General features: G+C 41.6%; 1 protein-coding gene and 1 long non-coding RNA gene across 9 annotated transcripts; one reads left to right on the top strand and one right to left on the bottom strand.

Moving 5' to 3' along the window:
- The first annotated feature begins 34,102 nt into the window (after positions 1-34,102).
- Positions 34,103-61,253, top strand: LOC139035156 (uncharacterized). The gene is made up of 3 exons (XR_011487715.1): positions 34,103-34,547; positions 35,219-35,538; positions 61,038-61,253. It is a non-coding gene; the product is annotated as an uncharacterized lncRNA (long non-coding RNA).
- On the bottom strand, positions 58,204-121,323 carry FCRL5 (Fc receptor like 5). 8 transcript variants are annotated; one of them, XM_070467556.1, is made up of 19 exons: positions 121,155-121,322; positions 106,238-106,258; positions 103,947-104,201; positions 102,613-102,864; positions 102,039-102,323; positions 99,461-99,730; positions 94,702-94,965; positions 91,755-92,021; positions 90,193-90,471; positions 88,627-88,905; positions 81,481-81,759; positions 76,636-76,914; positions 68,591-68,869; positions 68,031-68,147; positions 67,337-67,364; positions 65,908-65,990; positions 65,637-65,705; positions 59,713-59,744; positions 58,204-59,634 (listed from the first exon to the last, which is right to left on the bottom strand). In XM_070467556.1, the coding sequence occupies exons 1-19, from the start codon at positions 121,183-121,185 to the stop codon at positions 59,545-59,547; spliced, it is 3,459 nt and encodes a 1,152-aa protein (XP_070323657.1). In that variant the 5' UTR covers positions 121,186-121,322; the 3' UTR covers positions 58,204-59,544. The 8 variants fall into 8 exon arrangements, 7 of the variants coding, with proteins under 7 accessions (XP_070323657.1, XP_070323658.1, XP_070323661.1 ...); XR_011487714.1 differs by having other exon boundaries at positions 59,581-59,634; positions 65,637-65,692; positions 121,155-121,323; XM_070467557.1 differs by lacking the exon at positions 106,238-106,258 and having other exon boundaries at positions 121,155-121,323.
- Between the last annotated feature and the right edge of the window lie 20,903 nt (positions 121,324-142,226).

Here is a 142,226-nt window from a genome sequence, read left to right on the forward strand (position 1 = left end):
GAGTCCCGAGGTGAGCATCACATGTGCTCCATCCCTCCACAGTTAACCCCACAGCCACCCAGTCCCCTTTGGGCATCCCACCTCTTTAGGACCCAGGCAGTGTCCATCATGGGTTGGGCCCAAAGACACAGTCTGTGTCCACCATCTTGCTTCCAGAGGAGACACAGCTTATGCATGCTTCATACTCAGTTATTTGTTCTCATCAGCAATAAAATAGAAGAACAATTTCAATTGTGCAGCAATTCCACTCTAGTAGAACTCTTCTCAAACTGAAGGCCTGGAGTGAGCTTGAGATGTAAGCTCACTTGATGGATGAAATCCACAGGTTCCTTTGGTTCCCTTGGTCCATCTCTCCGCTACCACCCACTTTCCCCAGGGGTGGAGTGGTGCTGGGAACTGTTTAACAGCTGCCTCTTCAGAAGGAGAAAGCCCTGGTCTCTAGCATTTGTCAATCTCTGAGGTGTGGATACCTGCTCCATGGCTCATTTCAAACCACCAGCATGCTGACACGGAGCACAGACTTGGGGAAAGATGCACAAAGCCAGCTTTCACAAGCCAGCTCCTGGTGTTTCTAGCACATCACTGTCTAGGAGGGAATCTAACATTTCAATCTGCAGACACATGTTCATGTAGCATTGCCCAGAAACACAAACAACTGTTTACCAGGAGGAAAAGGCAGCCTCCCCCAAGGCAGGAAGACAACTTCCCCAGGGTGATCCATGGGTCTGCACCGCAGCAGCATCCTAGGGGTCCAAAGGAGTGGTCTTCACTGTACTTTATTCCACCCTAAAACCTAACTCTCCCCTGCAATAACCAAAGCGAAGGCCTAGACAACCCTCACCCAGCCTTCTCTTTCACTAGACACCCTGGCCCAGGCTCAAGTGGGCTACCCCTCCTTGTCACCCTGCCCACCGGGCTGTGTATCCTAAGAGCACAGAACGACTTTGTCTTTGGGAGCCCAGCCTGCTGGGAGGCAGGACTTTATAGACAGACACACATTGATTCCATTCCTGCTAATACCACAGGCTGGATAATCATGGGCAGATCCTCAAAGTCCTCCTCTATAAAATGAGATTATATCTATTTCCCAGAGTTGTTGGGAGAACTAGGTAAATACGGTGAAAACCACCCAGCACCGGGCAACCCCCACAGACATCCCTTTGCCTATCCTCCCTGGGGAGGCGGCCTGAACCATAGCCAGGCAATGTCGTCTCCTGGTGGCTGGTCTCAGAATTGCCCAAAAGGCCCACAGCTGTTCTGTATTTGAGAAATGACACCCCACTCCAGTACTCTTGCCTGGAAAATCCCATGGACGGAGGAGCCTGGTAGGCTACAGTCCATGGGGTCGCAGAGTCGGACACAACTTAGCGACTTCACTTCACTTAGAAAAAGGAAGGGCTGGTAAGGGTCTGGGGAGGATCAAGACTGCGGTTTCTGAGAGGGCACCTGGTATCATGAAAGGATGTGGGGCACCAGCAGGTTCAGGTAACAGTTCTGCCACATATTAGCTGTTTGACCCTCAGTAAATTATTTAACTTCTTCAGCCTCAGATTCCTCATCTGAAAATGGCCATGATTTCTGTATCAATAGATAAACACTCAATAAGTGTTTGTTGCTGTCCTCATTGTTCTTGACCCCTATTCCTGCTCTCCTTTTTCAGACCCTAATACATATCATCTCAATGCCTCTTATAACTCATCGGTGATTCCACCAAGTACATTTTATCAGCTCTGTTTTCAGGGGTGTTGGCTAATTTCTCTAAAGACACTCACAGCTCAATAAGAAAATCGCAAAGTCCACAGGCTTATCTTCAGCACTTCATGCCCCCAAACTCTAAATTTTTAGAACATTTCATTTGTATTTGTAAATGTGTATATATGTGTGTGTGTGTGTGTATATATATATATATATATATATATGTGTGTGTGTATATATATATATATATATATAATTTTCATTGAAGTAGAAGAGGAACTAAAGAGCCTCTTGATGAAGGTGAAAGAGGAGAGTGAAAAAGCTTACTTAAAACTCAACATTCATAAAACTAAGATCATGGCATATGGTCCCATCACTTCATGGCATATAGATGTGGAAACAATGGAAACAGTGAAAGATTTTTTATTTTCTTGAGCTCAAAAATCACTGCAGATGGTGATCACAGCCATGAAATTAAAGGATGCTTGCTCCTTGGAAGAAAAGATATGACAAACATAGAAAGCATATTAAAAGCAGAGATATTACTTTGCCAATGAAGGTCCATCTTGTCAAAGCTATGGTTTTTCCAGTAGTCATCTATGAATGTGACAGCTGGACCATAAAGAAAGTTGAGCACCAAAGAATTGATGCTTTTGAACTGTGGTGTTGGAAAAGACTTGAGAGTCCCTTGGACTGCAAGGAGATCAAACTATTCATTGGAAGGACTGATGCTGAAACTCCAATACTTTGGCCACCTGATGTGAAGAGCCAACTTATTAGAAAAGACCATGATTCTGGGAAAGATAGAAGGCAAGGCAAGAAGGGGATGACAGAGGACAAGATGGCTGGATGATATCACCAACTCAATGGACTTGAGTTTGAGCAAACTCCTGGAAATAGTGAAGGACAAGGAAGTCTGGCGTGCTGCAGTCCATGGAGTTGCAAAGAGTCACATGACTGAGCAACCTAATAACGACAACAATAGTTGATTTATAATTTTGTGTTAGTTTCAAGTGTACAGAAAATGAATCAGTACATATATATTTAGGCTTCCTGGTGGCTCAGCTGGTAAAGAATCTGCTTGCAATGCAGGAGACCCCCGTCTGATCCCTGGGTTGGGAAGATCCCCTTGAGAAGGGATAGGCTACCCACTCCAGTATTCTTGGGCTTCCCTGGTGGCTCAGATTAAAGAATCCACCTGCAGTGCGGGTGACCTGGGTTTGATCCCTGGGTTGGGAAGATGCCCTGGAGGGTGGCAACGCACTTCAGTGATCTTGCCTGGAGAATCTTCATGGACTGAGAAGCCTGACAAGCTACGGTCCATGGGGTTTCAAAGAGTTGGACATGACTGAGCGACTAAGCACAGTGTGCCCACATGCACGTGCGCGCGCACACACACACAAACACACACACTAAATGTATATATACATATACTGTAGTTCCCTGTGTTATACAATAGGTTCTTATTTTGCTGAAATTCAGCCTCTGTTCATTGGTGCCAAATAGAAACATGAAGTCAGAGTTTTGGGTGAAGTGGAAAAGAATAGCTTTAATTACTTTTGCACGCCACAGGAGCTAATACACTGAAGACCGTGTGACCCACCTTGGAAGGGGTAGTGAGGAGTTTTATAGTGTTCAAGGAGCAGGGCATGATCAGCTCTGGAAAGTTCTTGGATTGGTTGGCATTAAGGCAAAGTTTCAAGCATCATCAACCTTCTGTTTTCAACTCTAAGGTCTATGTTCTTGGGGTCAGCAGTTGGCATCTGGAGGGAGTCTGCTTCCTATGAAAAATCAACTTAGAAATGTGTGTCAATTCTTTATCTATATCTTTTGGGGAACTGGGAGTTTGGTGATTCTGTTACGCGGAAGTTCAGCTCAGTTCAGTCGCTCAGTCATGTCCAACTCTTTGTGATCCCATGGACTGCAGCACACCAGGCCTCCTTGTCCATCACCAACTCCCAGAGCTTATGCAAACTCATGTCCATTGAGTGGGTGATGCCATCCAACCATCTCATCCTCTCTCATCCTCTTCTCCTTACTCCTTCAATCTTTCCCAGCATCAGGGTTTTTTCAAATGAGTCACTTCTCTGCATCAGGTGGCCAAAGTATTGGAGTTTCAGATTCAGCATCAATCCTTCCAATGAATATTCATGACTGATTTCCTTTAGGATGGACTGATTTTATCTCCTTGCAGTCCAAGCGACTCTCAAGAGCCTTCCCCAATACCACAGTTCAAAAGCATCAATTCTTCAGTGCTTAGCTTTCTTTATAGTCCAACTCTCACATCCATACATGACTACCAGAAAAGCCATAGCTTTGACAAGATGGACCTTTGTCGGCAAAGTAATGTCTCTGGTTTTAAATATGCTTTCTAGGTTGGTCATAACTTTTCTTCCAAGGAGCAAGTGTCTTTTAATTTTATGGCTGCAGTCACCATCTGCAGTGATTTTGGAGTCCCCTAAAATAAAGTCTCTCACTGTTTCCACTGTTTCCCCATCTACTTGCCATGAAGTGATGGGACCAGATGCCATGATCTTAATTTTTTGAATGTTGAGTTTTAAGCAAGCTTTTTTTCTCTCCTCTTTCACTTTCATCAAGAGGCTTTTTAGTTCTTCTTCACTTTCTGCCATATGGGTGGTGTCTTCTGCATATCTATTATTGATATTTCTCCCAGCAATCTTGATTCCAGCTTGTGCTTCATCCAGCCCAATGTTTCTCATGATGTACTCTGCATATAAGTTAAATAAGCAGAAGAGTTGTAATCTAAATTGTCACCAGTTCATTAGCCCAACTATTCTTTGTTTTTGTGACTGGATGCCATGTCTTCACATTTCCCAATCATTAACTCTTGAGTCAACATTTTATTTTAAAAGACAGGGACACAATGGCCTGTACACAGTTTCATTATTAGTTATCTATTTCATATATAGTAATATGTATATCTGGTGATGTCCATGTGTAGGGCCTTCTCTTGTGTTGTTGGAAGTGGGTGTTTGCTATGACCAGTGTGTTCTCTTGGCAAAACTCTATTAGCCTTTGTCCTGTTTCATTCCATACTCCAAGGCCAAATTTGCCTGTCACTCCAGGTGATTCTTGACTTCCTACCTTTGCATTCCAGTCCCCTATAATGAAAAGGACATCTTTTTTTGGTTTTAGTTCTAAAAGGTCTTGTAGGTCTTCATAGAACCGTTCAACTTCAGCTTCTTCAGTGTTACTAGTTGGGGCATAGGCCTGGATTACCGTGATATTGAATGGTTTGCCTTAGAAACGAGCAGAGATCATTCTGTCATTTTTCAGATTGCATCCAAGTACTGCATTTCGGACTCTTTTGTTGACCATGATGGCTACTCCATTTCTTCTAAGGGATTCCTGCCCACAGTAGCAGATATAACGTCATCTGAGTTAAATTCACCCATTCCAGTCCATTTTAGTTTGCTGATGCCTAGAATGTCGACATTCACTCTTGCCATCTCCTGTTTGACCACTTTCAATTTGCCTTGATTCATAGACCTAACAGTCCATGTTCCTATGCAATATTGCTCTTTACAACATTGGACCTTGCTTCTATCATCAGTCCCATCTACAACTGGGTATTGTTTTTTGGTTTAGCTCCATCCCTTCATTCTTTCTGGAGTTATTTCTCCGCTGATCTCTAGTAGCATATTGGGAACCTACCAACCTGGGGAGTTCTTTCAGTATCCTATCATTTTGCCTTTTCATACTGTTCATGGGGTTCTCAAGGCAAGAATACTGAAGTGGTTTGCCATTCCCTTCTCCAGTGGACCACATTCTGTCAGACCCCTCCACCATGACCCGAACGTGTTGGCTTAGTTTCATTGAGTTAGACATGGCATGGCTTAGTTTCACTGAGTTAGGCAAGGCTGTGGTCTGTGTGTTTAGACTGGCTAGTTTTCTGTGATTATGGTTTTAGTGTGTCTGCCCTCTCATGCCCCCTCACAACACCTACCGTCTTACTTGGGTTTCTCTTACCTCAGACGTGGGGTATCTCTTCATGGCTGCTCCAGCAAAGCACAGCCGCTGCTCCTTACCTTGGAGGAGGGATATTTTCTCACAGCCACCCCTCCTGACCTTGAACGTGGAGTAGCTCCTCTTAGCCCTCCTGTGCCTGGCAGCAGCCACTCCTTGGAGGTGGAGCTAAATATGGAGAAGCTTTATACAGTCAGCAAAAAGAAGACCAGGAGCTGACTATGTCTCAGATCATGAACTCCTTATTGCCAAATTCAGACTTGAACTGAAGAAAGTAGGGAAAACCACCAGACCATTCAGGTATGACCTAAATCAAATCCCTTATGACTATACAGTGGAAGTGAGAAATAGATTTAAGGGACTAGATCTGATAGACAGAAAGCCTGATGAACTATGGACAGAGGTTCGTGACACTGTACAGGAAACAGAGATCAAGACCATCCCCCCAAAATGGTTGTCTGAGGAGGCCTTACAAATAGCTGTGAAAAGAAGAGAAGCAAAAAGCAAAGGAGAAAAGGAAAGATATTCCCATTTGAATGCAGAGTTCCAAAGAATAGCAAGGAGAGATAAGAAAGTCTTCCTCAGCGATCAATGCAAAGAAATAGAGGAAAACAACAGAATGGGAAAGACTAGAGATCTCTTCAAGAAAATTAGAGACATCAAGGGAACATTTCAGACAAAGATGGGTTCGATAAAGGACAGAAATGGTATGGACCTAAGAGAAGCAAAAGATATTAAGAAGAGGTGGCAAGAATACACAGAAGAACTGTACAAAAAAGATCTTCACAAGCCAGATAATCACAATGGTGTGATCACTCACCTAGAGCCAGACGTCCTAGAATGTGAAGTCAAGTGGGCCTTAGAAAGCACCACTATGAACTAGTGGATGTGATGGAATTCCAGTTGAGCTATTTCAAATCCTGAAAGATGATGCTGTGAAAGTGCTGCACTCAATATGTCAGCAAATTCAGAAAACTCATCAGTAGCCACAGGACTGGAAAAGGTCAGTTTTCATTCCAATCCCTAAGAAAGTCAATCCCAAAGAATGCTCAAACTACCACACATTGCACTCATCTCACACACTAGTAAAGTAATGCTCAAAATTCTCAAAGCCAGGCTTCAGCGATATGTGAACCGAGAACTTCCAGATGTTCAAGCTGGTTTTAGAAAAGGCAGAGGAACCAGAGATCAAATTGCCAATATCTGTTGGGTCATCAAAAAAGCAAGAGAGTTCCAGAAAACATCTATTTCTGCTTTATTGACTTCACCAAAGCCTTTCGACTGTGTGGATCACAATAAACTGTGGAAAATTCTGAAAGAAATGGGAATACCAGACCACCTGACCTGCCTCTTGAGAAACCTGTATGCAGGTCAGGAAGCAACAGTTAGAACTGGACGTGGAACAACAGACTGGTTCCAAATAGGAAAAGGAGTACGTCAAGGTTGTATATTGTCACCCTGCTTATTAAACTTTCATGCAGAGTACATCATGAGAAACGCTGGGCTGGAAGAAGCACAAGCTGGAATCAAGACTCCTGGGAGAAATATCAATAACCTCAGATATGCAGATGACACCACCTTATGGCAGAGAGTGAAGAGGAACTGAAAAGCCTCTTGATGAAAGTGAAAGAGGAGAGTGAAAAAGTTGGCTTAAAACTTAACATTCAGAAAACTAAGATCATGGCATCTGGTCCCATCACCTCATGGGAAATAGATGGGGAGACAGTGGAAACAGTGTCAGGCTTTTTTTTTTTTTTTCCCATTTACTTTTTTTAGTTGGCGGCTAATTACTTTACCATATTATAGTGGTTTTTGCCATACATTGACGTGAATCAGCCACGGATTTACATGTATTCCCCACCCCGATCCCCCCTCCCACCTCCCTCTCCACCCGATCCCTCTGGGTCTTCCCAGTGCACCAGCCCCAAGCACTTGTCTCATGCATCCAACCTGGACTGGTGATCTGTTTCACCCTAGATAATGTACATGTTTCGATGCTGTTCTCTCGAAACATCCCACCCTCGCCTTCTCCCACAGAGTCCAAAAATCTGTTCTGTACATCTGTGTCTCTTTTTCTGTTTTCCATATAGGGGGGTTATCATTACCATCTTTCTAAATTCTATATATATGCGTTAGTATACTGTATTGGACTTCTGGGCATACACACCGAAGAAATCAGATCTGAAAGAGACACGTACACCCCAATGTTCATTGCAGCACTGTTTATAATTGCCAGGACATGGAAGCAACCTAGACGCCCATCAACAGATGAATGGATAAGGGAGCTATGGTACATATACACAATGGAATATTACTCAGCCATTAAAAAGAATTCATCTGAATCAGTTCTAATGAGATGGATGAAACTGTAGCCTGTTATACAGAGTGAAGTAAGCCAGAAAGATAAAGACCAATACAGTATACTAATGCATATATATGGAATTTAAAAAGATGGTAATGATAACCCAATATGCAAAACAGAAAAAGAGACACAGATGTACAGAACAGACTTTGGGACTCTGTGGGAGAAGGCGAGGGTGGGATGTTCTGAGAGAATAGTATTGAAACAAGTATACTATCAACGATGAAACAGACCACCAGCCCAGGTTGGATGCATGAGACAAGTGCTCAGGGCTGGTGCACTGGGAAGACCCAGAGGGATGGGATAGGGAGGGAGGTGGGAGGGGGGATTGGGATGGGGAACACATGTAAATCCATGGCTGATTCATATCAATGTATGGCAAAAACCACTACAATATTGTAAAGTAATTAGCCTCCAACTAATAATAATAAATGAAAAAATAAATAAATAAATGTTTCTTTGTATAAAAAAAAGAAAGAAAGCTGTGGTACATATACACCATGGAATATTACTCAGCCATTAAAAAGAATTCATTTGAATCAGTTCTAATGAGATGGATGAAACTGGAGCCCATTATACAGACTTTATTTTGGGGGGCTCAAAAATCACTGCGGATGGTGACTGCAGCCATGAAATTAAAAGATGCTTACTCCTTGGAAGGAAAGTTATGACCAAGCTATATAGCATATTTAAAAGCAGAGACATTACTTTGCCAACAAAGGTCCGTCTGGTCAAGGCTATGGTTTTTCCAGTGGTCATGTACGGATGTGAGAGTTGGACTGTGAAGAAAGCTGAGAGCGGAAAAATGGATGCTTTTGAACTGTGGTGTTGGAGAAGACTCTTGAGAGTCCCTTGGACTGCAAGGAGATCCAGCCAGTCCATCCTAAAGAATGTAAGTCCTGTGTGTTCCTTGGAAGGGCTGATTCTGAAGCTGAAACTCCAATAATTTGACCACCTGGTGCGGAGAGTTGACTCATTGGAAAAGACCCTGAGGCTGTGAGGGATTGGGGACAGGAGGCAAAGGGGATGACAGAGGATGACTTGGCTGGATGGCATCACCGACTCAGTGGGCATGAGTTTGAGTAAACTCCGGGAGTTTGTGATGGACAGGGAGGCCTGGCGTGCTGCGATTCATGGGGGTCCTAAGAGTCGGACACGACTGAGCGACTGAACTGATCTGAACAGAACTGAATGTGTATATATTAATCCCAACCTCATAATTTATCCCCTCTGTTTCCCCTTTGGTAATCATAGTTTGTTTTTTATATTTTTGTTTTGTAAATAGTACATTTGTATTTTATTTTTAGATTCCGCTTACAAACAATATCATATAATATTTGTCTTTGGCTTACTTCACTTAGTATGATAATCTCCAAGTCCATTCATGTTGCTGCAAATGGCATCATTTCATAATTTTTTATGACTCAGTAGTATTCCATTGTATATACATATACCACACCTTCTTTATCCATTCCTCTGTTGATTGACATTTAGGTTGCTTTCTTGTCTTGATTATTGCTGCAGTGAAGATTGAAATGCATGTATCTTTTCAAATTATAGTTTTTGCCAGATATATACTCAGGAGTGGGATTGCATATGATAGCTCTATTTTTAGTTTTTTAAGTACCCTCCATACTCTTCTCTATAGTGGCCATAGCAATTCACAATTCCCTCCAGCAAAGTAGGAGGGTTCCCTCTTCTCCACACCCTCTCCAGCATTTATTGTTTGTAGACTTTTAAATGATGGCCATTCTGACTGACCTGAGGTAATGCCTCATTGTGGTTTTATTTCTCTAATAATTAGCAATGTTGAGCACCTTTTCATGTGTATCTTGGCCATCTATATGTTTTCTTTGGAGAAATATCTATTTAGATCTGACCATTTGTTTTGTTTGTATGTTTTGGAGATTAATCCTTTGTCAGTTGTGTCATTGCAGCAATATTTCAATAACACTTGGATTTTTTTTGTGTGTGTGATACACTCATGCTGACAAAATTATGTGAAAGATGATATACAGAATAAAATGACAAGTTTTTTATTTGTTATAAAAGACTCCTCAGTCTGGGGGCAGATGTCAGACCAGGGACCTTAGACATCCCTGTCTCATTAACAAGGTCTTTCCCCAACAACAAGGAGGCTTGCTGGGCACTGACCCTGTGATGGTTGGTGTGGGAACTCTTTCTCCCACATTCAGAATCTTCCTGAAACTTCCTGACCCAACTAGAAGCATGTTGCTGGCGGGAGGATTGTTGTGACCCTGATTCCAAGGACACACAGCGACCAGCATGTTTTAAGTGCTGACCGGTGTCCTTGAGGTTATAAATCTCCCTAAGTGCCTCCTCCCAGTGCCACATTTTATTTATTTATTATGTCTGAAAATCATCTTATTTACTTATTACTTGAGTGCTCTGGACAAATATCTGAACTTATCTGAGCCTGTGAGCTGTCACAGAACTGGGGATGTGTTTCTGCTTCAGGAGTCTCTAGGTTTACTAAGTGAAGCCCTTTGGATGTGTCCAGTGAGGCCACAAATGCTCAACAAACACACCTGTTCTTCAGAACCCATTCTCCAGGAGATGCTTCTCTTATGAATACTTGGCTCTACCACTGGACCAGGTTTCCAGGAGTGCTTCTTCATGGCACCACATTTTCCTAATTCTCTTTTTTAAAAGTAAGACTCTTCTTGGGAATAGAAAATAACTGAGGATAGATACTAAGTTTTTCACAAGCTCATTTCTACATTTTAAATTTGGGACACAGAAACTTGTTTACAGTGAAATAAAAATGCATCAGTAGATACGCATCAGTAACTCACTTGCTCTCACAAACACTGGATTTTCCTTCACCAGAAAGAAAAGCCATTAAATCAAAGCAAATGGATAAGCAAAATAAATTATACAGACATACCTTGGAGATATTGTGGGCTGGATACCAGACCACTGCAACAAAGCAAACATCACTGTAAAGCAAGTCACACAGTATTTTTTTTGTTTCCCAGTGCATATAAAAGTTACACTTACACTATACTATAGCTATCAAAGGTTCAATAGCATTATATCTTTAAAAACCATGTACATACATTAATTTAAAAATAATGCTATTGGGAAAACAACTCTGATAGGTTTTCTTATTGCAGGATTGCCACGAATCTTCAATTTGTAAAAAAAACACAGTATTTGTAAAATGCAATGAAGTGAAATACAATAAATAAAAGGAGATGCATCTATATATTTGTGGTCATAGGACTGGAATAAGCAGGTAACAAAACAAGAAATGCAATTATTTCACACATGCATTAGGAAAAATGAGGTAACTGAATAAATGCTCAACTCTAGTGTTGCAGTCTCTGGTATGGAGTCTTAAATGCATGCATACTTCCTGCTGGCCTCACCATCTGAAAGAACAATCAAAGATAAAAGAGACTAATAATGAGGCAGAGGACCCTGCATCCCACTGAGAGAGTCAGTTCCTAGGCAGGTTGATAAGAAGTCTAGGGGTCCCCAAGGAGAGAGAAGTATGGAATATTCAAGGAGGAAGAAAGGACAAACTTTTTTTACTTTTTTTTCCTCTACATTCCTTAGGATTATATAACAATAATGTATCCTGCCTGAGGACAGTCTCTGGCTAATTCTGTTATCTTAAAACATAAATTATGGGAGTAGGTCTGGTCTTTACAAGGATGTATCCTGCCTGAGGACAATCTTTGGATTAAACCTTCTAGCCAACTCTGTTATCTTAAAATGTAATGGGAGTGGGTCTGGTGAGGTCTTTGCAACCTCCAGACATTCTTTGGATTCATTGGAGAGTATATAACTCCATTGCTAACACTAGCAAAAGGGTATTCTTTTGCCCCCTTCTGATGCCTATGTCAGAAGCTTTCCCTATCTCCTTTATACTTTAATAAAACTTTATTACACAAAAGCTCTGAGCAATCCAGCCTCGTCTCTGGCCCCGGATTGAATTCGTCTCCTCCGGAGGCCAAGAATCCCGCGTCTAATCGTTCAGCAACAACCTTTCACCACTCAGGGATTTGTTTAGAGAGAAAGATCTTGTTCTTACCGCCACCATTATTTGAGATGCCAACCCCATTAAAAAGTGAATGATTTCTTCCCCACTGGCCTTCAGAGTCCATGGGACCCCACAAATGATGTTGACATATACTGCCAGACTCCTCAAAGTCTGTCCACTTGGATGAAGGAAGAGCCTTTCTTGCCAGGATGACTCTCCCATGGGCTAACTCCATCCATCTGCTTTTATCTTCCTCTGATTCTCATCAAGACCTGGATGGACAGCTAGCCTCTGCACATTTCATTAATGTAAAAATTTCACTGTCCTGTCCACTCTTTCATTCCCATGAGCCTTCTGCTTAGCTACATGTTGGGGAGGGGGGCAGCTCACTTACCTTCCTGCTCTACAGGGCTGGCAAATCTAAGAGGATCCTTTATCAGAATCTCAGCAATAGAGTAGCTGCTACCTCCTTCCAACCTAGGGAAAAATATTTACCACTAATTTCTCTGCCTGAGTGTCACTACATTTTGGGCCTTGAAATATTTTTGACTCATTTGCTGTTGCTGCCCACACATAAAGGCTAAAATCTGCTGTTCTAACAAAGCTTCTTTTCAGGTGTCTAAAAAAGCTTTGATGCCTCAGATATTCGCTCTATGCATTTTCCTTCCTAGGTACCTGGCTCTGAGCCTAAGCTCTTGATAAGCAATTCCTTATTAATTCTCAAAGTCTATGAGGAAAGTATGACCATTATATCCACTTTCCAGATGATAAGTGAGGCTGAGAGGAGTAGAATGACAACCCAGATCAGCCTCTTTCCAAAGCACTTGTTCTTATTCTACACTTCAAATACAATCATGTTTTAAAATCTGAGATGTACATTTTACACTTAAAAAGCACAATTCAATGACTTTTGAGTATATTTTTAGATAAGTACAGCCATTGAGAGTCAATTTTAGAATACTTTCATCACCTCAAAAAGAAACTTCATATTCTTTAGATATCATTTGTTTTCCCTTCTTTTCCCTGCACTCTCCAGACCCTAAGAAACTGCTCATCTACCTTCTGTCTCTGTAGAGCTCCCCACTCTGGACTTTCATATGACAGGAATCCTACACTATATGGTCTTTTGTGATCTGGCTTCTTTCACGTAATGTTTCAAGTTCATCCATGTCATGTCAAGTGTCAGTATTTCATTCTTTTTATGACTTTATATTCCATTGTATGGATATACAACATTTTGGATTTGTTTAATTTTGTCTGAGCAAAAACTAAAGTTTTATTATCTGTAAGCCACAATCATTGAAGTATTTCTGTTATACACAGCCAAAATAATTTTTAACAAATACATTCATACTATCTGCTGTTTCATTTGAGACCATGGCTAAGAACATAACAATGCAATTAAAATTGGAAGATGTTTTATGGAACTCTCTTGGTTGACAGCAGTAGATTAAACAAGACAGTGAGAAGGGAGATTGTTGTGGGTCTGAGAACCATGTTCAATCACAAGGCTGCCCCAGGGCCCTTGGCAGAGGGCTGGGTAAGGTGGATCAGAGATTGTGGCACTCAGTCTCCAAGGAACCTTCTCTGGGTTTCCTGTCTTCACAAAGGCACATAGGAAACCCTGCAACTGATCACCACCAAGAAGTAAGGGACACAGATTCTGGGGCCATGGGAAAGGGGGATAGAGAGCCAAGAAAAGCCCTTTCTTCCTCAGCACAAGCCTAAGGAGGATTTAAGGGAAAGTATAGCAAAAAACCCTTGTGATGTCAAACCCACTTTCTGCACCTAAAGGAAGAGACTCTTACCTGCTATAGAAAGTGCAAACAATTCCCCTTTTAATAGAAGATGAACTAGGTGGATTGAACTTCCTTCATTTCCAATGCCAAAACCCATAATTTCTGAAATTGAATTTTCTGCTAGAAGTTAAACCTGGTTTTTGTTGAATACTCAGTGGATGTGAAGCAGAAATTTTTCTATAAATGTTTGTAACCTATAAAGCAAATTTAAAATGTACATTATAAATCATAACTCTCTTGAGACTTCACTTGACTTTCACATCAAAATCCATCTTAAAATTTGTCATATCACTGCATTCTTCTTCAGTTTAGATTTTCTTTTCTTCATTTATGCTACTGTGAGTCCCTGTCTTTTCTGCTTACCATTGTACCTCCAGCAACAATTAAGAAAATATTTTGCTGGGAAAGGGCTGGAAATGTCCTCTTGTAGTCAGTGTGACATCAGCAAAAGGAGTCCACATGCTTCCTCAAGAAATAAATTTTTTGAAGTCTTTTGATAAGACTAATGCTGCTGCTGCTAAGTCACTTTAGTCATGTCCAACTCTGTGCGACCCCATAGACGGCAGCCCACCAGGCTCCCCTGTCCCTGGAATCCTCCAGGCAAGAACACTGGAGTGGGTTGCCATTTCCTTCTCCAATGCATGAAAGTGAAAAGTGAAAGGGAAGTTGCTCAGTCATGTCCAACTCTTTGAGACCCCATGGACTGCAGCCTACCAGGCTCCCCTGTCCATGGGATTTTCCAGGCAAGAGTACTGGAGTGAGTTGCCATCGCCTTCTCCAGATAAGACTAATGGCTACTTGAAAATTATTTGGAAGAGAGTATTTAAAGTGTATACTGGCAGGAATTACACATTCAAGAGTAGTAAGCTTAATTGATTAAGAAATTTCTTTTTCAGATGATGTGATAACTTTAAGCAAATGTATTCAGTGAGAATGTACTTTTAAAAATATATCTGAATGATTGATTTCCTCTATAACTCCTCCATAAAGAAGCTGCTTTGTTCCAGCTGAAATGAAGCCACCACTCAAGGACTATGAAAGGCATCACAGAAGTGTCTGTAAAGAACTCAGCCAGAGAGACCTGTCCTTGTCCAAACAGGATGCACCTCCCCTCCTACAGTATGTAGAGCCACAAACAGAGGGGTCCACCTCCTCATTCTTCATTCGTCATTGTTTAGTCACTCAGTCATGTCTGACTCTTTGCAACCCTATGGATTGTAGCCCACCAGGCTCCTCTGTTCATGGGATTTCCCAGGCAAAAATATTGGAGTGGGTTGTCACTTCCTTCTCTGGGTGATTTTCCTGGTCTGAGGACTGAACTCATGTCTCCTGCTAGGCAGGCAGATTTTTATTACCCAGCCGCCTGGGAAGCCCCATTCTTCATTTAGGGTGGTTATATTCGCTGTGTTGAATTGTTTAGGTTGCCTTGCCCTCCCCCACAATTCCAGAGTTTCTAGGACTTAGAGATGATGGGTAGCAGTGACAAGGTGTGTGTGTATGTGTCTGTGTGTGTGTGAGGAACAGAGTGTGTGTGTGTAACATTTTGTTTATCAATTTATCCACTGTTTGATATTTGAGTTGTTTCTACCTTTTAGTTATTATGACTAATGTTGCTATAAACATTCGTGTGGGCTCTGCTGGTGGCTCAGTCAGTAAAGAATCCACCTGCAACGCGGGAGACCTGGGTTTGATTCCTGGATTGGGAAGATCCCCTGAAGGAGGGAATGACAACCCACTCCAGTATTCTTGCCTGGAGAATCCCCATGGGCAGAGGAGCCTGGCAGGCTATTGTCCGAAGGGTTGCAAAGAGTCAGACAAGACTGAGCAACTAAGAACAACTTGGTGTGAGGTAAGGGTCTACCATCATTCTTTTGCACAAAACTATCCAATTTGTTAGCACTATTTGTTGAAAAGGTTTTTCATTTTTTGTTGAATAGTTGTGGCACCCTTGTTAAAATTAGTTCATTGTATTTTTTTTTTCCTGGACTCTCAATTTATTCCATTGATCTATGTCTGTCCTTGTGCCAGTACCATGTTATCTTTGTTATTGTTGTTTTTTAATAACTTTTGAAATCTGGAAGTGTGAGTTCTCCTACTCCTATTTCTCAGGATTATTTTGGCTATATTATGTTCCTTAGAAAAGTGTATTAAACTTGCATGCTCTGACCTTCCTGAACTCATTTATTAGTTATAATAGCTTTTAAGTGAATTCTTTAAGATTTTCTATGTAGAAAATCATGTTATCAGCAGACTGTGATAGTTTTGCTTCTTTACTTATGATGGTTTATATTCCCATTTCTTGCTTAATTGCCCTAACTAGAACCTCTAGGACAATGTTGAATAGAAGTGGTGAGAGTAGATATCCTTGTCTTGTTTTTGACCTTAGGGGGAAATCATCCAGTCTTTCATCATTAAGTATGATATGCATCTCTTCCATCTGGCTGATCCTGAATTATGGCTTTTTGTAGTGAACTGGTAACCTACCAAGTAAAATGTTTCTCTGCATTTTGTGAGATACTCTAGCAAATTAATTGAACTTAAGGACAGGATCATGGGATCTTTTGATTTAAGCCAGTTGGTCAGAATCACAGTGACAACCTGAACTTGCAGTTGGAGAGTCTGCACCCACAGTCAATGTCCCATGAGGTCCTGAGCTCTATCCATGGGACAGAGAGCTTACAAATGTCCCACATCCCCCAAGACACTGGTGCTAGGCTGCTTGCAACCCCAGAAAATGCTTATAAATTTCTGGCACTTAATGCAGGCTCTTACTTTCTATCCCCTTACTGTCAAGGCTGCTTTCACCCCTTGCCTTGTAAGAAGTGGGAAAGACCTGGGATCTGAGTCCTTCCTCTGGAGCACAGCTCCCATCTGTGTGTCGAGCAAATTGTTGAGGTCTGGTCACTCCTTTCCAAGTGATGATTAGAGAGCCAGGGTCACTCCTCTTTTCTTCTTGGCCAACTTCTCTAAGTTTCCATGATAAAACCTGCTCCCTATCCTATAGGAATTTTCAAGGACTTTCCCCCTGAAACCTGATATACAATAGTGACAATCACAAAAGAACCACTTTGCAAAAGGGCACAAGACCCTGGAAACTGAGCAGTGGGTTCACAACAGTGATTTTCTTAAAGGACAGAAAACCAAAGGCACCAGAGCTATTTTTTCAGGTTCCACTCTGCCCACCACTGCCCTTCTCCAGCAGGTAGCTTCCCTGCTTCCCCACCATCCCTATGCTTCAACCCTGAATATTCATCTGTTTCCATTTTCCAGATTTTTTTTCTCTTGCCTCCAGTTCTTTAAAAAAGATGTCCAAAAAGCCTGAGAATTTTCTTCCTTTTTCCTCTGCAATAGATTAAACCATTACTACTTAATGATTTAATTAAATCATGTAAATATAATTACTACATTAAATCACTACAACTATTGCTAAAATGAAGGATATAGTGAAGAATGAGGAGTGGGAGACAGAGGGGTCGGTTCTACCTGGGTTGGCTTTGTCCCATTCCTAGAACATCCTAAGGAATTCTCAGAGGATGGGAGCTGTGTGAACAGCAGAAGATAAAACACTGAGACTGCTCTGTCACTGGTGGCCAGGGCAACAGAACTCAGTTTCGAGATGCTAGTAAGAATTAGTGGGGAAAAAAAAAAAATTAGTGGTAACAGGAGAGGAAGCAGATAAGTACTGAGGGTGGGAGCAGACAGAATCCTCTTTCGATCTGCAGTTAGACCCAAGTCATAGCGGGAAGGTAAGAATAAAACTGTATTAAGTCCACACCATGTACAGGGCATTGTGCTAGGAGCTTCTATGCATTCTTCCATGCAATCCTATAACATGGAAGAATGTTATAGTTTGGTAATGTAATGTTTGGTTCTGTTCATAACTACCTGGTCTGCACAGATACATGCACCTGGCTTCAAGGGACCTGAGATAAAGGCTCTTTTAATGTTGGGTGAAGCCAGAGAGGAGAAAACACAAACTTTGTGCATTCATTTTTGTGAACCCTCCAAACAGGAGAAGTAATTCACCATGTTCATGTATGCCTACCGAGGTAGGCAAACTCCGGAGTAAAGCAAGGAAGTGCTTATCTCTAGGGGTGGGAACCTTGTGATTTGTAGGAGACACAGGGATTCCTGGGGTGCAGGGGTATTCTATCTAGTGACATGTGGTGCTTATGTGGATGTTTCTTTATAATTCATTAAGCTATACGTTAATTGCTATGTTCTTCCAGCATTGTTTTTCACAACTAAAAAGGTCTTTAACAAAGAATACTGTGAACAGCTTTGGAGCATAAAATGTTTCCAATGTTTGGGTTTTTCCCTTAGGATTTATTCCCAGATACGGGCAATAGAGCAGATGGCATGAACATTTTATGGTTCCTGATACACATTACATTTGCATTTCTACCACTACAATTAAGTTTAAACATGTGCCCAAATGACCATTAAGTGCTTGTATCTTTCCTTTTTGAACTATTTATACATATCTTTGAAAATTATTCACTAGAGAGATCCAGTCATGTTTCGGATGCTGACTGCTGGCAGTTTGAAGGCAGAGAGGTGTCCATGGAGATGAAACTACTAAAGATACCAAGTGGGGAGGGTGTAACTGGAGGGAACAGCTGGTGTCCTGTCCCCAGGCTACAGATGCAGAGCTGTCAGAATCCTTTCTGTCTGGCTCCGCCTGCGGGAGGAATCTTGTTCATGCTTCAGAAGCAGGAGACCAGGCCTCTAACTTGTTTCTGACCTGCCGGGACACTGCTGGGATTCTGTGCCTGCCTGCAAGCACAGCAAGTCAGGTGGCACTTTAGATAAGAAAGGGAGTGGTCTTGGACTTCTTTAGACCCTGGAGGTCTGAACAACCCTGCAGAGTCTAACAAAATCCTATGGTTCACAATGTGAAAAAAACAGCATTGTAAAAAGATTAAGGTAAAATCAGAGCTATATTTTTTGCTCTCAAACTGATAATGGTATCAGTTTGCAGCCTGGGATTATAAGCTGAGCAAACTCATAAACTGCAGTTTGTAATGTTGTCCACTGGATGGATGCATCACCTGGGACCTTTTCCCAACTGGGACTCCAGATTGTTGTTAACGAGGGACTTCCCAGAGCTAAGTCTGCATGTTTGTTGGCCCAATTTTGTGATGCATGTGCTGTTACTTTTTTCTATTGTTTCTATTTCTCTTCTTTCATTGACTGTATATTGAAATTAAGTCCATTAATCCTCTATTATATACTGAAATTGCTTATTGTGTGTGACAAGCAGTTTGTTTTGTTAATGAATACTTCAAACCTAAAACAAAAGTAAAACTTTTGGTAAAGCACCAGTGAAGCAGCTCATGGGACAAGACTTGGGATGCAGAGTGAGCATACTTCCTATCTGCCTGAGAGGAGCAGGTCCAGAGGGGCACAGACAAAACAAAACAAGGCAACTGAGGCACAGTGCTGGATGGAACACACACAGTGGTGGAGGGTGGACAACACACACAGGCAGAATGTGGACAGGAGCACTTGAGCTGGGCCAAAGATACTCTGTATTGTCAAATTCAGACTTAAATCGAAGAAAGTAGAGAAAACCACCAGACCATTCAGGTATGGCCTAAATCAAATCCCTAATGATTATACAGCAGAAGTGAGAAATAGATTTAAGGGACTAGATCTGAGAGACAGAGTGCCTGATGAACTATGGACAGAGGTTCCTGATATTAAACAGGAGACAGGGAGCAAGACCATCCCCTAGAAAAAGAAATGCAAAAAGGCAAAATGGCTGTCTGAGGAGGCCTTACAAATAGCTGTGAAAAAAGAGAATCCAAAAGCAAAGGAGAAAAGGAAAGATATACCCATCTAAATGCAGAGTTCCAAAGAAGAGCAAGGAGAGATAAGAAAACCTTCCTCAGTGATCAGTGCAAAGAAATAGAGGAAAACCATAAAATGAGAAAGACTAGAGATCTCTTCAAGAAAATTAGAGATACTAAGGGAATATTTCATGCAAAGATCGGCTCAATAAAGGGCAGAAATGGTATGGACCTAACAGAAGCAGAAGATAGTAAGAAAAGGTAGCAAGAACACACAGAAGAACTATACAAAAAAGATCTTCATGACCCAGATAATCACGATGGTGTGATCACTCACCTAGAGCCAGACATTCTGGAATGTGAAGTCAAGTGGGCCTTAGGAAGCATCACTACGAACAAAAGCTAGTGGATGTGATGGAATTCCAGTTGAGCTATTTCAAATCCTGAAAGATGATGCTGTGAAAGTGCTGCACTCAATATGCAGAAAATTTGGAAAACTCAGCAGTGGCCACAGGACAGGAAAAGGTCAGTTTTCATTCCAATCCCAAAGAAAGGCAATGCCAAAGACTGCTCAAACTATCGCACAATTGCACTCATCTCACATGCTAGTAAAGTAATGCTCAAAATTCTCCAAGCCAAGCTTCAGCAATACGTGAACCGTGAACTTCTAAATGTTTAAGCTAGATTTAGAAAAGGCAGAGGAACCAGAGATCAAATTGCCAACATCCGCTGGACCATCAAAAAAGCATGAGAGATCCAGAAAAACATCTATTTCTGCTTTATTGACTATGCCAAAGCCTTTGACTGTGTGGATCACAATAAACTGTGGAAAATTCTGGAAGAGATGGGAATACCAGACTGCCTGACCTGTTTCTTTAGAAACCTGTATGCAGGTCAGGAAGCAACAGTTAGAACTGGACATGGAACAACAGACTGGTTCCAAATAGGAAAAGGAGTACGTCAAGGCTGCATATTGTCACCGTGCTTATTTAACTTGTATGCAGAGTACATCATGAGAAATGCCAGGCTGGATGAAGCACAAGCTGGAATCAAGATTGTCAGGAGAAATATCAATAACCTCAGATATGCAGATGACACCACCCTTATGGCAGAAAGTGAAGAAGAACTAAAGAGCTTCTTGATGAAAGTGAAAGAGGAGAGTGAAAATGTTGGCTTAAAGCTCAACATTCAGAAAACAAAGATCATGGCATCCAGTCCCATCACTTCATGCCAAATAGATGGAGAAACAGTGGAAACAGTGAGAAACTTTATTTATTTATTTTTTTTTGGTCTCCAAAATCACTGCAGATGGTGATTGCAGTCATGAAATTAAAAGATGCTTACTCCTTGGAAGAAAAGTTATGACCAACCTAGAAAGCATATTAAAAGGCAGAGACATTACTTTGCCAACAAAGATCCATCTAGTCAAGGCTAAGATTTTTCCAGTAGTCATGTATGGATATGAGAGTTGGACTATAAAGAAAACTGAGGGCCAAAGAATTGATGCTTTTGAACTGTGGTGTTGGAGAAGACTCTTGAGAGTCCCTTGGACTGCAAGGAGATCCAACCAGTCCATCCTAAAGGAAATCAGTCCTGAATGTTCATTGGAAGGACTGATGTTGAAGCTGAAATTCCAATACTTTGGCCACCTGATGTGAAGAGGTGATTCATTTGAAAAGACCCTGCTGCTGGGAAATGTTGAAGGCAGGAGGAGGAGGGGATGACAGAGGATAAGATGGTTGGATGGCATTACTGACTCAATGGACATGAGTTTGATGGACAGGGAGGCCTGGTGTGTTGCAGCCCATGGGGTTACAAAGAGTAGGACATGACTGAGAGACTGAACTGAACTGAACTGAAAGATACTGGCTCCTTGGAAGAAAAGATATGACAAACCTAGACTGTGTATTAGAAAGCAGAGACATCACTTTGCAAACAAAGGTCTGTATAGATGAAGCTGTGATTTTTCCAGTAGTCATGTATGGATGTGAGAGTTGGATCATTAAGGAGGCTGAGTGCTGAAGAACTTGGTGGTGAAGAAGATTCTTGAGAGTTCCTTGGACAGCAAGGAAATCAAACTAGTCAATCCTAAGGAAATCAACTCTGAATATTGGTTGGAAGGACTGATGCTGAAGCTGAAGCTCCAATACTTTGGCCACCTGATGAGAAGAGCCGACTCACTAGAAAAGACCTTTATGCTGGGAAAGATGGAGAGCAGGAGGAAAAGGGTGCAACAGGGGATGAGATGGTTTGATGGCATCACTGATTCAGTGGACGTGAGTTTGAGTAAACTCCGGAAGATAGTGAAGGACAGGTAAGCCTGGTGTGCTACAGTCCATGGGGTCGCAAAGAGTTGGCCATGACTGAGTAACTGATCCACAACAGCAACAAGAAATTCAGACATGGGGAGCTAGGTGGGAGGAGAAGCTAAAAGACCTGTGAGCAAATAGGGAACTGCATGGAATGAGTGAAATGTCGGGCATGTTTGAGATTAGACTTGGATATCATGCTCGGAGTTAAACTTTACCTTGTAAGTTGGCATTTTCCAAAGCATGTTATAACTTGACTCAGACAATAATTTAGTAAAGCTCAGGAAGGCTTTTGCTTGAAAAAAATAAGAAGGAACATGGAAACCCATGGTTATGTACGTTGTGACATGACAGATTAAAGAATTTAATCTGTTTAAATTTAAACTGATTGTTCCCACAAGGATTATTACCACAGGGATTGTGAATATCTCAGAAGGTACCAGTCTGTACATTTTCCTTTTTTTGTGTGTGTTTGAATTTGTGCCCCATCTCCTTTCTTGGGAAGCATTTCTCAGAACTGATGGTCTGGAGCACATTGATGGAGCACACTGGGAATTGCTGATGTAGGTAAACTGAATGCCAGCTTGTGGTACAGTGTGTGCAGAACAAGCTATGTTCTGTTCTTCCCATGAGCCCTCCCCTTCCTCTCTACTTTTCACCTATGGTAGCTCATCAGAAATGTGATCCTTTCAATGAAACCCCATTTTATTGTCAGTAGCACAACCACATCTCTGCATGAAACGTGAGCTGTTTGAGGTAGATCTGTCTGCCCCTACCACAGACCCCCTTCCACGGTACACTGGTTCCTTCTACTTACGTTAATAAGCCCCTGTGTGCTGGGCGCCGGCCCAGCGCGTCGCTTCTCCCTTCATCCCTGGAAACTCCCCGGTCTCGGCCCTCAGGACTGCCCCGCCTGACTCTGACCCCAGCGCCGGCCCCGCGGTGGTTCCTTCCCCCCAGGCTCGCCCGCCTGGTCACCTCCTTCTCTCTCTCCGCCTTCCCCTCCCGCTCCTACCTCTGCCCGGGCTGCGGGCTGAGACCGCCCGGCCTGAAGAAGAGCTCTGGAAAGGGCACGCCGCCCCCGCCCCCCGGGTTTGAGGGGCGGAGGAGTGGGGGACGCGGAGGGGCGGGCGGGGTGGAGTGTGCACAGTCACCCGAGTCGTCCACCCTGCTCCCCCGGGGCTGGCTCTTGCTCTTTCCCTGTTGTGTTTGCTGCTGAGGGGTCCCCGGGGGCTCATTTGGAGCCAGGGAACAGGGCAACCTGGGAGCAAGGGCTGAAGAGAGATTCCGAGAGGAGAGGGGGGGCTCTGCCGGCCAGAGCCCCTGGGAAAGGAGGCTGCCTCTCCCCCTAACCTCACTCGCAGGGTTTATCCCCTTCCATCAGCCACAGCCCCGGGAGGGAGACTGAGGCACCAGAGAAAGGCTTCCAGACGCCTCCTTTCCTGCCTCTGGTTCCTGGAAGTGTCAGGACCAGGACAAGCGCGGGGCGGACTCTGCGCGCACGCCGCTGTGCTCCGGGCCACCAGGAGCCCACGGGGCTGGGGCGGCGGGGTTGCGGCCCCTTATCAGGGCTCTGTGCCCAGGCCGCACCCGCCTGGCACACACAGCCAGCCCGGAGAGGAGAGACGTCCAGGGAGCCCCCTCCCCACTGCTCCGCAGCCTGGGAGACCGAAGCCAGCTTGGGCTGATGAGGGTCTCCCCCCACCGCCCTCCAGTGCCTGCGTCCGGTCCCCACCCTGATGGGGCTGCTCTCTGGGCCTCTGAGGCCTGAACCCCGAACCTGAAGAGTAGAGATCAGCGGGAGTCCCCAGGCACCTCCCCTGAACTTTGGTCTGGCTGAGTAGCTGCCCTGAGGCCAAGAGCAAGGTTCCCTCTCCAAGGGCAGACTTCCTGCTGGCCAGAGGCCGGGGAAATCCCAGGAGCCGAGCTTCCCCTGCCCCACAGGGGCTCCCAGCGGCCAGGCCACGGCAGGGAGCTGCTGGGCCCTCCCACAGCAGAGGGAGTGCCAGGCAGGCGGAGAGCTGAGGGCACGCGGGGGGCAGGGCTGGGGCCTGCCAAGGACGGAGAGCGGGGTGAGAGAGGAGCTGGGGAGACCGGGGAGCAGGGCCAGAAGCCCCGGAAGGAGGGAGAGGGGACACCTTCACTTCTGGGTATCAGGCTGTGTCACTGTCATCCTGCTCAGGAGAGAGGGTGAGGGCTGCGGGCACAGTGGAGGGGGGCAGCCAGGAGACAGGAGAGGTGGGTGCCTGGTTTGCCGGTCAGGCCTAGGAGGAGGGGATCTGATCGTGATGGGCTGAGGTGGGGAGGAGACAGCTGGCAAGGCCCACTCTCCCACACTGGCGGTCCTGTGGGAAGATAGGGAAGGGAGGAAGGAGGTAGTAAGAGTGAGGGGTTTCCACGTGGCAGAAAGCCAAGCCCCCGCAGAAGAGAACGCAGCATGCAGAGGGTGGTGCTGGGCATTACAGTGGTTATTCTCGTCCTGTTTCCCTAGAGATCTCATTCGGGCACCCTCACAACAGCTGTGGTATGTTCCTCCCCCAGTTCCCCTGCTGGGACCAGGCCCAGAATCTTCCCTGCAGTGAGCACCCCACCCCTCCCTCCTTTGCAGCTAACTGCCCCTCCTGACCAAACCTGAGCCTCCTCCTCCTCCTCCTCCTCCTAGACTGACCTCCCCCATCCCTGGCATTCCAGGGTTCCTCATCCCCTACCACAATGGCCAGAAACCCTTTTCTGGGCTCTGAAAGGTGGCTGCATAAGTGTTCTAAACACTGTGGTTTCCTGAGTGTGCCTCATGTCGCCCATTTGTAAGGAGTCCAGGGCAGGGACCTTGACATCAGGTCACAAGCCAATCCATGTGGAGAGTGGGTGGGGAGCCACCCGTGGATTTTTACAGGTCCAAATCCTAATTAAAGGGTCCCTGTCTCTCCATCACAATCTGCCCAAACCTAACCTTATATCTCTCCTTTCCCCACTTTCTTCTCAAATCCAAACCATCAGCTTCTCCCAACTTCCGGGTCTTGGCCAACTGGTCCACCCTTCTCCCACTCACTGAGGCTGGAAACCTGAAGTCATCTTCATTCCTTCCTCTAACAGCCCAGATGCAGGCTCACATCCAGCCCTGCCTTTTTAAGAGCTCCAACCCAGGTCACAAAAGATGAGTAAGGCAGCAGTCTTGGCCTCAAGGGCGTCACCGCAGTGTTAGTCGCACTGTAATAAGTTCTTTTTTTTTTTTTCCATTTATTTTTATTAGTTGGAGGCTAATTACTTTACATCATTACAGTAGTTTTTGTTATACATTGAAATGAATTAGCTATGGATTTACATGTATTCCCCATCCCAGTCCCCCCTCCCACCTCCCTCTCCACCCGATCCCTCTGGGTCTTCCCAGTGCACCAGGCCCGAGCACTTATCTCATGTACCCAACCTGGGCTGGTTATCTGTTTCACCGTATATAATATACATGTTTCAATGCTGTTCTCTTGAAACATCCCACCCTCGCCTTCTCCCAGAGTCCACAAGTCTGTTCTACACATCTGAGTCTCTTTTTCTGTTTTGCATATAGGGTTATCGTTACCCTCTTTTTAAAGTCCATATATATGTGTTAGTATACTGTAATGGTCTACAAGCAATAAATGCTGGATAGGGTGTGGAGAAAAGGGAACCCAAGCAATCCCACTTCTGGGCATACACACCAAGGAAACCAGATCTGAAATAGACACGTGCACCCCAATGTTCATCGCAGCACTGTTTATAATAACCAGGACATGGAAGCAACCTAGATGCCCATCAGCAGATGAATGGATGAGGAAGCTGTGGTTCATATACACCATGGAATATTACTCAGCCATTAAAAAGAATTCATATGAATCAGTTCTAATGAGATGGATGAAACTGGAGCCCATTATACAGAGCGAAGTAAGCCAGAAAGATAAAGACCATTACAGTATACTAACACATATATATGTAATAAGTTCTATACTGGAAGCCCTAAGAGCTTTGGAGTCGGAGAGCTGCATTTCCACTGGGGACATGAGGAAGGCAGCCTGGAATGTTTCTGTGCTTCCTTCATGGAAAGGACGAAGTTCTGCTCACCAGTGACTGGCTGGGGGACTTGGACAAGTTACTTCACCTCTGAGCCTTTGTTTCCACAACAACAATATGGGGATGATAAACTCTTGGAGGATTTGGGAGGATTAGCTGTAATGATAGCTAACACTTACTAACCCTTATTAGGTACCAAGCCCTCTCCTAAGAGTTCTATATGGACCTTTCCCTTCTGTGTTGGCAGCTGCCTAACCTGGGGTCTGAATGCTTCGAACTCTTCAGAGCCTCAAACCAAGACTCTGGGGCTGGGCTGATAGAGAAAGAAACTGTGAAAGAGTTGTTAACCAAAACTTTAGAAACAGATATCTGATTGAAATAAAAAGGTATTTATTGGGGACTTGTTAGGACTGCAGCCTAGGAAACACAGATTCAAGAAGTGCTTGAAACTGTTGTGCCTTTTTTTTTTTTTCTTTTTTTTAATTTTTATTAGTTGGAGGCTAATTACTTTACATCATTACAGTAGTTTTTGTTATACATTGATATGAATCAGCCATGGATTTACATGTATTCCCCATCCCAGTCCCCCCTCCCACCTCCCTCTCCACCCAATCCCTCTGGGTCTTCCCAGTGCACCAGGCCCGAGCACTTGTCTCATGTACCCAACCTGAGCTGGTTATCCATTTCACCCTAGATAATATACATATTTCAATGCTGTTCTCCTGAAACATCCCACCCTCGCCTTCTCCCAGAGTCCACAAGTCTGTTCCATACATCTGAGTCTCTTTTTCTGTTTTGCATATAGGGTTATCGTTACCATCTTTCTAAAGTCCATATATATGTGTTAGTATACTGTATTGGTCTTTATCTTTCTGGCTTACTTCGCTCTGTATAATGGGCTCCAGTTTCATCCATCTCAATAGAACTGATTCAAATGAATTCTTTTTAATGGCTGAGTAATATTCCATGGTGTATATGTACCACAGCTTCCTCATCCATTCGTCTGCTGATGGGCATCTGGGTTGCTTCGAAACTGTTGTGCCTTTAACCTCTAGCCCAGAAAGGAGGACTTGGAGGAGGAAAGGGCAAGGAATGGATGAGGGAGAGAAAGAAGTGGAAAGATAGGGAACATAAGAAGAGGAAGTAGCAAGTGAAGCAGAAAAAGAAAATGGCTATTATAGCTACATACCTGCACACACCCTTATGCTCACAACAGCACTATTCACAAAAGCCAAAACACGGAAACAACCTAAATGTCTGTCAACAGATGAGTGGATAAAAAGATCTGGTATATATATATATTCTACTTAGCATAATAAAGGATGAAATAATGCTACTTACAGCAACATGGAGGGACCTAGAGATTATCTTTCTAAGTGAAGTAAGTCAGAAAGATAAAGATAAATAGTATATGATATCCCTTACATATGGAATCTAAAATATGACACAAATAAACTTATCTACAAAACAGAAACAAACAAACTTAGAGAATAAATTTGTGGTTGCCAAAGGGGAGGGGCTGAGGGGAGGGATGGATTGGGAGTTTGGGACCAGCAGAAGCAAACTATTATATAGAGAATGGATAAACAACAAGATCCTATCACAGGGAGCTATATTCAGTATCCTGTAATAAACCATAATGCAAAAGAAAAAAGTTATTTAAAGAAATATACACAAAAAAAGAAGTACTTGAATTTATGTTCCATGGAACAACAAATGGGGGAGGTTTATGAAGTCAAAACCTTCAAGGTTATATTTAGTTAGTTACAAGAGTTCTCAAGAATTATAATCAAAGTTGGCAAGAAGTAAGGGTGCTGGTTAAGTAAGGACTGATTGAGGTCTGAAAAGTTTGCATGGTTACTAGGGGAGATCTTAAGACCATAAGGTTGCATCTGGCAGATATTCTGAATGTCCTGGTGGTGTCCTTGGGTCTGGTACAGTTCGAAGAAAGTTCAGGTTCTTAGTAGTGCAGAAACATGTCTGAGACCAGATCCTCAAATGCTACCTAACTCCATTTTTGTGTGAATTATGATTACTTCATTGTAATTTAAACTTGTCATCACAGTCGGGAGAGGCGCCCCTGTTATAGCAACGCTTTCCAGGAAACAAACTCACTCAGAAGACAATGCAGATAGTGCGGTGCAGTTTATTACACCGGCGGGCCCAAGGCAGAGTCTCCTCTTAGGCAAGGACCCCAACCAGCATTTGTGAAAAATCTTTTATACCCCATGTATATGTGTCTGAACCCACCACCCCAAATTCCTTGATGCTTACAAAGGAAGGGTAAATACAATCACAATAACCCCATCATTCACATGTTATGTGTTCAAACAGTTAATAATCAATAAACCCGTGGTTACATTCCAACCAGTTAATAACTGATAAACCTGTGGTTACATTCCAATAGATACTGTCTGAGCGAGGCAGGGGTGATTAGTGTCTGTTTTCTCTTAGGCGATGAGAAACCTGGATACGATATTCAAGGTTCCCCTGCCCGAAGGGGGTCTTATCCTTCCATTGTCATTCCCATAGGCACTAAGCAGAGAGTTCCGAGTCCACTGGAGGGGTGGCCGAGCATGATCAGCAGGGCAGGCCTCAGATGGAGTCCAGGCCCTATGAATTCCTTCTTCACCCTCAAGGGCACTGCCACACGACCCCGCAGCCCCATGCCCCAGTTATGGTTATGGATCACAAAAATTGAGAAACCACAGTCCTTCCAGCTAAAGGTACTGGAGATCAGAGTTCAGGATTGTCAGTACCTGGAAGTTTAAAGGGAAAAAAATCTGGAAGCGTGACAATCTAAAAGACATGAGATCCAAGTTACAAAACAAATTGTCTAAATCCCTGGGTGGCAGCTAGACATATAAGAGGGAGACCATAGAAAAGTAGGTATATAGCAGAGAAAAATCTGTTTCTGACAGATAAAGATACCAAAAAATCAGACCTGTGAATCTTTTTAAAAAAAACTGAATTCATACCCCAATGTTGTACAGCTTGTTGGTAAAAAGCTGAAGCCAGATAGGCTTAAAGAACAGAGTCCAAATCTGGCAGAACAACTGACAAAAATGAAAGATTAATGACAAGCAAGGAAGCCATTGGTGAACAACTTCTGAAAATGAATGAATAATTTGAAAGACACTTCACTGAAGGAAAATTGCAAAGAAGCACATGCAAGGTGGAAAAAGTGCTTACATCATTAATTATTAGAGAAATGCAAACTAAAATCACACATTAAACAAACTTACCGTGGCTAACACAAGAAGACCAAAAATGCCAATTGTTGGGAAGGATTTGGAGCAACCAGAATTTTTACACATTGCTGGAGGTACTGAAGATGGCACATCCACTCTGGGAATTTGGCAATTTCTTATCATTTTAAATGTACACTTATCATATAAGTCACTGTTCTACTCAAATATTGACTCAACAGTACTAAAAAAATGAAAAGCAAGGATGAGATTAGGTAACACAATATAGGTACCCAGAAAGCAAAATTTAATTCCCAGGGTTGACTTGGAGGACCTGAAAGTTGGTATCTCCTTAAATTTTGTACTTTAGGTGTCTTCCTTGCCTCACCCTAGTTCTAGTTTTGAGAAAACATGTCTACACCAAGACAGGCATCTTCTTAGTGTCTTTGTTGTGTTAGTTGCCTTAGCTGCTCAGTCACGTCTGACTCTTTGTGACCCCATGCACTGCAGCCTGCTAGGCTCCTCTGTCCATGGAATTTCCCAATCAGGAATACTGGAGTGGGTTGCCATTTCCTCCTCCAGGGAATTTTCCCGATGTAAGGATTGAATCTGGGTCTCCTCCATTGCAGGCAGAAGCTTTGCCCTCTGAGCCACCAGGGAAGCCATAGTGTCTTTATTGCTAACAGTCAAAATCTGGAAGCAACCCATGTGTCTATCAGTTGGTAAATTAATAATCACATTGTGGTACATTCATACAATGGAATACCTCACAGCAACAAAAAAATGAACAACCAATACACACAAAATCATGGTGGACTCTTCAGTGCTTAGTGCTAAATGAAAGAACTCAGACACAAAAGACTACATACTTTAAGATTCCATTTACATAAACTCTAAGAAAGGATAAAATTAGAGTGTCGGAAAGTAGATCAGTGTGGCCTGGATCAAATGGGATCCAGAGGAAGGGGATTGATTGCAAAGGGATACAGGAAGTTTTGAAGTGGTTGAAACAGCTTTATTGATTGTGGTAGTGGCTACCTCACTGTATACATTTGAGTAAATGTGTGAATGAATACATCCTTTGAAGGCAAACAGAATTTGTTGAATTCCAAAAGCATGCTTAGAAGCCCTGAGTCTCAAGCACAAATACAGACTGCACTGGAAACTGACCCAAATGCCAAACCAGTATTTATTCAGAGTCCTCTTCTTTTCACCTTCTAAGGACAGAGAGGTAGCATCCTGGGCTCATCCATCATCAACAAGCATCATCCATGGAGCATACAGCTGAAGGGAGAACCTCGTGGTAAAGACATACACCTGTCCTTAATTACAAATAATACATGCTTCAAAGGCGAAGTAAAGGATGCCAGTGACCAGTTCTAGTAGGATGAAGGTGGGATTTGGAAGAAACAGGAGGCTTAGGGGTAAGAGGGAGTAAGGTTCACTTTTCAGGGCTGACCCAGTCTTTATTGAGATGTAATTTACATAGAGTAAAAGTCACTGATTTTAAACATACAAGATTTTCTTGTGTTTTGTAGAGAAAAGTATTAACTTTTCTGCAACTGTGTGTTAGATTCACTCAGGTTTTTACCTCTTGGGTTGGAGTGGGGACATTTGGGTCTGGTATTTGCCTCCATATATTATGAGTAAGGCTGTGCCCCGTTTCTGTTTGGATCTTCCCCTTAGAACCTAAATGTTAGGGCCAGGTGGTGGTGTTTGCATAGCTACTCAGTTGCTGAAACGGGGTTATACATGGGAACCATTCTGAGACCTTAGTCTCTGTGGTTTTTCTCTGAATTTGCTAGAAACACTTGCATTTCAAGCCAGTACCCTGGGCTTCTATGTGCTAAGTCACTTCAGCCATGTCTGACTGTTTGTTACCCTGTGGACTGCAGCCCTCCAGGCTCCTCTGTCCATGGGATTCTCCAGGCAAGAATACTGGAGTGGGTTGCCATGCCCTCCTCCAGGGGATCTTCCTGACCCCAGGGGTCGAACAAGTCTCTTATGTTTCCTGTATTGGCAGGCAGGTTCTTTACCACCAGTGCCACCTGGGTTTTTATGCTGGTTCTATTTCCTGATGAGAGGAGTGACCCTTTGAGTTTTTGTATGTATGTGTGTCTTTCCATTTCCACATGACCCAACCACTCTGGTAGCCATCATTACTAATACCATTATCTCTAGGAGCCAAGCTTGGAGAAAACAGTATGCTGGCAAACATTGCTCATTGAAAACCCCCTTTGGGAGAAATTCTTGGGTGAGAATGAAGAGCTTTGCAGAAGTTACAAAGTTTTTTTTTTTTTTTTCTGTACAGGATACAGCAGGCTATTTTGTCTGTTTCAGGGCTGATATTTGGGTTCACTTGGAATTAAGCATTTTCTCACACTTGAGAAGTTCATCTGTGTTGGTGCAGATGAATTCCCAATGCAAAAGTTCAGCAAGAATGTTGAAGCTACAATGGGAAGTTCGGAAACTTTTTTCAACAGATGCTTGGACACATCCTCACATGTACAGCAGCACCATGGGAAAGAACTAATAGCTCAGGTGAGGTGATGGGGCTACTCTCCTTATCCTTTAATTTTCAGAGACTGGGAGTGAGTGGACCCCTCTCGTGGATTCCTAACTTTTCAGTTGATTTCCCAGCATTTGATGCAGTTCTGCCTAGTCCCCTTTCAGACCCTGCTTCTGAAGGCCCAGAACTAAGGCTGTTGAGCTGAGCTGAGTCAAGGTAGGAGAGGATCCCAGATACTTGGCCTCACAGATGAGACCAGCTGCAGAGGCTCGTAGCTCTGGGGTCAGTGGTGTTTGAAACAAAAGTTGGTGGAGGCAGCTATGGTGGGGCCTTGGGGATAGAAGGACCTCCAGAGCAGGGGTGAAGCAGCTATGCATCTGCATATCGTGGGACTATCAGAAAGGATGGAGGGGGTCTGGTAGTTTTTGCTGCCCAGGGTCTGACCAGCTCTCACTGGCTGAGAAGCACAAGGAAAATGTTAATAGTACTTGTAACGGTTTATATTTATGTATAACTCTTTTAGGAGGATATTTCAAAAATAATTAGCATTATAATGAATTAAAACTGCAAAAGATTGTGTAGAATGGGATATGAGTACATTCAATTAATGAGATTGCATTCTTCAAATTATTGGCTCATCAAAGAATGGGTTGATAGTTTAAAATGAGTACACTTTTATGTAAGAATTTTGAAAGTGATTTTAATGATGATCCATCGTGTTTGTTCCCTAAAGTGTTAGTTTCCCTGGTGGCTCAGACAGTAAAAGGTCTGCCTGCAATCCGCGAGACCTGGGTTGGATCCCTGGATGGCGAAGATCCCCTGGAGAAGGAAATGACAACCCACTCCAGTATTTTTTCCTAGAGAATCCTATGGACGGAGGAGCCTGGCAGGCTACAGTCCATGGGGTCACAAAGAATCGGACATGACTGAGCGACTTCACTTTATTGTATTTGTAGACTCAAGTCCATAAACAGTAGACCCCCCCCCCCCCAAAATGTGAATGCACATTAGTCCAATTAAATTAGAAATTACCAACTTAGTTCTGACAGGATGACACTATCCACCACGTTAAATTTATGTTGAATTCTATTGCTCCATTTCTATTTTATACTTAAATTTTTTATTTTTATGAAGTAGCCATATGGTGTATAGATTTTTTATTTGTATATCTTTGAGTAATGTAGTAATGAAATAAGTTTGTGAAAATTGCAGTTCAAAGTGTGCGTGGTGACTTTTATTTATTTATTTATTTATTTTTGTGCGTGGTGACTTTTAAAAGAGATCTGATTCTCAGCCTAAGCGCAAGTAATGTCTGTCATGTGCGATGTCAGCGACACCTAGTGGCCTGAGGCAGAACTGCACAATCACTGGTGATTTAAATAGCCTCTTCTTGAATAAATTCACTATTTATCTGGTCTTGAAGTGAGGTGACTACCAGTCCCTGTGGCTCTGCAGCTATTTGGAGCAACTATATGGAGCAGCGAATTATATTTCTGTGCTAGGAACAGGACGTGGAAACAAATGATGACTTTTAGAGTGAGGAAGTCTTCAGGAAGGCATTTCTAACAAAGCAGTGGGCTGACAATGCACAGTTTGACTTTAAATTTTCCTTTTTTTTTTTTTGTATGTGTGGTGGCTCTAACATTCCTTGAACTTGTGCCATCTGGGTAATAAGCTGCCCACCACCAGAAGTGTTTAACCATCAGACAATGACTAGTTAGGGATTCTACTAGGTTGGCCAAAAAGTTCATTCAGACTTTTCCATAAGATGGTACAAAAACTCAGATGAACTTTTTGGCCAAAGTATTAAAGTGTCTTCTGCACTGGACGAGGAGATGGATCAGACAGCCTCTTGGTCCCCTTGCTGCCTTGAGGATCTTTGAACTCAGAACTGAATCTGATTCCAGTGAGTCTATGGCAGATAGAGAAGAGAAAGAAGGGACTGCTTCAGAGCAGGTGGGCAGGACCCCTGGATCCAGGTCGTGGGCTCAGGCCCACTCTGCTCCATCCCCTTCTGAAATGTGTCCATTCAAGTCTCCACCTTCACCATCTCCACGTGACTGGAGCTCTTATCAGGGTAAGTTGAACAAACGTTGCCACTGCCCTCTCCCCTGGGGTGTCCTAGAAGTCACTTTGCCTCCAAGAGGACAGTCTGTCCTCAGCCAGACCTGAGGGGGTACTGCTCTGTCTTACGGGATGGGGGTCTTGCCAAGTGAGTGAGGAGATAACCCGGTCAGCTCAGGGCAGGTTGGGCTCAGAATCCTTGTCCTGGTGGTTTGGGATGGTCTCGCCTTCACTCAGGCACAGTGCAGGAGCTCCATGGAGCGTGAGACAGGACATGGTCTATGGATAGAAGCCAAGGAGGCCTTTCCCTGACCCTGTCTTGAGCGGCCCCAAGAGAAAAAGGAGAAAAGTGCAGCATTTTACTTATAGTGAACTGCAGCTGAAAAAAAAGACCTGTTGTTTACATGAGAAATCCTAATGACGTTAGGTTACAGAGCACAGATGTGTTAATGCGTTAGATTTATACCTGGTATTTGTGCGATGATGACAGCCTCAAATAGGTACAAGATTAAGCAAGACACTGGGGACACTCCCCAAATCAACTTAATGGGGGACAATACTCCAAAAGACAAAATATTGTGAAGGAGACATGTGTTGAAGACTGCCCACAGCTGACTGACCCCCTGTTTGTCACCCCTGCCTCCCACGTGGCTGTGACTCTTCTCAGCTCCTGAAGTTGAAGGTGCCCTGCCTGGATGAAGTAGGTTTCCTCCCCAGAAGTAATGGAGCAGAGGCTGAAGGAACTCCTGGCAAGGACCAGAGATTCTCAAATGTTTTTGCCCCTGACCCACGGTAAGAAATACATATTACATCACTGATCCTATGACATGTGATGAACTTTGACGGTGTCTATCATTTTCTATTCTAGTTCACTTTACCATTTAATGGCCCACTAATTTTCTTTTAGAACATTGGGACTTTGAGATTTTGCTTTTTTAATTAGTGCATCCTTAGCTGCAGAAGATGGCTTGGAATACAGTAAATGCCTAATAAACACTGGTTAAATGATGGAGAATTAATATGGACTTATGACTTGTGCCAGGATATTGTGGTTTGTGATGCCTTCAACAGTTTGTGACTTGTTGGTGTGTGTTTTAAAGTTACCTGCTGCATCTGACTGTTTTGTGACTCATTAATTTTATTTGGAGAGTGTGACTTTTTAAAAGTTACTGTCTTTTTAAAAGTAGTTCCCTGTATGGAATTGCTTTGGAGTGGGTATGTGTCCCCAGTTATTTTTGGTTAATTGGGTGTACATGAGTGTGAAAAAAAGTGTGTGTGTGTGTTTGACTGCTGTAGTCACAGGAGTACCAGCTATAAAACTAAAGCAATGACACACCCGTACTTTGTAACTGATGTAATCAAAGTTTCACATGTAGAAACTGGGTCTTATTCTTTGGGCTGTTATTCACCACATACACGTAAGGTTCCACTTAGAAGACTCTTCCTGCATCTCTCACTCACAGGGCCTGGAAAAGGACGTCTCCTCTGCATCAGGACATGTTGGTACTTTTGAGCATGTGATGCCCCTGACTCTGGAGGCCAATGGATAAAAGACTCTGTGACACTGTGACCCAGTGGGGAAGAGGCACATGTGCTACGAACCAAGTTTCTCTGCTCCAGAGACAACGGTATTGCTTAAACCACTGGTTCTGAGTGGGTCGCTGTACCAGCAGCATGGCCATCACCCTGAACTTACTGGAAATGCAAGCTCATGGGCTTTGTGTCAGAACATCATAAATTCTTTGAGTGGAGCCAGGCATCCATGTTCCAATGGGTCCTCCAGGTAAGTCTGATGCAGCCTGGAGTTTGAGAACTCCTGCGTTAGAGGAAGATGCCTGAACCCAGAGAAGGGTCTTTCTTTTTTGAGTATTAATTCTTGGTGTGCCTTTTTTTTTTTTTTTTAGTTTTATTGAAGTATATTTGATTTACAACATTGTGTTAATTTCTGCTATAGAGCAAAGTGATTCAATTATTCACATATATTCTTTTTCATATTCTTTTCCACTATGGTTATCACAGGATATTGAATATAGTTCCCTGCGCTATACAGTAGGACCTGTTGTTTACTCATCCTATACACAGGAGGTTCTTAAAGCTCTTTTTGAAAAGAGGAGCTGTGCTCCAAATTGTGAACAGACCAAGGGAAAAAATTATGCCTCTGTCACTGTGAAGGGGTCAAAGGTGGCCAGGGGCTTAATGTGTCCAATGGAGACCCAGGGGTCAGGGCAGTAGATTGACCGAGTAATCCCAATAAGAACAATAGGCAAGAACGCAAGTGTGAGGCCCATCCACTAACAGGCCTTAACAAAGGCTAGGAAGGAGAATCACAACAATGTAAGGTTGCTTAAAACAAATGTGATAATTTAGAAAGGTCATGGACAGAGAGGTGTTAAAAGGATATGAGACATTCATAACAAGTGCTGCTGTGACTGAGGTCCTATTTATACAGGGAGAGTTACAGGGATCCTGAGATAAGAACGTGTGTTCTCTTCAAGTCCGTGTGATAATATTTTAATGTCACATTTTTATTTTTTTACTTTTGATTTCTGGTTTTTCTTTTTTAAATAGCCCTCTTACCAGAATGGGCAGAGGCAGGTGGAGGTGAGAGGTGAGAGGGCCTGGGAAGTGGGAACCCATGAGAAGGGTGCTTCCAGCGTATGTCAGGGATTCAGAGACCTGAAGCCCAGTTTTTAAATGATTGTTTGGCTATTTTATGTATTTTCTTGATGTGCTTTTTTCCTCCAGCTTCCTCTCTTTCATTGAGCTTTTCCTGTTGTGGAACATCTTGCTCTGATACTTGCTTGTTATCACTGGCTCTTCTAGAAAACGGCGGACAACGAAGCTCTCTGGAGACCTGATATCTGCCTCACCTGCTGGCCACACAGCTGCCACATGCCCTGCTTTTGGTCACCTGAACCCTGCAGATATTATGTTTCTATGCCCCCGTGCACCCACCACACAGGCTTAGTGGTTTTCAAGGGCTTTAGAGGAAGGATGGAAACGGACGATTCCCTCCGTTTTGAGGCCAGTGACCTAACAAATGTGGCTCCCGGTCCTGCTGTGGGTTGAGAGCCTGCGCAGTGTCTGTGATCTCGCCAGCCTTCCTGTTGGAATCCCAGATCTGCCTACACCACCATCCCTTCCCTTACACAGGGCCCAAGGCCTAACGTTTTTCTTTCCCTTTAAAGCTTTCACCAGCCATTTCAACTGGACTTTTCTCTCCCCTTGACTCTGACTTTGGACTCAGCTCCCTTGTGCCTGCTTATTCCTGCACCTCTTTGATTTGGGGATTTTATTAATACTTCGTTGTTGTTGTTCAGTCATTCAGTCATGTCTGATTCTTTGCAACCCCATGGACTGCAGCATGCCACACTTCCCTCTCCTTCACCATCTCCTGGAGATTGCTCAAACTCATGTCCATTGAGTTGGTGATACCATTCAACCATCTCATCCTCTGTCATCCCCTTCTCCCCTTGCTTTCAATCTTTCCCAGCATCAGAGTCTTTTCTAATGAGTTGGCTCTTCCCATCAGGTGGCCAAAGTATTGGAGCTTCAGCTTCAGCATCAGTCCTTCCAATGGATACTCAGGGTTGATTTCCTTTAGGATTGACTGGTTTGATCTCCTTACAGTCCAAGGGACTCTCAACAGCTCTCCAACACCACAGTTCAAAAGCATAACTTCTGTGCTCAGCCTTCTTTATGGTTCAATACCTTACTCAGGGAATATAAGCTAGGGATACAAAATTAGGCAAGGTATAAAGTTCAGTAACCTCTGAGACTTAATAGTAGTGTAACCTGAGGCTTAATAGCAGCTGACAGCTTTTGTGAAAACATTGGTTGCAGGCCCTGGGGCAGCTGCCAACTTAAGGAAGGAGAGAATGGTTGGGAATTATGGCCCCAAGTCTCAGGTGTAATTTTTTCATCCTTCCTGAGAGCTGGGAATAGGGCAGAGTTTGTTTGAGAAGTGGAAGACAGTAATTACCAGATCACTACAAAATGATCACCAAATTACAAAATCATTACATTTGATTTAGGTTTTAATTTTTAAAAATTCAGAAATTGCTTAAAATTTTGTTGTTGGAAGAGAATAATGAAATCATTCCCTTGACACTACGACTATCTTCTCAGCATTGAAAATAAATCCTTGAAGACTATGTATTTTGGAAGTTTGACAAGTTTATTGAATTGTTTGTACCAACCTATGAAAATTTTCAAATCACTTTTTATTCTTGCCCTAATTATTTTTTATAACTTAACTTATCGAAAAGCATTTCCACACACTCATCTAAATGCGAGTAAAGCTCCTCCAGGTGGTGAGTCTGAGTATTGAAGTCCCACCATCCTTTTTTGTTCAAGGATTCCAGCAGTATACTACCCAAGCTGCCTGAAGTGCAGTCTGTGCCAACATTTTGATGCTTAAGCACTTATTTGCACTGACGTGTGTGTGTGTGTGTGTGTGTGTGTGTGTGTGTGTGTGTGTGTTAGGGGATGGGTGGGCAGAATGTGCACAGAGACTGTGGAGACAGAAAGACCATGGGTTGTATTTAGGCAGGAGCTGAGAGCGAAGAATCAGGAGACCTACTTGTTTCTCTGCATTCCAGTCCCCCTATCGGCAAGGCTGAATTCCTTGCCCCCGAAAGGACCCTCCTTACACAGGGGAGTTGTGTGCTCCCCACTATCTAACCTGAGGCTGCCCATGTCTGAGGCACTGCTGGCTGTGCACGGAACGCCAGCTCCTGCCGCTGGCAAAGCCACTGGCCTCCAGCGGCTGCCTCCCTCAGGCCTCCTTCCCAGTCCAAGCCCCCAGATTGTTACTGCGGACTCTCCTCCCAGATCTGGCACCAGCCCAGAAAGCAGTGACATCTGGTGGTCACTCGTTAGAACTACGGCTTTACTTTGAATTTTCAATTTGCTGGTAATAACTACTTGGATGCACCTCCATGCTAAATAAACATATTCGTGTGTAAAAAATACATGTTCATGAACTTATGGTTTCCAGGGGGGAAAGAATGGGAGGAAGAGATAGGGAGTTTGGGATGGACAGGTACACACTGCTATATTTAAAAAGGCTAACCAACAAGGACCTATTATATAGCACAGGGAACTCTGCTCATTTATGGCGCAGCCTGGATGGGAGGGGAGTTTGGGAGAGTAGGGATACATGTATATGTATAGCTCAGTTCCTTTGCTGTCCACCTGAAACTATCACAACATTGTTAATCGGCTAAACTCTAATATAAAATAAAAAGCTAAAAAAATACATGTTCATGATTATAACTAGAACAATAGATAAAGATATTCAATTAAAAAAAGCTAAAGTTTCTCCTCCTTGTTGCACCATGTTTACTCCCGCAATAAGCAATTTCTGTTTTGAGTCATCTGGATATTAGCACACAAATGTACATAATGTAATAATATGTAAATTATTGATTTATCAACTTTAAGTAATATCTGTTAACTACCTTGCAGGAAAGATAAGGAATTTGGGGCATTAGAAGGGCTTCCTTTCTCTCTGCCCTCTCTACTTGCTGGTTTTGATCTGTTACTAGGTTTTCCAGTGGTTATATGTGTGTTAGTCGCTCTGTTGTGTCCGACTCTTTGCGACCCCATGAACTGGAGCCCGCCAGGCTCCTGTGTCCGTGGAATCCTCCAGGCAAGAATACTGGAGTGGGTTGCCATTTCCTTCTCCGGGGGATCTTCCCCACCCAGGGATTGAACCCAGGCCTCCCGCACTGCAGGCAGATTCTTTGCCGTCTGAGACACTACTGTTTCTTGGTGTGTCATTGTTGGACAAAATCTGCTGATTTTCCATTCCACAAAACAAGGAAATCAGTTCATGTATACGTCCCTCTGCTCTCCTCCTCCACATTCTGTCAGCCATACTATCATTTTTAGATTGAGCCTGTTTATAGTAGCTAAATGCTGACATAACCATAATTAAATGTTCTATGTTTTAGGTTGATTCTGAAAACTGAAACCCCTTAAGTAGTATTTAAAGCATTATGATTTTGTAAACATTATTCACTGCAGAACCAAGTGCTGTGATTAGCCCACAAAAAAGAAAAGTAACATGTAATTAAACCTTGGGCACTCAAAGGAGAATGTTCTATGAATAAAATCCTCTTTTCTTCCACTCTGTCATTTTTTCAATTATCCCACGCTTTAATTTGCACCAAATTTGAACCATGACTTTCTTTTTTTAAATTAATTAATTTGTTTTAATTAGAAGCCAATTACTTTACAATATTGTGGTGGTTTTTGCCATACATTGACATGAATCAGCCATGGATATACATGTGCCCCCATCCTGAACCCCCTCCCACCTCCCTCCCCATCCCACCCCTCAGGGTCATCCCAGTGCACTGGCTTTGAGTACCCTGTTTTATGCATCAAACTTGGACTGGTTATCTATTTCACATTTGGTAATATACATGTTTCAATGCTAGTCTTTCAAATCATCCCACCCTCGCCTTCTCACACAGAGTCCAAAAGTCTGTTCTTTATATCTGTGCCTGTTTTGCTGTCTCACATATAGGCTCATCATTACCATCTTTCTAAATACCATATATATGTGTTAATATACTGTAATGGTGTTTTTCTTTCTGACTTACTTCACTCTGTATAATAGGCTCCAGTTTCATCCACCTCATTAGAACTGATTCAAATGTGTTCTTTTTAACAGTTGAGTAATATTCCATTGTATTTACCACAGCATTCTTATCCATTCATCTGATGATGGACATCTAGGTTGATTCCATGTCCTAGTTATTGTAAGCAGTGCTGTCATGAACATTGGAGTACACGTGTCTCTTTCAATTCTGGTTTCCTCTGTGTGTATGCCCAGCAGTGGGATTGCTGGTTTGTATGGCAGTTCTATTTCCAGTTGTTTAAGGGTTCTCCACACTGTATTCTCCATAGTGGCTGTACTAGTTTGCATTCCCATCAACAGTGTAAGAGAGTTCCCTCTTCTCCACACCTTATCCGGTGTTTATTGTTTGTAGACTTTTTGATAGCAGCTATTCTGACTGGTGTGAGATGGTACCTCACTGTGGTTTTGATTTGCATTTTTCTGATAATGTGTGATGTTGAGCATCTTTTCATGTGTTTGTTAGCCACTGTATGTCTTCTTTGAAAGAAACAAAGAGGACACAAATAGATGGAGAAATATACAATGTTCATGGATCAGAAGAATCAATATAATGAAAATAAGTATACTATCCAAAGCAATGTATAGATTCAATGCAATCCCTATCAAGCTACCAACAGTATTTTTCACAGAACTAAAGCAAATAATTTCAAAATTTGTATGGAAATATGCAAAAATTAGAATAGCCAAAGCAATCTTTAGAAAGAAGAATGGAACTGGAGGAATCAACCTTCCTGACTTTAGATTATACTACAAAGCTACAGTCAAGACAATATGGCACTGGCACAAAGACAGAACTATAGATCAGTGGAACAAAATAGAAAGTCCAGAGATAAGTCCATACACCTATGGACACCTTATCTTTGACAAAGGAGGCAATACAATGGAGAAAAGACAATCTCTTTAACAAGTGGTGCTGGGAAAACTAGCCAACCACCTGTAAAAGAATGAAACTAGAACACTTTCAAACACTATACACAAATATAGTCTCAGAAATGGATTAAAGATATAAATGTAAGACCAGAAACTATAAAACTCCTAGAGGAAAACATAGGCAAAACACCCTCCAACATAAATCACAGTAGGATCCTCTATGACCCACCTCCCAGAGTAATGGAAATAGAAGCAAAAATAAACAAATGGGACCTAATTAAATTTAAAAGCTTTTTCACAATGAAGGAAACAATAAGAAAGGTGAAAGACAGCCTTCAGAATGGGAGAAAATAATAACAAATGAAGCAACTGACAAAGAATTAATATCAAAAATATACAAGCAGCTCATGCAGCTCAATACCAGAAAAATAAATGACCCAATCAAAAAATGGGCCAAAGAATTAAACAGACATTTCTCCAAAGAACCATGACTTTTTTATACTGAGTTTTCCCCAAGGTTCCTAATTGTCATTTTAGTGTTGTTATTGGGGAGTAACATATCTTCATATTATATTTTAGAATTAACTCAGACCTGCTTAGGATCTTTATTTTGAGTTATTCATATAATTTGTACAGTAGAGGTGACTTGCTTTCTGAATGCAATCTTCACAGAGCCCTCTGTCTTTGGACTAACTGCTTTCTAGGGCTGCTATGCTGTTGTCAGCTTCAGATTTTTCTCATTGTACATCCAAGTCCCATGTTTTCTTGGATGTTGGATCACTTTTCTTCTTTGAATTTCCTTTATTGCCAAAATTTAGATTTGCTGAAGCACATACTCCCATAACATACCAGTTAAGAGTTGGCTTCCTGAGTTTGAAACCTGGCTTCATCATTTATTCATTCTGTGGTCTTAGACAACTGTGTGTGCAGGGCTTTGGTATCATCATTTATAAAATGGGCATAATTCAGCTCCCTCATTCATTATTTAAGGATGGGCTAAGATAATACAAAGCTTTGGTTTTTCTAGTAGTCATACATGGATGTGAGAGTTGGACTATAAAGAAAGCTGAGGGCCAAAGAATTGATGCTTTTGAACTGTGGTGTTGGAGAAGACTCTTGAGAGTCCCTTGGACTGCTAGGAGATCAAACCAATTAATCCTAAAGGAAATCAGTCCTGAATGTTCATTGGAAGGACTGACATTGAAGCTGAAGCTCCAATACTTTGGCCACCTGATGTGAATAACTGACTCATTGGAAAAGACCCTGATGCTGGGAAAGGTTGAAGGCAGGAGGAGAAGGGGACGACAGAGGATGAAATGGTTGGATGGCATCATCATCTCAATGGATATAAGTTTGGGTAAGCTCCAGGAGTTGGTGATGGACAGAGAAACCTGGCGTGCTGCAGTCCATCGGGTTGCAAAGACTCGGACATGACTGAGTGACTGAACTGAACTGAACTGAAGATAATACATGCAAACTGTTAGGACAGTCACCAATAAATGATAAAAACTAATATTTTGGTGAATTTAAAGAAAGAGAGGAGTAAGTTGTTGTGCTCATTGACCATTTGACCATCCTAAAACATGGCAGGCCACCAAAGTGAATTTCTGAAGTGGTCATGAAGGACCTCCCTGCCACGGACACTCCCCTGATGGTCTTGTGCTGTCTTTATGCCAATGACTCCCACAGGCATGTCTCCAGACCTCTCTTTCCAGCCCAGACTTCCATCCCTGACTGTCTATTTGACATATCCACTTATACATCCAATACACATCTCAAATGTGACTTGTTCAAAACTAAACTCCTGATCTTTCCCCCCAAACTTGTTTCACTTCCACCATTCTCCAGCTCAGGACTGAGTTGTCATCTTTTTGTTGCTCAGGTCAACTATTTCAGAGTCATGCTAATTTTTTTTTCTCTTTCATATTCTACATCTACACTATCAGGAAATCTTGTGCACTCTGTGCCCAAAATATATCCAGTATCCCACCCCTTCTGATCACCCCCCTTGTCTGAGTCATCATGCCATCATCACCTTTCACCTGGACCAGGCAGTAGCCTCATAACTGATCTCCCTGCCTCCACCATTGTTCCCTGCCATCTATTCTCAAATTTGTCAGATATAATACTGCCTTGCAGCCTATGCCCTCTTCCCAGGATCCTCCTCCCTTGAAGGCCTATTGGCTGTCCAGTGAACCTATCCTGCCTTTGTTCAGATGTCACCTTTTCAGTGAGGACTTCCTTGACCACCCTACTTAAAACTGCAGCCTGCTGGCCACTCCTGATCCTCCTTACTCTGCTATACATATTCTTTCTCCATGGCATATGTCATCCTCTAAATACTACATATGTTACTTATTATCATGTTTATTTTTTCATGTCTTTTCCTCAGACATGTTGTCAGCTTCCTGAAGGCTGAGTCTTGATCTATTGTGTTCACCTATGTATTCCAAGTGCCTAGTGTGCCGCCAGACTCAGTTGTAGGCACAAAATAAAATTTGGTGAACTACTGAAAGAATGCCAGCGAGGAGAACTGGGGTTCTCCCACACTGGTGTGCTCCACCAGCCCAGCAGTTTGAAGGTGACCCCTGGAGGAAGCAATCTAGTTAATAAGTCCAAGGAGCAGAATCTCCTTAAAGGTGACAGTTGAAGGGAGTTGGCTTCCGGAGTTCAAGGTTAATAGGCAGCATGAGGATTTTCCACCACAACATTCACTGGTCCAATTGGCCTCAAGGCTTCCCTCCACCTCCAACCTTCCATAATTTCAGACCACGTGAAGTGCTGAGCTTCCTGTACCTTGATATATTCCATCATAGGCTGGATGGTGTCTCAGGAAGGATAATGTGGAGGGAATCAAGCATGAGAAAAGTACTAATAGTGGATGGCCTTCAAGTTCTCCTTTAAAATTTGTTAATTAGACTTACCTCCCCCTGGTCTCTCACATCCCTCAAATCCCTAGTTACAGCCCTGGAATGCCTGGTCCTACTGGGTTCCCCGAGCCATCCCCTGACATTCTCTACACCCCTGTTGCTCCATGGTTGTGGGCACAGAAGTTCTCCTCCTCTTTCCCCCACACATATAACTTATTCTATTTTTGCCAAGGCACTGTAAAGTGTCCTTGATGGAGACAGGGTAGCCCGGACCAATAGAAGGTGGTTAAGTGAGGGATATCTTCCTCTCAACCTTATTCTTTCATCTTTTCTTCTAATTTTCAACCAGTCTCACTGACATGGCCACATGGCCAGCTCTGGACCAGACCTATCCATTGGATTTGCACTGTGATTCTCCACTTGAAGACTTATGTGGACATGCAGGTTCAGAAGTGTGGAATGAGCATAGAAGAGATGTGAGTGAGAACGGTAATGGTCAGGCAGAAAGGGAAGCTGAGAGCTGGAACATGGAGAAACAGCTGTGAAATACACATCACCCCAAGCACTCTCATTTTCTCTCTTTCATACCAACCTTTGATCTCTTCAGCTCCCTGGTACCAGCAAACCTAAAGCTACGGGATATTCTGGGCCCTGGCCCAAGGAATTAGAATTTATTCAAAGCTCTTTTGTAAGCAATAAGCTTACAAAGCTCTTTTGTCAATAAGAGACCTGGGAGAGTATATCTAGCAAAATCACCCCTTTGCTTTTATTTCTCTGCTAAATGGTCAGATAAAACCCAAATTACATAGGTCAGTCCCTAAAATACTAAAGGTACATATTCTCACACCTCCCATCTAATTATCACATTCCTTTCGCATTAAGAGGACTAACAAATTATTTTCCACTCTCTTCTTTTGGAGTGTCTTTTTGGCAGTTCAGCAGCTGCTTCACTGTAATGATGGAGTAGGGACCAATAACAGCATCCAGATAGCAATACAAACTTTGTAATAAACACAGGTACCTCACCACCTGCTCTGAGAACACCTGCACGATGTTTATACAAACATTATCTCTTTCAATAAATAACTCAGCCAAGCAGCTGTTGTTGTTTTGTTATTTTTTTTCTGTTTTATAGATGAGGGAAACGGAGCTTAGAAAGGCTGGATAGTTAGCAGTAGGAGACCACACAGGACCCAGGCCTCTGACTCCAGGTGTCATGATTCATGAAGCCCTCTAAGGACCCTGGGTGAAGGGGCGATGAGTATGGACTGAAGAGTATGAAGCTGCTACCTCCAACTTACTAGTGTGTGCTCTTTTCTTTTTATGGCTAAAATGTATTTATCTTTTTATTTATCTTAAAAATGTAATTGAAGTATAATTCATTTACAATGATGTGTTTGTTTCAGGTGTACAGCAAAGTGATTCAGTTGTAGAATATATATATATATGTATATACATATATATGTGTGTGTGTGTGTGTGTGTGTATACACATATATATCAGTTCAGTTCAGTTCAATCACTCAGTCGTGTCCAACTCTTTGCAACCCCATGAATTGCAGCACGCCAGGCCTCCCTGTTCATCACCAACTCCAGAAGTCTACTCAAACCCATGTCCATCGAGTCAGTGATGCCATCCAACCATCTCATCCTCTGTCGTCCCCTTCTCCTCCTGCCCCCAATCCCTCCCAGCATCAGGGTCTTCCAATGAGTCAACTCTTCGCATGAGGTGGCCAAAGTACTGGAGTTTCACCTTCAGCATCAGCCCTTCCAAGGAACATCCAGGACTGATCTCCTTTAGGATGGACTGGTTTGATCTCCTTGCTGTCCAAGGGACTCTCAAGAGTCTTCTCCAACACCACAGTTCAAAAGCATCAATTTTTCGGTGCTCAGCTTTCTTCACAGTCCAACTCTCACATCCATACATGACCACTGAAAAAACCATAGCCTTGACCAGATGGACCTTTTGGCAAAGTAATGTCTCTGCTTTTTAATATGCTGTCTAGGTTGGTCAAAACTTTCCTCCCAAGGAGTAAGCATCTTTTAATTTCATGGCTGCAATCACCATATGCAGTGATTTTGGAGCCCCCAAAAATAGTCTGACACTGTTTCCACTGTCTCCCCATCTATTTCACATGAAGTGATGGGACTGGATGCCATGATCTTAGTTTTCTGAATGTTAAGCTTTAAGCCAACTTTTTCCACTCTCCTCTTTCACTTTCATCAAGAGGCTTTTTAGTTCCTCTTGATGATATTTCTCCCAGCAATCTTGATTCCAGCTTTTGCTTCTTCCAGCCCAGTGTTTCTCATGAGGTACTCTGCATAGAAGTTAAATAAGCAGGGGGACAATATACAGCCTTGACGTACTCCTTTTCCTATTTGGAACCAGTCTGTTTTTCCATGTCCAGTTCTAACTGTTGCTTCCTGACATGCATACATGTTTCTAAAGAAACAGGTCAGGCGGTCTGGTATTCCCATCTCTTTCAGAATTTTCCACAGTTTATTGTGATCCACACAGTCGAAGGCTTTGGCGTAGTCAATAAAGCAGAAATAGATGTTTTTCTGGAACTCTCTTGCTTTTTCGATGATCCAGCGGATATTGGCAATTTGATCTCTGGTTCCTCTGCCTTTTCTAAAACCAGCTTGAACGTCTGGAAGTTCTCGGTTCAAGTATTGCTGAAGCCTGGCTTGGAGAATTTTGAGCATTACTTTACTAGCATGTGAGATGAGTGCAATTGTGTGGTAGTTTCAGCATTCTTTGGGATTGTCTTTCTTAGAGATTGGAATTAAAACTGACCTTTTCCAGTCCTGTGGCCACTGCTGAGTTTTCTAATTTGTTGGCATATTGGGTTCAGCACTTTCACAGCATCATCTTTCAGGATTTGAAATAACTCAACTGGAATTCCATCACCTCCACTAGCTTTGGTCGTAGTGGTGTTTTCCAAGGCTCACTTGACTTCACATTCCAGGATGTCTGGCTCTAGGTGAGTGATCACACCATTGTGATTATCTGGGTCATGAAGATCATTTTTGTATAGTCCTTCTGTATTCTTGCCAGGTCTTCTTAATATCTTCCGCTTCTGTTATGTCCATACCATTTCTGTCCTTTATCAAACCTATCTTTGCATGAAATGTTCCCTTGGTATCTCTAATTTTCTTGAAGAGATCTCTAGTCTTTCCCACTCTTTTGTTTTCCTCTACTTCAGTATTCTTGCCTTGAGAACCCCATTAATGGTATGAAAAGGCAAAATGATAGGATACTGAAAGAGGAACTTCCCAGGTCAGTAGGTGCCCAATATGCTACTGGAGATCAGTGGAGAAATAACTCCAGAATGAATGAAATGATGGAGACAAAGCAAAAACAATACCCAGTTGTGGATGGGACTGGTGATAGAAGCAAGGTCCAATGCTCTAAAGAGCAATATTGCATAGGAACCTGGACTGTTAGGTCTATGAATCAAGGCAAATTGGAAGTGGTCAAACAGGAGATGGCAAGAGTGAATGCAGACATTCTAGGAATCAGAGAACTAAAATGGACTGGAATGGGAGAATTTAACTCAGATGACCACTATATCTACTACTGTGGACAGGAATCCCTTAGAAGAAATGGAGTAGCCATCATGGTCAACAAAAGAGTCTGAAATTCAGTACTTGGATGCAATCTCAAAAATGACAGAGTGATCTCTGCTCGTTTTCAAGGCAAACCATTCAATATCACAGTAATCCAAGCCTATGCCCCAATCAGAAATGCTGAAGAAGCTGAAGTTGAACGGTTCTATGAAGACCTACAAGACCTTTTAGAACTTACATCCAAAAAAGATGTCCTTTTCATTATAGGGGACTGGAATGCAAAAGTAGGAAGTCAAGAAACACCTGGAGTAACAGACAAATTTGGCCTTGGAATACTTAATGAAGCAGGGCAATGGCTAATAGAGTTCTGCCAAGAGAATGCACTGTTCATAACAAACACCCATTTCCAACAACACAAGAGAAGACTCTACACATGGACATCACCAGATGGTCAACACTGAAATCAGATTGATTATATTCTTTGCAGCCAAAGATGGAGAAGCTCTATGCAGTCAGCAAGGACAAGACTGGGAGCTGACTGTGGGTCAGATCATGAACTCTTTATTGCCAAATTCAGGCTTATACTGAAGAAAGTAGGGAAAACCACTAGACCACTCAGGTATGACCTAAATCAAATCCCTTATGACTATACAGTGGAAGTGAGAAATAGATTTAAGGGACTAGATCTGATAGACAGAGCACCTGATCAACTATGGACGGAGGTTCATGACAATGTACAGGAGACAGTGATCAAGACCATTCCCATGGAAAAGAAATGCAAAAAGGCAAAATGGTTCTCTAAGGAGGCCTTCCAAATAGCTGTGAAAAGAAGAGAAGTGAAAAGCAAAGGAGAAAAGGAAAGATATTCCCATTTGAATGCAGAGTTCCAAAGGGGGGGGGGAATATATATATATATATATATATATATATATATTCAATTATATATTATATGTAAGGGGCTTCCCAGGTGGCACTAGTGGTAAAGAATCCGCCCGCAATGCCAGAGACATAAGCAATGCAGGTTCGATCCTTGGGTTGGGAAGATCCCCTGGAGGAGGGCACGGCAACTCACTCCAGCATTCATGCCTGGAGAACCCATTCAGTTATACATATATATTCTTTTTCAGATTGTTTTCCCCTATAGCTTAGTACAAAACATTGAATATATTTTCCTGTGCTGTGTAGTAAATCCTTGTTGGTTACCTATTTTATGTATAGTAGTATGTTTATGTTTATTCCAATTTCCTAATTTATCCTTCCCCCATACCCTTTCCTCTTTGGTAACCATAAGTTTGTTTTCTATGTCTGTGCATCTATTTCTGTTTTGTACATAAAATTTGTGTCATTTTGTTTAGATTCCACATAAGCATAATATCATACATTTGTCTTTGTCTGACTTACTTCACTTAGTATGATAATCTTTAGGACCATCCATGTTACTGTAAATGGCATTATTTCATCCTTTTTATGTCTGACTAATATTCCATTGTATATATGTACCTCATCTTTATCCATAGACATCTAGGTTGCTTCCATATCTAGCATAATGCATAGCATGCTGCCTTATATTTATTAACTCTTCAATAAATAGCAACTATTATTATGAGTTAGATCTCTGCTGAGTGGGTAGTCTTGATCAGAGGAGATCAGAAGAGGGGAAAGACAGCAAGCTTGTCTAGTTGACATAGACATTAAATCAGGAGATTTTGTGTGAGTCAGCCAAATGTCAAAGAGAAAGAAGGACCTTGAGAAAGGACAAAGGACAAAAACAGAAAGAGAAAGCCAGTGTATCTTTGAAATGCTTAGCATTCTTTTAATCACCAAAGTGAGGGGAGCCAGGCAGGTACCTCTCCTCTTTGAGGTTACCCCACCCCCACCCCCAAAGAAACACTACTCTTCCCTGTCAGAGTTCTGAACCAATTAAGAAGAAAACCAAAACATACATTGGCGCCTGTAGACCACGTTTATGTTGATGATGATAACTTTTAAATACAACTTGATTGGGCCATGTGGTACCTAGACAGTTGTACAAATATTATTCTAGGTATGTCTATGAAGGTGTTTGTGGACCTCATCAATCAGTTGAAAGCTGGAGAAGCCAAAAGGCAGGCCCTCTTCCAAGTGAGAGAGAGTTTCTCCTGCCTAACTAGCAGGGACATCCACTTTTCTCCAATTTTGGACTCAAACTGAAATATTGGCTCTTCCTAGGTCTCTAACCTTTTGGCATTGTGACTGGACTTATACCATCAGCTCTTCTGGTTCCCCAGATTTGCATTTGGCAAACTGGGAACTTGTCAGCCTCCATAATTGCATGAGCCAATTCCTTAAAATAAATCAGTCCCTCTTCTGGATAGATAGATAGATAGATAGATAGATAGATAGATAGATAGTAGATAGATCTACTACCAGCTCTGTTTCTCTGGAGAATCTTAATGCAATTATTAATAAAACTGAAGCATTAATTAAAACTGAAGCAAATGGGGTGGCTGACTACCTCTCCCCAGGCTGGAACTTGAGACAGATCACCTGAAGGAAAGTTTCTGTCCTCAGAGAAGACACACTTATTTAGATTACAGGCTCACACTGGTCCTGGGTAGAGAGGAAGAAAACAGGGAACAAATCCCATGCCTAGAATTTGGATAGAATAGACTTGTCAGTGTAGACATGTGGACAAATGGCCATCATCCACTAACTGGGGAAGAATAGGGAGTGTTTAGGGAAAATCTTCACTTTCACTTTTCATTTTTATGCATTGGAGAAGGAAATGGCGACCCACTCCAGTGTTCTTGCCTGGAGAATCCCAGGGATGGGGTCGCACCGAGTCGGACACGACTGAAGTGACTTAGCAGCAGGGAAAATCTTAAAGCTCCCTAGATTTTTGTTCAGTTCACTGTTATTATCTATTAAGCCTGTGGTCAGGTACAGGTGTGGGCAACAGAACAAATATCTACTGATCCCATCTATGTGAGACTGTATCCCCAAACCAAATATTCCATCTCTGTGTAGCCTCCTGGGAACAGAGCTGGGAAGTTTGGGTTTATAGAGAGCTCCAAAATGGGTCAGAACAGTGACTAATGAAAGTCTGCTCCAGCCCATGGTCACCTGAAGCTAAGAGTTTCTTCTCTATTACCCATCACTAGCTATTTCATCTATGTTTCCTAACCATCTATCAGAGGTTCTGCAGTGAGGTCTGATGATATTTACTTCTCCAGTCATAACATGCCAACACAAAGATACTCTGATGTTGAAAACAAACTCCATCCCATTAGGAAGTGCTCGGGAAAGAAAAGCAGTTCAAAAATTAAATTCTCAAGGATTCTAAAGTAAAATATTTTAAATGAAAGCCCCGTCCCTGATGTCCTATGTGGCTTTATCCTTGGCCAAGGTGTCTTAGTGCCTGAAACAAACAGGATTCTCATGATCCCAGTAGTGGGAAATGATGGCATACGGGGCTGGGTGCAGTTCTTTCAGCACCTCAGGGCACCGATCAGTTTGATGCCCAGTGTCTGAGGTGTTTCTCCCCTACCTGCTTTATTTTAAAAGTTTTAAGTTTTCAAACCTCAGAAAAGCTGGAAAAGAGAACAGTACAATGAAAATCTGTATGCTCTCCCTGCATTCACCAATTAAGTTTTTTTTGCCACATTTGTGCTCTTTCTTTCTTTCACATGAATCATTTGAAAGCATTCAAAATATTTTTAAAAATATTTGTACAATAATATTAGGTTATTGATTCAATATTATCAATAATGTATAGCCCATATTCAGTTTTCCATAATTTCTCCTATGGCTTTTTTTTGGGGATCCAGAATCCAATCAAGGTTCCTATGAGGTTGTTATGTCTCTTCAGTCTCCCTTGGTCTCACTGCCCTTTTGTTTTATCTTTTGTGACACTGGCAGTTTTGAGGAATCTCTCTCAAAACAGCCCACATTCTGAATTTGTCTCCTCACGTAGGTTCTCAGTCAGCTTCTTTGATAACAGCTCTGTGAAAGGGAGACTGGACTTCCCATTGCACCACACTAGAGATCACCCAGGGTCAGTGTCCCCCATTACTAGTGATGCCACATTTGATGACTTAGTGAAGACTGGCCCTGCCAGATCTCTCCATTGCAAAGGTAAATTTCCCCTTTTGATTAGCAAGTACTGTGGATAGAGATGAATTGAGACCATGTGGATCTCTTTTTTTCCTAGCAGCCTCTCATCTAATAATTTTTACATCCATGGGTGATCCTTGCCTGAGTGTATTGTTACCATGGGATTGCTCTTGCCTGGAAAATCCCATGGACAGAGGAGCCTGATAGGCTACAGTCATGGGGTCACTAAGAGTCAGACACGACTGAGCGACTTCACTTTCACTTTTCACTTTCATGCATTGGAGAAGGAAATGGCAACCCACTCCAGTGTTCTTGCCTGGAGAATCCTAGGGACAGGGGAGCCTGGTGGGCTGCCGTCTATGGGATCACACAGAGTCGGACACGACTGATGTGACTTCACAGCAGCAGCAGCAGATTGCAAAGTGGTGATTTCCTAATGTCAGCATTCCTTCTACATTTATTATTTGTTGTCTTCTATAAATAAGAGCTTTTGCCTGCTGTTCTTTTCCTTTGAGAATAATTATCTCATACATTCTTTTAAAGCTTAATGTGTTATCTCTTATTACTACTAATATTATTTTTCATGCTCCAATTATCCAAAGGCAAACTCATAGATTATGTACGTTACAATTTGCTGTATACTGCATGCTTATGACTCCTCCAAGTTTGTGTGTTGAAACCTAATCCTCAATATAATAGTATTGAGGGGAGTAGGTCATGCAGGCAGAGACCCTCATGAAGGGGATTAATGCCCTTATGAAAAGACCCCAGGGAGCTCCTTTACCCTTTCTGCCATGTGAAGACACATTTAAGTACCAAAAAAGCAAATGCTCACCAGATACTAAATCTGCCAGCACCTTGATTGTGGATTTCACAGATTCTAGCACCCTAAGAAATAAATTTCTGCTGTTCATAAGCTACTCTGTCTATGATATTTTTGTTACAGCAGCCAGAGTGGACAACTACATGATTTAAAAGAATCCAGAGAGTTAATAGGACATGTCAGAATATCATAGCACTAACCCTACACTTACTGACTTTAGAAAAGAAGCTAATATCAAGGTCCTAAAACATTTATCCCAACATAATTGGGTCCCAAGAGTCTAGCTTTTAGCATTGCCAAAGAGACTGGTGTCTGAATCATGGAGGGTAGATGGAAAAGATTCACCAGAATTAAATCTTTATAACGTTTAGAGTCTATAATTTGTGACCTACCACAAAATTAAAATGGAGGAAATCTTAAGGTTTGTTGGCAACTATGAATTCACCATCCTGGGAAAGGGGTAGAAATTCACCTAAGAGACATCTTTCTTTTCCACAGAAGAATTTTTAAATTTCCTTTTTAGAGCCTGGTAGCACCGCCTTCTCAGAGCTGCACTGAGCATGAACATTGTTGGGTCTGTGGCCCCAAAATCAGAGACAGCAAGCAGATCTTTTCCTTCAGCCCTGAGTTGTTCTTGCTGTTGTCATCTCTGAATTTGCAGCTGGGCCTAAAACCCTGGCTCCCAGGGACATGTTCCCCTTGTTCTGTCTTTGCATTAGTTGAAGTTCTGTAACGGAGACAAATGTCCTCCCTTGTGCTCTGTAAGACAGCGCAGGGCTGCAGTTCAGGCTCATGTCTCCAGTGTTTGGTGTCCTTGTCAAAATGCTAATCTGTGGTTAGACCAGCAGACCCAGCCCTGCCTATCTTGGCAAGGCCCTAATGTTGTTCAGCTTGCAAAGCTCTGTGACACACATGGAAATAAATAGCTGCCATTGCATTGAAAGCAGAAAAGACTGCCCTGGCTTTCAATACACCAAAGGCCTTGAATGAAAATATTCTGTTTTTTGGCTGAAGCTTGGCCACAGCCATAGTTGTTCAGAAAAACCATTCAGTTGAAGGAAAAATGAGCCCCTTTACCAGGCTGCTAGCTTTGCTGGACCCTTGACTTTCATCTAGAAGGTAGCCTGAAGCAGAAGCTCATGAGCTAACACACTATGGGTGAGTATAATCTCAGGGAAGCAGGAGGGAAAGGGAATAGAAGAGAGGCTGGGAAAGAACACATTTAAGATTGTGTAGCCCTAACTTGGGATTTCCAGGTGGTGCTAGTGGTTTAAAAAAAAACAACTAAAAAACAAAACCTGCTTGTCAATGCAGGAGACCTAAGAGACAGGTTCAATCCTTAGGTTGGGAAGATCCCCTGGAGAAGGGCATGGCAACCCACTTTAGTATTCTTGCCTGGAGAATCCCATCAACAGAGGAGCCTGGCTGGCTACAGTCCATAGGCTGCGAAAGAATTGGACACAACTGAAGCAGCTTGGCATGCATGCACCCCAAACCTGCCACAGTTTTGCAACAAACCAATTGCTTGTTCTCTCAGGGAGCCCTCAAAGAAGTTATGTAAATAAAGCTTTGCATCTCTGAATGGTGCATTTAGGCAGGGGACTGTGGAGAGAAAAGGAGCAAAATCTTTCCATTGCTTCCAATATCCCATTATCAGAATCAACTTCTCTGCACATTTGCACTTCAGCTTGATTGGAAGCCCTAGACTATAGAGGGAAGGTTCATGGCATGTGTATGAGAGAGGTTGTGCCCCCGAGTGAAAGAAGGAACTGGAACCTTTGACCAGCAGAAGCAGCTGCCTGAATTCACAACCACAGGAATAGTGCAAGCTATGTCTGGGGCCACTGCAACCAGAAGAGCCTGCACTTGCTCACCATAGCTTAATGGTCAGTGTGCACATTCCCAGCCCTACAGGCCCTGGCCAATACTTTGCCTAAGTTCTAGTAACCTGCCACCAAACAATGCAGTCTGAGGCTTAGAGCTCCTCTCTCGAGTTCAGCCCCTGAAAGCCAACTCAGCTCCAAAAATTGTCATAAAAACAAAACCACAGTAAAAACCCACATGGTCTATATCTGGTAAACACCACAAAAGCATAGAGCTGTCTTCCCTGCCTGGAACAGAAGCCTCCTGCTCTTGCTGTGCATTTGGCTTCCCTGAATTCTCTATTTTGCTTCTTAAGGTTTGAAGCTTCCTGTGCCAAACACTGAGGTCAGGGTTATACCTGTGAAACCGTCAGTATCCCATTGTAGAGGCAGACCCTTTAGAATATAGAACAGAGAGGAACATGCAATCCTGTGGGTGGCTCTTGGCTGTGAAAAAAGAAGACAAAGGGGCTGGACTATGCTCTCCTTCTAAAACCACTGGAGGCCAGAAGTGTGATGCTACTAGAACTCTCTTCCCATGAGCAGAAACTACAAGAGTGGGAAATAAAGTGTGCTGTCTAACATCCCTAAGCCCCAGGGCACTCATGTCAAGATCTCTTAAATGCTCTCTCTCTGGGCTCTGCTCTCTGCCTGAGGATCAACAGTTCTCCTTAAGTGGTGAGGTGAGGGGTAGTCTTCCCTTCCTTAAGCCATTATCTAGGAGTCCTACCGTTTCCTGGTTAGAGTGGGGAGGGAAAGTAAAATGCCCACTGCTCCTCACCAACCACCATCTCCTCCCCCATCACCCATTTCAAAGAAGTCTGACCAACAGCTGATAGAGGAGGTGTGAGAAGCCAGGGAGATGCTCAAGAGTCATGCAGCCACTTCCGAGTCAGTTCTGTGGGATTGAGTCAAAAGTTCCCCTGCAGCACATGTGGGTTGCTGTCAACTTTTGAGCTCAGCTCTGAGGCTTTAGGTGTTATTCTGAAGAAAATAGGGAAAGTGCATTCAATCCTGTTGCACATTCATTTATTCGCTATAGATTGAGTCTCTATGATTCACCAGGCCCTGTTTTGTGTGCTGGAGCTGATGTGAGGATGATGGGAGGGTTATAAACTAGAACTAGCTGTAATACTCAACTCTAGATAGGCTTTAAGTAGTCTGGGGAGAGGAGTACACACACACACACACACACACACACACACACACACACACACACTTTGTAAGAAGTATAAGAAATATAGATGTCAAAGGTTATGAAAAGCCATTGAGAGAAATGAGGCCTCACTGAGTGGTGACATTTGAATTAGGTGTTGAAGGATGAGTGAGTCTGATAGAACAAAAAAGTCTGATAGAACAAAAAAGTCACAGCTACTTTAAAGAAGGTGGTGTGTGTGGGAAATGGAAAGAAGTTTGTGTGGCAGGAATACATGGTATGTGTTCTTGTCGGCTAAAGGAGATATTGGGAGATAGAGCTGTAAATGTAAGTTGGATCTAGGTCAGGAAGAGCCTTATGCCCCATGATGGATCCTGAACTCTGAATAACTGAAGGAGTTCAGGCAGAGTAATAACTAGAGCTGGATTTTAGAAAGATCATACTAACAACTCTGTTGGGAGGGCATCCTGGCACATCTGTCGGGAGTGGTTGTGCAAGGAGGGAATCTGGAAGTGGAGAAAGCACTTGTGAGACTACTATGTAGTCCTGGTGGTAGGTGACAAGGGCATGTGCTAGGGCAGTGGGGGTGGACACTAAAAGGAAGATGTGATTTGGGAGATATTTCAAAAATAAAATTGACTAGGAATTCCATGGTAGTCTAGTGATTAAGATTCCATGCTTCTATTTCAGGGCCCCCAGGATTTGATTCCTCATTGGGGGCCAAGGATCCTGCATGATGTGTGGTGTGTCCAAGGAAAGAAAGTTCACTGAACTGGCTTGGATGACCAATTCATTGCAGAGACTCAGAGATGGCTATGCATCTTCTGTCTTAGGTGACTAGATAGAGTGCTATCTACAACTAGAAAAAGAAGGTGGAAAACACAGAGAGAGGGGGGCAGAGAGGAGACAAAGAAAAAACAAAAGAAGATGGGGAAGGGAGGAGAAGAAGAAGGGAAAGGGAAGAGTGGGGAGGAAGAGACAGGGAAGGAGAGAAGGAAGAAAAGGAAGACAGGAGGGAAGGAAGGAAGAGAACACAAGGAAGGAGAGCAGATTTCATGGGGATAACAGACTGGGTTTTATGTCATGTTTGAGATCCTGCAGGTCACCCAGGTTTTGAACAAAACACAGCATTCATCTCAAACTGATAGATGGATTTCATAACAGTGATTTTTACTGAGATTATATATATATTATATATTATATTTATATTATATATATTATATATACATATATGTATTTTATATATAAAAGCTCTGAGATTGAAGGACATGTATGCACTTCTCTGGGTTATAGATGAATTTGTGGAGGTGATGTTTATTTGTCAGGGGATTTGCTAGACATCCAATTTGACAACCATTCATTGAGCATCAGTTGAATAGCAGGCACCATGCTGGCCGCCTGGGCTTTGCTTTTAAGGAACTCAGTCTTGTTGATGACTCAAAAATGCACATGTCTTTGTAGCCGAGGAACCATGTAGAGGAAAGAGCACTCTCCTGGGTTTAGTTTAGTTTAGTTTAGTTTACTGTGTGCTTTGCCACTAACTGGTTGCTTAATTTTCAGCTAGTTACACTTCCTCTCTGGTTCTCAGCTTCCAACCACAAAGTTAGAGAAGTGGTTTAGATCAAACTAAGTTCCCTCCAAACATCAACCATTAGTGATTCCAAGCAAGTCTCACTGTATAAAAGTGCTATGGGTTCTCTGAGTCATATGGCAAATCCCTATTGGCTGTCTCACATATGGTATTATAAATTTCCATGTTACCCTCTCCATGCATCGCACCCTCTCTGTCCTCCCCTCCCGCTGTGTCCTGAGGTCTGTTTTCTATGTCTGTTTCTCCACTGCTGCCCTGAAAATAAATTCATCAGTACCATTTTTCTAGATTCCATGTATGTGCATCAGTATGTGATATTTATATTTCTCTTTCTGACTTACTCACTCCATATAATAGGCTCTATGTATGACTCAGGGGACTCAAACAGGGGCTCTGTGACAATCCATAAGGATGTGGGAGGGATATAGGAGGGAGGATCAGGAAGGAGGGAAGATGGGTGTACCTATGACTGATTCTTGTTGATGTATGACAGAAAACCACAAAATTCTGTGAAGCAAATATCATTCAGTTAAAAAAACAATGTGGCCCCCCCTTCCCCCCAAAAAGTGCTATGAGATCCCAAAGACAGATCAATCCTAGGAAGGGCTGACATTTGACTCGGGGCTTGTGAATGAACAGGATTCCAGGATATGCAAATGACAGGAAAGCCCTTCTATGGAGGAAGTACAAAGAGTCTATATTAGAAAATGGGGAAGATCACCCTGTGACTGAGAATAGGGTGTGGAGAACAACAATTGTGGGAAGCCTGGAGAGGGAAGTGGGCAGCACTGGGTGGAGAAAGATCATAAACTCCTTGCGAAGGGTTTTATTTTAGGCAATGGGACTTGGAAATGATTCCCTCTGTATAATTCACTGGAGGGTGGAGGTCAAGATAAGGTGTGATGGGCATCATAAAAATGGAACAAAACATCCCATGGCTCAGAGGTGAGACAGATCAACTTTGAATGGAGAAAACTAAGGGCTGTATTTATTCACAGTGTATTCAATCCCTTTATGGGAAAAATATGAGGCCCAAGGTGAAGAAACAAAGATAGTGGCAGTTTCTTTTTCCCCAACCAAGGGTGACTGATGCATCCCAGCATGTAGAAGAGAAGTTCTTTTAGTAACAGCAGCTGATGGTGCTCTGGTGGAAGAACAGTGCAGGAATCATATGAGCTGTATCAGTGGCCCCCATGGAGTTGGGCAATAGACAGACAGAGCCCTCAATACTTCTCCATGAACATCTGCCAAAACCTACAGGGTCTGGGTACTTGGTAGACTCCCAGGATTAATAGACTCTTAGGATCAGCATTACATGGGAGCTTGTTATAGATACAGGGTCTTAGCCTCCACCCAGGCCCACTGAATAAGAATCTGTGAAGATGAATAAGAATCTGTAAATGTGAATAAAAATCTGTGAAAAAAAAAAAAAAGAACCTGTGAATATGCGATCCTCAGATGACCCATAAGCACTTTGAAGTTTGAGAAGCCTTCTTGCTTTCTGAACAGATCTCTCCTCACTCAAACTCCTTCTCTGAATTTATTTCCTATTTCTTGGATTTTCTAGGAAGCACACTATATCAGATGCCAGTTTGAGGGTAAGAATACATCATAATCATCCATAATATCTTCCTCATTTGTTCATTCATTCATTCAAATATTTCTATGAATATTCATTCATTCCTATACTTCAATGTGTATCCTATCTGCATCTCTGGCCCTCCTGGCCATGACTGTGCCGGGTTCCTTCTGGCAGGATGGGAAGGATTGGGGTCCTAGTGTGCAAAATCCACTTACTTGGACAGGTAGGTATTGTTACATGTGCAGGAGAGAAGTTATCCTGGTGTCAGATGCTGAGCTTAGAGTTTCAGACAGACAGGTGCGTATGGAATGCAGTCCCACCATGGAGAGGTCTATAACAAACCCAGTGTACACATCTCCATGGGTGTGTGCTATCCTACTCAGCAGAGCCCACCATAGCCATACCAGACTGATGGCAACTGAGAAAAGCATTGACTGAGAGCAGGTTGTATTCATGGCAGAGCTTGGGTGTCATCCTCATGGAGGAGTAGTGGGGATATGTGTGAAGCTCAAGCACAATAAGGAAGCCAGGCAACATCATGGGCCCTGGGTTGGGAACAATACACTGCTTGGGATGTGTGGCAAGGCTGTCAATTTGGAAGTAGACAGGAGTCCCTTGGGGCCCCGTGTTTTGTTCAGATGAAGGTGTGGGCACTTGGGGCCCTGGCTGCTGGGTGTGGCCTGGGGTGGCTTAAATCTTCCCACACTGTCTGGAGCTGTGTGGACTCATCTGTGAGGAGTGAATGGATCCAAGAACTGGGGCTTAGAGGCTGTGGTGGAAGCGCCCTTCACCTGGGAGTAGATGACACAGGAATCCTGCGGGAAAGAACACACAGGTGAGGGCCGGAGACCAGTGGGCCTGAGATGGGAGGGTGCACAGGTCCTGGGACTCACCGTGTTCTTGAAAAGCTCTGGTTCAGTGGCCGCTGTGGAAAGAAGGGAAGCGTTCAACTGTGAACTCAATTCTCCACTTGTACCCAAGCCAACAGCCCAGCCACAGCCTTCTCCATGGGGCCTGCACAGCCACTGAACCTTTACTAAGACTCTCAGCCTCACAGCTTCCACCAACTCTCTCCACAGCATCGCTACACTCTTTGGTCCCCATGAGGAGCTCCCCCAGGGACTTTCAAAAGGAAGAAATCTACTTTTATCTTGCTTATGCTTTGATCGTAGATTAATAACGGATATTATGGAGAGGGGCTGCCCATGTGGTTCAGTGGTAAAGAAGCCACATGCGAACGTAGATTTGGGTTCTATCCCTGGGTCAGGAAGATGCCCTGGAGGAGGAAATGGCAACCCACCTCAGTATTCTTGCCATGAGAACCCCATGGACAGAGAAGCCAGGTGGGTTACAGACCATGGAATCACTAAGAGTCAGACATGATTGAGCATGCACGCATGTTATGGAGAAGCAGCTGGCTTGGAGCAGATTCCACATCCAGACCACCTAAACTGAGCTCCAGTACCACCTCTGCAGCCGTGGACAAGTCCCTCAGTATCTCCCGCTTTAGTTGTCTCATCTGCCTGGTGGGAATAATAATATCTATCTATAGGGTTGTGTGTGTGTATGTGATTTCTAATATCTGTTATACATTGAGCAATTCCAGTGTCAGGGTCCAATTCTGAAGGCTATTAACAAACAAACTATAAATATGTATGTATATATTTAGGGCATGTATATTTTAACATTTATTTATAGTACTCAGAACTGTACCAGGCACATAAGAACTGCTCAACACATGCTGATATAATACTAGACGCTGCTATTATTATAACCATATTTTCTTAAAGATGGAAAGAAATATGACATTCATCAACCAGGACTTTGTCTTTTAGCTTGGAGTGAATTCTAAGGCTCCCTGGAACTGTCCTGAGAAGTAGAGCTTGGCCCAACACTTGGATTCTGGAGACAAACTGTTCTGTGACTTCAGGCTGGTCATTTAAGGTCTCTGCCTCCATTCCCTCATCTGTGAAGTGGGGATAATAGCAATACTCTCATCAAAGGGGATTATAAGTGTGAATGTGTTCATTCATGTTAGAGGTCAAGAAGCCACTGAATCAAGAAAAGAACAAAATACAGTTCATTTGTCATTTGATTTTATATAAGAGGGATTACAAAAAAAGGGTGGGGGGGGAGCAGCATAGCTAAAATCACGCGGCAGATTTTTTCAGAATAGAATTAAAACAGCCCCAAAGGTTGTTCTTTCTTATGCCTGCAGGAAGAATCCAGGCTGGGATTGTTCATTACAGACCATCTACCAGGAGGGAGAAATAATGACGCAGCCAGACAACCAGCATAGACTCATCATAAAAGGTGCTCAGATTCTGTTGCTGCTATAGCGTCTCTACATCTGCTTCCTCATCTGGTCCTCACAACGACCCTCTGAGAGAGTGTAGTTAGCTGAATAATGTCTCCCACAAAGATATCTATGTCCTAACCCCTAGAACCTGTGAATATGTGACCCTAGAAGGAGAAAGGGATTTTTGCAGATGTGATTAAGATTAAGGACCTTGAAATGGAGGGATTTTCCTAGACTACACAGGTGGGATTTTAAGAAGAATTTTAAAATCTGAGAACCTTTCCTAGCTGTGATCAGAGGGAGCACTGACTATGGAAGGAATGTTTAAAGAGATGCCATATTGCTAGTTTTAAAGACAGAGGGATGGGACCATGAGCCATGGAAAGGGGTATCCTTTAGAAGCTGGAAAAGGCAAGGAAATATATTCTTCCCTGGAGCTTCCAGGAAGGAACTCTGTGGACACTTATTTTAGCTCAGTGAGACCTGAGTTAGATGTCTGATTTACAGCACATTAAGATAATTAACTAGTATTGTTTAATCCATCCAAGGAGTGGTGGCTGCGTGGTTGCAGAAGGGCCGAGAGGAGCTACTCCATGTTCAAGGTCAGGAGGGGCGGCTGTGAGAAGATTTCCCTCCTCCAAGGTAAGGAGTAGCGGCTGTGCTTCTCTGGAGCAGCCGTGAAGAGATACCCCATGTCCATAGGTAAGACAAACCCAGATAAAAGGGTAAGTGTTGTGAGAGGGCATCAGAGAGGGCAGACACACTAAAACCATAATCACAGAAAACTAGCCAATCTGATCACATGGACCACAGCCTTGTCTAACTCAGTGAAACTAAGCCATGCCGTGTGGGGCCACCCAAGACAGACGGGTCATGGTGGAGAGGTGTGACAGAATGTGGTCCACTGGAAAAGGGAATGGCAAACCACTTCAGAATTCTTGCCTTGAGAACCCCATGAACAGTATGAAAAGGCAAAATGATAGGATACTGAAAGAGGAACTCCCCAAGTCTGTAGGTGCCCAATATGCTACTGGAGATCAGTGGAGAAATAACTCCAGAAAGAATGAAGGGTTGGAGACAAAGCAAAAACAATACCCAGTTGTGGATGTGACTGGTGATAGAAGTAAGGTCCGATGCTGTAAAGAGCAATATTGCATAGGAACCTGGAATGTTAGGTCTATGAATCAAGGCAAATTGGAAGTGGCCAAACAGGAGATGGCAAGAGTGAATGTCGACATTCTAGGAATCAGCGAACTAAGACAGACTGGAATGGGTGAATTTAACTCAGATGACCATTATATCTACTACTGTGGGCAGGAATCCCTTAGAAGAAATGGAGTAGTCATCATGGTCAACAAAGAGTCCAAAATGGAGTACTTGGATGCAATCTGAAAAATGGCAGAATGATCTCTGTTCATTTCCAAGGCAAACCACTCAATATCATGGTAATCTAAGCCTATGCCCCAACCAGTAATGCTGAAGAAGCTGAAGTTGAATGGTTCTATGAAGACCTACAAGAGCTTTTAGAACTAACACCCAAAAAGGATGTCCTTTTCATTTAGGGGACTGAGATCCAAAAGTTGAGTACAGTTCAGTCGCTCAGTCGTGTCTGACTCTTTGCGATCCCATGAATCACAGCATACCAGGCCTCCCTCTCCATCACAAACTCACAGAGTTTGCTCAAACACATGTCCATCGAGTCGGTGATGCCATCCAGCCATCTCATCCTCTGTCATCCCCTTCTCCTCCTGCCAAGTAGGAAGTTAGGAAACACCTGGAGTAACAGGCAAATTTGGCCTTGGAGTACGGAATGAAGCAGGGCAAAGGCTAATAGAGTTCTGCCAAGAGAACGCACAGGTCACAGCAAGCACCATCTTCCAACAACACAAGAGAAGACTCTACACATGGACATCACCAGATGGTCAACACCAAAATCAGATTGATTATATTCTTTGGAGCCAAAGATGGAGAAGTTTTATACATTCAGCAAAAACAAGACCAGGAGCTGACTGTGGCTCAGAACATGAACTCCTTATTGCCAAATTCAGAATTAATTGAATAAAGTAGAGAAAACCACTAGACCATTCAGGTATGACCTAAATCAAATCCCTTATGATCATACAGTTGAAGTGAGAAATAGATTTAAGGGACTAGATCTGACAGAGTGCCTGATGAACTATGGACAGAGGTTAGTGACATTGTACAGGAGACAGGAATTAAGACCATCCCCATGGAAAAGAAATGCAAAAAAGCAAAACGGCTATCTGAGGAGGGTGTACAAATAGCTTTGAAAAGAAGAGAAGCGAAAAGAAAAGGAGAAAATGAAAGATATTCCCATTTGAATGCAGAGTGCCAAAGAATAGCAAGGAGAGATAAGAAAGCCTTCCTCAGTGATAAATGCAAAGAAAGAGAGGAAAACAATAGAATGGGAAAGACTAGAGATCTCTTCAAGAAAATTAGAGATACCAAGGGAATATTTCATTCAAAGATGGGTTCGATAAAGGACAGAAATGGTATGGACCTAACAGATGCTGAAGATATTAAGAAGAGGTGGCAAGAATACACAGAAGAACTATACAAAAAAGATCTTCATGACTCAGATAATCACAATGGTGTGATCACTCACCTAGAGCCAGACATCCTGGAATATGAAGTCAAGTGGGCCTTAGAAAGCATCACTATGAACAAAGCTATTGGAAGTGATGGAATTCCAGTTGAGCTATTTCAAATCCTGAAAGATGATGCTGTGAAAGTGCTGCACTCAATATGCCAACAAATTTGGAAAAGTCAGCACTGGCCACAGGACTGGAAAAATGTCACTTTTCATTCCAATCCCAAAGAAAGGCAATCCCAAAGAATGCTCAAACTACTGCACAAGTGTACTCATCTCACATGCTAGTAAAGTAATGCTCAAAATTCTCCAAACCAGGCTTCAACAATACGAGAACCATGAATTTCCAGATGTTCAAGCTGGTTTTAGAAAAGGCAGAGGAACCAGACATCAAATTGCCTTATCCACTGGATCATCAAAAAAGCAAAAGAGTTCCAGAAAAACATCTATTTCTGCTTTATTGACTATGCCAAAGCCTTCAACTGTGTGGATCACAATAAACTGTGGAAAATTCTGAAAGAGATGAGATTACCAGACCACCTGACCTGCCTCTTGAGAAACCCATATGCAGGTCAGGAAGCAACAGTTAGAACTGGATATGGAGCAACAGACCGGTTCCAAATAAGAAAAGGAGTACATCAAGGCTGTATATTGTCACCTTGCTTATTTAACTTCCATGCAGAGTACATCATGAGAAATGCTGGGCTGGAAGAAGCACAAACTGGAATCAAGATTGCCGGGAGAAATATCAATAACCTCAGATAGGCAAATGACACCACCCTTATGGCAGAAAGTGAAGAGGAACTAAAGAGCCTCTTGATAAAAGCAAAAGAGGAGAGTGAAAAAGTTGGCTTAAAGCTGAACATTCAGAAAACTAAGATCATGGCATCCGGTCCCATCACTTCAGGGCAAATAGATGGGGAAACAGTGGAAACAGTGGCTGACTTTATTTTGGGGGGCTCCAAAATCACTGCAGACAGTAATTGCAGCCATGAAATTAAAAGATGCTTACTCCTTGGAAGAAAAGTTATGACCCACCTAGATAGCATATTAAAAAGCAGAGACATTATTTTGCCAACAAAGGTCTGTCTATTCAAGGCTATGGTTTTTTCAGTGGTCATGTACGGATGTGAGAGTTGGACTGTGAAGACAGCTGAGCACTGAAAATTGATGCTTTTGAACTATGGTGTTGGAGAAGACTCTTGGGAGTCCTTTGAATGGCAATGAGATCCAATCAGTCCATCCTAAAGGAGATCAGTCCTGGGTGTTCGTTGGAAGGACTGGTGCTAAAGGTGAAACTCCAATACTTTGGCCACCTCATGCGAAGAGCTGACTCATTGGAAAAGACCCTGATGCTGGGAGGGATTGGGGGCAGGAGGAGAAGGGGGCGACAGAGGATGAGATGGCTGGGAGGCATCACTGACTCGATGGACATGAGTTTGAGTAAACTCCGGGAGTTGGTGATGGACAGGGAGGCCTGGCGTGCTGCGATTCATGGGGGTGCAAAGAGTCGGACAAAACTGAGCGATTGAACTAAACTGAACTGATTGTTTAAGCCCTTGTGGTTGTTTGCCACAGCAGCAGTAAAAAAATAGATACAGGCATTGAAGACAGTCCTGTCTCATTTCACAGACAGGACATGGAAACTCTGAGGAATTAAGTGACTGTCTGGGGGCAGTGGCTTCATTACTCAGATGATACTGAGGCCATCCATAGATAATGGAGAAAGCAGTTCTGCACAATAAGATTGAGTTAATCCCAGTAATATAGCTGGGCATAACTCAAGAAGTCCAGTGACCCAGCACAAGGGGCATCTCTATGTCTGGTTAGCCCAGACCTACTGAAGGGGTGGAGAATGAGTCACACAGAGCAATCAATCGCCAAAATCAAGGGTCCTTGGGTCTTACCTGTGACTTTGTTCTCCTTTTTCACACTCCAGACTTCTGAGTACACCACCTCTCCTCTGTTAGGATTTACTTGGAGAGAAGTTGACACTTGAGAGGACTCTAAGATTCATGCCCCCTTGTCTTGCTACTTCTTTGTCCCCCATTCATAGCTATTCTCTAGAGGGAGCAGAGCCCTCTGAGCATCTGCACTGCCCCTTCCTCATTTCCTGTCCCACCCCTTCCCAAGCCAACCCTGGAGTCCCTGCCCAAATGGAGGGCTCTCAGTCCTCACCATTGCTGTATACTGGTTGCAGTTCTATCCAGCCTGGTACGTTGTGGTAGGTGGACTCTTGGGGATCTGGGGCTGAAGGATTCCTATGAGACAGAAACATTGATGTTTCCCAGAAATCCTGCAAAAGTAGTTCTAAGGATCATTCCCTATTAGCAAGTCTTTATCACAGGATAGTTGCCAAGCCTGAAAACATAGATGAGTGTATAACAAACAGTCTATTGTTAGGGACTATTAAATTACAAATCATAATATTAATCCAGACTTTATGGTATGTATCTGATATGTACCAAGCTCTGTGCTAGTACCTATAGCAATATTAAGTTGATTCTGTTTTTTCCTCTATTTTATAGATGGGAAAAATTGAGATTCTAACAGATGACTTGCTGAAGACTATGTAACTAAAAAAGGAAAGAACCAAGATTCAAACCTGGCTCCAAAGTCTATACATTCAGAAAGATTGGTATCTCAGAGAAATCCATAGTTAGAAAGGCTCAGAGTAGCTTGGGGTGGTTTGGATGTTGTTACCATAAGCTTGCCCAGGAATAGTTGTGGTGTGGCTCCTAAAGTCAACCTTGGGAATTCAAGGTGGCAGCCCCCTCACAGGCCCCACCTCCTGTTAGCAGAGAGGTGTCTCTGGATGGCAAAGTTGTGTGACTTCATCTTCTTGGCTGTCATCACAACAGATATTGGTTAGGCTGGGCTGGCCATGACCTAATCAGAGCTTTCCAGGCTTACTAACCTTAGAGCATGTTAGGAAATGGATGGATTCTGTGGTCATGGTGATCACTCATACAAACTAGGCAACAGTGGGCCAAGGATGTAAGTTTATAAGTAAAAAGCAATTACTTGCTGAAAGAAAACAAAAAAAAAAAATGGAGAAGGAAATGACAGTATTCTTGCCTGGAGAAGTCCATGGACAGAGGAGCCTGGAGGGTTACAGTCCATGTGGTTGCAAAGAGTCAGATGCAACTGAGCATGCAGGCATGAAAGAAAAATAAAGGTCTGTTTAGCTAAGTTGGTGGGTGAGAAAGTCCAGGGAATTGCCTTGAGATAACCCAAGGGAGGTGGCAACATGGAATTGGCATAACCCATCTCAGTGACATGAAGCAGTGACTGTGCTCTCAGCAGTGAAAGTAAAAGTGTTAGTCCCTCAGTTGTGTCCCACTCTTTAAGACCCCATGGACTATAGCATGCCAGGCTCCTCTGTCCTTGAAATTCTCCAGGCAAGAATACTGGAGTGGGTAGCTATTTCCTTCTCCAGGGGATCTTCCCAATCCAGAGATCAAATCCAGGTCTCCCACATTGAGAGCAGATTCTTTACCATCTGAGCCACGAGGGAATCCCTGTTCTTAGCAGTAACCAGATTCAATTTCATTTTTATACCCAGTGGGCATTTCATTAACCATATGGGAATACAGTCAGGCCTTACCTGGAGGAATCAAATGTAGGCTTCCTTCCTGAAAGAAAAGCAGAGAAGCATTGAGTCCAGGAAAAGGAAGACTTCACAAGTCTTCCTAGAGGCTCATCTAGAAACTTCCAGGAGTCACTGTCACTAATATGTGAACCCTGCTTTGTTATTTGCAGTGGAGGTGACAGATTGGGCAAAAACTACTGATCCTGGCTTCCAGAAATTTGTAGTTATAATGCAAAAGAGTAGCCCACAATCCATAATTGTTTAACCTGGAATTTGTGAAAAACAACAGTCAATAATTGGATGTGGTAAAAGAGACTTATTTACTATGAAAGTACCATACATTTATAAAATTAATAAGTTATTAAAATTCCATTTAATTTATGTTCTTGCTCCTACTTCTCAGTTTTTCTTTTTCTATTCCTGTCCCCTGGGAGTCTTTCAAAGGTAGAGAGGGAGATACACTGCAATTTGTCACGTTGGATAAACAACATCTTGTAAAAGTAACTTCCACCCAATAGGGCTGTTTTGGCAACTCGGCATTTGAAGAAGACAAATTCTGGAGGATCTAGAGGGGAAGGTAGGAGCTGTGGAATTGTGCAGAAAGAAGCTGTTGAGAGCTTGGGGGTGGTTCCAAAGGCAGCATGAGCCTAAAGGAACAGAGATAGGAAGGACAGGGACTCAAGCAAAGGTTAGCCAGGGAGTCACCCACCTGCTTTTCTCAGGAGCCAGCAGTAGAACAGCACTGCCACGGCAGCAATGGCCATCATGCTGAGCAGCCCCCCGGTGACACTGGTGGCAATAAGGCTGCTTTTGCTCCCTGTCAGCCCTGAGGGGGAGACCCCAGGCATGAGCCAGAGGGAGAGGCTTGTGGTCTTGAACTGCCTGACCCCTGAAGCTGATGCCTGGGAGAGAGGATGAACCAAGGGGAGCAGGACTCTTGAGATTAAGTAGGTATAGATGTGGCACAGGAAATGGCTCTTCTCTTTGTGGGGAAGATTATATCTGTGGCTGATGCGAGGGTTGAGGGTCAGGATGGATGATACTAACTGATGAGCATTAAATTCAGTGGTCCTCTTTGGCTCTCCTTTCCCATCCAGATTACATACTCTCAGAAACACTTCTGAAAATAACAACTTGGAATGCTTCCAGCTTTGTGTACCTGTTCTTGAGAGGCACCACCCTGGTCAAGTATTGAGAGGGCACACAGCACATCCTTGGAGAACATTTTTTTGTCCTCCCTGCCCTGTGGCCTGGGCATGGAAAACTTACCCATGACAGAAAGTGTCACTGCCTCACTGTGCTGGGGACCCAGGCCATTGTCGGCCTTACAAGAGTAGGTCCCAGAATGATCTGCAGTCAGCAACAGGTTTAAGGACACTCCTTGTCCAGAGTGAGATGTGCTGGTCTCCAGGGTGACATTATTGTGATAAAACCAGTACAGGATCGGGGGAGAGCCTCTCTGGGCCTCGCAGCAAAGTTCTAACACATCTCCCACCACAACCTGGGTCTTGGCGGTCCTGAGGGTGAGCACAGGGCGAGACACTGGAACTGGGGGGAAAACAAAATGTCAATAGAAGGCCCTATCTCCAACATATTTATAAATGAACAAAAAATAATGTAAACAAATAATAACAGTCAGTTCTCAACCTAGGAAAATGGGTTGAAAACATGTATGACAGACAAACCTAGTGACCTGAATCCAAAAACAGCTTTCAATGCACAAAAATATCCAACAGGAAAGTGTGAAAAGGCTATGAGCCACTAGAAACTTCAAATTGCCAATAAATATATAAAAATATTATCTTCCTCATTACTGGTTAACTGTTTACACACAAAATACCTATCAGATTGGAAAAGATTAATACAGCACAGATAATTATGATGGAATTGTGGATTAACAGGCACCTTAATAGACTCTTGGTGGGAACGCATATTTGAGACACTTTCCTGAATGGAGATTTGGCAATATTGATCAAATTGAAAATGCACTTAAATTTTGACCCAGCAAATCTACTTATAAGACTATTTTCGTTAGGGCTAATAACATAACTAACAAGGGAGAACAAGATGGCAGACATGGAGTACATCTTTCTCCACGGATACATCAGAAATACACCTTCACACACAGAAGTGCACGGAGAATACCAGCTGAGAGAGGACAGGAATACCTGACCAGCAGAAAAGAATATATAGAACCACAAAAAACTGGGCTGGGGGTGGGGGGTGGGAAACAGGATTGTTAGTAGGACTGGACCTGCCCTCCTAGATGGGAGAACTGAAATAGGGGTCCAATCCCCACACTGGGGCAATGTCTTAGTCAGGGGAGAAACATTTAAGGCTGAGAAGGAAACAGCTGATCTGTGGCAGCCTAAATGGAATGAGAATCAGACAGTCCTTACTGCAGCCAAATATACCCTGAACAGGGATACAGGTCCCCTGGAAGGCACAGTAGCTGGGAGTTGAAGTGTAGGGATTGTGAAGCAATCCCAGGGCAAGGGCTGCTGTTGACTGTGCAGAAATGGGTCGAGGGGATATGAGGGAGGAGACTGTGGTGGGAAATGCCTGTGGAGGAAAGCCAGGCAGCCATGGAAGCAAGGCGATACTGCTGAGTCACACTTAGGGGGTGGAGTCATCACCATACCCTTTCTCTTCCTACAGGCCAGCATAAACAATAAAGAGGCTGGCCCACCAAATGCCTGATGAACTGAACTAAAGAATAGGACCCCAACCAGGGCGCCCCTTTAAGTGCCTGATGCACTGATCTACAGAGTAGGAACCCAGTCAAGGGGGGGCCCTCTATGTGTCAGACACACCAAACAACAGAGAAGGGCCCCAGGCAAGGGAGCCCTCTGAGTGCCTGAACAGGCAGAGCTATGGAGAAAGACTAGTCAAAGAGGCCTTCTGGTAGCCAGCTACAATAAGCCTGAAAACAGATTCTGATAGGGCCATAACTCCTGTGGTGGAGGCAGTCCATGTCCTCTACACACTTGGTGCTGCCAGGGTCCCCACAAGTCAAGCAGCTGAGCCACCTTCACACTCAACCCTCACTGGGGCAGAGCTGCCATAGGCAAAAAAAAAAAAAAAAAAAATCTTGCATCTATGCACGCAGGGTTGCTTCAGTCGTGTCCAACTCTTATCTGTCAGGGGGTTCTCCAGGCAAGAATACTGAAACGTATTGGCCAATACTGGTTGCCATACCCTTCTAGAGCATTATATTTCCTGATGCCCTAGCTGCCAACTCCCCTGAGTACCTGGTGCTGCCAGAACCCCTGCAACCCAAGCAGCTGCACCACCTCCACACCTAGCCCACACTGGGGCAGATCCAAGTCCTCCAGGACAGCCTCAGGAACAAACCCCAGTGGACGACCCACATCAGAAGTGGAAATAAAGCCATAATTGAAACCCAGGGGCAGTGTGGCTAAGGAAGAAGACCCAAAACCTCCCCACCAGCTGTACAAGCTGCAGATTACATCCACATGATCAACTAGGCAGACTCTTTGTCTATGGAATATATAAAAGGACATTGAGAGCTCCCATTAAAGAAAATTCACTAGTTCTGATAGGTGTGGACATTGGAGGCAAGAACACACAAGAGTAGGACCAGATTACAATCCAAGCTGCCCCCAGAGCAGGTCCAGAGTTCAGCACAGTGTTGGAGGGCATCCTAGGGAGGTGAGAAGAAAAAGATCTACAAAACCAACCCCAAACAATTAAGAAAATGGCAATAGTAACATATATATCAATAATTACTTTAAATGTAAATGGATTAAGTGCTCCAACCAAAAGACACAGACTGGCTGAATGGATGCAAAAATAAGACCCATATATATGCTGTCTACAAGAAATCCACTTCAGACCCAAAGACACTTACAGACTGAAAGTGAGAAGATGGAGAAATATATTCCATGCAAATGGGAAGCAAAAGAAAGCTGGAGTAGCAATCCTCATATTAGACAACACAGACGTTAAGACAAAGCAGATTAAAGAGATAAGGAAGGGCACTTCTTAATGATCAAGGGATCAATCCAAGACGAAGACATAACAATTGTAAATAGATGTGCACCCAATATAGGAGCACCTCAATACATAAGACAATATATATAAAAGGAGAAACTGACAGTAACACAATAATACTAGGAGACTTAAACACGCCACTCATATCAATGGACAGATCATCAAAACAGAAAATTAATAAGGAAACACAAGTCTTAAATGATACATTAGATGAGATTGGTCTCATTGATATCTTCAGCACATTCTGTCCAAATGCAGAAGAGTACACCTTCTTCTCAAGGGCACATGGAACATTCTCCAGAATAGACCATATCTTGGGTCACAAATCAAACTTCAGTAAATTTAAGAAAATAGAAATTGTATCAAGTATCTTCTCTGACCACAATGCTATGAGACTAGATCTCACTTACAAGAAAAAAAAAAAAAAACTGTAAAAAACACAAACACATGGAGATTAAACATAAATTTCTAAACAACCAACAAATCATTGAAGAAATCAAAAGGAAAATAAAAAATTTTCTAGAAATAAATAACAATGAAAACATGAAAACTCAAAACCTATGGGATGCAGCAAAAGCTGTTCTAAGAGGGAAGTTTATAGCAATACAATCCTACCTCAAGAAACAAGAAAAACATTGAATAGACAACCTAACTTAACACCTAAAACAGCTGGAAAATGAAGAACAAAGAAACCCTAAAATTAGTAGAAAGAAAGAAATCATAAATATCTGAGCAGAAATAAATGAAAAAGAAATGAAAGAGAACAGTAATAAAGATTAACAAAACTAAAAGGTGGTTCTTTGAGAAGATAAACAAAATTGACAAATCTTTAGCCAGACTCATCAAGAAAGAAGAGAGAAGAATCAAATCAACAAAATTAGAAATGAAAAAGTAGAGGTTACAACAGAGAATGAAGAGGATTATAATACATTATAATATAATTATATAATTAATATAATATAATAATTATACAATTTAATATTATTAAATACACAAGAGACAATTACAAACAACCATATGGCAAAACAATGGATAACTTAGAAGAAATGAACAGATTCTTAGAAAAGTTCAATCTTCCAAGACTGAACCAGGAAAAAATAGAAATTATGTACAACCCAATTACAAGCACTGAAATTGAAGCTGTGATCAAAAATCTCCCAAAAGCCCAGGACCAGATGGCTTCACAGGAGAATTCTATCAAACATTCAGAGAAGAGCTAATGCCTATCCTTCTAAAATTCTTTCAAGATCTTGCAGAGGAAGGAACACTTCCAAGATCATTCTATGAGGCCACCATCACCCTGATATCAAAATCAGACAAAGACAACGCAAAAAAAGAAAACTACAGGCCAATATCACTGATGAACATAGATTCCAAACTCCTCAACAAAATTTTAGCAAACAGAATTCAGGAACACATCAAAAAGCTCATACACCATGATCAAGTTGGGTTTATTCCAGGGATGCAAGGATTCTTCAATATATGGAAATCAATCAATGTGATACACCATACAAACAAATTGAAAAAAACATATGATAATCTCAGTAGATGCAGAAAAAGTCTTTGACAAAATTCAGCACCCATTTATGATTAAAATACTTCAAAAAATGGGCATTGCAAAAACCTACCTCAGTAAGAGCCATATATGATAAGCCTACGGCAAACATTACTCTCAATAGTGAAAAACTGAAAGCATTTGCCATATATCAGGAATAAGACAAGAGTGTTCACTTTCACCACTATTATTCAACATAGTTCTGGAAGTCCTAGCTATAGCAATCAGAGAAGAAAAAGAAATAAAAGGAATCTAGATTGGAAAAGAAGTAAAGCTCTCACTGTTTGCAGATGACATGATACCATACATAGAAAATCCTAAAGATAGTATCAGAAAATTACTAGAGCTAATCAGTAAATTTAGCAAAGTTTCAAGATACAAAATCAATACATAGAAATCACTTATGTTTCTATACACTAACAATGAAAAATCAGAAAGAGAAATTAAGGAATCAATGCCATTCAGCACTGCAACAAAAAGAATTAAATATCTAAGAATAAACTTACCTAAGGAGACAAAAGAACTGTATACAGAAAATTATAAGACATTAATGAAAGAAATAAAATATGGATAAGTAGATGGAGAGATATTCCATGTACCTGGGTAGGAAGAATCAATATTGTGAAAATGACTATTCTACCAAACGCAATCTACAGATTCAATGAGATACCTATTAAATTACTAATGGCATTTTTCACAGAACTAGAACAAAAAATTTCACACTTCATATGGAAACACAAAAGACCCCGAATAGTCAAAGCAGTCTTGAGAAAAAAGAATGGAAAAGGTGGAATCAAGCTTCCTGACTTCAGATTATACTACAAAGCTACAGGCATCAAGATAATATGATACTGGCACACAAAAAATATATAGGCCAATGGAACAAGATAGAAAGCCTAGAAATAAACCCATGCACCTCTGGGTACCTTTTTGACAAAGGAGGCAAGAATATACAGTGGGGCAATGACAGCCTCTTCAATAAATAGTGCAGGGAAAACTGGACAGCTACATGTAAAAGAATGAAATGAGAACACTTCTTAATACCATACACAAAGATAAACTCAAAATGGATTACAGACATAATGTAAGACCAGAAACTACAAAACTCTTAGAGAAAAACATAGGCAGAGCACTCAGTGACATAAATCAAAGCAAGATCCTCTATGACCCAACTCCTACAGTAATGGAAATAAAAATACAAGTAAACAAGTGGGACCTGATTAAACTTAAAAGCTTTTGCACAGCAAAGGAAACTATAAGCAAGGTGAAAAGATGACCTTCAGAATAGGAGAAAATATTGGCAAATGAAACAACTGACAAAAGATTAATTTCCAAAATATAAAAGCAGCTCATACAACTCAATACCAGAAAAACAACCAACCCAATTAAAAAGTGGGAAAAAGACCTAAGCAGACATTTCTCCAAAGACATATAGATGGCTAACAAACACATGAAAAGATGTTCAGCATCACCCACTATTAGAGAGATGCAAATCAAAACTATAATGAGATATCATCTCACAGCGGTCAGAATGACCGTCCTTCAAAAGTCTACAGACAATAAATGCTGGAGAGGCTGTGGAGAAAAGGGAATGCTCTTGCACTGTTGGTGGGAATGTAAATTGATACAGACACTATGGAAGGCAGTATAGAGATTCCTTAAAAATCTAGGAATAAAACCACCATGTGACCCAGCAATTCCACTCCTAGGCATACATTCTGAGGAAATCAAAATTGAAAAAGACATATGTATCCCATTGTTCACTGCAGCACTATTTACAATAGCTAGAACATGGAAGCAACCTAGATGTCCATCTACAGATGAATGGATAAAGAAGTTGTGATACATATACACAATGGAATATTACTCAGTCATAAAAAGGAAAGCATTTGAGTCATTTCTAATGAGGTGGATGAACCTAAAATCTATTAGACAGAGTGAATTAAGTCAGACAGAAAAAGATAAATATCATATTCTAATGCATATATCCATAATCTATAAAAATGGTACTGAAGAATTTATTTACAGGACAGCAGTAGAGAAATAGACATAGAGAATAGACTTATGGACATAGGGAGAGGGGAGGAGAGGGTGAAATGAGTGGTAAGAGTAACATGGAAACTTACATTACCATACATAAAATAAATAGCCAACAGAAATTTGATCTATGGTTCAGGAAACTCAAACAGGGGCTCTGCATCAACCTAGAGGGGTGGGGTAGGGAGGGAGCTGGGAGGGATGTTCAAAAGGGAGGGTATATATGAATACCTATGGCTGATTCATATTGAGGTTTGACAGAAAACAACAAAATTCTATAAAGCAATTATCCTTCAATCAAAAAATAAATTAAAAAACATGACTAACACATCATTGTAAAATAATTATACTTCAATTTAGAAAAGAAGAGATTCCCTGGTGATGACAGTGGTTGAGAATCTGTCTGCTAACACAGAGGATGCGGGTTTGACCCCTGGTTGGGAAAAGTTCCACATGCCATGGGGTGAGTGAGCCCATGCACCACAACTACTGAAGCCTGTGTGCCCTAGAGCCTTTGCTCTGCAACAGGACAGGCCACCACAATGAGAGCCCCCACACTGCAACTAGAGAGTAGCCAGTGCTTGCTGCAACTAGAGCCCACGCACAGCAACAAAGACCCAGCACAGCCAAATACACATAAATAAACAAGTAATTTTATAAAAGGATTTGCAAATATATTTGTACAAATATTTCTGTTGTAGATTTTTTGCAGTTGCTAAAAACTAGAGAAAATATAATCAACTCACTTGTAAAACATGAAAGATACCCCAAAAAAAATTTTTAAGTAAAAAATGCAAGGTGTGTAACTATATATGTAGTATGATTCTACTTGTAAAATTTCTATGCCTTTATAATATATTTTAATATTTCTAGAAAAATACACCTGCAAGTACTGACAGCGGTTATGTCTTGGAAGCATGTAGGTATGAAAGTGTGTGCATGCAGGTAGAAAGAGAACCTTACTTTTCATATTGTCCCTTTTGTACAATTTGATTTCTTTTTATAATAAAAGTTTATGTATTCTTTCAAATAATAAATTATTAAAAAGTTGTGTTAAAGCATGAGATCTCATCAAAAGATGAGAGATGTCATAATGTAGATTTACATTAAGAGTTGGATAGGCTTGTTTTTCAACCTGGCTTTACCATTGTTAACTGTCTGTAAGCTAATTACTTCCCCTCTATAAGCTTCAGTTTCCTCTCCTGAAAACTGAAGATAAAAAAATGATCTCATTTATAAATCAGTGCTTCATCTTAAGGATTAAAGGAGATATGTGAGGCCATTTATCCCTGTTAGTGAAAGAAGTTCAAGAGCAGAGGTTCATTGGGAGTCAATGAAAGAAAAACCTGGCCCAACATTTTTGGAGCAGAGAAACTTATACTTAGAATTCTTTAGTTTACCTTTTGTATAGATCAAAATGCAGCCTATGTTCTTAAAAACCTTCTTTGCATTTTTACTGAGGCTTTTTGTTGTTGTTGTTGTTGTTGTTTGATCACACTCAAGAAGACTTATTTAACTGCTGTTGGGAAAGTCAAGGCTTCTAAACAGTAACCACAGCAAGGACCCCAGAATTTAGTTAGAGGTTCTGTAACAGGAAGTACGCCGGGCTATTACCCAGCAAGCAGTAGTCTTGGAGCTCCGCTTCGGAGGCCAGGGAGAGAAGACACACAGTCCCTGGTTGTGATGCTTGTGGGCAGGACCAACTCACCTCTGACATTGAGTGACACTGCCTCACTACGCTGGACCCCCAAGCCATTGTCAGCTTCACAGGAGTAGTTTCCAGAATGTTCTGTGGTCAGGGAGAGGTTGAAGGATGTTCCTCCTCCAGAGAGGCTTGAGCAGTTCCCCAGGGCGACATCTTCATGATAAAACTGGTACCGGATGGGGGGAGAACCTCTCTGGGATTCACAGTGAATTTCCAATACGTCCCCCACCACAGCCTGGACCCTGGGAGTCCTGAGGGTGAGGACAGGATGAGACACTGGAACTGAGGGAAGAAAAAGGGTTAACCATCATTTCCTATTGTTTAAATGTGTTCCACCATAGAAAAAACATTTCAAACAGAAAAATATCTTTATCAGTTTTTAATGACCTTGTGATAGCACTAAGAACTGAGTTACAATTTCTTCACATCTGAAGAAATAGTATCATATATATCACTATATATCATATATATATATCATATATATCACTATATATCATATATATATATATATAGTTGGAATACTTAATCAGTTCAGTTCAGTCAGTCAGTTGTGTCCAACTCTGTGACCCTGTGGACTGGGGCACGCCAAGCTTCCCTGTCCATCACCAACTTCTGGAGCTTACTCAAACTCATGTCCATCGAGCCAGTGAGGCCATTCAACCATCTCACCCTCTGTCATCCCCTTCTCCTCCTGCCTTCAATCTTGTCCAGCATCAAGGTCTTTTCCAACGAGTCAGTTATTCATATCAGGTGGCCAAAGTATTGGAGTTTCAGCCTCAGCATTAGTCCTTCCAATGAGTATTTAGGACTGATTTCCTTTAGGGTGGACTGGTTGGATCTCCTGAAGTCCAAGGGATTCTCAAGAATCTTCTCCAACTCAAAAGCATCAATTTTTCAGTGCTCAGCTTTCTTTATAGTCCAACTCTCACATCCATACATGAATACTGGAAACACTGTAACTTTGACTAGACAGACCTTTGTTTGCAAAGTAATGTGTCTGCTTTTTCATATGTTGTCTAGGTTTGTCATAGTTTTTCTTCCAAGGAGCAAGTGCCTTTTAATTTCATGGCTGCAGTCACCATCTGAAGTGATTTTGGAGCCCCTCTACCCCCAAAAAAATCTGTCACTGTTCCATTGCTTCCCCATCCATCTATTTGCCATGAAGTGATGGGACCAGATGCCATGATCTTAGTTTTTTGAATGTTGAGTTTTAAGCCAGCTTTTTCACTCTTCTCTTTCATTTTCATCAAGAGGCTCTTTAGTTCTTCTTCACTTTCTGCCATAAGGGTGGGGTCATCTGCATATCTAAGGTTATTGATATTTCACACTTATCATAGCAAACACCCTCTTCCAACAATACAAGAGACAACTCTATACATGGACATCACCAGATGGTCAATACTGAAATCAGATTGATTATATTCTTTGCAACCGAAGATGAAAAAACTCTATACAGTCGGCAGAAACAAGACTGGGAGTGGACTATGCCTCAGATCATGAACTCCTTATTGCAAAATTCAAATTTAAATTGAAGAAAGTAAAGGAAAACCACTAGACCATTCATGTATGATCTAAATCAAATCCCTTACGCTTACACAGTGGAAGTGACAAATAGATTCAAGGGATTAGATCTGATAGACAGAGTGCCTGAAGAACTATCGATGGACATTTGTAACATTGTATAGGAGATGGTGATCAAAACCATCCCCAAGAAAAAGAAATGAAAAAAACAAAATGATTGTTTGAGGAGGCCTTACAAATAGCTGAGAAAAGAAGAGAAGTGAAAGGCAAAGGAGAAAAGGAAAGATATATCCAGCTGAATGCAGACTTCCAAAGAATAGCAGGGAGTACTTAATACACAATCTCAAAAATGTTTGAGGAACCTGAAAATAAAGATTAAATTAAAACTCAAGTATCAGAGTAGTCAAAAGAAGTGATCAGTTCAATAGAAAATGAGGACAAGGAAGACTTGCTTACATAGCCAGGGATGTAATTGAGCCTTGGCTGCATCAAAAATAAGACCCAAAAGAGAATAGATATTGATCAAATTATTGGCTAATTTTGTATTTATTCATCTATTAGAAATTAATTAAGCAATTGATAAGTCTTAGGAACAGGACGGTATACTGGGGATTCAACAGTAAGAAAGACACAGGCCCTTCTCTCATGAAGACTACAATATAGATGAGATGTTAAGGAGCAGTTAAATAAAAATACAAATATAGAACATTGATATAAAGAATAGGATGCTATGAAATGTATAGTACTGGGGCTTGATCTAGTATGGGTTAGTCAGGGAATGCTTCCTCACAAAGTGACATTTGGGTTAATCAGGTGAAGAAGGGAATGAAGACTACTCAGGTGGGGAAACTGTATGTGCAAAAGCCCTGAGGTGGTAAGAACATTGGAGCTTTTGTATTATTGAAACAAGGTAACAGCAGCACTATGGGAAGCATTTGAAGAGTGCCAAGAAATAGGAGGCTGAAGAGCTAGGCAGAGCTTCACAAGCCATGGTATGGCTTTTGATCCTTTTTCACAGAGCAATGGGAAATCTGTAAGTGTCTCTCTACAGAGTCATGAGATGATCAAACCTGTCTTAAAAAAAAAAAAAAAGACAATTCTGATTTCAGTGTGTAAAATAGATCATAATGACACAAAATTGGAGTGGAAAGGTTATTAGAAGTGGAATAGAGTAGTGGCATTGCAGTAATTGAAATGATGGTACATATAACTATGATAGTAGCAGTAAAGATAGAAAAAAAATCTGAGAAATATTTAGAAAAAATAAAAGCAACAGGACTTAATGATTAATTGGCTATGGAGAGCAAAGGAGAGAAATGTCAAGGAAGACTCCTGGATTTTTGTCTTGTGTATCTAAATGAATGGAGGTATCTTTCACAGAAGTGGGGATACTTGAAGGAGGACCAGGTCTGGGGGGAATTCCATGCATTTTAGAGGTGTGCTAGGTCATGAACTTTTAAGAGATATGGCATAACCATGTACTTATTTGGGAGGTTTTGTAGTTAAAAGTTTAAGAATCATTTATATAGATGACATTCCCAGGATCATCCAGAGAAAAAACATATTAATATATAAGATAAGAGCATACATGCCAGACAAAGTTTGGGAACACACCAATGCTTAGTTCATCTATAAGGTGAGGAGCTAGCAAAGGAGACTGAGAAGCAGTGGCAGAGAGAGGAGATCCAGGAGACAGTGATGTCATCTAAGACAAAGAAGGGATGGTTTCCAGAAGAATAAAAAGATAAACAGCTTGGACTGTTTCTGAGAGATCAAGTAAGGTGAGGATTGGAAAATGGCCATTGAATTTAAAGCCATGGAGGTCATTGGTGACCTTTGTAAGAATAATTTTGGTATAAAGGTCAGATGAAACCAAGGTTTAATCCTGGTGGATAATAAGGAAATGGAGGCAACCTGTGCAACTGACTCTTCTTTTGGAAATGTAGTCATAAGAGAACAGTGACTGCACGGGTGTGTACTCATTGCTCAGTCATGTCCTACTCTGTGGTCTCACGGACTGTAGCCTGCCAAGCTCCTCTGTACATAGAATTTCCCAGGCAAGAATGCTGGAATGGGTTGCCATTTCCTACTCTAGAGGATCTTCCTGACCCAGGGACCAAACTCACATCTCTTGCGTCTCTTGCATCAGCAGGAATATTCTTTACCACCTGGGAAGCCCAACTGGAGGCATAAATGAGGTCAAATGGGTTTCCCCCCCCCCCTTAGACATGGGAGAGATATAGCATGTTAAACTCAGTAGGAAGGATCCTATAGAGCAGGTGTTAAGGGACATAGACAGAAAGTTGTTCAAATTGTCTGAGAATGCAAGCAAGGATGGAATCTATTATAGAAATGAGATGGTGATTTTCACCTTTTATAGGAAGCAGTCTTCTATTCTGTACCTTAGGAAGAGGAAGGATAAGTTACTGGATGGATACAAACACTCAATAGGGTGGTTGGGAGCCACGAGTGAAATTGTCTGGGAGGAAGTAAAGGTGTTAATGAACTGGGAGTTCTGTTGAGGTCTAAGGACAAAAGTGATTAGAGAAGCTGAAGAAACAAGCAGAAGGATAGAAGGCTGTGGTCAGGTAATTGGAGTAGTGTGTGTACTGGGGAGTGGATGAGAGTTGTGGAAAGGATGACAAGCCATGGTGTTGAGTGGGTCCCCCATGTGGACATTAGAGTCATAGAATGATGACAGAGTATAGAGTGGAAGACTATGAGAGCAGTGTCAAGCTTGCACTGATCGTGGGCATGACTAGGAGGTCAGCCCATGATGGCCAGGTGGGAGAGTGTGCTACTGCTGGAGGACAGGTGAGAGAGCATGCAGGAGAATGATGTTGAGAAGCCTTTTAGCAGGAGTTCAGGGTGGGCATCTGAGCTGCCCTGTGATAGTGGCAGGAGAGGCCACAGCGAAATTCATGAGCCCATGAAAGAATGAGTTGGCCTTTTTATTGACTGACAGATGGAGGAAACCTCAACTAAATCTCTTCTGAGACAGGTTGAACTTTATAATTTCTTTTAAACTTTTTTGCTGATCATTGTTGGCCAGGATGCGACTTGCATTTGAAAAGCCTTTAATCCTACATGAGGATACTTTGGGTCACAATGGCTGCAGTGTTGCTGCCAGGAGAGGCAAAGCAAGCAAAGGGAAGGCTCAAGTTCCTGAAAATGTAGAATACAGAGCCCTCAGATGGAGGCTGTGTAGACAGCAGGCTAGCAATGATGTCCCACAGCAAGTGGCCCTGGGGTGCCTCCAATCTCGGCTACTGGGAAAGGTGGGGGAGATGGCCCGTCTCTGGTTGTGCTGTAGTTGGGTCCACGTACCTCTGACACTGAGTGGCACCATGTGACTGCGCTGGGCCCCCTGGCCGTTGTTGGCCTCACAGAAGTAGTTACCAGAATGCTCTGTCTCCAGAATGAGGTTGAAGGAAGCACCCCCTCCAGAGCGACTTGAGCTGCTCCCGAGGGTGACATCCTCACGATAAAACTGGTACAGGATCGGGGGAGAGCCTCTCTGGGCCTCACAGTGAAGCTCCACCACGTCCCCCACCACAGCCTGGCCCCTGGGAGCCCTGAGCGTGAGAACAGGGCGAGATACTGGAACTGAAAGCAAAAACGAGTTAGTTGATATCAGTATCTTTTCCCATTTCCTCTATTTTTATTTTCCAGAGGTTACCTCTGTTGATAATTTGGTGACACTTTCTAGATCTTTTCTATGTGTAAGAACACTCAGCCTTATGAACACAAGTAAATGCATAAAAAACCCACATACATGCATGGGAGCACAAGATACGTACTGGTCTACAAGCTGATTTTTCCAATTAGCAAAATACCATGACCATCATTCTATGTTATTACTTAAGGGTCTATCTCACTCACTTAAAAAATCAGTTTTACTGATGTATAATTTACATGCATAAAAAGAAGCTCTTTTGAATTTAAAATTTGATATTTTAGGGTAAATATTGCTAGGTTATTTTTAACAACCACAAAACATTCCACAGTATGAATTTACTGTAATACACTTAAGCAATTCCCCATTATGGAACTTTAGATTGTTATCATTTTCTAATTTTGAATAAGGCTCCATACACAATTCTGTATATATATATCATTGTGCTTTGTCAATACATGTCTTAGGATAAATTCTTACAAGTGGAATTTCTGGAATTGAGATATAAGCATTCAAATAATGATATATAGTGCTACATTGTTCCTCAAGTTTCAACCAATTTGCGCTTACACTCATGGTTTATAAGAGTCGCCTTCCCCCACTCTGATCAATTACAGTCACATAAACACACAGACTTATTTTCCTTATGATTTCTCTTTTTCTAGTCTTAAACTTTACAGTTGTTTGTCTGAAGAATTTACTTATTCTATCCTATGGGAACCTTACACTTTACTGATTTTTTATGGACTGCTAGTGAATTATAATCCATTAATGATGAGTTGCAGTCTATGAAGGTATTCAGAAATTATTTACAAAGTGAAAACTTTTGAATATGTCATTAATTTTTCCAAATTACCAAATGAATGTTGTCCTCCATTGTGAAATAAGAAGAAAATTGGTTTTTTTATTCCCTTTATTCCCTCTGACTGATTTTTCTTTGTTACATGTATTTTTAACTTTTCAGTTCAGTTAAGTTCAGTTGCTCAATTGTGTCCGATTCTTCATGATCCCATGGACAGCAGCACACCAGGCTTCCCTGTCCATCACCAACTCCTGGAGCTTGCTCAAACTCATGTCCATCGAGTCAGTGATGCCATCCAACCATCCCATCCTTTTTTGTCCCCTTCTCCTCCTGCCTTCAATTTTTCCCAGCATCAGGGTCTTTTCAAATGGGTCAGTTCTTCATATCAGGTGGCCAAAGTACCAGAGTTTCAGCTTTAGCATCAGTCTTTCCAATGAATATTCAGGACTAATTTCCTTTAGGATTGACTGGTATGATCTCCTTGCAGTCCAAGTGATTCTCAAGAGTTTTCTCCAACATGCTTTTCAAAAGCATCAATTCTTTGGTGCTGAGCTTTCATTATGGTCCAACTCTCACATTCATACACAACTACTGGAAAAACAGCTTTGACTAGATGGAGTTTTGTTGCCTTTTACTGTTTTATCATTTATAATAGTTGCTTTCTATTCTGTAGCCATAACTCTTATATTGTCTAGCCTTTGTTTTTATGTCTGAATCACTGATTTTCAACCATATTTGTACAATATTTTCAACTGAGGATGTGTTAAAAAAAGAGGGGGGGATTATGAGGCCTCATCTGAAAGACTTTGAACTAAATTGGTCTGAGGAGAGCTTAGTAAAATATCTTTTTCAATATTGCTAGGTGACTCATTTTTAATTTAATTTAATTTTAATTGGAAGATAATTACTTTATAATATTGTGATGATTCTTCCATACATCAGCATCAATCTAATATGCAGCCAAGGCTGAGACCTACTGATGTGAATAGATTCAGTATTCACTTTTCATATCACAGTTTCTTCATTTTGAGTCTTTTATATTGATTCTTATCTCTGCTGGGCTAGAGTTTGTCATCAAATAATTTTTCAAGAAGGGTTAACAGGTACCAAGTTCTTTGAATCCTTGCACCTTTGAAAATGTCTTTTTGATTTGATATCAGTTCAGTTCAGTCACTCAGTCGTGTCCAACTCTTTGCAACCCCATGAACTGCAGCACATCAGGCCTCCCTGTCCATCACCAACTCCCGGAGTCCACCCAAACCCATATCCATTGAGTCGGTGATGCCATCCAACCATCTTATCCTCTGTCGTCTGCTTCTCCTCCTGCCCTCAATCTTTCCCAGCATCAGGGTCTTTTCAAATGAGTCACCTCTTCTCATAGGTGGCCAAAGTATTGGAGTTTCAGCTTCAACATCAGTCCTTCCAATGAACACCGTGGACTGGTTGGATCTCCTTGCAGTTCAAGGGACTCTCAAGAGTCCTCCAACACCACAGTTCAAAAGCATCAATTCTGAGCTCAGCTTTCTTCACAGTCCAACTCTCACATCCATACATGACCACTGGAAAAACCATAGCCTTGACCAGACGGACCTTTGTTGACAAAATAATGTCTCTACTTTTTAATATGCTGTCTAGGTTGGTCATAACTTTCCTTCCAAGGAGTAAGCGTCTTTTCATTTCATGGCTGCAGTCACCATCTGCAGTGATTTCGGAGCCCCCCAAAATAAAGTCTGACACTGTTTCCACTGTTTATCCATCTATTTGCCATGAAGTGATGAGACCAGATGCCATGATCTTTGTTTTCTGAATGCTGAGCTTTAAGCCAACATTTTCACTCTCCTCTTTCACTTTCAACAAGAGTCTCTTTAGTTCTCCTTCAGTTTCTGCCATAAGGGTGGTGTCATCTGCATATCTGAGGTTATTGATAAAATTCTCAATTCTCATTTCTCCTCTGAAAGTGCGAGTCTGAACATTGTTTCTCTCTTTTAGTATTGACTTCTATGTAAAGTCTAAGATCACTTAATATTTTTCTTTCTGAGATGACTGTTTTTTTTTTTTTTTGCCATGATCATACACCCACACACACATACTCGTGCACGTGCACATGTATATTTTTAGCCTTGAAAATCAATGACCTCATCAAGGTATGTCTTTTAATCTATATACTCAAGTTTTCTTCAAGTCAAGACTTTTTTTAATTAAATCTTTGAGTTTTGTTTCTCTCTTTAGACACTTAATTATCGACACTTGTGGTCTTCATTGTCTGATCTCCGTTTTTTAATTTCTTTTTCCTTTTTCCTTTTTCTGTGTCTTTGTACCTTGAGTTCCATATTATTTTCTCATACCAACTCCATTCTGTTAACAGATTTCAGAAGTATGCATTCTATTCTTACTCTTTCAAATTTGAATTTTATTTCTAAAATAGCTTTATTGTTTTCTTTGGTTTTTCTCCTGAGCTCTGAGATATATATATTCATATTCTTGTTTTTCTTTCCTGTTATCTTATCATCTCTTCTTTAACCTTATTAAGTTCCCCATTGTACTTTTCTCCCCGCCGGAGTCCATATTTTCTTTAATTGTATTAAGAATATCGAGAAAACTTTTTTGTTTCCTGAAGCAATCCTTCTTCTTAAAAGTATTAGGTATTTTGTGCCTTTTCTCTCCCTTTTATAGTTTTAAATGCATCGATGCAAAAGTTCCCATATTAGACTTCTTTTGTTTATGGCTTATACTTCAATGAATAAAGTTATATTTGGACTCTAGTATTTGCTTGAGAATGCTCTGTGTATGTGTGTGTGAGTATGTATGTGCATGTGTTTGTGCTGATAGATTCAAAATGGGCATATCTTATCAGTTTATATTCCCACAAAATTTCCATGTCTTCTCTTTGGGGTATATTCCCTCAAAAAGAAAAAAAAAACAAAAATAAAAACCTGCAAAACAGAGTATTTTGCCAGAAAGTCTGCATGGCTCACAGTGAAGCTTCTCAATTTGTGTGTTAATTTAAGGCTCATTTATTTATGTTCAGTTGGTATAAGCAGATGCGAAGACCAGTATTCTCTCCCTAATCTTTTCTTCCTCATCTCACCTGAAACTTTTTGTTCATGGAATTACAAATGCTCACTGAAGACCTACTTTGTGCCAGACACCAAGTAGGCACAGGGATGCAGAGCAGACCAAAACTAAAAATGTTCCATTCTCATGAAGCTTATACTCTGGTATTGAGGAAGATACACATGAAACAAGAAATAAAAGGGTTTTAGATAGCATTAAATTTGAGAAGAAAATAAAACATGATCATGAGAAAGAGGATGTCTTAGGACTTGGGACTTTCCTAGATAGCTCAGCTTCAGGCTTTAGAGTCTGAATCTCAGAGCATTTACATTTCACAAATAATCTCTTTACTCAACAATTTCTATAGGGGCAGTGTCTTCCTTTGGTCATGTTTTACTATGATCTGAAACAAGAACTGTCAAGGAGCAAGAGATCTTTCAGACTGATTAGTTTCAAGATAGGACCAACGCAATAAGGACTCCAGATGGACCCATGGGTTCCTAAGACCACAGACCATAACAGGAACTTGCCTAATTTTAAGTTCTGACCAGACCACACTTGTAGTTACCATCATACTCTGACTAATTCCTGTTTCTCAAGCCCTAAAGGTGACTCCCCTAACTCCTCCCCGCTACCTTGAGGGATGATGAGACTCTGTCAAAGTGATGCTCTTCTTTGCTTTTCCAGGTAAAAAAAGGGACACTCACGGACCCTCACCTCATTTCTTCCAGAGAATCATGAATTCATTACCTTTGGGTTCTTATTCCAACTCAAATCACAGAATTCTGGGGCTTTAAGGGACACTAATTACTGTCTTATCTAACTTTCAAGAGAAAGTGAAAACAGTAAGACAAAGAAAATTTTAAAATGTTGCCTAAATTATGAACTAAATTTGCCTAAATTATGAATTATTTTCACAACTAGGGCTAGAATTCAGATATTCTTATCCACACTGATATCACACAACTCAAGAAAACTGTTTTGCATGTACACTGGCTCTTTCTAGGAAACCTCAGAGGTCTTGTTGTGTATATCATTCCTAGAAAAAGTATTTTCTTCAATGTAGTTCATTATATGTCATGTTGTCCCAATTGAGCCTGCTCCCTTTGTCATCACTTGTTGAACTGGAGGTGGGCAGCTGGTTTAAGAACATTTCATGTATAGACTTCCCTGTGGCTTCTGAGGTGTCTTAGAGTTAGGCTGCTTGGCTAATTAGACTTGTTGGAAGCACTGCTTTCGTAGCAAGCCATACAGCACTGGCAGCTGGGGCAGACGTTGAAATATGGAGTAGGATGTCCTATTCCAAAGTCTAAGGCAGTCAGTGATGAAATTTGCAGGATGTTTGAGGCAAGATAAGTCATAAGATAAAAGTCTTAAGAATGAGAGTGGAAAGCACTTAGGAGCAATATGAAAAATGGGGCAGAAGGACAGAGAAAGGAAACAGATGGCAGGGCTAGGAGTAGATAATAAAGAAAGCATCTAGCTCATCAAGCATCAATATAACCTGTTTTTGAGAAATAAGTTGAATTCTGAGAAATCGCTCAGTTCTGTTTCCATGAATGTGGATATATTGTCTTCCTTTTTTTTTTTTTTAATTCCCTGGATTTACTTAGCAAACCCTCACCACCCAGAGACATCAAGGTCTTTTTATTTCTTATCTAAAAATGATCTGATATATCTGACTCAAGATTTCTCTGTCTTTCTTTCTGCTTATTTGAAAAGAAAAGAAATCTTCTACACGAAGATTCCAAGAGTAAACGGAAGCAATTTTGCTCCTAAAATGACATTTTTTCATGGTCCTATGGGTAACCATGAACTATACTCTGATGATTCGTATACATTTACGAATATATGCCATACTGCAACAAAACTGTAAAAAACATAATACAAAGAAATTACACTTGTGCTATTACTGGGTTAAGTCAAAAGATCTCAGAAACCCCAGAAAAACCAGTGAGTTGGCTTCCAGGAAGCCATTTCCTCCCTTCCTTTCACTTTCAGCCCTCTATAAACCTACTGCAAGAGTCTGAACTGGAGAAGGCAATGGCACCCCACTCTAGTATTCTTGCCTGGAAAATCCCACGGATGGAGGAGCCTGGTGGGCTACAGTCCATGGGGTTGCTAAGAGTCGGACACGACTGAGCGACTGCACCGTCTCTTTTCACATTCATGCATTGGAGAAGGAAATGGCAACACATTCCAGTGTTCTTGCCTGGAGAATCCCAGGGACAGCGGAGCCTGGTGGGCTGCCCTCTATGGCATCACACAGAGTCAAACATGACTGAAGCGACTTAGCAGCAGTAGCAGCAGCAAGAGTCTGAACTGTTTCAGAACCCTTTGGAGAAAGTAAGCTCTTGCCCATTATATGTCCATATGCTTGAGTTTGTAGCTAAATTAATATGTAGGTATTAGTGGGGAGATATGAGGTGCTTCTGTGCATTCAGTTAAGAGAAATTGGCTTGGAGACTGAACATGCAGGGCCTGAAAAAATAATTTGAGAACATAAAGGTGTTAGTCTCAACTCTTTGTGATCCCGTGGCCTGTAACCAGCCAGCCTCCTCTGTCCATGGAATTTTCCAGGCAAGAATGCTGGAGTGGGTTGCTAATTCCTACTCTAGGGGATCTTCCTGACCCAGGGCTGGAAACTGGGTCTTCTGCATTGCAGGCATATTCTTTACCATCTGAGGCACCAGGGGCTTTTGAGAAAATGAATTCATTTGGTAAAGGTGGGGGAAGGTGTTGAGCTATTTTAGGGGCCTGGCTGAGTGAGGGCTGAATGAGGACTGAAACCCACAGATGGATGGTTTTTTGAGAAGGGAAACAAGATGGGCATTAGGTTGATGGAGTATGAAACTGGAAGATCCATGAAAATCTCTGAAAGGAGTTGGCATTACAAGGATCTGGGTCAGGGATGGGTCACTAGCAGGAATCCAGAGCTTACCAATGACAGAGAGGTTGATGCTTTCACTTCTCTGAGGGCCAAAGCCATTGTCAGCTGTGCAGTAGTAGTTTCCAGAATTCTCTCCAGTCACAGAGAAGCTATAGGACACTGTTCTCCATGAAATGGCTTCTCTCTTTTTGAGCAACACATCTTCATGAAAAAACTGGTACCAGATGGGCAAAGACCCTCTCTGAACTTCACACTGAAGTCTCACCTCATTTCCCACAAGAGTCCGGCTTCCAGGAGGGCTGAGGCTGAGGACAGGTTGAGACACGGGCACTGAGGGACAGAAAGACTTAGTCAACAATTGCTTCTGCCACTGCCTGGAGCTGTTAATCAGTGACTAGTGAAATATCCAGTCTTATGTCCCCTGGCCCCCAGGACAGCACGAATCACACTGCCCCCTAAAATTGGACTTGGAGTTTGGGCACACATAGATGGAGAAAAAAAACAAAAAACAAAAAACAAAACCCTGAGATTCAAGGCTCAGCAGAAACCACTTTAACTTCATACTGAGCTGACAGTCACCTTGATGGAGTTTGGGACCTTAAGCCAAGCAAGCAGAGGTGAATTCCTCTTGGCTCAGAATGGATGCTCCTTACCCTGCTTCCAGCCCCTCCCCTCTGAGTCCTCTCACACTGCTGCATAACCAGCTCTAAAAGTGCTGACTCAAGAAGGACATCTTTGGTATAACCATGATCCTGCTCCTTGTCTTTGTATCTTTCATGGTTTTGTATCTGTAAATGACCAGTGCTTTCGTGCTCAGTTGCTCAGTCATGTCCAACTCTTTGTGACCACATGGACTGCAGCCTACCAGGCTCCTCTGTCCATGGAATATTTTCAGGCAAGAATACTGGAGAGGGTTACAGTTTCCTACTCCAGACTATCTTCCCAACCCAGGAATCAAAACAGCATCTCCTGTATCTCCTGCTTTGGCGGGTGGATTCTTTACCACTGAACCGTCTAGGAGCATCTGATAGAAAAGGGGCAAGTGACAACTCAGTGACCCTGGGAACTGATTTTGTAGCTATGGGAAACAATGCAATTAATGAACATCAGAAATCTGTGGATTGGTAGGGCAAGAGGACAGAAAGAGAGAAGCATATGTCTCCTCAGTGTTGGGGTCCAGGAGAGAGAGAACTGACCTGCAGGAGGCCAGGGGTGTGATAACATCTGAGTTACTCACAGTACAAGGCTCAAAAGCAGCAGACAGCTGTCTCAAGAGAACCTGGGCGTTGAGAAGGACATAGGTTTGGCCAGAGGAAGCAGCAGGGGAAACTTGAAGTTGGGAACACATTTCTGGAGGGGTCAAGGATACAGGCCAGCCTCCCCTTGTGGCTCAGCTGGTAAAGAATCTGCCTGCAATGGGGAAGACCTGGGTTTGATCCCTGGGTTGAGAAGATACCCTGGAGAAGGGAAAGGCTACCCACTCCAGTATTCTGGCCTGGAGAATTCCATGGACTGTATAGTCCATGGGGTCACAAAGAGTTGGACATGACTGAGCAACTTTCACTTTCACAAGGATAGAGGTCACGGATGGGTCACTAGCAGGAATCCAGAGCTTACCAATGACAGAGAGGTTGATGCTCTCACTTCTCTGAGGGCCAAAGCCATTGTCAGCTGTGCAGTAGTAGTTTCCAGAATTCTCTCCAGTCACAGAGAAGCTATAGGACACTGTTCTCCATGAAGTGGCTTCTCTCTTTTTGAGCAACACATCTTCATGAAAAAACTGGTACCAGATGGGCAAAGACCCTCTCTGAACTTCACACTGAAGTCTCACCTCATTTCCCACAAGAGTCCGGCTTCCAGGAGGGCTGAGGCTGAGGACAGGTTGAGACACGGGCACTGAGGGACAGAAAGACTTAGTCAACAATTGCTTCTGCCACTGCCTGGAGCTATTAATCAGTGACTAGTGAAATATCCAGTCTTATGTCCCCTGGCCCCCAGGACAGCACGAATCACACTGTCCCCTAAGATTGGGCTTGGAGTTTGGGCACACATAGATGGAGAAAAAAAAAAACACAAAAAACAAAACCCTGAGATTCAAGGCTCAGCAGAAACCACTTTAACTTCATACTGAGCTGACAGTCACCTTGATGGAGTTTGGGACCTTAAGCCAAGCAAGCAGAGGTGAATTCCTCTTGGCTCAGAATGGATGCCCCTTACCCTGCTTCCAGCCCCTCCCCTCTGAGTCCTCTCACACTGCTGCATAACCAGCTCTAAAAGTGCTGACTCAAGAAGGACATCTTTGGTATAACCATGATCCTGTTCCTTGTCTTTGTATCTTTCATGGTTTTGTATCTGTAAATGACCAGTCTTTGTGTGCTCAGTTGCTCAGTCATGTCCAACTCTTTGTGACCACATGGACTGCAGCCTACCAGGCTCCTCTGTCCATGGAATATTTTCAGGCAAGAATACTGGAGAGGATTACAGTTTCCTACTCCAGACTATCTTCCCAACCCAGGAATCAAAACAGCATCTCCTGTATCTCTTGCTTTGGCGGGCAGATTCTTTACCATGAACCGTCTAGGAGCATCTGATAGAAAAGGGGCAAGTGACAACTCAGTGACCCTGGGAACTGATTTTGTAGCTATGGGAAACAATGCAATTAATGAACATCAGAAATCTGTGGATTGGTAGGGCAAGAGGACAGAAAGAGAGAAGCATATGTCTCCTCAGTGTTGGGGTCCAGGAGAGAGAGAACTGACCTGCAGGAGGCCAGGGGTGTGATAACATCTGAGTTACTCACAGTACAAGGCTCAAAAGCAGCAGACAGCTGTCTCAAGAGAACCTGGGCGTTGAGAAGGACATAGGTTTGGCCAGAGGAAGCAGCAGGGGAAACTTGAAGTTGGGAACACATTTCTGGAGGGGTCAAGGATACAGGCCAGCCTCCCCTTGTGGCTCAGCTGGTAAAGAATCTGCCTGCAATGGGGAAGACCTGGGTTTGATCCCTGGGTTGAGAAGATGCCCTGGAGAAGGGAAAGGCTACCCACTCCAGTATTCTGGCCTGGAGAATTCCATGGACTGTATAGTCCATGGGGTCACAAAGAGTTGGACATGACTGAGCAACTTTCACTTTCACAAGGATAGAGGTCAGGGATGGGTCACTAACAGAACCTAGGGCTTACCGGTGACAGAGAGGCTCATGGCCTCACTCCTCTGAGGGCCAAAGCCATTGTCAGCTGTGCAGTAGTAATTTCCAGAATTCTCTCCAGTCACAGAGAAGCTATAGGACACTGTTCTCCATGAAGTGGCTTCTCTCTTTTTGAGCAAAACACCTTCACGAAAAAACTGGTACCAGATGGGCAGAGAACCTCTCTGAACTTCACACTGAAGGCTCACCAAAGTCCTGGTCCCAGAAGAGCTGAAGGTGAGGACAGGTTTAGACACAGGGACTGAGGGAGAGAAAAACCTCAGTCAGAAAAACCTCATGGCAGTTGCTTCTGCCATGTCCTGAAGCTGTCAATCAGTGGCTAGTGAAATATTCAGTCTCATGGCCACTGGCCCTTGGGGCAGCCCAGGGCCTACCTAGCTTTTCTACCTAGCTCTCTCCTGTTCTCCTTGTTCGTCTTCTTTCCCATTAGACCTGGCCCTTCTTCTTTCCTATCTCCCCTTGTTAGATCACCTCACTCCCATTTTCCAGAGGAATTGATGTTATTGAGGAAGACGTCCCTTATTTTGCTGCCACGAGACTCACACTGTTTACCTGCATCAGCCTCTTGCTTCTCCCCTGTCTGGTGACTTTGGAAAAGCTGCCCCTCCACCAACTCAAGGAGGATTCTGCTCTTTCTTGACCCTGAGCTCACCTCCATGTGTCCCAGATATAAATTCTCTGCATCTATTAGCTTCTTCCAAACACCACTTAGATGTGTTTAATCCTCTCCCCTTTAGTAAAACAACAAAACAAAACCCTATCTGCATTTAATGTTCCCAATGTCTGTTTCTTTTCTGTGGAAAGACTCATAGAAGAAGCATTGTTTCTACTTTTCTCTCTCACTCTGATCTTTTGGTCAATACAACCTTGTTTTTCCCCACCAACATACTAAATTTGATTTTTCATGTTTGTGATTATAATGATAATGATGATAATAGTAGATTCTTATGATATAATATGGGAGAAGGAAACAGCAACCCACTCCAGTACTCTTGCCTAGAAAATTCCATGAACGGAGGAGCCTGGTAGGCTACAGTCCATGGGGTTGCAAAGAGTTGGACACAACTGAGCGACTTCACTCACTCACTCACATGATATAATATAATGTTTTAAATTATGTGTCTGGTGTGTATTTGTCATATATCATTTGTAAACATATGTAGGGAAACACTAATTTAATGATCAAAACAATCCTGAGAAGCTATTATCACTGCCTTTATTTCACAGATGAGGAAAAGGCCCACTGGGGCTAAATCGCATAGATAGTACATGGTGAGGCAGCCGTCAAACCCAGCTATCAAACCAGGTTATCACCTGTATTCTTCCACTTTCCTTTCCAGTGTTTTGTGGCTAATCTCAGGGGATGTGACTCAATTCTTATCTTTCATCATATATCAGCTCTGCCTTCTCTGACTTGGCCTCTACTGTCTTTTGCTTAAAACTCTCCCTCACTTGGTTTCACTTTGTTAAATACTCCTACAGTGTTGGACTAGTCTATGTATCCTTAGATGTCAGTATAGTCTGGCATACAGATGTATGCAGTAATTACTTAGGAGGTGGATAAAGGAGCCATTCTATAGAACTTTATTCATCTATGAGAGCATCTGATGATGACATCCTGCCTCCAAATTCCTTGGATCTGTGGATGTCAGGAGCACAGCTTCTCTGTCTCTTTCACTTGATGTCTCCTTCCAGGGTTCCCTGATCCTTTCCTTTAAAATCTTTTGCATATCTATTGTGGGAGGGGCTGCATTCTGGCTTACCTCCAGCCTGGTTTTGCTTTTTTTTTTTTTTTCCAAATAGAAGAGAAAACAGATTGCTTCCAGAACCAGCCAGGACTGGACTCTACCATCAGTACAAACCCAAATCACACTGCTCCCTAAAATTGGGCTTGGACTTTGGCCACACATAGATGACGCAAAACTGAGATTCAAGGCTCAACTGAAACCTATCTAACTTGATCTGACATTCACCTTCAGGGCCTTAACTCAAGCAAGCAGAGGTGAGTTCCTCTTGGCTCACAGTGGTTATCCCTTGATCTGCTGCCAGCCCTTCCCCATTTGGGCCCTTCTCACATTGCTACCTAACCAACTCTAAAAGAGCTTACTCAATGTAGTTATGTTGAATTAAACTTATGGTTTACTTATGGCAAACTTGTGGTTACCAGGGGGTAAAGGAGTGTGGGAGGGAATAAACTGGGAGATTGGAACTGACATATGCATTACTACTATATATAGAAGAGATAACTAATAAAGACTACTGTAAAGCACAGGGAACTTAACTTAATATTCTGTAATGACCTATATGGGAAAAGAATCTAAAAAGTAACGTGTATATATTCATGTATGACTGATTCACTTTGTATTCACTTGAAATAACATAACACTGTAATTCAACTACACTCCAATAAATGTTTTCTTAAAAAGAGGGTCATATTTGGAGTGACTGTGATCATGCTCCCTGTCTTTACATATTACTTGGTTTTGTACAGTGTAAGTGATCAGTATCTGATATGTAAGGGACAAGAGACAAATCTGTGCCTCAGGGAGAAATGATTTTGTGGCTACAGGGGACAGTGTAATAGATGAAAATCAGGAATCTGGCGGGGGGGGGGCTCACAAGACAAGAGGACAAAGAGAGAAGCACTTGACTCCTCAGAGCCTGGGGTCCAGGAAAGATAGAGCTGCTGTGCAGGCAGCCAGGGTTACAATGGCACATGGGCTGCTGAAGGAACCAGGCTGAAAAGCATCAGATAGCTGTCTCAGTGAGCTGGGGTATTGAGAAGGACATTGGTTTGGCCAGATGAAAAAGTAGGCAAAACTTGAAGGTGGGAACACATTTCTGGAGCAGTCAGGGATAGAGGTCAAGTATAGGTCTCTAACAGAACCTAGGGCTTACTAATGATAGACAGGCTTACTTACTCATAGCCTTACTCCACTGAGGGCCAAGGCCATTGTCAGCTGTGCAGTAGTAGTTTCCAGAGTGCTTTTCAGTTGGAGACAATCTATGGAACATTTTTCTCTCTGAAGTGGATTTTATCTCCTTAAGCAACACATCTTCATGAAAAAACTGGTACCAGATGGGCAAAGAACCTCTCTGAACTTCACACTGAAGGCTCATCTTATCTGTCACAAGATTCCAGGTCCCAAGAGGTCTGAGCGTGAGGACAGGTTGAGACACAGGGACTGAGGGACAGAAAAAAACTTAGTCAACAGTTGCTCCTGACACTTCCTGAAGCTGTCAATTAGCAGCTAATGAAATGTCCAGTCTCGTGTCCACTGGCTTTCAGGATAGCCCACCGTCTCCTGATGTTTCTCCCCAGCTCTTTCTTATTCTCCATGTAGGTTTTCTCCTTCTCCATCAGACCTGGCCCTTCTCTCCTATCTCCCCTTGTTAGGTGACCTTACTCCCATTTTCCAGGGGAAATGATGTTCTTGGGGAAGAAATCTCTGATTTTTGCTACCATCAGACCAACACATTTACCTTGCTCCTTCCCTCTGCCATATGACTTGGAAGATTTCTCCCCTCACCTGCGCAAGTCACTCTTAGTCTTCCTGTCAGTCGCTTCTCTCCTTTTTTCTTTTGCTGAGATTGGCCTCAGGCCTCTGCCCCTTTCTCTTTTCTGTCCCACATTCACATACTCTTCTAGAATCTTCTCTGGTCCTACACTCTCATTGTATCCAGCCTGACCCTCTTTATTTACAGGTGAGAAAACTGAGTCAGGAAGAGGTTAGGAGATCTGTCTGTGGTAACTCAGGATGTTTTCAGGGCCAGACAGGACCTAAGTCTGTCTCCTGACTCCTGTTCCAAAGTTAAATAACAACAACTCCTTAAAAGTGGAAGTGGAGCTTGCCACCAATGAAGGGAACAGCACAGGACTCTATCAAAGCTATTTTCCTGTCATTACCACAACTACATTAACAGTACTGAGGGTAAGATACTGGTAAAGGAGGTAGTGTAGTTTACGGTGGTGTAGTACAGTACTCTTGCCGAAAGTCCCATGGATGGAGGAGCCTGATAGGCTGCAGTCATGGGGTTGCTAAGAGTCAGACACGACTGAGCGACTTCACTTTCACTTTTCACTTTCATGCATTGGCGAAGGAAATGGCAACCCACTCCAGTGTTCTTGCCTGGAGAATCCCAGGGATGGGGGAGCCTGGTGGGCTGCCGTCTATGGGGTCACACACACGACTGAAGTGACGTAGCAGCAGCAGCAGCAGCAGTAACCATAGTTACATGGTTGGAGTGACTGATGTTACTACCCGTTACTGTATCCTACATGGATTTGCATACTGGTTACTGAAAACAATTAACTGTTGATTGGAACAACCGATATCTCCATAACCCTGGGATAGAGAAATTATTTGAGAACTGCTATGATTGATTGGAAACTAAAGCATATAGGGATTCAAAGGACAAAGAAAGAAAAGAGAAAAACGGTGAGTTCTGCAGATGCTGGGGATCAAGAAAGGGGAGAGAGAGAGGTTGCAGACATATTAAGGGGTATGATAGTATCTGAACTGGTTGAAGAATGAGGCCCATAAGATAGAGACACTTATTCAAAGTCAATGGGGATGGTGTTATGGAGTGAACTGTGTCCCTCTTTAATATATATTGAAGTCATAACCTCCAATATGACTGTATTTGGGGATAGAGCCTTTAAGGAAACAATTAAGGTTAAATGATTGACTATATTCTTGGCAGCTGAAGATGGAAAAGCTCTATATAGTGAGCAAAAACAAGACCTTGAGCTGACCATGGTTCAGATCATGAGCTCCTTATTGCCAAATTCAGACTTAAATTGAAGAAAGTAGGGGAAACCACTAGGCCATTCAGGTATGACCTAAATCAAATCCCTCATGGTTATACAGTGAAGGTGATGAATAGATCTGGTAGACAGAGTGCCTGAAGAATGATGGATGGAAGTTCACACCACTGTAGAGGAGGCAGTGACCAAAACCACCCCCAAGAAAAAGGAATGCAAGAAGGCAAAGTGGCTGCCAAATATTTGAGGAAAGAAGAGAAGCAAAAGGTAAGTGAGAAAGGGAAAGATATACCCAACTGAATGCAAAGTTACAGAGAACAGCAAGGAGAGATAAGGCCTTTTTAAACGAACAATGTAAAGAAATAGAGGAAAACAATAGAATGAGAAAGACTAGAGATCTCTTCAAGAAAGTTGGAGATACCAAGGGAGCATGTCATGCAAGGATAGGCACAATAAAGGACAGAAACAATATGGACCTAACAGAAGCAGACGAGATTAAGAAGAGGTTGCAAGAATATGCAGAAGAACTATACAAAATAGGTCTTAATGACTGGGATAACCACAATGGTGTGGTCACATACCTAAAGCCAGAAATCCTGAAGTGTGAAGTCAAATGGGTCTTAGGAAGCAATACTATGAACAAAGTTAGTGGAGAGGATGGAATTCCAGCTGACCTATTTCAAGTCCTAAAAGATGGTGCTGTCAAAGTGCTGCACTCAACATTTCAGCAAATTTAGAAAACAGCAGTGACCACAGGACTGGAAAAAGTTAGTTTTCATTCCAATCCCAAAGAAGGGCAATGCCAAAGAATGTTCCAACTACCATTCAGTTGTGCTAATTTCGCTCACTAGCAAGGTTATGTTCAAAATTCTTCAATCTAGTCTTCAGCAGTATGTGAACTGAGAACTTCCAGATGTACAAGATGGATTTAGAAAAGGCAGAAGAATCAGAGATCAAATTGCCAACATTCATTAGGTCATAGAGAAAGCAAAGGAATTCTAGTAAAACATCTGCTTCTGACAATGCTAAAGACTTTGGCTGTGTGGATCACAACAAAATGCAGAAAATTCTTAAAGAGATGGGAATACCAGATTTCACTGGTGGTTCAGTGGTTAAGAATCAACCTTGCAGTGCAAGGGATACAGATTTGAGCCCTGGTCCAGGAAGATTCCCACATGCCATGGGGCAACTAGGCCTATTTGCCACAACTACTGAGCCGGAGCACCTAGATCCCATGCTCCGTAACAAAAGAAGCCACTGCAATGAGAAGTCTGCTCACTGCAACAAAGAGTAGCCCTCACTTCAATGAAGAGTAGCCCCTACTGCAACTAGAGAAAGCCCAGGTGCAGCAATAAAGACCCAGTGCAGCCAGAAATAAATAAAACTTTTTTTTTTTTTTTAAGAGACGGGAATACTAGACCACCTTACCTGTCTCCTGAGGGACCTATATGCAGGTCAAGAAGAAACAGTTAGAACCAGGCATGGAACAATGGACTGGTTCAAAATTGGGGAGAGTACAACAAGATTGTATATTGTCACCCTGCTTATTTAACTTATATGCAGAGTACATCATGCAAAATGCAAGACTGGATGAATTACAAGTGGAAATCAAGATTGCCAGGAGAAGTATCAACAACCTCAGATATGCAGATGACACCACTCTAATGGCAGAAAGTAAAGAGGAACTAAAGAGCCTCTTGATGAGGGTGAAAAAGGAGAGTGAAAAAGCTGGCTTTTTCAATGAAACAAAGATCATGACATCTGATTCCATCACTTCATGGCAAATAGAAGGGGGAAAAAGTGGAAGCAGTGACAGATTTTCTTTTCTTGGGCTCCAAAATCACTGCAGATGGTAACTGCAGCCATGAAATTAAAACATGCTTATTCCTTGGAAGGAAAGCTATGACAAACCTAAAATACAGCATATTAAACAGCAGAAATATCACTTTACTGTCAAAGGTCTGTATAGTCATCAGTGATACAGCTGTTCCAGTAGTCAGTCAGGTATGAATATGAGAACTGGACCATAAAGAAGACTGAGTGCTAAAGAATTGATGCTTTCAAATTGTTGTGCTAGAGAAGACTCTTGAGAGGCCTTTGGACTCTAAGGAGATCAAACCAGTTAATCCTAAAGGAAATCAACCCTGAATATTCATTGGAAGGACTGATGCTGAAGCTAAAGCTCCAACACTTTGGCCACCTGTTGCAAAGATCCAACTCATTGGAGAAGACCCTGATGCTGGGAAAGATTGAGGGTAAGAGGAGAAGGGGGTGGCAGGGTATGAGATGGTTAGATAGCATCACTGACTCTATGGACATGAATTTGAGCAAACTCTGGAAGATAGTGAAGCATAGGGGAACCTGGCATGCTGCAGTCCATGGGGTTGTGAAGAGTGGCACACAACTTAGAGACTGAACAACAACGAAGGTTAAGTGAGGTCATAAGAGAAGATTGATCCCCTAATCAGATAGGACTGGCGTCCTTACAGGAGAGGAAGATACCAGAGACCTTTCTCTCTTCAAGGACAGAGAGGAAAGATTATATGAGGACACAGAGAAAAGGTGATATACTATAAGAGAAAGAGGGCCCTCATATCAAGAGACACGGCCCCAGATCATTCCAGCTCTAAAATTCTATTTGTTCAGGAACCATTGCATTTAAAAAGAAATTTTTAAATATGAAGACCCCACACATATGCCAATCATTGAATACTTTCTCTGTCCTTCATTTATAGGAGTTTCCAAAAGCTCCCACCCATTCTACCCCTAAATCCCCCTGCTGCTAGTCTAACTTCTGGTATTTTATTCATAGCAGTAAATTATTGGCAACAATCAATACCCACTCCCACTCAACGATCTCATGATCTTTACAAAGTTTGAAAAGCCATTCTGCAAATGATACTTGGCAGACACACCTTTCACACTGATGATCACAGAGTTGCTCTGTTTGGAAAAGCGACTGTTTCTGGCAATACAGTAATACTCTCCAGCATCGCTGTTTTGCACCGCAGAGACCTTGAATTCTGTTTTTGAGGAAGTTTGAAGCTCTATGTCCTTCTGCAGTCTGTCTTGTTTTTTGTACCAGGAGACTGTGATGGGCTTTGGAGCTCCATTTACTGAGCAGATGAGAACCAGCTCCTGACCTTCAAACACCGACTCTGGGTAGTAGTGTATTTGGACAATTTCTAAATGAATAAAAATGACATGTGAGATTCTTGGCATTGGGGTGTCACAGAATGAGATACAGAAGAAGGAATCACAGAAAGGGAAGGGCTAAGTCTGCTGACCTGATGTGAAGTTGACCTGGGGAGGAATTGAGATTTCTGCTTGGAAAGATGGAGAAAGTGTTGGAGAGACAATGGTTTGGGAGAACTTCAATTCCTAACGAACTGGTGGAGCATCTACCAGTTCCTGAAAGTGTTATTTGCTCAGTCCTGTCCAACTCTTTGTGACCCCATGGACTAGAGCCCACCAGGCTCCTCTGTCCATGGGATTTCCCAGGCAAGAATACTGGAGTGAGTAGTCATTCCCTTCTCCAGGGGGGTCTTCCCGCCCAGGGATCAAACCTGGGTCTCCCACATTGCAGGCAGATTCTCTACCATCTGAGCCACCAGGAAGCATTTATTACACAAGGAATAAAATGCCCACCCTCTCCTCATGCTCTTCCTGACAAAGCATGGGCCAGTCATCCTGGAAATTACTCCTGGTGCCCAACATTGAAGTGGTGGGGATGGCGAAGAACAGGAAGACTTGGCCCTGGAGGTACTTGTTATGAAGCTGTGACAACTTTGGTGCTTTATTGGAAATCAGTCGTTGGCATATACAGCAAGCTTGCTCTGGAGTAAGCAGTTCTTAACACCCCTGCCTGTCAGTTAGATTGTCAGAGGAGGTGGACCTGTGACAGTCCTCCTAAAACAGGAAAATCTGGGATGAAAGTGTTTTACACTCCAGGTGGTTGTGGTTTTACACTAGGATATTGGCTAAGGGCAATGCCTTTTTGAGTCATCCTGGAGGCTTAAAGAACAAAGGAAGATACCTGGGAACAGATAAGGAGTAGGATTTGGGGTCTGGGTTCCATCAGTAACACGAAGGGAGATCCTATGCTAGAAAGCACTGTGTTGCAACTGTTGAGCAACACCCTCTCCACTTCCTCTGAATTGTCCAGTCCAAATCATATACCTAAGAAAAAAATGTTGCCTATGATTGGAGAACAAAGATTAATAATATCTAGACTAATATCAAGGGCTTCCCTGGTGGCTCAGATGGTAAAGAATCTGTCTGCAATGTGGGAGACCTGGGTTTGATCCCTGGGTTGGGAAGATGCCTTGGAGAAGGGAATGACTACCCACTCCAGTATTCTTGCCTGGGGAATTCCATGGACAGAGGGGCCTGGTGGGCTCTAGCCCATGGGGTCACAAAGAGTTGGACAGGAGTGAGCAAGTAACACTTTCAATTTCAGATAATTTGGAAGAAACATGAAATCATCTCTTTTGCTTGGGAATGGGAGCAAATTGATGGAGAATGCTAACCATTTTCACTCCTTCTTCACTCAGGAGAGCCTGCACTCCAGATCTGCATCCTTCCTAATGATCTTTTGAGATACCAATAGGTCAAAATAAATCAGAAGAGGCATTTAACCATTGGTTAGCATTCATGCTTGAGGATCTATACAGTTTCAGAGACTCAGGAAAAAGCAATAGTGGGTACAAAGTGAAAGTGAAAGTCGCTCAGCTGTGTCCGACTCTTTGTGACCCCATGGACTGTCTATGGACTTCTCCAGACCAGAATACTGTAGTGGACAGCTTTTCCCTTCTCCAGGGGATCTTCCCAACCCAGGGATTGAACCCAGGTCTTTGGCATTGCAGGCAAATTCTTTACCATCTGATCCACAAGGGAAGCCCAGTGGAAAAAGCATCATCCCTAAATACATCCAGTTAGAAATATTTGCTCCCCAAGCTCTTGTCCTTTAGTTTTCTTATTCTCAAGTGCTCAGCTTCAGGCATCTAGCATTCTAAGAATCTGTCCATCTGGCTGAGTAGAGTCCATCTAGCTCAGTCAAAGGACTCTGTGGTAGCATCTGGTTTATGCCTATAGTGTATGTGTGTGTGCTCAGTCACTACAGTTGTGTCCAACTCTTTGTGACCCTGTGGACTGTAGCCTGCCAGGCTCCTCTGTCCATGGAACTCTCCAGGCAAGAATACTGGAGTGGGTTGCCATGCCCTGCTCCAAGGGATCTTCCCCACCCAGGGATCGAACCCGGGGCTCTTATGTCTCCTGCATTGGTAGGCGGGTTCTTTACCACTAGCACCACCTGGGAAGCCCATGCCTATAGGCCCACCAGGAAAAAAAAAAAAGATGTCAAGGAAGCCAAACCTCAGAGGAAAAAGAACAAGTTGTTTCTCACAGTACTGAAAGAAAAACAAACTGTTGTGTCATTCTGCCCAGCCTTTCTCAGCCCCATTCTGGCAAATCTCAGAACCCACTAACACTTACCTTGTACCTGTATCTGTAATTCCTGGCTCCGTTTCTGGACAAGAGAATTCACTCTCCGTGCCTCACACCAGTAAGACCCTGAGTTTTCTCTCCGTATGGGAGAGAACTGGAATTCTGGGGAGTTTTTCCAGTCTGACCCCACGTTGTTTGATTGTTTGATGAAGCGGAACAGGAGCTGGCCTTCTGGCCTCTGCTGAGAGAGCTGGGTCTCACAGGTCAAGGTCACTGTGTCCCTCTCAGTGGGCTGGGTGGAGCTGGCTCTCAGCACGGGACTTGGAAACAGCTCTAGAGAGAAGGATCACAATATTTCTCAGGGAACTGAGGCTTGGAACTGCTTTGGAGAAAAACACAGTTCATCCTCAGCACCCACAAGCAGAACATACAAAAGCAGGCAGAAAAGATGCAGCCTTTGATTACTAATATCCTTCAGCCCAAAGCATAGTAGTACTTTCTCTATTCCTTGTAGGAATGCTCCCTGAGATTCAGTAGCATTTCAGTCCGCCCTTTTTATCCTCTACAATCTCAGGCGCCCTCATTTTAACTAACCTATTTCACAAAATAAAGAACACTTTACCTTGGACTATGATTTTAATTTTGTTTGAAGAAACAAAGTGATTATCTTTAACTCCGCTACAATAATATTCACCATTGTCCTTCATACTTGCTTGATGAATATGGAAGTCAGAAGTTTTGTTAAGGATTTCCAGGATTTTTCCATTCTTGTACAATGTCATGTTATTTAGTACTATGTTTGCCTTTGCTTGGCATCTCAGAACCACGGAGTCTTCTTCAAACACATCAATTGGAGCCTGCAGGATCAGGTTGGCTGTAGAAAACACAAGGGCAGCTGTTTGTTTCTTCTGACTGTTTCTTCCTTCTTTTCACTATTTTCTAAAAGATTTTAAAAGACTGGGGGCTAGGAAAAAGGATTCTTAAAGTAATCATTTCTTTTTTCTGATTTTATCTATTTAATTAATTAATTTATTTTTGGCCATGCCACATGTTTTGTGGGATCTTGGCTCCTCAACCAGGGATCAAATCCATGCTCCCTGAAATGAAAGCACAGAGTCCTAACCACTGGACCACCAGGGAAATCCCTTTTTTCCCTGGCTTTAAAAGGAACACATATGCTTGAGAAAATGCTTAAAACAGAAATGCAAATTAATCTTATCAACTCACCACCCAGATTTTAGCATATATTTTTCCAGTTCTTTTATCTATGTGCATGTATATAAAAGTCTATATGTATTTCTTTTTATGAAATTAAAATATTTATCCACTTGATAACTTGCTTTTCACTTACTTTACTACGAATACTTTCCTATGTCATCAATATCATTCCTTAGCCTGGTTTTCAATGACCACAACATTTTCCTTCAATGGCGGTAAGATAATTTGTTTAATGAATTTTCTCTTCTTGACCATTTAAGATTCTTCAATTTTGGTTGTATATATCTATGACTATTTCAGTAGGTAAATCCTTAAGAGAAGAATTGTCAGGTCAAAGAGGCTAAGCATTTTCTTAGCTCTTTGCCACTATACTATTCCTTTTTCACTAAATTAAAGAGCATTATATTGTAACTAGAAAGATACTGCCTCGAATTCACTCAAAATAGGTGGTTTTAAGACAGAAATGGAAATCACTCCCTCTCTATCTACCTATCTATAAAATATTAACAAATCCTCACATAGATTTTTATTCTAAATAAATTTTGTAAGCCTCAAGCTAAACATAGATTCAGAAACCATTCAAATAAATTGCTTCTCAAATTTTCTTTTACCTGAGCAGCTTGTAAAATATATAAATTCTTGGGCCTTAGTTCTATAGCTTTTGAATTAGTAAATGCAGCTGGGTTTTGAGTCACTTTATTATTCCTAAACTTTTTTTTCCTTTCATTTCTTTCCCACCTGCAGAAAAGATCAAGTCCACACGATCACTTGAGTGTGAGTCCTGGGCCTGGCACTTGTACCCTCCAGATTCACGGACCTCATAGGTGTTTTCTCTTGTCTCAGTTCGTATTTCTCCAGGAAGATACCAACGGTACCATTTTATTTTCTGCAATGCATTGAACTGAAATGCTTTGCAAGTCAGTGTTGCAGTCTCTCCTTGAAAGAGAGTGGTCCATGGAGGATGGAGGGAAATTACAGATTTTATTTCAGTTGCTGTGGAGGAAAAAGAAAGAATCTGAGGTGGAGTGGCCTACAGTCCCATCACAGTGGTTTGTGAGGCACAGTCTAGAGGCCTTGACTTTGGAGGATCCCCAAGAAATCCCCTGGGAAAGGTCACTGTTCATGGCTTTGTTTCAACCAGAGCTCTCACCCAGAAGAAAGTGTCTGCTGAGGAGATGGCAGTGAGCAAAGTGGTTTCAAGATTGCAATACCAGCAAGATTCACTGCCAAATGTCAATAGGAAAAATGGTTGGTTAGTCTGTTATGGATTTGGATCCTGGAAAAAGTCATCCTCTGCCACTTTATCAGTTTCATAAACTCATAAGAACTTCCCAAGGAGTTGTTAAAGTCACAGTTTTGCACTTTGCACACACACAAAAAAGGGATAAATCATATTAAGATTTTGGCACTGACGAAAGCTTGAGAGATTAACTTGCTTAACACTTTCATTTTATAGATGATATACAGAAAAAGATAAAGATAAGACCACATATTTCTCATTGTCAAAGTCAAGAAAGCCTTCCCGACTAGAAAGCTCCTTGAAAATCAAAAGAGAGTGATGATCCTAGTAGGGGACTATAGATAGGGAAGGAAACTTAGGAAACTTTGGGAGGCCATTGCAAGTTAATGATAGCCCAAGAAAGTTATTGGAACATTGGTCAATGAAGCAAGCTTGCTTAATTATAAAACCATAAGCAAAACCACAAGATATGCCCCAAGTCGCTAGACGGAAGAACTGTCACCACTCTTCCACTAATATGATAATCCTAGTTTGACCTCATAGGGTCAGACAATTTTCTGCCTGATATGAAGGAGGAGCTAATGATGTATGCCTTATGTCTGCATCTACAAGTACTTGAAGAAAGAGGTCTTCTCCCCTCCTCTTTTTTTTCATTATAAAACTATGGCCCACTCAATCCTGGGGACAGAGCTTCCTCGCTTGTCCATTTGCATCTCTTACAAGCATCCTATATTAATAAATTTACTTTTTGCCTATCAAAAAAAAAAAATAGCGATGCTCAATCTATACAGGTCTCTTCACCTGAATCCATCTTGGCTAAGAGATGTGTACACACAGGTGGGAGGATCCTTAGATATACCAAATACAGACTCAGAACCAGGCAAATCAAAATGATTGGCCAAAGGGAACCAGGAAGAAATGCCCCATGTAAGTGATTTAAATGACCATGATGGAGCAATTCTCTCTCTGAGTCTGCCCGTGTATCTATCCACATGCACTGTACCCTTTTTCCTCCTAATAAACACTTAACTGTTTCACTATCAAAAAAATAAATAGAAAGCCCATCATAGATAATTATGGAAAAGCAAGGAATAGACAAGGTGTTAGCTAGAATCCAGAGATGGTCTAGATAAGAATGAAACACTGATGCATCTGATTTTGGACAGGAGACAGGTTGTAGACAGTTCTTGCTATTCATGGGTCTTTAAACATCCAAGATGCCCTCTGATCCAAACGAATGTCAATGAAGAGTCAGAACTCTAAAAAATGTAGGATACAGACAATTTATCTTTCCCCCCAATCTCCTCTTATTGTGCATTTCTTCCTTTTAAGGGCCCATTTGTTGGATGCTCTATCCTCCACACATTTCCTGGAGAGAAAATTGCAGAGAATGAAACATTTCCACTGTGATGTTTTCAGAGCAGTTTTTTGGGTTTGATGACTGGAGAACATTTTATCCCAAGTCCTAAACATTTGACATGGAGTTAAGGTGTCCTGCCTTGTGATCTGAGGTTCATTTGCAATAAGAGTAAGTGCAGGGCCCAGGGAAGGCCAGTAGCTGCTTGAGCATTTGCTACTTCTTCCAGGGAGGGTCTGAAGATGACTATGTAGCTATCCAGGCCATAGGGCAATGCTAGTAAACGGGGTAACACTTTCACATCCTTGTCAATGTCAGCAAGAGAAACAGGAGATATTAGAGATCCTCAGACAATTGTCACAAATATTTCATATTTATTAGAGAGACACTCTTATCCAGTGACACTGAAGAACATAAGAAGGGAGAACTCACCAAACTGTCCACCGACAGGAGCTGTAAAAATATAAAGAGCCAGAGATGAGTACAGAGCAGAGATTCTTTGGCTTTTCAAAAGAAATACTTGTTTTTTCCCATTCACTTATTATTTTTCATTAAAATTTATTTTTAAAATATAGCAGTCATTTAGCAAATGTCTATATATACTGGTCATTGTTCTTGGACTATTAAGATGAATTAAAAAAATAGTATCTGATAGCATGAAGTTAATTTGGAGGGGGTTGGTGAACAGAAACTTGAAGAAAGTATTATAATACAGGGTGTCAATGCTAAAAATACACATGGGGGCATCATAAAGGCAGAAGGGTCACCCATCCCAATATGTAGGGTCTGTGTGTGGGAGTGAGTGTGTAGCAAAGGAAGTGATGCTTGAGAAAACTGAATGAGAACATAGGAGTCAGCCAGGGAAAGGTGTTTCTGTGTGACAAGAGATGATGAAGAGGGTAGTCGAGACAGAAAGGTCCCAGATGTGAAGAAACAGCACTGGTGTTCAGCTGGGTAGGAGAGTGGTTCTGGAAGGTAGAGAATTTAAGGGAAATCGATTGGACAAGCAGACAGGGTCTAAATTATGAGTAGTAAGAAGCTATGGTTTCATCATAAAAGTAACAGGGAACCATGGAAATGTTTCAAGTGGAGGAGTGACAAGATTAAAAGTTGGAGCACTCTGGAAGAGGTAAATCAGAAAGACTGGAGAGAAGGCAGAGCAAGGTATAATGATACCTGATTTTCTTCAGAGTATTTATTTGAAATTATCTTACTTGTTTGTTTGTTTGTTCACTTTCCCTTCTCTACAATAGAATCTGTATGACAGCAGGGACTTCTTATTTTCACCACACATCACACAGAATTTATAACAGTGCCTAACTCATCAGCCATGTTTCACAAATAATTATTGAACAGTGAATTGATTAGAAGTAATAGATCAGTAAGTATCTCTACTTGAGAGGATACGGGTTTTTTTAATTATTTATTTTAATTGAAGGGTAACTACTTTACAATATTGTGATTGTTTTTGCCATACATCAACATGAATTGGCCACAGGTACACGTGGTCCCCACATCCTGAACCCCCTCCTACCTACCGCCCTTCCCTATCCCTCTGGGTTTTCCCAGAGTACTGCCGCTGGGTGCCCTGCTTCATGAATTGAACTTGCACTGGTCATCTATTTTACATATGGTAATGTAGATGTTTCAGTGTTATTCTCTCAAATCATCCCACCCTCGCCTTCTCCCAGTGAATCCAAAAATCTGTTCTCCTTTGTTCTCCATCTGTGCCTCCTCTGTTGTCCTACATGTTGTATTGTCGGTGCTGTCTTTCTAAATTCCATATATACGCATTAAAATACAGTATTTGTCTTTCTCGTTCTGACTTACTTCATTCTGTATAACAAGCTCCAATTTCATCCACTTCATTAGAACTGACTCAAATTTGTTCCTTTTTATAGCTGAGTAATATTCCATTGTGTATATGTACCACAACTTCCTTATCCATCCATCTGCTGATGGACATCTAGGTTGCCTCCATGTCCTAGCTATTGTAAACAGTGCTGTAATTAACACTGCGGTACATGTGTCTTTTTCAGTTCTGGTTTGAGAGGATACAGGTTTGAGAAAGGGGCCATCAAGAGGCAGAGAAGGCAAAATTGACAAGTTTGTACATTGATTACACATTCCAATGAGGAACAGACTTGAATCATTCATTCAACAGGAATTTGTGGAATTTGTCTAACCATATCTAGAAACTGGACAAGGCAATGGAAATCCAGCAGTGAGCAAAAGGGATATTATCTCTGTCCACACGGGGCTGATGGAGAAGTAATCCAAACCTAAGTGTTATATTCAGAACAATGGATTATTTGCCATTTTCTGAAAACCTCGACAGCATGGATTTTGTATTGTACTATAAGTAGCAATTATTTTTCTGAGTGTATTCTATATGGTAGATATTATATTCAACCTATATCATTCCATGCAATCTATTCACTATCCCTATGAGGAAAGTTTGATGATTTTCCCCATTTTACAGACAAGAAACTGTTTAGGCTAGCAGTGACATCACTATGCCAACAAAGATCAATATAGTCAAAGTGTGAACAAACTGTGGGAGACAGTGGAGGACAAAGGAGCCTGGTGTGCTACTGTCCATGGGGTCACAAGAGTTGAATGCAACTTGGCAACTGAATGATGAACAACAACAACAAATACTTTTTTTGAGTGTATTCTATATGGTAGATATTCACCTATGTTATTTCATGTAATCTTGTTACTATCCCTATGAGGAAAATTGTACAATTATCTCCATTTTACAGATGAGAAACTGTTTGGTAGCTGGTAGAGGCAGAAGACTCTGCACATGGACATGGCCAAATGGTCAATACCTAAATCAGATTGATTATATTCTTTGCAGCCAAAGATGGGGAAGCTCTATACAGCCAGAAAAATAAGACCGGGAGCTGACTGTGGCTCAAATCATGAACTCCTTATTGCCAAATTCAAACTTAAAGAAAGTAGGGGAAACCACTAGACCATTCAGGTATGACCTAAATCAAATCCCTTACAATTATACAGTGGAAATGACAAATAGATTCAAGGGATTAGATCTGATAGGCAGAGTGCCTGAAGAATTAAGGATGGAGATTTGTGATATTGTACAGGAGGTAGTGATCAAGACCATCCCAGAGAAAAAGAAATGCAAAAGGGCAAAATGGTTTTCTGAGGAGGCCTTACAAATAGCTGTGAAAAAAAGAGAAATGAAAGGCAAAGGAGAAAAGGAAACATATACCCATCTGAATGCAGAGTTCCAAAGAAGAGCAAGGAGAGATAAGAAAGCCTTACTCAGTGATCAACACAAAGAAATAGAGAAAAACAATAGAATGGGAAAGACTAGAGATTTCTTCAAGAAAATTAGAGATACCAAGGGAATATTTCACTCAAAGATGGGCACAATAAAGGACAGAAATGGTATGGACCTAACAGAAGCAGAAGATATTAAGAACATACACAAAAGAACTATACACAAAAGATCATCACAACCCAGATAATCACAATGATGTGATCACTCATTTAGAGCTAGACATCCTGGAATGTGAAGTCAAGTGGGCCTTAGGAAGCATCACTATGAACAAAGCTAGTGGAGGTGATGGAATTGTAGTTGAGCTATTTCAAATCCTAAAAGATGCTGCTGCTAAAGTGCTGCACTCAATACGCCAGCACATTTGGAAAACTCAGCAGTGGCCACAGGACTGGAAAACATCAGTTTTCATTCCAATCCCAAAGAAAGTCAATGCCAAAGAATGTTCAAGCTACTGCACAATTGCACTCATCTCACATGCTAGCAAAATGATGCACAAAATTCTCCAAGCCAGGCTTCAACAGTATGTGAACTGTGAACTTCCAGATGTTTAAACTGGATTTAGAAAAGGCAGAGGAACCAGAGATCAAATTACCAAAATCCATTGTATCATCAAAAAAGCAAGAGAGTTCCAGGAAAAACAAACAAACAAACATCTATTTCTGCTTTATTGACTACACCAGAGCCTTTGACTGTGTGGATCACAGCAAACCGTGGAAAATTCTGGAAGAGACGGGAATACCAGACCACCTGACCTGCCTCTTGAGAAATCTGTATGCAGGTCAAGAAGCAACAGTTAGAACTGGACATGGAACAACAGACTGGTTCCAAATAGGAAAAGGAGTACATCAAGGCTGTATATTGTCATCTTGCTTATTTAACTACTATGTAGAGTACATCATGAGAAATGCTGGACTGGATGAAGCACAAGCTGGAATCAAGAATGCTGGGCGAAATATCAGTAACCTCAGATATGGAGATGACACCACCCTTATGGCAGAAAGTGAAAAAGAACTAAAGAGCCTCTTGATGAAAGTGAAAGAAGAGAGTGAAAAAGTTGTCTTAAAACTCAACCTTCAGAAAACTAAGATCACGGTATCTGGTCCTATCACTTCATGGCAAATAAATGGGGAAACAGTGTGAGACTTTTTTGGGGGGGGCTCTAAAATCACTGCAGATGGTGACTGCAGCCATGAAATTAAAAGATGCTTACTCCTTGGAAGAAAAGTTATGACCAACCTCGACAGCATATTAAAAAGCAGAGATATTACTCTGCCAACAAAGGTCCATCTAGTCAAAGCTACGGTTTTTCCAGTAGTCATGTATGGATGTGAAAGTTGGACATAAAGAAAGCTAAGCAGTGAAGAATTGGTGCTTTTGAACTGTGGGGTTGGAGATGACTCTTGAAAGTCCTTTGGACTGCAAGGACATCAAATTTGTCCATCCTAAAGGAAATCCATCCTGAATATTCATTGGAAGGACTGATGCTGAAGTTAAACTTTAATAGTTTGGCCACCTGATGAGAAGAACTGACTTATTTGAAAAGACCCTGATGCTGAGAAAGATTGAAGGCAAGAAGAGAAGGGGACAACAGAGGATGAGATGGCATCACTGACTCAATGGACATGAGTTTGAGCAAACTCTGGGAACTGGTGATGGACAGGGAGGCCTGGTATGCTGCAGTCCATGGGATCACAAAGAGTCAGACACGACTGAATGACTGAACTGAACTGGACTGAACGGAACTGAGGGGCAGAATATAGGTTTTAACCCATTTATTTGAACCCATTTTGTTTGATCCCAAATCATATGCTCCTGGCCATTACCCTATCCTGCTCCTCTGTTTTGGTGCCACACCAGGACATCTTCCCATTTCTGGAGTATTCCATGCAACTTCCAACTGTGAGGTCCTTTTTAATTACATTTTCCTGCACTCCATCCCTGCCCCCTCCAGCTCTTACTGTCCCTCTGTTTCATGAAGTCATTATCAATGACTTGGCATATAGCTTACTATCTTCTTTTACCATCATTGGTAACTTTTGCTTGAACAATTGTTTAAATGAGATCTTGTTGCATAGATATATCTTGTACATTGTCCTTGTTGAATGAAGACCCTTCGATATCATGAGCTTCCTAAGTACAAAAATGCTGTTTCCCATGTCTTCTCAATGTAAACACTGTGAGAAAGCATACAGATACCACAGTTCTCTTCGATTCCATGAAAGGAGTCACACTGGAGAGAAATCCTATGTAAACAATGTGAAAAAGCTTTTCGCAGTCATAAAAGCTTTCAATCACATGAAAGATTTCACACCAGAGAGAAACCCTATCAATGTAAACACTGTGAGAAAGCATTCAGAAACTGCAAGTCTCTTTGAATCCACGAAACGACTCACATTGGCGAGAAGCCTTATCAGTGTTAAAAAGAGGGTCAAAGTTCATGAAGAACCCATATTTGGGGAGAACCCGCAGTTGCAGCATGTGAACTCTTAGTTGTGGCATGTGGGATCTCATTCCCTGACCAGGTATTGAACCTGGGCCCCCTGAGTTGGGAGCTCAGAGTCTTAGCCAGGGTACCCCCAGGAAAGTCTCAGGTGTACAGTTTTTGTTTTTTTGAGGGTTGAGTACTTGTTTGTTTGTTTTGGTAGTTAACTTTTCACTTTTCATATCACAGTAGTAACAGTCTCACAAAATAAGTGTGAAGACTTTGTGAACAACAGTAATACATATTGTTGAAAACTTTTGGAAAACTTTGTATAGAAGTCATCTATCTACTCAGAGGTACAGTCTAGGTTTATTTTATGGGTGTTTTCTGGTTTACTAATTTAGACACTTCACCTTTTTAAAGTATATTTATATATTTATTTGGCTTCATCAGGTATCAGTTGTGGTGCACAGGCTTGGTTGCCCTGAGGCATTGGCATCACAGTTCCCCAAATAGGGATCCAAGCCCTATCCCCTGCATTGGAATAGGGATTCTTAACCACTGGACAACTGGGGAAGTCCCTCAAGCACTTCACTTTTTGTAGTTGTTTTGATTTTGGGTTTTTTGGTTTATTTATTTTTGTTTTATTTTCATAGTTTCAAGAATTTGTTTCCCTCAGGGAAATCATGCGTCTCATGTAAATCATCTTAGATGTTGGCATACATTTGTTCATTGAATTCTTTTTTTTTTTCTATTTTTTTTCCTTTTATTTTTATTAGTTGGAGGCTAATTACTTTACAATATTTTACTGGTTTTGCCATACATTGACATGAATCAGCCATGGATTTACATGTATTCCCCATCCTGATCCCCTCTCCCACCTCCCTCTCCATCCGATCCCTCTGGGTCTTCCGGTGCACCAGCCCCGAGCACTTGTCTCATGCCTCCAGCCTGGGCTGGTGATCTGTTTCACCCTTGATAATAAACATGCTTCGATGTTGTTCTCTCGAAACATCCCACCCTCACCTTCTCCCACAGAGTCCAACAGTCTGTTCTGTACATCTGTGTCTCTTTTTCTGTTTTGCATATAGGGTTATCGTTACCATCATTCTAAATTCTATATATATGTGTTAGTATACTGTATTGGTGTTTATCTTTCTGGCTTACTTCGCTCTGTATAATGGGCTCCAGTTTCATCCATCTCATTAGAACTGATTCAAATGAATTCTTTTTAATGGCTGAGTAATATTCCATGGTGTATACGTACCACAGCTTCCTTATCCATTCATCTGCTGATGGGCATCTAGGTTGCTTCCATGTCCTGGCAATTATAAACAGTGCTGCGATGAACATTGGGGTGCACGTGTCTCTTTCAGATCTGGTTTCCTTGGTGTGTATGCCCAGAAGTGGGATTGCTGGGTCATATGGCAGTTCTATTTCCAGTTTTTTAAGAAATCTCCACACTGTTCTCCATAGTGGCTGTCATAGTTTGCATTCCCACCAACAGTGTAAGAGGGTTCCCTTTTCTCCACACCCTCTCCAGCATTTATTGCTCATAGACTTTTGGATAGCAGCCATCCTGACTGGCGTGTAATGGTACCTCATTGTGGTTTTGACTTGCATTTCTCTGATAATTAGTGATGTTGAGCATCTTTTCATGTGTTTGTTATCCATCTGTATGTCTTTTTTGGAGAAATGTCTGTTTAGAATTCTTTCATAGTTCTTTTTATTTCTGCAATGTCCATAGTAATATCCCTCACTCTTCCTGACTGTATAAATTTGAATATTCCCTCCTTTTCCTAGATCAACCTTGCTTAAGATTTGTCAATTTTGTTAGTTTTTATATAGAACTCACTTTTGTTTCACTGGTTTTTCTCTATGAATTTCCACTCCCCATTTCATTCATCTCTACTTTAAATTTTATTCTTTCTTTTTCTCTTTGAATCAGGTTTGGTGAGTCATCTTTAAAGTCTGTTAAGGTCAAGAGACATGTTACTGATTTTCAGTCTCCCTCATTTGCTAGCAGAGGCATTAAATGCTACACCTCTTTTTTTTCTAGGTTTCACTTCAGATGCAAGCCATAACATTTGAGACTTTGGGAATGATATAATATCCCTCAATATCTCTATTAATATTTTTTGTTCTCAAGTCCATTTTGCACAATATTTATACAACCTCTTTTCAAGTTGGTGTTATTCACAAGTATATCTATCACACACTTGGATTTTCACTCTTAGTATCTTTCATCTAAAGTGTGCTTTCTAGACTTCCCTGGTGGCCTAGTGGTTAAGAATCTGCCTGCCAGAGCTCGGGACACAGATTCAATCCCTGGTCCAGGAAGATTCCACATGCCTCAGGGCAACTAAGGACATGCTATGCAAATAATGAGCCAGCACTCTAGAGCCTGTGCTCCACAACAGGAGAAGCCACTGCAAATGAGAAGGCCGAGCATCACAGCTAGAAAAAAACCCATGCTCAACAATAAAAAGCCAACACAGCTGAAAATAAATGAATAAATAAATAAAATTAAACAAAAAAGATAATAAAAAAAATACAGTCTGCTTCTACATAGTACATACTTAGATCAGGGCTTGTATTTCATATGAAGTGGAAACTCTCTTCCTCCTGTTTGGACCATATCATTCATTCACTCTTAGTATTGACATAGATGCAATACACCTGGCATTTACCTTTTGTGTTTTACAGTTCTTAAGTTTTTAATTCTTCCAGAAGGTAAACAATCTGCCTTCAATACAGTAAACCCAGTTTCAATCCCTGGGTTGAGAAGATCCCCTGGAGAAGGGGATGGCTACCCACTCCGGTATTCTTGCCTGGAGAAACCCATGGACAGAGGAGCCTGGTGGGCTATTGTCCGTGGGGTTGCAAAGAGTTGGACATGACTGAGCAACTAACACTTTTAATTCTTAGTCCTTTATAAATTTATTTTTCATTAAATGAATATATTCTAATACTTTGATTTCTAAATGGCTTCTCCATTAGATATCTAAAAAAATTTTTAGAGGTTCCTCTTTAAAAATATATGTATTGATTACATACTATCATAGCTTAATCCCAGAGATACAAGAAATAATTCTTATAAAGCTTTATTCTTTTCACTTTTTTTGCTATTGTCATGCAGATTATATTAATGATATAATCCCCTCAAATATTTTGGTACACTTATGTACCATCTGTGGTCATTTCCTTTGCTCAGTACAGTTTACTCTCACACTTGTGCTTTGGAATGGCAAATATATTAATGTGGGTATCACATTGTTATATATTATAGTGTATTAACACATGACATACATAGGATTTTACATAGTTCCTTTGACATCAATTAAAAGAAAATTATATTACTTCTGCCTTTTATTCTTATGGCATTAGATATACAAATGTTTCTCTTTGTTAATGTTAATATGAACTCCTTTCTGGAATCCCTAGTATTCAAGCTGAGGAACTCCTCCTGCAATTCCTGTGAGGCAACTGTCTATTAATATATTTTTTTTCAGTTATTGATTTGAGAGCATCTTGCTTTGTTTCTATCTTTCAGAAGGTAGTTTTGGTCAAGATGGAATTCTTGGTTGATAGGTTTTTTTCTTAGCGTACCTTGAATGTTTCCCTCTGCCTTTTGGCCTCCCTGCTGAGATATCATCTAATTTCACTAGGGTCATTTTACTGGTCATTTTTCAAATGCCCTTTATTCCCACTATACAGTTCCAACTCCTATTTTTATGTATGTCTCATATTTCTGTTATAAACTCGACATTTTAGGCAATATAATGCAGGTACTCTGGGTACTGGACACATTTCTTCTGGACTTTGTTTTCATGATACCAGCATTATCAGTTTTTTGTTTGTTTTTTGGTGGAGAATATGAGTAATGATCCAGTATTATTGTAATGAAGCTTGATGCCCACGTTTTGAGAAGACAGAGTTAGTGTATTGAATTATGGATATGCAGATTATGATCTGCTTCCCTGGTGGCTCAGCTGGTAAAGAAACCACCTGCAATGCAGGAGACCTAGGTTCTATCCCTGGTGGGGAAGACCCCTGGAGAAGGGAAAGGCTACCCACTCCAGTATTCTGGCCTGGAGAATTCCATGGACTGTATAGTACATGGGGTCACAAAGAGTCAGACATGACTGAGTGACCTTCACTTTCATGTCTTCTCATCATTCTTAGCACCTAACATAATGCTGTGTATTAATGTTACTGAATAATTTGTTGAACAAATGAATAAATATATTTTATTCTCATATTTTCAACTTTGGTTAAAATACAAACCAGTTGATATGTGTGAATTGATAGACTTAACACATGCCCACAGACACAATGAGAATATCATTTGTTGGGAGTGACATAAACAAGATGGTAGAATAGGAGGTCTCTAGTCTTTCCCTTACAGAAGCAAATTTTTGGCAGCCTACTTTAAACAAAAGCTGATAGCTTTGAGATCTAGTGGGAGATTGTGAAACCCCACTGGAGCCCAATACCAAAGAAGGGCCACTTGAGAAGGTAGGCACATGCTCTAGGAGGTGACTCACTGACTATCATCCCAGCTACAAACTGAAAGCTGCCCCATTCTCCTGTGGACTCAACTCTAGCCCCACTTGTCCATGCTCCTACCACCTGCCTCTTCTGCCAAGGAATCCGTGCTCATCCATCCCCCTGGTAGCAGGCCCATCAACCTCAGACTGAATTCTGTTCCTGGAGCAGTTCTGTGACCCAGATCCAAAGGCAAGTCACAGCCTGAGAGAAAATATTATATGTATTCTTATATATGGGGCTTCCCTAGTAGCATAGATGGTAAAGAATCTGTCTGAATGCAGGGTAACTGGGTTTGATCTCTGGGTTGGAAAGATTGCCCAGAGAAAGTGAATGGCTACCCACTCCAGTATTGTTGCCTGGAGAATTTCACAGGCAGAGGAGCCTGGTGGGTTACAGTCCACATGGCCACAAAGAGTCAGACACAACTAAATGACTTTCATACACACACATATACACACATACATACACATATGAGAAGTTCCTCAAGTTGAAATTAAAGGCCACTAGCAACTTGAAAACACATGAAATTGTAAAACTCACTAGTAAAGGTGAATATACAGATGGTTTGACCTATGATTTTTCAACTTTGTGATGCTGCAAAAGCAATATGCATTTAGTAGAAGTCAGACTTTGAATTTTGATCTTTTCCTGGGCCAGCAACACACAACATGATACTCTCTTGTGATGCTGGGCAGCAGCAGTGTGCCAGCGCTCCCAGTCAGCCACATAATCACAGGGGCAAACCACAGACACACTTACAACAATTCTGTATCTATACAGTCATCGCATGTTTCACTTTCAGTGCAGTATTCAGTAAATTACATGAACTATTCAACACTCTATTATAAAATAGGCTTTGTGTTATCTGATTTTACCCAACTATAAGCTAAGGTAGTGTTCTGAGCATGTTTAAAGCAGTCTAGGTAAAGCTATAATATTTGATAGGCTGGGTGTATTAAATGCATTTTAGACTTATGATATTTTCTGCTTATAATGAGTTTATTAGGACATAACTCCATCATGAATTGAGGAAGATTAATATAATAAAATTCAGAATATGCTCAATACTGTGTCTTAGTCTATACAATTTGTTATGACAAAAGTGCTGTACTGGGTAACCTATAAACAACAGAAATTTATTTCTCAAAGTTCTGAAAGCTAGTAACACTGGCTAACTGTTTCTGGCACAGTCCACTTCATCACAGACAGCCACCTTCTCCTTATAATCTCACATGGAAGAAGAATAAGAGGACTCTCTTTGACCACTTTTACAAGGGGACTAATCTCTTTTATGATGGTTGTGCCCTCATGACATAATCATCTCCCAAAGGCCCCTCCACCTCCTAATACTATCACCTTCAGGGTCAAAATTTTAATATATGAAGTTTGAGGGGAAATAAACATTCATAAAATCCTATATAGTGGTATGTAAAACACTTTTAACTCTAGCAAAAAAGTTTTAAAAGACAAAAGTACTAAAAATTAACTATAGCTACAATAGTTAATGTATACACAATGTAAAAGTATGTAAATTGTGATATCTATAATAAAATGGAGGATAATTAAAGGATAGAGTTTTAATACTTGATTTAACTAAATTTCTTAATTTAAATTATTATATTTTATATAGGTCCCATAGCAGTCACAAAGAAAAAATCTGCATAGATACAAAGACCCCCAAAGATACAATAGATACAAATGACCCCCAAAAGTAAAAACTATCTTGAGCCAGAAGAACAAAACTAGAAAAAACATAATTTCTGACTTCTAACTATTACAAAGCTGTGGTAATAATAAAAACTATTCATGTTGTTATATGGCAGAGGCCAACACAATATTGTAGAACAATTATTTTCCAATAAAAAAACAATCAAAACTAGCATAAAAATAGACATATAGATCAATGGATCAGAACAGAGAGCCTAGAAATGTATCCACACTTTTTATAGTCAACTGATCTTCAAAATAAACTGGGGAAAATTCTGAAAGAGATGGGAATACCAGACCACCTGACCTGCCTCTTGAGAAATCTGTATGCAGGTCAGGAAGCAACAGTTAAAACTGGACATGGAACAACAGACTGGTCCCAAATAGGGAAAGGAGTACGTCAAGTCTGTATATTGTCACCTGCTGATTTAACTTATATGCAGAGTACATCATGAGAAATGCTGGGCTGGTTTAAGCACAAGCTGGAATCAAGATTGCCGGGAGAAATACCAGTAACCTCAGATATGCAGATGACACCACCCTTATGGCAGAAAGTGGAGAAGAACTAAAGAGCCTCTTGAAGAAAGTGAAAGAAGAGAGCAAAAATGTTGGCTTAAAGCTCAACATTCAGAAAACTAAGATCATGGCATCCGGTCCCATCACTTCATGGCAAATAGATGGGGTAACAGTGGAAACAGTGGCTGACTTTATTTTGAGGGGCTCCGAAATCACTGCAGATGGTGACTGCAGCCATGAAATTAAAAGATGCCTACTCCTTGGAGGAAAGTTATGACCAACCTAGACAACATATTAAAAAGCAGAGGCATGACTTTGCCAACAAAGGTATGTCTGGTCGAGGCTATGGTTTTTCCAGTGGTCATGTATGGATGTGAGAGTTGGACTAGAAAGAAAGCTGAGCACTGAAGAATTGATGCTTTTGAACTGTGGTGTTGGAGAAGTCCTTTTGGACTGCAAGGAGATCCAATCAGTCCATCCTAAAGCAAATCAGTCCTTGGTGTTCATTGGAAGGACCGATGCTGAAGCTGAAACTCCAATACTTGGGCCACCTGATGCAAAGAACTGACTCATTTGAAAAGACCCTGATGTTGTGAAAGACTGAAGGCAGGAGGAGAAGGGGATGACAGAGGATGAGATGGTTGGATGGCATCACCGACTCAATGGACATGAGTTTTGGTAAACTCCGGGAGTTGGTAATGGACCGGGAGGCCTGGTGTGCTGCGGTTCATTGGGTCACAAAGAGTTGGACTGAACTGATCTTCAAAATCCGTACCAAAAACAGACAAAGGGTAAAGAACATTTCCTTCCATAAATCACTCTGTGAAAACTGAATTTCCACATGAAAACAAATAAAATTGGATTTTTGTATCTCATCATATACAAAAATCAACTTGAAATAGATGACTTAAATGTAGACCTGAAACTGTAAAACTGCTAAAAGGGAACTGCTAAAAGAGAGAAAGCTTCTTGGCATTGACCTGGGACATGAGTTTTGGATATGACCCCAAAAGCATAGGCAACAAAAATAAAAAAATCTTTTGCAAACAAAGGAAATAATCAACAATATAAAGAGTAACCTATGAAATGGGAGAAAATAAAAGAAAACCATCTATCCAATAAGGGGTTAAAATGTCTGAGGAACTTTAACAAATAAACAGCAAAATACAAATAACCTGATTAAAAAACAGTTAAGAATATGAATGGATATTCTCAGTAGGAGATGAAATCTCCAAAAGTTTATAAAAAGATGCTCAAACATTAGTAAGAATCAGGGAAACACAAATTGAAACCAGGAGATAACACCTCACACTAATTAGATTGGCTATTATCAAATACACAAAAGATAACAAGTGTTGATAAAACTTGTACATTGTTGGCAAGAATATAATTCACACAGTTATAATGCAGAAACAGTCTGGAAGTCCTAAAAAATTAAAAGTAAAACTATCATGTAATTCAGTAATCCCACTTCTGGGTGTATATCTGAAGGAAATGAAATTAGTATCTCAATGAGATTCCTGCACTCCCATATTCATTACAACATTATTCACAGTAGCTAGAATATTGAAACAATCTGTCTGTCTTCTGCTTAATGGATAAATAAAAGGTAGTGTGTGTATACACACACACAAACACACACATGCATTGGAATATTATTCAACTTTTAAAGAAAGAAAGAAATCCTGACATTGTGACAACATGAATAAGCCTGGAGGACATTATGCTAAGTGAAATAAGCCACAAAGAAAGAGAAATACTACATGATCTCACTTACATGTGCAACCTGAAAAAGCTGAACTCACAAAAGCAGAGACTAAAACGGTGTTTGCTACAGTGAGTACGCTGTAGGACTACTGAGGATATGTTGGTCAAAGGAGCAAACTTTCTGTTGTAAGATGAAGCAGTACTGGAGATCTAATGTAGAGTACGGTGACTAGTTAATAATAATGTCAAGTTGAAATTTGCTAAGAGAGTTGATCCTGAGTGTTCTTACAACACACACAAGGTGACTAATTATGTGAAGTGAGAGGAATGCTAACTAGCTGATTGTGGTAATTATTGCACAATATATGTGTATCAAGACATCTTATACATCTTGCTGCTGCTGTTGCTAAGTCACTTCAGTCGTGTCCGACTCTGCGCGACCCCATAGACGGAAGCCCACTAGGCTCCTCTGTCCCTGGGATTCTCCAGACAAGAATGGGTTGCCATTATACATCTTAAATACATATAATTTTAATTTGTCAATTATGCTTCAATAAACCCAAAGGGAGGGGGGGAAATATCAAGCATCTTAGGATTTTCCCCTGCCTTGCCCACTTCCCCCGTGAGTCCTTGTCTTCATTTCCCCTTCTTTGTGCTCTTTAACTGCCAATCACTGATATCACTTGCATCTGTGTGCCAAAGAAGGAGATATCTTTTGTCTTAGAAAACTTGCACTCCCCTGTCCAGCAACACACTCTGGGATTGTCACATAAGGAATAAACACACCTCCTTTGCAGAGAGAAAGGTAAGGTCTTCTCTGAATGAGACCATATGAACAAGCAAACAGAATACACTTGCTGCACTTCATGATGTAGTATTTTTTTGTAGAAAAAAATGAATAATCTCTTAAGTGCTGTGGTCACTGTGGTTTTCTTCTCTGTAAAGTTGAAGCTCTGACCACTCTTGCAGCCTCAAAAGAAGAATCTCTAAGCTGTATAGTGAAGTCAGAGAATATATTCTCTCGAGGCAGGAAGGAATCTTTGAGCAGGGGCTGAGATCCCCAAAAAGGCCAGGTCCGTGGTAGAGAGATGCTGTCCTAACCCCACCCAGGGCCCATGTTTAGCTGTTCTACTTACCCAGGATCAGCAGTGATACCCACAGCAGCATGAAGACTTGGTCTGCCCAGGGCTGAGGCCAAAAGAGAAGCTTTCTCAGGAATAGCGTGTTTGTCGTTGATCTCACAGTTGTACACTATCACCCTAGCCCTAAGAAAGGCATCTGTGAAGTAGCTTTTTCAAAGAGCAGGATGCATTAGTAAACTAGAAAAAAGGAAGTGGGAGTTCCCATCTTTAACTACTAATCAAAGTTTCCTGCTCTGTGATCAAAGTGATAAAAATAAACGTTAGGGGTTTTGACACCACATTTCTATTGCTGGAAAAATGCATCAAGGAAAGCATGGAAGATAGCTCTAAAATAATGTTTATTATGATATCATTCATAATAGCTAAACACTGGAAGAAACATTATAAGACTGAATAAACATGGTGGTGGTTTAGTCACTAAGTTGTGTCTGACTCTTGTGACCCCATGGATTGTAGCCTACCAGGCTCCTCTGTCCCTGGGATTCTCCAGGCAAGAATACTGGAGTTGGTTGCCATTTCCTTCTCCAGAATAACCATTGGACTACTAAACAATATTCTGATACATCTAAATAATAACACACCATGAAGACATTAAGAATGAGATAAGCTTGCACATATAAGAAAGCAAGACAGCTTTGATCAATGTGAAGAGAAAAAAGTGGGGAGTAGATTGGTATTTATACTAATATTACATTGGGGTAAATGTAAAAAATAGAGTGCATGTATAACTAAATTTATATAAGAATCCTTTCTTACTTCCTGGGAAATAAACCCAAAATAGTGGTTATACTTGCAGAACTATGGAATGGAAGGAGATGTTTTATTTTATGTCTTTCTGTACACGCTATGTGCTTAGTTAGTCAGTCGTGTCCAACTCTTTGTGACCCCATGGATAGTAGTTCACCAGGCTCCTCTGTCCATGGGATTTTCAAGGCAAGAATACTGGAGTGTGTTGCCATTTCCTTCTCCAATGTCTTTCTATACAGTTTGGCTTTTATAAAAATTTCTGTATATGTGAATTGCTTTGATAACTTTTTAAAAGTCAGGTTTTCATGCTGGTATACTGACATTACCTGCCATAAGGAATGCCAGTTTCTTATTTTCAAATAGTTTTCCCCACCTTTTCTTTCTGCGTCTGTATCCTGGTCTTCTTAAAGTGAAAGTGAAAGTGCCACATTGGTGTCTAACTCTTTGCAATCCCACTGACTATAGCCCGCCAGGCTCCTCTGTCCATGGGATTCTCCAGACAAGAATACTATGAGTGAGTGAGTGTAAAGTCAGTCAATCGTGTTCAAATCTTTGCAACCCCATGGACTGTAGCCCACCAGGTTCCTCTGTCCATGGGATTTTTCAGGCAGGAGTACTGGAGTGGGTTGCCATTTCCTTCTCCAAAGAATACTGTAGTGGATGGCTGTCCCCTTCTCCAGGGGATCTTCCCAACCCAGGGATGGAACCCACATCTCCCTTATTGCAGGTGGATTCTTTACCATCCAAGCCACCAAGGAATCCCTTAAGGGACCATTTAATTTCATATCTACAAATGCATGTCACTTACATATGTTATGTTACATCCTACCTACTTCACTCTGAAACAAGGAAAGCATATAATGATAAATAGAGATAATTCCATCTCAGTCCATCAGGAAGACCGCAAGGCAACAAAGAGCTTTAACTTGTTTTTGAAGCTAATACAAATAACTCTACTACATAGATTCTTGTACAGGTCTCCTGGTACACGTGGGCTTGCATTTCTGTTGCTTATATACCTGGGAATAGAATTCCTGGCTTATAACATGATTTTAGAAAGCTCAGTGTAGAAGGTACTGCTAAATTATTTTTGAAAGTGATTATGCTAGTTCCAACATTATCAACTGGTGTTTGAGAGTTTTCATTACTGTAAAATACCTGCTGATGTTAGTATTATAATCTTGTACATTTTAGCCAGTATGCTAGGATTATCTTAATGCAGTTTTAATTTTCATGTCCTTGGTGAATTATGCAATTGAGCATCTCTTCATGTTCAAATTTTTGCTCATTGTGTTGCACACTAGAAACCACTGTAATATTGTAAGTCAAATGTATTTTAATAAAATAGAGCCTATACCATTGTCTGAAGCCCCAGCTTTTGCCACTGCAATCTGGAGTACATCATCAGACCACCTGGCTAGTGGGACTTATGTTTAAGTTCCCACAAAGCTGTATATATTTGCATACTTTTAAAAGATGCTGCCTGAGTTCTGGCTTCCAAACATCCTGAAGCAAGATACTGAGATACTCCTCTTAGGAACACTGAGAGATCTAGGCACATTCTCAAATACTAGGAGCATTTAAAAATATAATAGGCTGTTTGAAGAAGCACAAAGATTAGAGAGATGACAAAGAGTTGGAGCAGAGTTGAATAATAAATTTTGTCTTCTACCTGAGGCCACTCTTCAATGTTGGGGGAAGCTGCTTAAACATCTACAGTATACAAATCAAAACAGAGTCAAGCAAAATAAAGAAAGCTGAGAAATATATTCCAAATAAAAGAATCAGATAAAACCTTGAAAGAAAAAAACTTCATGAAACAGAGGTAAGTAATTTACTTGACAAAATGTTCAAAGTTATGGTCATAAGAATTCTCACTGACCTGGGGAGAAGAATAAATAGATACAGAAAATGTCAACAAAAAGTTGGAAAATATGACAAAGTGACAAATAGGAACAAATAGGAATACTGCTGATTTCAGTTTTCTATCTGCTGCACATAGCAAAAGAAACCCAAGGATATTTACATTTTAAAACTGGGAACTCTTTACATATCACTACTTCCCAGGTGCCAGTGAGATTTGCCAGGTAATGCCAGCTGAGAGATGTGAGCTAGAGAAGACAATGACCAAATGTATTCAACTGTGGACTCAGAGGATTAGTATAAACTTAAAATAATTGTGAAGACATTGTAAAGGCCATACATTCATGGACAGTAACTGTAACAGTCTTAGTGAAAGCTTATGCCCAGGGTATCATTAAGACTATATTACAGGTCATTTTTAAGTAAAGACATTGCCTTGAAAGAATGAATACAGTAACAAATAAAGAAATGCTATTTTTGCCTTTATCATTTCATGTCTTACTCCCATACAATAAAGATTATTACATTACATACCTTAAGATATTTCTTAGACCATTGTGACATATATAACATGTGACATTATGACATAGGGTTGGATACAATCTGAATAAAATTTCAATTGAAGTGCCTCTTTAATTTCATTGAAAACAAGAAAAAGAAATTACTGCTAAAGAATACCAAAACTGGGGACTTCCCTGATAGCTCAGTTGGTAAAAAACCTGCCCGCAATGCAGGAGACCCCAGTTCAATCCCTGGGTTGGGAAGATCCCCTGGAGAAGGGATAGACTACCCGCTCCAGTATTCTGGCCTGGAGAATTCCATGGACTGTATAGTCCATGAGGTCACAAAGAGTCAGACATAACTGAGTGAATTTCACTTTCACTTTCAACTCCAGTTTGACTTTGATGGTAAGAATACCAAAACTGAACTGAAAAATACACTAGGCATATTCAACAGCAGACTGAATGAAACATAAGAAAGCAGCTGTCCACTTTAAAACAAGGCAGTAGAACTCACCCAATTAGAGCAATAAAAAATAAACAAATAAAGTTAAGAGAGCTTAAGGAGCTGATAAGACAAAACTCAGTGGACACACATTCAACTCATGGGGGTCCCAGAAGGAGAGGAGAGAGAGAAAATGGCCAAAGTCTTGAAAAAATATTGGATGACAACTTCCCTAACTTGGATAAAGAAATAGATATCCAGATCCAGGAAGTTCAGGGTTTAATTAAGATGAACCCAAGGAGACTTACACCAAGACACATTATAATTAAAATTGCAGAAGCTAATGATGAAGAGAAAATATTAAAAGCATCTAGAGTAAGCATTTTGTTGCATACAAGGGAACATTCATAAGATTGTCAGTAGATTATATAGCAGAAACTGCAGGTCAGAAGGGAGTGAAGTGATATATTCAAAGTGCTGAAACAAAAGAATTAAAAAAAAATCCAACCAATAATACTCTACCCAGAAAAGTTATCATCTGGAATAGGAGAGAGAAGCACAGCCTAAAGGACTTTTCACCACCAAACTGGCTTTACAAGCAGTGTAAAAAGGGGCTTACTTAAACAGAAAAGAAAGTCTAATTTCTAACAAAAAAAAAAGGAAATACTTCAGTAAAAAGATAAACATACAGTAAGCCAGTCAATCAGTTCAGTTGCTCAGTCATGTCTCACTCTTTGCGACCCCATGGACTGCAGCACACAAGGCTTCCCTGTGCACCACCAACTCCTGGAACTTACTCAAAGTCATGTCCACTGAGTTAGTGATACCATCCAACTATCTCACCCTCTGTCGTCCCCTTCTCCTCCTACCTTCAATCTTGCCCAGCATCAGGATCTTTTCCAATGAATCAGCTCTTCCTATCAGGTGGCCAAAGTTTTGGAGTTTCAGCTTCAGCATCAGTCCTTCCAATGAATATTCAGGACTTATTTCCTTTAGGATTGACTTGTTCAATCTCCTTGCAGTCCAAGGGACTCTCAAGAGTCTTCTCCAACACCACAGTTCAAAAGCATCAATTCTTCAGCGCTCAGCTCTCTTCCTGGTCCAACATTCTCATCCATACATGACTACTGGAAAAGTCATAGCTTTGACTAGACAGGCCTTTGTGGCAAAGTAATGTCTCTGCTTTTTAGTATGCTGTCTAGGTTGGTCATAGCTTTTCTTCCAAGGAGCAAGTGTCTTTTAATTTCATGGCTGCAATCACCATCTGAAGTGATTTTGGAGCCCAAGAAAATAAAGTCTGTCACTGTTTCCATTGCTTCCCCATCCATCTATTTGCCATGAAGTGTGGGGACCAGATGCCATGATCTTAGTTTTTTGAATGTTGAGTTTTAAGCTAGCTTTTGCACTCTCCTTTTTAACTTTCATCAAAAGGCTTTTCAGTTTCTCTTCACTTTTTGCCATAAGGGTGGTGTCAACTGCATATCTGAGGTTATTGATATTTCTCCTGGCAATCTTGATTCCAGCTTGTGCTTCATCCAGCCCAGTATTTCACATGATGTAGTCTGCATATAAGTTAAATATGAATATAAGCAGGGTGACAACATACAGCCTTGATGTACTCCTTTCCCAATTTGGAAGGAGTCTTGTTCCATGTCTGGTTCTAACTGTTGCTTCTTGACCTGCTTACAGATTTCTCAGGAGGCAGGTCAGGTGGTGTGGCAGTCCCATCTCCTTCAGAATTTTCCACAGTTTGTTGTTATCCACACAGTCAAAGGCTTTAGTGTAGTCAATAAAGCAGAAGCAGATATTTTTCTGGAACTCTCTTGCTTTTTGTATGATCCAACGGATGTTGATTCTTTTGATCTCTGGTTCCTCTGCCTTTTCTAAAACCAGCTTGAACATCTGGAAGTTCATGGTTCACATACTATTGAAGCCTGGCTTGAAGAATTTTGAGCATTACTTTTGCTAGCCTGAGATGCGTGCAATTGTGCAGTAGTTTTAACATTTTTTTATCTTTGCCTTTTCTTAGGATTGGAATGAAAACACCTTTTCCAATCCTGTAGCCACTGCTGAATTTTCCATATTTGCTGGCATATTGAGTGCAACTCTTTAACAGCAACATTTTTAAGGATTTGAAATAGCTCAACTGGAATTTCATCACCTCCACTAGCCTTGTTCTCAGTGATGTTTCCTAAAGTGAAGGGCAAAGTAAGTGAATGGCAAAGCCTGGTGATCCCACCATGGGGATGCAGGGTGGGAAGGGGTTGGGGGTGAAGGCGTGGGAGTGGAAGTGATAAGGCTCATCTTAGGTTTCCAGGCTCATCTTAGGTTTCCAGGCTTATCTTAGGAGACTGGAAAGGACCATAAAAAAGGGGGGTGGGTGGGAATGGGAAGTAGGGGAAGAGCATCTTAGCTTTCTTACTCTGCTGCCTTAAATTTGTTGTGTAAGATGACAGGAGCATATTATGATCTTTGTCCCAACCATGCTTCATGGGAGATTTAAAGAATCCCCAGTCACCAGGAAAAATGGTGTCCAGGCTTAGGCTCCAAATGGGCTTGATTCAAGAGTAGTTATGTGTCCAATCTCTGGAACTGTGCTGTAAGGTCTGAAATAGGCAAGACCCTAGGGAAGGTAAAGATGGCAGAATAGAAAGATGTGTGCTCACCTTCTTCTGCAAGAACTCCAAAATTGCAACTCACTGCTGAACAACCATCAACAGGAGAATGTTGGATTCCATTATAAAAAGATATCCCACATCCAAGGGCAAAAGAGAAACCCCAACAAGGCAGTAGGAGGGGCAAAATCATGTTTATAATCAAACCCCATATCCACCAGAGATGCTCGGAAGGCTCAAACAAAAGCTTGTGTGCACCAGGACCCAGAGACCCTGCAGAGATTGAGCCAGACCTGCCTTTGAGTGTTTTAGCATCCCCTGCAGAGCCATGGGTCAGTGTGGCTTGCCATGGGGACATGGGCTCTTGGCACAGCAGACCTGGTCATGCAGCCTGTGGCATAAGTCCTCTTAGAGGACGTTACCATTAGCCCCACCATAGAGGCCCTGAGCAGATGACCCACAAACTGTAGAACACTTATACCAAGAAATCCTCATACTGTTAAGAAAGTTCTAGAACCCACAACAGATTTCCCAACCTGGAGATCTAGCAAACAGACAAAGAATCCCCAGGGAATTTGGCTTTGGAGGCCAATGGGATTTCCACAGGACTGGGGAAACAGACTCTTGGAGGGCACAAACAAAACCTTGGGCAAGCGAGCCAGGAGCCAGGAGAAAAGAACAGTGTCCCAACAAGAGACTAAACCAGACTTGCTTGTGAATGTCCAGGAGTCTCTGTGGGAGGCGTGGGTTGACAGTGGCCTGCTGCAGAGTCATGGGCACTAGATACAGAATACAAATATATAGTAAATGTAGTGGTTCAATCACTTATAAAGTTAGTATAAAAAATAAAATACAAAAGTAATTAAAATAACTATTACAATCACTACTTAAGGGATACACAAGGTATAAAGATATAAACTGTGATGAGGAAAATAAACATGTTGAGTTTTAGGGATCAAACTTATGTTCTTACCAACTTAAGATAGAGTGCTATGTTATTATATAAAAGCCTCCTGGTAACCACAAAGCTATCCTATAGTAAACACTAAAGCAAACAAACAAATCAGAATGAGAGAAAGAGAAAGTAACATAAATATAACAGTTAAAAAAAAGAAAGAAAGAAAGAAAGAAAAAGTCATTAAACCACAAGGAAGAGAGCAAATTCAGTAAGTGGTGCTCGGAAACCAGACAGTTAAAAGCAAAAGGATGAAATTAGTATAATTTCTCAAATCATATACCAAAAGAAACTTAAAATGGATTAAGATTTGAAAAGAATTCTTAGGAGAGAACATAGGTAGAACACTCCTTAACATCAACTATAGCAATATTTTTATGGATCAATTGCCTAAGGGAAAAGAAAAAAAGGCAAAAATAAACAAAGTGAAAGTGAAGTCGCTCAGTTGTGTCCGACTCTTTGCAACCCTGTGAACTGTAGCCCGCCAGGCTCCTCCATCCATGGGATTCTCCAGGAAAGAATACTGGAGTGGGTTGCCATTTCCTTCTCCAGGGGATCTTCCCTACCCAGGGATTGAACCCAGGTCTCCCGCATTGGAGGCAGATGCTTTAACCTCTGAGCCACCAGAGAAGCCTAGAGAAAAACATAAATAAATAAATACATGGGACCTAATGAAAAGCTTTTGTATGTCAAAGGAAAAATATTTGCAAATAATATAACCAATAAGGGGTTAATATCCAATAAGCTCATACAAACATACAACATCAAAAAAAAAGAAGCAAATTTTAAAATGGGCAGAAGACATGGAAACATGTATATTATTTAGGGTGAAACAGATCACCAGCCCAGGTTGGGTGCATGAGACAAGTGCTCAGGCCTGGTGCATTGGGAAGACCCAGAGAGATCGGGTGGAGAGGGAGGTGGGAGGGGGGACCGGGATGGGGAATACATGTAAATCCATGGCTAATTCATTTCAATGTATGACAAAAACCACTGCAATGATGTAAAGTAATTAGCCTCCAACTAATAAAAATAAATGGAAAAAAATTAAAAACTAAAAAAAAATTTTTTAAAAAATAAAATAAAATGGGCAGAAGAATTCAATAGATATTTTTCCAAAGAGGAAATGCAGATGGCTAATGGATACATCACTAATTATCAGGAAAATACAAATCAAAGCCAAAATGAGATATCACCTCACACATACCTGAATGGCTATCATAAAAAAAAAAAAAAAACTTCACCCATGAATAACAAATGTTGGCAAGGATATGGAGGGAAAGGAACCCTTGTTGATTTGATTCAGTTCAGTTCAGTCCCTCAGTAGTGTCCGGCTCTTCGTGACCTCATGAACCCCAGCACACAGGCCTCCCTGTCCATCACCAACTCCCACAGTCTACCCAACCCATGTCCATCGAGTCGGTGATGCCATCCCCCTATCTCATCCTCTGTTGTCCCCTTCTCCTCCTGCCCCCAATCCCTCCAAGCATCAGGGTCTTTTCCAATGAATCAACTCTTCGCATCAGGTGGCCAAAATACTGGAGTTTCAGCTTCAGCATCAGTCCTTCCAATGAACACCCAGGACTGATCTGCTTTAGGATGGACTGGTTGGATTTCCTTGCAGTCCAAGGGACTCTCAAGGGTCCTCTACAATACCATAGTTCAAAAGCATCAATTCTTCAGCGCTCAGCTTTCTTTATTGTCCAACTCTCACATCCATACATGACCACTGGAAAAACCATAGCCTTGACTAGACGGACCTTTGTTGGCAAAGGTACATGAACATGTTGGCATGAAAGATACATTGACAACACCCACTGGATCACAGAAAAAGCAAGAGAGTTCCAGAAAAATATCTGCTTCTGCTTTATTGACTACACCAAAGCTTTTGACTGTGTGGATCACAACAAACTGTGGAAAATTCTGAAAGAGATGGGAATACCACACCACCTGACCTGCCTCCTGAGAAATCTGAACCAGACATGGAACAAGACTGCTTCCAAATTGGGAAAGGAGTACATCAAGGCTGTATGTTGTCACCCTGCTTATATTCATATTTAACTTATATGCAGACTACATCATGTGAAATACTGGGCTGGATGAAGCACAAGCTGGAATCAAGATTGCCAGGAGAAATACCAATAACCTCAGATATGCAGTTGACACCACCCTTATGGCAAAAAGTGAAGAGAAACTGAAAAGCCTTTTGATGAAAGTTAAAAAGGAGAGTGCAAAAGCTAGCTTAAAACTCAACATTCAAAAAACTAAGATCATGGCATCTGGTCCCCACACTTCATGGCAAATAGATGGATGGGGAAGCAATGGAAACAGTGACAGACTTTATTTTCTTGGGCTCCAAAATCACTTCAGATGGTGATTGCAGCCATGAAATTAAAAGACACTTGCTCCTTGGAATAAATGCTATGACCAACCTAGACAGCATACTAAAAAGCAGAGACATTACTTTGCCACAAAGGTCTATCTAGTCAAAGCTATGGTTTTTCCAGTAGTCATGTATGGATGTGAGAGTTAGACTGTAAAGAAAGCTGAGAACTGAAGAAATGATGCTTTTGAACTGTGGTTTTGGAAAAGACTTGAGAGTCCCTTGGACTGCAAGGAGATTCAACCTGTCCATCCTAAAGGAAATCCGTCTTAAATATTCATTGGAAGGACTGATGCTGAAGCTGAAACTCCAAAACTTTGTCCACCTGGTGAGAAGAACTGACTCCTTGGGCCCTGATGCTGGGAAAGATTGAAGTGGGAAGAGAAGGGGACGGGAGAGGATGAAATGATTGGAAGGCATCACCAACTGATGGACATGAGTTTGAACAAGCTCCAGGAGTTGGTGATGGACAGGGAAGCCTGGTGTGCTGCAGCCCATGGGGTCACAGAGAGTTGGACATGACTGAGTGAGCGAACTGAACTGAACTGAGTCTACCATCTCCCAGATGCTGACATTCTGATTAAAAGCAACTTTCCTTTCTACCCACATTTGCTTCTCTTGAGTAAAGATTTTTGAGCAGTTGGACCTGATTCGGTAGTACTTTAAGAAAATTATAGAATTTATTGACATAAAAAAGCTAGATAAATGGAGAGTTGCATCATTTTTTGTGGAGAGCAACACAATGACCTTAAATCTTACCCAATTAACCTACAAATTTTAGATGAAAAAAAGAAGTAACAGAAGTTTAAGGAGGATGACAGGGAGTGACCTGGATACTCAATAACTCTTCTTCAGAAACATCCTGCTAAGTTAAGCATAAATGAATCAGAAAAAAGATGGATTTTTTTTTCTCCTTGAAATACACATGAGTTAATTTTACATGAGTTTAAAAACCAAGACAAAACATGCTTGGAAAAATTGTTTTGTAAAAGCCTTTCCTCCCCAAAAAAGGTTCACTCAAGGTAGAGGTTTTTTTTTTAACTCTTTTTATCTTTTGTGATTTGTCTCAGAAAGTAAAATGTGGTAGATATGCTCAAAGTGATGGTTTTCCTAAGAGTTACCATATTTTGGATGCTTACGATAATATAGCATCACACCAGGTACTATGTATACATTATGTTATTTAATGTTTGCATCAACACTAAAACAGTTAAATAGTGAAATAGGAGAAGCAATATTCTGTCAGGCTGGTATTCTCATCTTCATTTTATATATGAGGAAAACTGAAGCTCAAAGAAACTAAGTACCTTAATTTCAAGTACCTTGTAAGCCTGAAGACTCTTAAGCAGTAGTGAAGAAGGCTTTCATCCCAGATCTATCAGAGACTAACCTAACCAATTCAATGAAGAAATTCAACAGGCACTAACATTTGAATAAGAATCCAGATACAACATTGCCCTTGTTGGAGAAGACTCTTGAGAGTCCCTTGGACTGCAAGGAGATCCAACCAGTCCATCCTAAAGGAGATCAGTCCTGGGTGTTCAGTGGAAGGACTGATGTTGAAGCTGAAATTCCAATACTTTGGCCACCTGATGTGAAGAGCTGACTCCTTGGGAAAGACCCTGATGCTGGGAAAGATTTAGGGCAGGAGAAGGGGACGATGGAGGATGAGATGGTTGGATGCATCACCAACTTAATGAACATGGGTTTGGGTGGACTCCAGGAGTTGGTGATGGACAGGGAGGCCTGGCATGCTGCGATTCATGGGGTCGCAAAGAATCAGACACGACTGAGCAACTGAACTGAACTGAACTGAAAGCTATCTGTAGCAGCAACACTTTCCATGGTCAAATGATTATATCTCAAAGGCAATTACTAAGGACCTATTCTGGGTCCCTGGTGGCAGGAAATGGAAACTTGGTTTTATGAAGTCTATAAATAAATGTTGTACTCTCTATAACAGTACAGGATAAAGCTAGAAGGACAAAGGAGGACAAAGGAAGAGACATATTTAAAGTAGGATGTGAGGAATTAGCCACAGTAATCTCATGACCATTGGATAAACCATGTAGCTCAAGGGCTCTGTCAATCATTGTGGAAAAGTGTTGGAACCTCTCCATTCTCTGGCCATCAACAGCTGGAGGGAAAATCTCAGATGCAGTGATGAGAGAGGATTGATAGAGATGAAGAAGGAGTGCTGGCAGCATAAACAAATCTAGACGAAGGTAGAATTTACTTTAAATGTTACCATCAGGTCATATTCCAGAAGGAAAATCTACCAGGCAATGGTTCTGCAGTGACAGAGAAGTAAAGAAGCACACAGGCTCTGTTACCAGAAATATTCGTAGTGTTTCCACTTACAAGAGGGATGACCTCAAGCACGTTTTCAAACTTGACCTCAGGCTCCTTCATCTTTATAAAGGAGATAACACCACCCTTCTAGGTAGGTTGGTGCCAACCTATTCAAAACTCAGATAACACCACCCTTCTAGGTAGGTTGGTGCCAACCTATTCAAAACTCAGACCTGCATGAAACCAAAATGTGTCATTGTTTTAAATATGCACTTTCTACTCTACAATCTTTTTATCAAATTGCCTTTATTTGTGGTGATGAACACTTATTGAAAATCACTGGATGAATCTGTATATATTTAACAACTCTATTGAAGAATAATTTTCAATGATATAATCCACTTGCTTTATCTCCACAATCTAATTTTTTAAAAAATTTCCACCACCCCAAATAGAAACTTGGCACCCATTTGTACTCTCCATTCCCACCCACAGCCCAGGCAACAGATAACTAGTTTACTTTCTTTCTCTGTAGATTTACCTATTCTGAGCATAGAAATTGATTTTACAATATGTGGGTTTTTGTGTCTGGTTTCTTTCACTCAGTATGTTTCCAAGTCTCATTCATGTTTTAGCATTCATGAGTATTTCTGTGAATGTATGTTTTGTTGTTTGAATCTGATTGGCTAGGACAACAAGATTTATTAATAATATACTTGAATATTTCACAGTTTCCATGAAGGTACCTTCTACATCAACCTGAGTCCGATAAGAGCAACAGTCATAGATAACAGAAGAAATGGAGAAGGAAATGGCAACGCACTCTAGTATTCTTGCCTGGAGAATCCCATGGACAGAGGAGCCTGGCAGACTACAGTCCATTGGATTGCAAGAGTCGGATATGACTTAGCGACTAGATCATCATCAGAGATAACAAAGAAAGAACATGTCTAAACCACTGAATTTTGTAGGGTTCTGAGGGGAGCTACCCACCCCAGGGGTCAATTTACATACTTGCTACCATTTTCCTGACCATGTCCAGAAAAGATATAAGGTCAGATTAGGCTGCCCTTAACCTCTGTCTTGGAATGCTGGACATTCTTTTCGTGTGCTGTGGCTTTGCTATCTTAAATAGGTAGCAAAGAACAAAAGCTCCCCAGCCTTCCAACTTTTTATTAGTTCTCTAATTTTTGTCCTTTTCCTCCACCTAATTCAACCTCTGAATATGTGCTAGTCATCATTTTCTATTGATTTTTATTTCTTATTAATTTATCTACCTGATTACTTTTAAAAGGTAATCTAAAGAGGCACCCTTCACTGGGATGGCCAAGCAAATCTCTCCCCATCTGAAAATACTTGCTGGACCTGCCAAGGTGAACCTCACCTACAATCTCTGAGCAAAGACTCTTCTCTCTGTGTTTTTCTTTTTTTCCAACTTGGCCTTCTCAATGCACCATCTGCCTTGTATAAACTGATAACTGGTCAGAGAGGAAGCTTGGTGTATGGGGAGGACATTGGTATCCAAATTAGATGGACATGAAACTGAATCTTTGGCTGTCAGTTCCCCTCTGGGTGACTTTTGGCAAATTAGGCAGGATTTTGAGCCCCAGTTTCCTCATTTGTAGGGCTTCCCATGTAGCTCAGTTGGTAAAGCATCTGCCTGCAATGCAGGAGACCTGGGTTCAACTCCTGGGTCGGGAAGATCCCCTGGAAAAGAAACTGGCAACCCACTCCAGTATTCTTGCCTGGAGAATCTCATGGATAGAGGAGATTTTGAGCCCCAGTTTTCTCATTTATAAAGCTGTTATTAATTATACTTGCCTTCTAGTTATTGTTGACATTAAATGAGATGTTTACAAAGTATATATCATAAGCATATAGTAGATGCTGCATAAATGGCAGTTATGAAGCTTATTAACCTGTCACACTGAACTCAGCTCTTTTTTTTTCATTCATGTAACCAACCAGGAGCCTCTGGAGCTTACCCAGAACAGACCCCTCCCCCATATCCTCAGCTTTGGCTGCTCTCTGAAGGACCCAGATATTAGTATCTCATGCGTATTTCCTGAGTTTTTCAGATGCTAAAAACCAACACCAAAAGTAAGAAATTAACTTCTTGGTGTTCATGAGAACATAGCACCCAGATCTACTGACACACAAGGGCTGATAAAATTAACAACCCCGTTACTTCAACATCAACCAATGAGAGAACTGTGCACAAGCTGATCACATAACCTGTCATCCCCCTCCCTCACCTGGCCTTTAAAATACTTTGCTGAAACCTTTGAGGAGTTTGAGTTTGGGAGGAGGGGGCATGAGCCACCCATCTCCTTGCATGGTCCTGCAAGTAGATCTTTCTCTGCTTCAAACTCTGACGTTTCAGTTTTTTTGGCCTCACTGCTCGTGGAGCACATGAACTTGTGTTCAGTAATGTTCACACAGTGACTCTTTCACCAAGGCTGCCCTCAGCCCAAGGTTTTCAGATCCAATCGCCTTCTAATACCAGCACTAGCATGATCACAAATTCCAATGATGGGTTCAAATAGTTAGGAAGAATTTAGAAAAAGAGAACTTGTGTTGGCCCTGTTTGATTCTGGAAGGTCCACTGGAGAAGACTTCTGACTAGCCCTTTATGACTTGCTGGACACATCAAAACTATATCCGGTTTCATGAGCTTATGACCTGTGCAGTTACACAGGGTCCTGCACTATAAAGGCCCTGAGCCTGGTTTAATGCTCTGCTGGTGCCATCTTGAAATTTCTAATACCTTTATGTTTAAATTTGTGCTTTGTAAATGAAGCCTGATGGGACACTGGAGTGAGCACATGAGCAGAGAAGATACTTACAAAAGGTGTATCCACTTTCCTTGCTGCCTAAATGCAAATAGCATTCAAATACCCCATGAACACAGAATTCCAGTTGGATCCACCATGCTCAACGGGACTCAAAGGGAGTAAAACTAAACCTGACATCAATAACTAACAGCCCCCGAAAGCCACACTTTCAATTTGAACCAGACCTTGATTCAAACACAGTAAGAAGGAAGTTGTGTTCTAAGAAATTGAACAACCAAGAAACCCGAACAACAAAGAAACCCTATTGTATCCTTCCTTATGGTACTTCCCTATATCAGTTAATCTTGTATGTGGAAAATAACATAGAAGGAAAAGGAAAGATAAGACAATCTCAATATTTCAGTCTTTCCTTGCTTGTCAGTAATCCACAAGTAGAAAGTATTGGGATAATGTGCTTATATTAAGAAACGAAATTTTAAGTGAGAAGTTGTGGTTTTTTTTCCCAGAATTTCCACTCTTCTTGTAAGAACAAAATGCATACACATGAATGAACTATGAAATACAAATTGCCTAATTTCTGTGGTTCTACATATGAGTGAAATACTCTCATATTTCCAGTTAAAGCTGGCATTGCAAAATATAAAGGTGATCCATAAAATTCATGCTAATAACTTAAAATTTTGTTTTTTCTTTTCTTATGATGACCTTAAATAGCAAATAAAAAACATCATGACAAGAAGAGGGAGAGACCATGGAAAAAAGAAAAAAAAAAAAAGTTTTATATACTAGTACTTTTAGCATCACTTTTTTTCTCTTGGTTTTTGAACAAGGGGTCTTCCATTTTCACTTTTCACTGGGTCATAAAAGTTCTATAATATCTTGAATCTAACTCTGCCCTCCTCTTCATGACCCTGAATAACTTCTTGAGGAGAACTTGGACTTCCTGTGTTCTCAGGGAAGGAGGCCCTGTGCAAATGAGCTGATTTCCTTTCATAATGAAAATTCTATTTTTCTTTTTTTAGGTAGAAAATAATAGAAGCCAACTGGTTTGAGGCTTTCCCCTTGCCCCTCCAGCTTATGTAAATTTTTGAGGTGTTATTTTTCCATGCCTCTGGCAAGTCTGAAGACATAACACAATTTTGCATAAACATAAATGATATATTTATCTTGGGGTTCCTCTTTCTGAGACTCTTGAGCTGATATTTGGGTAGGGTCTGTTTTTACATCATATCTCAAGGCCATGCTTAGCTTTAGAGATTTTATTAAATGTAATAAGCAAGAAGCTGGTGTGGTGCTAATGAGAACCAAAGGCTGGTGGCAAGCACAGCAGAATCATGAAATATACAAGGTGGAAGTATCATAGTGATTATCTAGATAAACTTTCTAACAACTCAAGAGTGAAGGCAATGAATCAAATTCTTAAAGAAAAAGAAAAAGACTAGGCCACAGAGTGATTGGTCAGGAGGAGAGAAACGTGATGTGAATCTCAAATTTTCCACATGGCTTTTGGTAAATAAAGTTCTGGCACATAAAATGCAACACTGAACACAACTGAGTGAGGCTGCAGTTTTACCGAGAAAATTTTGAATTATGCTCCAGTTTATCTCCATTTATGGCATCATAGTTCCCCTGGGCAGCCTGAGCCAAATTCCTGGGAGCTGTCCTCTATGCCTTCCTCCACTTCCAATCAATCAATTACTTTTGCTGAGTTTCTTACAAAACAAGTTTCGTGCCCCTCCCCTGTACTGCATCTGTTGCTCTGCCCTGTTCGTCTAACCTAGACTTCAGTGACAGTACCCAAGCACTCTCCCTGCCACCAGGCTCACCCACCATGAAGCTGCCTATGACACAACCACCAGAAAGATCTCTCTGAAGGACACAAATCTGGAACACACTGTTAGACTAAATCATCCGTGGTTCTTGATGGTTACAAGATAAATCTCCTTATGATGCCAAGGTTACTGGGACAGCTACCTTTCCAGACTGACACAATTTTCCAGTAAGCAGAATTTTACTCTGCACATATACTAATCTGCTTATACATTCCTGAACATATTTTTCTGCTTTATACCTGAGCACAGTCATCCACGTCTGTATAAAGCCCTTTGCTTCATTTCCCAGCCCATTCTTTCTGTGTTTAGTTTTCTAATTCAGTTTCCTTTTCCTCTGCTTACTGTTCCTTCCTTTCTCCTCCTCCTGACAGCTAACTTTTCTTATTAATATATGTTTACTGCATCTTAAGCTTTATGCTTAAGACTCCACACATTTAATCCTCACAGCAAGTTTGTGAATTAGGTTCTACTGATACTCTCATTTTTAATCTCTAAGGAGATATTTAAGTAACTTAACAGTCAATCTTATAGGAAATCAACACTGAATATTTATTGTAAGGACTGATGCTGAAGCTGAAGCTCCAATACTTTGGTCACGTGATTCAAAGAGCCAACTCATTGGAAAAGATCTTGATTCTGGGAAAGATAAAAGGCAGGAGGAGAAGGGGACGACAGAGGATGAGATGGTTGGATGGCATCACTGAGTCAATGGACATGAATTTGAGCAGACTCCAGGAGCTGGTGATGGATAAGTCCATGGGTCACAAAGAGTTGGTCACAACTTTGCAACTGAACAACAACAACTAAGGTTACATAGATATGAACTGTGACCTGGATCTGAACTCAGATCTGGTTGGTTTCTACATGTTTCTCACTGTATGCTATCTCTTCCAGAAAAAATTTCCCTGAAAATTTCCCTTGGTTGAGTTGGGCAGTGACTAGCTGGGGTGTCCACAAGATCTGTGTCCTCTGATTTCCAGGCCTCAGCTTGATTCCTATTCCCACCCCTGAGTTAGGTAGGGAAACTGTGGCTAAGTTCTGGTCAGTGGCCTGTGGAAGCAATGAAATGCATTCTACTTTCAGGACTGGGACCTAGAGTCTCTTGGCTGACCTTCCATACTCTCCCCTTTTGCAGAGGAACTGGAAACACTGAAGATGGCAGTACCACGAGATGTAAGCAACCTACGTTACTGAATGACTGGGTGGAGTGCCTCATTGCCCTTCACCCTGAGAGCAACTGATGATTTGTTTGGAAAGTTCCTGAGTCTTCTGGGTTCACCTGTTACAACTGCTAATGTTACTTTCCCTAACACATGGGCTAAGTGCTCCATCTAATCATACTTTCCCATTATATGGGAATTATCTCTTTATGTAGCTATCTCTTCCCGTATATTACTTTGGAAACTTCTTTTTAATTTTATTTTTAATTGAAGAATTAATTGCTTTACAATATTGTGTTGGCTTCTGCCACAATCAATATGAATCAGCCGTGGGCATACATATATCCCCTCCCTCATGAACCTTCCTCCCACCCCCCACCCCTTTCCGCTCCTCTAGGTGATCACAGAGCCCTGGTTTGAGTTCCCTGAGTCATACGGCAACTTCCCACTGGCTATCTATTTTACGTTTGGTGGTGTCAATGTTTCCATGCTGCTCTCCCCATTCGTCCCACCCCCCTATTCCCCTCCCCTTGTGTCCACAAGTCTGTTGTCTACTGGAAACTTCTTCAGGAGAAACATTTTTTCCTGATCTGTCTTTATGCTTTGTATACTAAGTGCACAATAAATATTTTTTGACCTAGAAAATAAATCAGTGGCTTACTAAATACTGACAATTAATATGTACTGAATGCATATATGCAAAAGGCACATTATCAGACACTTACATTGAAGTGAAGCGAAGTGAAGTTGCTCAGGCGTGTCCGACTCTTTGCGACCCCATGGACTGTAGCCTACCAGGCTCCTCAGCCCATGGATTTTTCCAGGCAAGAGTACTGGAGTGGGTTGCCATTTCCTTCTCCAGGGGATATACCCAACCCAGAGATCGAACCTGGGTCTCCCGCACTGCAGGCAAACACTTTACCATCTGAGCCACCAGGGTTGCTTTATACAATTCTCATAATCCATAAATGTTAACTAAGTGCTTACCATGTGTTGGGCTCTGAAAGAGGCACTAAGGATACATTATTAAACAAAACAAATAAAATTCTTGTTTACATAGAGCATAAATTATGCTTTGGGTAATCAGATAATAAACAAATAAAAATTTAGAATGTCAGATGACAAAAGTGCTTTGGATAAATTTGAAGTAGCATAAGAGGAGTTAATGAAGATTAGGTGATGTGTCTATCATTAACAGGTAATAAGGGAAGTCTTTGCGGAGATTACAACATTTGAGTAAGCTCTAAAGGATGAGAGGAAACAAGTAGTGGTTATCAGAAGGAAAGGCATTACAGACAGAAGAGCAAGGACAAAAGCCTTTATTAGGAATGCATTCACAATGGTCATACAAGGTATGTGCATGTGTGCTAAATCGCTTCAGTTGTGTCAGAGTCTGCTATCCTTTGGACTGTTGCCCACTACGCTCCTCTGTCCATGGGATTCTCCTGGCAAGAATACTGAAGTGGGTTGTCAAGCCCACCTCCAGGAGATCTTTCTGACCCAGGGATCAAACCCGCATCTCATGTCTCCTGCATTGGCAGGTAGGTTCTGAGATAGTCAATCCCTAGGCAGGTTGATAAGAAGTCCAAGGTCTCCAAGGAGGAGAAAGGAGTCTGGGGCTCTCAAGGAGGAGATAGGGGTCTGGAATTCACAAGGAGGAGGAAAGGACAAAGGTTTTTTCCTACATTCCTTAGTAAGGATTATATAACTATAGTGTATCCAGCTTGAAGACATGTTTCTCTTTCCTGAAAACCTTCTGACTAATCCTGTTATCTTAAAATGTATATTATGGGAGTGGATCTAGTAAGATCTTTACAACCTTGAGACATCCTTTTGATTTATTTTAATAACCAACTAAAAAGTATATAATTCCCTTGCTAAGACTAGGGATGGGGGCACTCTCTGCCCCACTCCTGATGTCTATGTCAGAAGCTTCCTCTGTTCTCTTTTCACTTTAATAAAACTCTGCTACACAAAAGCTCTTGAGTGATCAAGCCTGATACCTGGTCCCGAAGCTAAATCTTCTTCGGAGATCACAAATCCAACATTGTTCACCATAAGCTATCAGTTCTTACCACCTGGGAAATCCATGAGGTATCTTCATTTTGCGTAGAGGGAAATTAGACACAAAAAAATTTTATGCAACTTATTTAAGAAATTATAAGTGGCAAATTCAAGTCTTGAACTAAAATCTTTTGGATTTAAAGCCCATATTCATCCTGATACATTGCTTTTACTAGCTACACTAAAAGTATACACACACAGACACACACATGCACCCCATTCTAAAAGAACAGTCATGGCAGATCTTTTAGAATGAAATAGGTAATTCAGGTATTCAGAAGTATTTATTAAGCACCTACAATGTATCAAGCATAGTTCTAGGTGCTTGGGATATATCTGTGAATGAAAAAGACAAAGGTTGTTGCCCTTACTTTCTAGAGGACCGACATACAATAAGTGTAGTACATAAGCAAATTGTATAGTACATTTTAGAGTGGTAAGTGCTATGGGGGATAAAAGTAAAGCAGAGTAAGGGAGATTGGGAGTGCTTAACATTTTTTTAAGCTTTTTATTTTGTATTGGAGTATAGCTAATATTAATGCATATTATAGCTTCAGCTAGACAGCAAAGGGACTCAGCAATACATATACATGTATCTGTTCTCCCCCCAGACTCCCCTGCTATCCAGACTGCCACATAACATTGAACAGAGTTTCCCGTGCTATATACAGTTGGACATTGTCGGCTATGTATTTTAAATATAGCAGTGTGTATATGCTCATCCCAAACTCCCTAACTATCCCTTCCACCCTAGATCTTATTATCTTTTAAAAAATTATTTATTTTTAATTGGAGGATAATTGCTTTACACTACTGTGTCAGTTTCTGCCATACATCAACATGATTGAGCCATAGGTGTGCATAGGTCTTCTCCCTCTTGAACCTCTCTCCAAGCCCATCCCACCCCTCCAGGCTGTCACAGAGCCCCGAGTTGAATTCTCTCAATCATACAACAATTCCCACTGGCTATCCACTTTACATATGGCTTCTACATACTTCACATATTTGTTTTTCTCTTTCTGACTTACTTCACTCTGTATAATAGGCTCTAGGTTCATCCGCCTCATTAACATTGACTCAAATGTGTTCCTTTTTATGACTGAGCAATGTCCAAAGAAGACATACAGATGTATGTAATAAACACATGAAAAGATGCTGAACATTACTCATTATTAGAGAAATGCAAATCAAATTACAATGTGATATCACTTCACACTGGTCAGAATAGCCATCATCAAAAAATCTACAAACAGTAAACGCTGGAGAGAATGTGGAGAAGAGGGAACCCTCTTTCATTGTTGGTTGAAATGCAAACTGATACAGCCACTGTAGAAGCCAGTATGGAGTTTCCTTAAAAAACTAGGAGTAAAACTACCATATGACCCAACAATCCCACTACTGGGCTACCCTGAAAA

Source organism: Odocoileus virginianus, chromosome 5, assembly GCF_023699985.2.
Source record: "Odocoileus virginianus isolate 20LAN1187 ecotype Illinois chromosome 5, Ovbor_1.2, whole genome shotgun sequence".
Taxonomy (NCBI): Eukaryota; Metazoa; Chordata; class Mammalia; order Artiodactyla; family Cervidae; genus Odocoileus; species Odocoileus virginianus.

What these genes read in the sequence shown, in the direction of transcription:
- FCRL5 (XM_070467556.1), bottom strand. Translation starts at nt 121,185, where the DNA reads ATGCTGCTGTGGGTATCACTGCTGATCCTGG. An exon ending in AATTAAAATCATAGTCCAAG is followed by an intron (nt 102,324 to 102,612) that starts GTAAAGTGTTCT and finishes CCTTCTCTCTAG; the next exon opens with AGCTGTTTCCAAGTCCCGTG. An exon ending in CATCAACCTCTCTGTCATTG is followed by an intron (nt 88,906 to 90,192) that starts GTAAGCTCTGGA and finishes TCTGTCCCTCAG; the next exon opens with TGCCCGTGTCTCAACCTGTC.